The 142,576-nt window shown below is 45.6% G+C and overlaps 1 protein-coding gene across 1 annotated transcript; it reads left to right on the top strand.

Moving 5' to 3' along the window:
* Positions 1-37,832: 37,832 nt before the first annotated feature.
* WNT3A (Wnt family member 3A) lies at positions 37,833-125,141 on the top strand. The gene is made up of 4 exons (XM_075747164.1): positions 37,833-38,318; positions 87,753-87,994; positions 121,121-121,386; positions 124,505-125,141. Exons 1-4 carry the CDS (start codon positions 38,248-38,250, stop codon positions 124,982-124,984), a joined length of 1,059 nt encoding a protein of 352 aa, XP_075603279.1. The 5' UTR covers positions 37,833-38,247; the 3' UTR covers positions 124,985-125,141.
* The last annotated feature ends 17,435 nt before the right edge of the window (positions 125,142-142,576 follow it).

The raw sequence follows: 142,576 nt of genomic DNA, 5'->3' as shown, positions 1-142,576 counted from the left end.
CAGGGCACGGGGGTGCGGGGAACGGGGGTGCGGGGGGTGAGTGTGCGGGGGGTGAGTGTGCGGGGGGTGAGTGTGCAGGGCACAGGGGTGCGGGGAACGGGGGTGCGGGGAGTGAGTGTGCAGGGCACGGGGGTGCGGGGGGTGAGTGTGCGGGGGGTGAGTGTGCGGGGCACAGGGGTGCGGGGAACGGGGGTGCGGCGGGTGAGTGTGCGGGGAACGGGGGTGCGGGGGGTGAGTGTGCGGGGGGTGAGTGTGCGGGGCACGGGGGTGCGGGGAACGGGGGTGCGGGGAGTGAGTGTGCAGGGCACGGGGGTGCGGGGAACGCGTGTGCGGGGGGTGAGTGTGCAGGGCACAGGGGTGCGGGGGGTGAGTGTGCGGGGAACGAGGGTGCGGGGCACGGGGGTGCGGGGGGTGAGTGTGCAGGGCACGGGGGTGTGGGGAACAGGTGTGCGGGGAGCAGGTGTGCAGGGCACGGGGGTGCAGGGAGTGAGTGTGTGTGGGGGGTGCCGGGAGTGAGTGTGTAGGGAATGGGTATGCAGGGGGTGGGTGTGCAGGGAACAGGTGTGCAGGGGTGAGTGTGCAGGCAGTGAATGTCCCCCATCTGGGTGTGCAGAGGGTGGGTGTGCAGGAGGTGGGTGTGCAGGGGATGGGTGTGACACAGCCGGGCTGGCAAGGGCTGGGTGTGCCAGGGATGGGCTGGCTGTGCCAGGCATGGCAGTCATGCAAGGGCCAGATGTGGAAGGGGTGGATATGCCACATCTGGACAGCTGTGCAAGGGCTGAGCAGTTGGACAGCTGGACATGCCAGGGGAGGGCAGTCATGCAAGGGCTGAACATGCCAGGGATGGGCAGCTGTGCAAGGTTCAGGCAGGTGTGCAAAGGTTGGGTGTGCAAAGGATAGATGTGCCAGGAATGGGTAGTCATGCAAGGGCCAGATGTGCAATGCCACAGCTGGGCAGCTGGGCAGTCGTGAAAGGGCTGTGCGTGCAAGGGCTGGATGTGCCAGGGATGGGCCACTGGGCTAAGGATGGATGTGCAAAGGCCAGACTGTTGTGTAAGGCCTGGGCACGCTAGGACCAGGCAGCCACGCAAGGGCCAAGTGTGCAAGGGATGGGCAGCTGTGGCAAGGCTCGATTGCTGTGCCAGCGCTGGGCATGCAAGGGTTAGACGTGCAAGGTTTGCTCAGCTGTGCGTGGACCAGACGTTGCAAGGGCCAGGCGTGCAATGACGAGGCACGCCAGGGCTGCAGGTAATGATGATCTGTCATGCAAAAACAAGGTAGTTGTGCAAGGTCTGGAGAGTTGTCCGAGAGTTAGACATGCCAATCAGGCTTTTAAAGGCTAGAGAGCCACGCAGAAGCAAGAGAGTCAAGGGCTGATCCAGCGTGCAAGAGCTGATCGGTTGTGCAAAGGCTGGACGTGGAAAGGCACGGGCATCGCACACTCTTGTGCACACGCTCCCAGCCCCGTGCAAGAGCGACGCACCCCAGCGATCGCTGTCGCAGTGGAGGGGAGCACAGAGACCCCAACGCGTGGACGGGACGATGAGCAGCCCGGCTGGGAAGCAGTTAATGCCCTAAATGTCAGCCCCGGTGCTCGGTGGCAGCCGTCTTTCCGTCTTTCCTGGTCCGGTGGACGTCACTCTCGCCGTCATCCTCGAGGCAATTTCTGCTCCCGCTGCTGCCCAAGAACAAAAAAGGTTTCCCTCCTGAGCGCGCGTGTGTGTCATGCTGCCGAACCGCCCCGTGTCCCCGCGGGGACGGGGACGGGAGGACACGCAGGTCCTTGGCACTGGACTCTCGTCTCGAAAGCCTCTGTCCCCAGGGGTTTAAGGTGTTCAGCTCCGCGGAGCTGTGCCCAGCAGGTGACAATTGGGTGCGTGACGAGACAGCGAGACCCTTGGATGATCGTGGTGGGGCTGTCTGTATTTCTGACCCCCCGCAGTCTGTGGACAAACCGATTCAGGAACCATGGGGGGGGGTGGGCGGTGTAATGGGGATGAACCTTTTGTCCTGGAGTAGCCCCTGGAGCGACGCTGGAGCTCCGTGAGTTTATTCTCACCACTGGCCATGCACTCAGGCATTTCCAGCCTTTCCAGCACTGGGCAAACTATTTGGGTTCTGCTTATTTTCAGAATAAAAGCGGGGGGAAAGCCACTTTAATTTTTAACGTGTAAAAAACATCCCAGCCCAGTTCCTGACCAAACCTTGGCAAAATAGACTTGTGGAAAAGCAGCCACTTTGCACCACGCAATGCTTCGTGCATCCACACGCCCGCGCATAGGGTCTGGGGGCTCCCGCTGCAGCTGAAACGTGCTGGGGTGGGGGCCGAATCCAATCCAGCAAACGGCTTCCTCAAATCCACGTGATTCACTGAGGGCTGGGAATATCTCAGTTCCCTGATCCCGATGGTTGGGATGAAGCGGCATCATGCCACCCCCCATGGGTGCTGGAAGGTGAGCAGCCCCCGGGCTCTGCGGGCGATCGCAGCCCGGCAGAGGCAGGCAGCAATATTGCATTAAAGCCCCATCTAGAGGCCTTTCATTAAGGAGAGTTTGGGAGATGAGGACCAGCTCTGGGGTCCTGTTGGGTGTCCTTATCCTCCCACCTGAGCAGTTCCAGCTTGAGAAAAGGTAATAAAGGGCTGCGGATGGAGGGGAGGACAAGCAAGGTTTTATACACATATATATATACACACACACACATATATGTACACACACAGATATATATATAATTGGGAGGCTTTGCCTGAGTGTTTCTCTACTGGAAAAGAGAGTTTAAGAGTCATTCTTCATGCATGTCCCCAAGAAGCTGGTGTGCCCAGCACGTGGAAGGAAACTCCGGTCGTGCCAGGCGGCCCTGAGGCAGAGGTCTGGGGCAGGCGGCCGGGGCTGGGTCACGGGAAAGGCAGCGCGACCCTCGCCGTTACTCATTTCCTCTGCCCGGAGCAAGGTGCCGGAGTTGGGGTGATGCTCTGGGGCGTGCGCAACTCTTTCCAAAGTGAGACAGCACCAAAAATAGTCACCACTTCTGCTTTCATCCAGGGGCAAGGGGAAGCCCAAGCGGGCGCTGACTCCTCCAGGGCTTTGTTGCCCACAGATGCTGCTTGTCATGCCTGGGGACCGTGCACCAGTCCCGGACACAGCATCCTCACGGGGCGGCTTTGTGTCTTTCCAAGTCCTTCAGCAGTCCCCAGGGTGACACAAAAGCCGGGTGTTTCTGCTCAACGGTGGTGGCCTTGGCTGGTGTCCCCGTAGCCACCGACAGCAGAGGGCAGTGCCACATAGGCGCAGTGCTGTGCTGTCATGGGCAGCGTGGACACGCTGGCGTGTGCTTGGATTTTTACGTGGGCGTTTTTCAGCAGGATGTTTTATGTCCAGAATGGAGGGGACGTGTCGTAGCCAGAGCGGAGCAGCCAAGCAGCCAGCAAATTTGATGTTTCAAGTGACAATTTCAAAGGGCCGTAACTGCACCTGGGAATGATGCCACTGTCAGCACCATACCATCTTTTTTAGGATCAAAAGAAGCTGCCGGGGTGCAATGCTAATGCTGGGTAAGGAGCCGCCGAGCAGTTGTCACCAGACCTGCCTCTGCTTTGGCATCACGGAAAACCTGCATCCTGCCCCGATCCCCGATCCCATGGTTGTGCTGCTGTAACGTGCTCCTGCGTGCCAGGCGGTTGGAGGAGCGACCTGCCAGGATCCCAGCAAAGGGTCTGGCATCCTGCAAAGGCTCCTGCCGTCCTGCGCCTGCTGCTGGGGCGAGCCCTGTCTCCCAGCCCCGTGGGTGACACCGACGCGTGACAGCCAGCGAGCGCAGCCGATGGGACATCCTCAGACAGCCCAGGCTGCTGTGGCTGCCCCGTCAGGCTCTTCCCGGGCACGTTAGACCACAGAGGGATCTGGAGGGTGACTTCAAGTTTTCCTTCTCCATGACTCAGCTCTCGAGCGGGGCTTAGCCTGCCTGCATCGCTCCAGAGGCTTCCCCACCCCAGAAGATCCCTCACCTCCACCCTCATTATGGTTTTTGCAGGAAAACCAGTGTCTCTTTTGCTTGGGGTTCCCCTTCCCTCCCTATGGCTTTGCTTTGGGTGCTCTCTGCAACGCAGAGCCAGGCTCCATCTCCCCTCTGAGCAGCTCCTGTTAGAGAGGTGAGGACTTTGACCAGCTCGCCGAGGTCTCGCTGCATGAACCAGAGCTCTCCAGGGCAGCGACTCCAGCTCAGTGGGGCGGTTGAGTCATAGGAGTGCGAGAGAGAAGGAAAATACCCATGAGGTCATCTCGTTCATCCCTCGCTGCCAGTCCTGCATGGGTTCCCCACCAGATACTTGGCACTCGCTCCCAGTCCAGAGTAACTCAAGCAAGGCAGCAAGAGGTGGAGACCTCACCAGGCTCGGTCTGGGCTGGGTATCCAAGGCTGTGCCTGGGATAGCTGAGAAGCCTTCAGCTGCGTTTCCTCCCTACAAATCGCCTCCGAGATGAGCCACTCACATTTCCCTTCCTCAGTTTCCTTAATTAGAAGTGGGCCTGGCATTTATCTGCCCTCCGGATACAGTCTGAAATAACAGACAAGACCCGGGAACGCTGCCTGCCCACGGGACGTCGTTTATTCCACCATCTCAGGGATCACGCCGTGCAAGTCCCCCCTGCTGCCACCGCCTTCATTTCCAGTTACTCTTTTTTCACCATCACGTGGACTTCCAGGGTGTTTCCTCCCTCCGACTGATCACACACAGGCTCAAAGCCAGATTCTCTCTTCTTTTCCATCAGGCTTGAATACAGTTAGAGTCACCGCAGGGACGGCTCTGAGCTTCAGGCAACGTGCTGTTGTGTTATACCTCCATCCCGTCCCTCTCTCCCACCACCACCCAGCCCTCCGGACAGGGTCAATGATTTTGGGAGGTAGAGGTGTGGTCAAAATATTTCTGCTGCTTTCAGCCGGGCTGCTGAGAGCCAGGCCGAGAGCATCCCTGCTTCCCCAGGGCTCTGGATAGTGCAAATCACTGCAAATAAGGAGCGGTATGGTCCTGATCACCCCCATCCCCCCTCTGCCCAGTGTCTCCACACCTTTCCAAAAGAAGAAAAGGCACTGAAGCCAGCTGCAGTTTATTACTTCAGCGTTATTGAAGGCAAAAAGCAAAAGAGAGCTTGTCATGCCATGATGGTCTACAAGCAGTTTTCCATGGTGGAGCCCACCACCCTCCTTTCCCTCCAGGGCAGAGCTGGATGCAGGGACACAGGGTGCTGTAAGGCTGTGTGTTCCCTGGTTGCAGAAGGTGGGGGGCCACCAGCTTTGTTCACTGAGATCTGTGGGGACCACGCCGGACTCAGAGCCATAGCTCATTGGGCTACACGTGTTGAGTTTTTTTGTTTGTTTCTCTATAAATCTATCCCAAAATGAGGCAATCTGATGGGAAGAGAATCAGAATCAGGCCAGGGCACCAAGCTGCCATGGGACTGACCCCTACCAGGGCCCCTTGCACCAAATCTCAACAAGCCATAGGTTTCCCTAAACCTCACTCCCATCAGAGATCCCCTCTCTTAACTGATTACAGGACCCATATTAAAATACTTTGAAAGAGACTTAACCAACAGGTCCCAATAAGCATCTGTTACACAGCAGCTAAATCTTATTAAGCATTAGCAAGCATCTTACTCCTGGCCCGCAGTAACAGGCTCACACAGATCCTTTCTGAGCGTTGCCAGCTCTCGGTATAATCGGGCAATCTTATAAAATATGTTTACAAGGGGCCTCAGGAGGTCATCTAGTCCAGCCCCCACTCCACGGCAGGAGCAGCTCCTTTATTTAATTTTTTTTTAAGAGCGATCAGTAAGCATTCTGCTCTCCTGTTACGCCACCGAGAGAAAAGAGGGAGGAAACTTTTCAACTTTCCTAAGGCCCCTCCAAGAACTGTATCTTGTGCAAGAAGAGTAAGGGGTGTTATTTAGGAACAGTCACCTCTTTCCCCCTAATTTAAGATGCTATTTCTTGGAAGTTAAGCCGAAGGAAGGAGCAAGCTCAAGGTGGTTGCACAGACTTTCCCCGAGGACCATACAAGCATCGTACGCAGGTGGAGATGCTTGCAGCTGGTCTACCCTTGTGCATCCTTTGCGAGGACTCCTACATCCCAAGGCACACCGTACAAACCTTGACACACAGGAGCTGCTGATGCCCTGTTATGTTTGCTCTTGGTCTTTGGAGTGATGTGCAATGGCAGTGATAACCCAGCATCTGCACAGGCTTGCAGATCCAAATTAAGGCAGTCCAACCAAAAGAAGCTCAACAGCCTCCAGCAGCAGTTGTGTATCCCGTTTTGGGGGAACTTTCTGGACTCCTTGGACTACAAAGTCCCCATAGTGGCGAAGAATGATGCCTTTGCGGAGCTCTTCATCCATCGATGAGGTGAACCCATGAGGAAATCACGCCCAGGGGCAGGCAGGGATGCTGCTCTTCAGGCAATGGGGCCTTGCAGCGAGGTGGAGAGCGGAGGGTGACTCAGTGGGACTCTCCCAAATGGCTTTGATGGGCCTGAACCACAAGAAAGGACTGTGAGGAGTCCCCCAAACCTCAGGGCTTGCTGATATATGCGTGTGTGTGTGTGAAACAAAATGTTTGCAAACTTTGTACTTTTTAATTGCTCTCCATCATTAAAAAATTGAAATCATAAAATATCTACTATTCATGGAAAGCCCAGTGAATGCTTCGCTTAAAGTCCAACCATTTCTCTCCGGCAGCAAAGGACATGTCTTTTCACTGATGTTCCCAAGAGCTGGCAAAATTATTTAAAAATGGTCTAAAAATTGATATTTTGCCTTCTGCTCCTTTGCATATCTTTCCTGAGTTGTGCTCTGCTCTTGCAAAGGTTTTTCTTCTTAAGTACATGAGTACTATCAAAATAGCCGCTCTGAGTAAACCCAAACAGGTTGTCCTTTACATGGACACCTTTCTCCTGGTGATTTCACAGAGAATTGGGGACTTTATAGTCTGGGCCAGTGTGATGTTTTTAATGCAATTAGTCCCAGTGCAAAATAAGGTCCTTATTGTCTTTATGACAATCAGGCATGCTAGGAATGAATGTGTTTTTGTTAGACAGAGCTGCAGGAGGTATTTTTTACGTCTGAAGAAATAGTGCCAAGCAAGCAGGGACTCTTTTCACATTCTGCCTAAGCCCGTGCTGTAAAACAGTGATTTACTATCCATTATTTGAGGGCTTTTGGTGATAGTTTGCTTCCTTAGAAAAATCAGAAGGGAGAGACCTTAACTGATGCACGATGGAGGTGGAGGGAGAAGCCCCCCCGTGTGAGCTCAGCAGCTCCTTTGAGCTGATTAACGTGTTAACGTGGTGCCAGCCCTGAAGCAACCCCCGGCCGTGCTGACTGGGGAGATACTGGAGGTGGTAGGGGAGCAACTGGAGGAGGGAAATTGGGACATTGAGGTTGTGCATGTGTGGGGGTAGGCATTAGGGGAGTTGAAGGTGAAGCAAGGGTTACCGTGAGGGTAGATGTCAGGATGCCATCTGCAGATCTATAGGAGACCTCGTTAGCTCTGCTCCTGTAGGACCTCTTGTTTATCTCATCCTTAGGGTGACAGATGCCCTGGGGTAACCTATTTCTCTATCTTTAAGGTCACCCACCTTGCCTCTGTATCGTAGGGACTGATGGCAATGACCAGGGATATGCCCAAGTCAAGGGTCTTTGACCTTGAACATATATTAAACCAGTTAACTGAAGGGCATACATGTTCCCCGAGAGGGACAAGGAGAGATATGATAATGTGCAAAAAAAAAGGAAAGGAGAAAAAAGAAAAAGAATAGAGAGTGGGGACTAGAGGCTGCATTTCTGGAGTCCAGCTGGCCCCTGTTTCTGTGTCCCTGGCTGCGGTCACTGCTGTCCCCTTGGAGACAAGTGCAGAGAAACCTCTTCAGATCCCTGCAAATTAATTTTCGGTTGATGTTTTGTAACACTTTCTAGCCATCCCTGTCTGTCTGTGGATGTTGCCATCCACCATGGGTTTTACTGACATTCCTTTAATTAATTACTGTCCTGATTTTATTTTTTTTTTTAATCTGTTGTTGATACCTAGTTTCTTATCGCCATTTCATTTTGGATCTCTCCTTGCTGGTAAAGGACAGATCATGGCATCTGCTTTTCCTGGACTGCATTTGTGCAACAACACAGGGCCAGACGTGGCTGAGATGGGCTGGTGTGTGTTGAACGTCAACGTGTGGTCACGGGAGGCGAGAGAAGGAGCAAGGTGTGAGTTGGTGGATGCTCAACTTGGAACCAGGTCCCTCTATTGGTTCCACTGAGAAGGGATACAGGATTCTGGGTCGGTTTTTAACATGGCAAAGAGCAAAAAATCATAATAATAGTGGATGAGGAGCGGGTCTGGGTAGTGTCATTTCTCTTTTTTTTTTTTTTTTTTTTAATGAATAGTGATGTTTTTTGAAATGGAGATTTGGGAGGGACAAAAGATATTCATAAATTCATGTTTAAATTCTGTGGGCTGGAGAAAAGGTGGAAGAAAATTTCTGAGAAAAAATGAAACATTTCCCTGCCATATTCCCAAGGCAGGTCCAAAATGCCAACAGATTTTCTTGGATATTTCCAAATGTGACCTCTTTGTTTGAAAATTGCATGCTCTCTTAAAAAACAATCCATATGTGCGAAGGAAAGGCAGTAAGGGGAGCAGTGAAATTCCCTCAGAAGGAAACAAAACCAGCAGCTGAGCTCAAATGGACTGTTGCAAGTGAGCTAAAAGGACGTTTCCTTTTCCCCAATTTAATTTTTTGCTGGAAAGTCTGGGGAAAAAAAGAAAAAAAAAAAAAACAAACAACCAAACAAAGAAACTAAAAAAATTTGGTCTTTCCAATCTACCTGAACTTACTTCTGTCACCACTTTCCAGCCCCTGATTTTTTGGGTTCAGCCTCTGTTTGGCTGTCCCTCAGAAGATCCACCTCTCTTCCCCGCGGGGTGCGGGTGGGCAGAGAGGAGCCAAGAGCATTGTCCAAAACCACTCACCGCCAGCTCTTGGGTGGCAGGCATCTCCCCAGGGACCTGTCCTCCTGTGCAACTCCATCCTGCGAGCAGCCACATTTATTTCAACAAAAGGGGAAAACTGCTGCTCCTCGGTCCCGCTATGCCCTGTTCGAGATGTCAAAGCAAGAAGAATATGTTGGTTGGTTTTAAGCAGCTTTGGGCAATTTCTCTGAAACTGCTGACAGTTTCAGTGGCTCAAAATGGTGGGAAATTTCTAGGAGATTTACTGGGGGGGGGGTGTCATTTCCTAGGTCCGGCGGCACCACCGTCTCTTCAAGCTATACGGGTAAGCTACCAAACCTATTTTACTGAATGCCAAAGCAGAAGGGATCCAGCCAAGAGATCTGGCAACCCGTCAGCTGCAAAACAGCCAGAAAGAAACTGAGCAAAAATATTTTTGTGGTCACGATATCAAGCCCACCCATTGAATGTGTGTCGGGGATTTTCCAGCACTGCTAAAAACTCTCTCATTGCTTTTATTTTTAGATGAAGGGTGATTTTGGTCATGTTATTTCACTTTTTGGACTTTTCATGCTAATAAAAGGGCTTTATTTCACAGTGTTTAGCCTTCTTTTAAAGTGAGACTAATGTTTTACTGCTGTAATTGAAATGTCATTGTCCTGAAGGTTGTCATCTGTCTGGTCTTCAGCCAAAGAGTCTAGGAACTGGGTGGTTTTACCTGGGTTAGTGTTTGAGTGGACTGCCAGATTTTTGCTCATGACCCCTGATCTGGGAGAAGCTTCTCATGAGTGAGTTGCCCCATACCTGTGAGCAAAATGAACCTTCTGAAAGAAAACTCGAGCTCAGAAGTCAGGATTGCTGTCATTGGGCTTGTCAGCTCTGTTGCTCCCAAGTGGATATGCAGCAAAACACAGAAACCCTCGGTGGACCCAGGTCTCTCCATTCAGAGGTCTCCAGTGCTCGTTGGGTGCCTGAGCCCCTGTTCAGATGGAAGGCAGGTGTCTGTTGTCAGCAAGCCGGCCTTGGGCACCTTGGACATCCACACAGGTGTGACGCAGAAGACCTATGTCTTCTGGAGCAGCAGCTGAAGGTCACCAGGACACTTTAGACCATTTCAAACAACACTAGATGACCATGTCTGGACACTTGAATCCCACCCCATTAACTGCACTGAGTATCTCCAATGACTGTAAAGGGAGCTCGAACACCCAGGGTGCTTGTAAAGACTTAAATGTTCCCACAGTTAGGACTGCCTGAGTGGAGAGTAGAGGGTCATTCTTGCTATGCTACCTGTCTGCTTCTAGTCCTGCTCTCTGCTTGCTTGTTCGATGTTTAATGAATCCCTGCACAGCCAGAGCGATGAAATAATCATTTTGCAATGTGCCAGCTGCTGCTCAGACTCTTGCAAACTTTATCCCAGCCCACCACATCTCTGAAATCCTTTACCACTTCTTTCCATCTAAGTAGCAGAAAGAATAAAAATGCCAGATCTCAATAGGTAACTCACTGATGAGGATAATCTGAATACCAGTACTGAGCTAGCTGGTGCAGCTGGGGTGGTCTCCATATATAGCCATTGCAACGACTCAGGGCTGAACTCTGCGGTGCTGTCATATTTAGGCATTCAAATACCTAAATGGATGGTAGGACTCCATCGTGATGACCAAGGATGATGATAGTGTGTACTGCTTGATCCAGCGTAGCCCCTTATGAGCACACCATCATGCTGAGCAAAGCCATCTTTCTGTGTCCTTCTGTTCTCTTCCCTCTCTGTAGCCCTTATGTCTTAGATTGAAAGCTCAACACCTAACACCGCCAGTTTGAGAGACAGCCTGAAGCCCTGTTAACTCACTGCATCCAGCTTTATGTGTCCACAAAGCCCTTGCAGATGGGCTGAACCTTCCCAGAGTCCAAAAGTCCAAATCTTAGGAAGAGTCCCAGGCTGTGTTGTCTGGTTGATGTCTGTGATGTGACATTACTGTGTGGGCAGGCTGGGTAGTTGGTAAGCTGAGCACTGGAAAGCAGTGTCCATCCACGCTGTAAGCTGCTATCTGTGTGGAGTCTATAAGGCAGGATACTCATCCTGGATGTACCAACTGGGTCACTCCAGATCTGGCCCCAAATCCACCAGCTTTCATATCTTTGGTTAATCTGTCTTCCTTTCAATCCTTAAATGAGATTCACTGGGTTGGATGTAGAGGTCTACAGTCTAGGTACCTCCATCTGACCTAGATGCTCATGTCAGACTCCCTTTATAGCTATTGGAGATCTATGCAATCTATGCAGTGGGACTTAAAGGGCAATTCTTCTCCCCTTAGCATCTAAACTCCCATCCTAGTCAGTGGAGACAAAATCAGTACAATCCATGTGTGGGAATCAGTTGACTTAACACAAGTATCTTGGGCCATTTGAGAGGACCTAGGTTATCTAAGACACCAAGATGTGGCTGGCAGATGTAAGCCAGGTCCTCCTGGATCAGCACCTGGAGGCCACACAAGACTGACTGAGACAACATCTCCAGAGTCACAGCCCTGAAGGGCCAAGCTGGAGAACCAAAATACACTTAGTCTCGTACAGAGCAACGTCGGTAGAGTATTGGCAAGTAACACAGGAGCACAGGAGAAAGCACAATAACCCAAGTTCTGTCTGACACTGGGATACTGAGCCCTCCAGGGATTTAAAATATCTTGCAAAATGTCCCTTTAGCATCTAAAGCTGAAGGTGCACTTAACTCTTGCTGTCCATGTCTTTGAAGGACACACGTACATCAGGTTGAAACAGAACTGGGCAAAATTTCTCACCTAAAAGAAGGGAGAGTTGTTGGAAGTGAAATTTATCTCTTATTTTTCAAGCAATTTGTGGGTGGAAGTGGAGATGAAGCTCAATATGTAGAAAAGTTTGTCATTTTTTTCAAATAGATTTTTTTTTTTCAAAGTTTCAGTTCAATTGCTGGATTATTTTTTTTTCTTGTCACATCAGGATTTTGATGGCATCCAGATGGAAGAGATCCCCCCTTCATATCATCACATTACCGGTTTTCCTTCTGTTTTCAAATTAGAGAGGCAGGAAATTCAGTTTCTTGAATTTCCAGTAGCACCTGCCAAGGAGAATGGCAGGTAATAAGTACTGGACAGCTGAGCACGCACCGAGCAAAACCACGAGGGTTATGGTTTGGTGGGGAAGGCATCGGACTGACAAGGCAAGGATGCTACACAATGCAGGGATTAATTAGTAATGCTAAGATAGAAAGGAATGATTAATTCTGCCTCGTGCAAGGACTGATGGGTGTTTGGCCAATGCCTCCAGATGAATACATTTGTGTGCTTTAGCGGCTGCTGAATTCCGACACAGCATTTCTGCAACGCGTAGACACATTGCATGCAAAAGTGTGTGTGAAAAATGAGTGGCAGCTATTAAGTCTCCCGGGGCATTGATACAAAGCATGGATTTGGGCAAGATTAGTTTCCAAGGTCAACACAGTGCAGATGAAAATGTGGGGAGCGCCAGCCTCCGGCACGCGATTGGTTGCGTGAGAGCCCGAACTGAGTCATTACATCGCAATATCCGCACAGGTCTGTCAGCAGCGGCACTGACGAGATGGACAAGTCGGGGTGCTTTCTGTATGGGACCCATTGTTTAGCGAACCAGAGGGCCTTCCTCTTTGGTTAATGGGTCAGCAAACTCTGTTGCTTTAATGGTTAATCATCTACTTACATTGTTCAACAAGTAAACCCACGCAGATAATGCTTCTTGCCTACAGTTCATGTGACAGGCCGACTTCCCAGCTGTGAGCAGGGAAAGTATTTGACACTGGGAGAATAAGAAAGAGGAGAAACACCAGGCTGTGAGGCTCTGACTTCAAATTTGTGGAAACAATGGGAGCAATAACACACCTAAATACATATATATATGTACCTACGCACAACCTTATGTGCATGCACATGCAAAAATGTGTGTGTGTGAACAGACACACACACACAGATCTGCATAAGATGAATATTTCAACCCCAGACCATTTTCCAACAGTTAAATTAGCTGACTATCAGATATCACACAAGTGACTGCAAGCTGACATGCAAAACTCACTCCAGCCTCTTTCAAGCAGCAAGTCAGGTTGAGGGCCATCGCCATTCAGGATTTCAGAATCTCAGTAGCATCTCTTATTCTGGTTGCTTGAACATCATACAGCTCCAGACCTCTGGATCCCAAACTCACACATCCCACCCCTGCACCCTGTGCTATCTGAATAGATCCAGCAGAGATGTTGTGGACCTTGGAGTCAGGTGGCCAAGTTCTACTTACAAGTGTCCCTGATTTGCTGGTATTATTTAGGAGGTGTCTCTTGTTTGGACATCTCAAATACAAGGAATACACCACTACTTTGAGTCTTGAAGCACTTGGAGTCATCCAGATGAGAAGTCAGAGCTTGTCCGGGTCAAGGCAGGAGTAACTGGGTCCAATTTTCTGATTTGCTGTATTCAGACTATCAAACTGCATAATTACGTCTTGACCTAAAAATTTCTGTCCCTTCCCAAGAGAAGTGTCTATGAGTTAATGGGAGGAAACACCAGCCACCAAGATGCTGGGGAGATGTCCTTTATAACTACCCTTGATAGCTTCCTATCACCCTGAGTAGGATGCAGTGATTTTCCTACCTGCTAGAGCACACAGCCAGGCAACCCAACACTGAGAAAACCTGGCATTTACCACTAGACAAAAAAAGACACAGACAATAAGGGCTAGCAGACCAGACATAGGACTCCCCATGGTGATCTTGAAATGCTTGTGACTCAATATGGTCAATACACTTGAAGTCCACTTAGGAACAATGGCCTTGACTTCATGTCATCGTCTAGGGTGGTAAGAGGTAATAGGAGAATGGTCTACAAACACTTGGAGTGTTTGTTCCTCCCCGGCAGATACTTGTCAGCCGAAGTACTTCCAGCCTACCAGGGCATGGATGGGTAACCTTTGAAGTAAAGGTTCCCTTCCCATCTGGAGAGGCACACCAACATCGCAACTTCCCCAGATTTTTTTGTTGTTAAGCAGTGAACATTGCGCTGGATGATGGGGAGAGGTCATGGCCGACAGGTCAGAGAAGAGGATCAGCAGTAGAAGTTAGTCCCTGTCTCCAGGAAAAAAATGTGCTTAACTTGCATCCTAAAAATGGGGTGAATAGGACAGTCTGTAGTTTCTCCGCAAGGAAGCAGACTGAGATAAACACTGACGGTCTGAGCTGGCGTGGATCTTTTTGCCCTGGTTTCAGACATGAGCTCCTCCACTTGTCTTTGTGCCAGAGGTTCTGGAGGAGCTTGTGGAACAGTGCCCACAGCCCAGCTACTCCAGCTAAGCCCACTCCCTTGGATGAAATAGCCAACCCCACTGTGGGCAAAGAGATGGACTTCCCTCCTGTTTTTGCTCAGGGACCATGAGAGAGAGCCCTCTCACCCTGTAGTCCTGGATTTGACCTGTTGCGGGACCCTATCCTCATCCCAGCAAAGGAATCCACATGTCCTTCCTAGCAAAAATAAGCCTTGACCTGTCTCAGGCTTTCAGCTGCTTCAAAGAAGGATGTGTCCCCTCTAGAGAGGGTGACAGGACAGCAACTGAGATGGAAAGAGGTCGCGAAAGAGGACCTGTGAAGGGCAATGGAGGAATAGACTTGTTTGGTGTAGAGGAGACCAAGAGGTGATGGGGTCAGCGTATCCACTTCCACTGCTGGGAAAGGGAGGGAATAAACCATTCATCTAGAGAGGAAGCAACAACGGGCTTCGAATGCAGTGACACAGGCTGAAGTTAAACATTAGTGTGACCCGTCTGCCAGGCTGGCTGGCAGCAACGTGGACCAGGCTCAAGTGTGAAGGGGTCACTCAGAAAACAGCAGCCTGGGCCTCTAACCCCAGGAACCTGAGGACAACCAGCAATGCTCTGGTGCCCCGTGAGCTAAAACTCCCCCCACTCACCAAGGCAAATAATTTAGTTCAACAAACAGTATTTTACTCAAGGGAGAAAAGGCAAAGTTAAGAAGACAGAAAAGCAAAGTAATACACAAAATTATTCCCTAGCCAAAACAAACAAACAAACAAACAAACAAACAAACCTATGTAAAATAAACCTGTGTAGAATAAACACAGTTCACACCTGCCTGTTTGTCCCCTCTATTTTAGCTTAGCTCATCTTCATCCAATGCCAACACACCCTCCTGCCTTTGGGATCCTGTCCCGACTGAGGGCACCTGTGATGAGTGGGCTGCTTTGTCTTTCAAGCCTTGGCTACCAGGGTTATGTTTTTTAACTGGGAATTCAGTTAAAGCCTGGAAATAACCTGCCTGTGGAGGTCCTTAAGGACATATTCCTGCCCGGGGTGGTTTGGGCAGATGCAGTGCTGTCTTGGGGCAAGGCAACAGGGTAGGTGAGATCCCTGGGGCATTTTTCCAGCCTGGACAGTTAAAGCTTTCTGAGAGCCACCCCTCCCTTTTCCAAGGGCTCTAACTCTTGAAATTCAATTCGAATTCAAATCCTATCTCATCTTCTGCTGATGACATCTGCAAGGTACAAAAAAAATATGCAATTGAGCCATGCGTCAGTCATTTCTAATGGCATACCTGTCTGCAGATCACGCTGCTGCTTCTTGTAGCCATTCTCCAGTTCCTCCACCTCACTCTTTCAAAGCTTTTTCTCTCCTTTGCACTGTCTAGAAGAGTGGAAACTGAAATGCACAGCTATGCCAGGGAAGAGAGAGGCTGATAGTGCCCCCCAAAATGCTCAATGTACATCATTGCAATGCAATGCAAGTAACTAATAGGTCTCTCCCCACCCAAGTGTCTCTTTCCAACAGATCCAAAGTGTTTGCCACACTAATTTTCAGCTAAGAAAAAAGCTTCAGAGTTTAAACTTCCATTTCGTTACAACGTGATTACTCTTTCGAATGTGATTGATGTAAAAATAGCTTGGGTGAAGCTATTGACATTGATTCTCGGTGGTTCCCCTTTTGAATGTCCACCACTTTCCTATAGCAAATGGCTTTATTTTATCGCTTCCTAAGTGTTCCACGTGAGCTCTGAGGCTGTCAGGTCTATGCCCAAAGGTGAGACTGGCAGCAGCCCAGGGCAGCTCACCCATAGCTAGCTGGCAGACTGCTGGTGACAGAGCTCATGCCCAAGAAAATGATACAGAGGGTGAAGACCCACCTCCAGGTCCCAGCTGCCAGATATTCACCAGTTTGGCTGTTTTCTTCTCATTCGCCACTGCCTTTAAAGTTCTACGGACCATAGGAAACCTTTGGATTAACTTCCACCTTGAAAGAGCCATAGGAGTGGGATTTGGCTGCACATTAAAGCACCTGAATTCTGCTGTCTACATCTGGAGGCACAATTCAGTTGCTTAACCACAGGTACCTACTGCCATCTAAAATGCACTGTGGGATGCCCCACCAGCCTCCAGCTGCCGCCCCATCTGAATGCAGTCCTCCAAAAGGTCCTGTGTCCTGCAGGCCAGGCTCATCTGGATGTCTCAGATGCCCAAGGGTGTCTCAAATAACACTAGACACCTACATTGAGGCAGCTGATTCAAGTTTTGGGGTCTCCATTTAACTGGATATCCAAGTTCCCATGATAATCAGTGGAGATCTGATTGATGGGGACTGTGGAGGGGTTCAGGCAGCCATGTGCTGGTATCTCTGAGTCTCACTCATACCAGCATGGGGGAGAGCAGCCTGGATTGATGTCAGTGAAGGGCGCCCAGCTGCCATGGCCCTTGCCACCATCACAAAACACATGGGCAATCATTCAACTGATCTTGGCAGACACAATGACTGTTTATGTCCTACTCATGTGCCTGAACCCCGTCGAGCCATATGGAATGACCCAAATGTAAGGAAATGTTACCTGAATTTGCTGGATTCAGCAAAGCTTTTTTTCTGGGAAGTTTCTGAGGCCCAGAGGTCCACAAGTGTCAGGTTAACTTGCACATCACTGCCTGATGTCCTCAGCTTTGGCCTGGAATGAGAAGCAAAATCTGACCTTGGAAGAAGCCACAAAACTGACTCAGCGTGGTTCTGCATGTGCATCTTTCCCTGCCTGCCGAGGAGGTTATGGGAGCCCTCACCACTAGTTTACAGTTTACTTTATCCCCACATTACTTTTATTGTCTTAATCTCCTGGGTTTTTTTTTTGATCAGTGATGAGTTTCCAAGGACGAGATAGTAGGAGCACTGGACTATGTGCACGAGTCACAGGTTTGGTGGTTTGCTCAGGAACATTTGTCCAAGCTTTTTGTTGTTGCATGAAACTAGTGCATGTGTATATTTGGAGGAAAGTATCCACGTATGCATGTATATGTACATGAGTATGTAATTATTTGCTGGGGACTTTTATCTTCCAGTGCATTTCTAGGGAAAACGTTATTTTCCTAGCAGCCATTTTGGGGTAGCCACCCTGTTTGAGGGATGGCAGGTATCTGGATGTGTTCATGCCATGCTGTTTGCCCTCAGATGCAAAGAACGTGCCACAGCTTGTTTTATGTAGTGGCACAGATATTGCCACAGGGTTCTGGCTCAGACATCAAGTTGTTGGGCAAACACAGGCAGCATCATGGCCATCCTGGCATACATGACTTTAAAATGCATCATGACATTTTTAAATTGCTGCAGGCATTCCTATGTGATGTGGTGGCCCCTTTCTGGGGTGCAGGGTTCACCCCAAGTTCCTCCTGCAGCCAAGACCTCATCACTCATCTGCTCTCCCCTCCTCTCCCCTCCCCTGTTTTGGTTGTTGCTAAACTTCAGCGCAGAGCAAGAGGGAAGCAAACTGCTCTTCCCCCTCGCCTTGCACAGCTGATGGCACTGGACCAGAGAGGCAGGACCTGCCTGTCCCATGCCAAGGCATCCCGGGGGATGGAGGGGAGCGCATAGCTGTCAGCACGCAAGGGCATTTCGGCACCTGTGAGAGTGTGTGTGTGTGGGCATGCAAACCACTCCTGGCCTGTAAATCATTGTCAGCATTCACACATATTAGGCCATAGTTCAGGGACTAACCAATGAAGCATCCTCCGTCAAACATGCCACCGTATCGCTGATTTATGAACAGTCGCAGCACAGCGCTTCCAAGACAGTTCCTCATGCAAATTCAGAGGAGTATCAGGCTATGGGGAGCACGAGATATTTGCAGGTGCTCCTGTGGGTGAGAGGAGATGCAACTTTGTCACATTCAGATGCCTCACACATGGAAAATGCTGGTTGCACCAGCAAAGAAATAGTAGAGTGCATCTACGTCATCCGTCAAGAATGAGACCACTTGACCACTTGGCCACTGCAGGACCATGCTCTCATTCTTGTGATTTGTGTGGCTAAGGCATGGGCAAAACGCAGTACACCATGGTCCATGAAGCCGAATGCCATGAGTCTCCTTCAGGTTATCTGCTGAGAGATTTTCTGCTTCTTAAGCACAATGTTGATTGTTAATGTGAGCTGGAGCCAGGCAAACAGCAATGTGGATGGAAAACAGAATGATCACTATGATCAGCTTGCATAAGCCTCTCTTAATCCCCTTCTTAACCTTTTTATCAGCCCAGGTCTTCTCTTTCCTCCATTCCCACATTCTTTCTGCATCCCACCTCCAGGCCAAACAAGTGTCTCCCGTCCATCTCCCCACAACGTCTGTCCTCACCCTTCACTCAACCAAACACCTCCTGAGATCCTTCCCAATTTGAATCATTCTATCTTTCTGCAATTAACGTGGAACTAACTGCAGGCCTAACCCCAACCCAGTTAGGACAGGATTATGATGGAGTTTCCATGCACCACTGTGGGGGCAGGAAGGGACTGGCATTGGTGTCCCAGTAGGTCTGTGGGGTCCCACGTTCAGCGCAAGGTAGCAGCAGTCAGGCTTCCTGCAGAGAGGAGTCTGTGTGCCCTTCGTTCCCTCCACTGTGGCATGTTAAAGAGTCAAAAGGCATGTGCAGCTTCCAACTGCATGTTTCTGCTGGCCTTTGCTGTTGGGCAGATAAAAAGTAATTCTCATCTATTTTACCCACTCACTCTAAATCCTCAAAACTATGTAAAAGTTGGCCAAGGTTTGTTGGCACTTTTAGTACAGGCTGGACCTAGTCCATCCTTCCTTCAGGTCCTGTCTTGAAGCAAAGTCATTCTGAAATTTGTAAGGGCTCATGCAACTGCAAGTTGCAGCAAAGTCTGGCACTGGCAAGCCAATCTGAAAAGCACTGAAATAGGTCTACAGCAGCAGATGCTGCTACAATGAATGAAGGTTTAGCTGCTGAAGGTGGCCTTGATGCTGAAAGCAGATGTCCTTGCAGTCTTGACCAGAAGCAATAGTGGGAGCCTAGAGCCGGGGAAGAGGCTTTTGGATGAACCAGTTGGCCTTGAGGCAGGATGAAGGACGTAGGGATGGATGGAAGGAAAGAACTAGGATAATACAGTATTGGTTGTGGTGCAAAGTTTGGGTATTTCTCCCTGGGAAGCCCAAGACTTGAATTTCCAGAGAGGGAGTGAGAATACTTTCTTATTTTTGGCAGACAGGAAGATTCTTATCTCCAGAAAGTGGAAAGTTTTCTTTGAAACTTCATGTCTATGTGTTCTGGAGGAGTAAATGCAGCTCACTCCTCTGGGAAGGGAGGGTTTCCTCAGCTGTACATTCACCTACATCTGTGGTGTGCAGATGTTCACAGAGACTTATGGCATTGATAGGACACCTGGTCTAATAGGTGCATATGGTGTATAATAACTGGTATATGTCCTGGGCCATCTTGTTCTGCTGAAATTTCCTTTCTGATGGACACCAGTGCAATGCTCCTCTGTCTTGCTGTGATATCTGAGCAACAGGGCTGGAAACAGAAATACTTCTGCAAGTGTGACTGGCAGTAGCCTTGTAAAAATATAGGACTAGTACTCACCTGTGCTGCTGGATTATGGCTGGGTGAATCATTCATGACCTGAAATAAAATTGAAGCTTACTGGGCTATTCTTTGATGTTGGGGGTTTTTTTTGTTGTTTAGTTTGGGGGCTTTTTTTTTTTCCCCCACAGGACATAAGCAATAATTCAAAGGTCCGGACAATGAAATCCACACACCATATGGTAGCTAGCAGGCCAAAGCAAGTCAGAGCATTACTCTATTCCACTTGGCCGTTGCATCATGTCTAAGGGCAATTAATCAGCAGGAAAATTCTGCTGTGGGTGCCTTTATTTCTGCTTTTGACATGTTGAGGTCTTAATGCACAAACGATCAAAAATTACTGTAAAACTGGAACTCTTCCTCTGCAACTAGTTTTCTCCATTTTCCCTGCTTTTCCAGATGTGGGAGAATTGGGGTTTTTTTCTGCCATTCTGATGGATCCAGTGTAGATCCCAGTCTGGGAATCCTGTGATCCATTGGTGAGCACCTGACCTCTTCAAAGTGCCATGAGTCACTAAATTATTAATAGCTTAATTTCCTCAAGGCATAGAGAAGTCCCATATCACTACAGGTGGAAAGCTCGGGGCAGAGTGGATGCATTGCCTTTGGCCCTGGTGAGTATGGAAAGCATTGGGAAAAGCTCAGTGCTGTTCTCTGCTGGGGTCTCCTGCTTTGGCAGGGTAGGAAAGCCTTGCTTCTCCTCTGAGGAACCAATGCTGCCCTCAGGTAGTTTCTCCAGGCTTTATTGGGAGAACTGGCAGATTTTTGTCATGGGAAAGAAGTGGAGCAATAGGAGACTTGCCCCTGTCTGCCTCCTGGTCTTTTGCAAAGGGAAGAAAGAGAGCCCAAGCATTGACCTTGCTCCTGACAGCATTTCCTAAACACATGTATAGGAAGCCTTTACCCCATGGACACAAGAACCACCTCCCTGTGGGCACTAGGAGAACCTGCTCTGATGGACCTGAAGGTAGGAGGTGAGGAAATGGCCCCATCTATTGGCCACAAAACTGATCTAGAGCACCGTGACCTTCAAACCACTGAAATCATGCAAAACTGCTCATCTGCCACTGGATAGCAGCCCTCAGTCTCCTGCTTTTCCCATGACCTCTGTGGGCTTCTCCAAGCATGGGCCCATCATCTGCTGGAAGGAGCAGATGTACATCTCCAGGGCCTGGCACTTAGCTACAACTGTAGATATAAATAGCAATTAACCTAAAATTGTCCTTGTCCTTGCCAAGCTATATACACTTATTTCAGACACTTTTTCTCCTTAAGAAAGCAAAGCTTTGGGATGGGGGAGTGAAATACTACAGGAAGAATGAAAAGAGATGGCTTTTGAATATGTTCACAAGCAAGGGATCCACCCTGCAAGTTCTACATTCAATACATAGGAAGAGATGTGAATCTCCAGGACCTGGGCTCTGGCCAGGTGGGGATAAAGCTGCACTTGTGTTCCCGATAAGCCAGAAACCCGCAGGATATGGGGAGGGAGCGTCTTGGGGAAGGGCTTTAACCCAAGCTGAGGAGCATGAGCTACTGGGACGGCTGGAGATGCACCTGTTCCCACATGCAGCTCCATGGAGAACCAGTGCCATCTTCTGGCAAATCAGACCTTTCCCAGACTAGCACCAGCAGGCAGGCAGTACACGACCTGGGGATTGCTGGCTGGTCAATACATAACATCAGATTTTAGGATCGTTTTGGACAGGGAGGTCTCCAGAAGATGCACTGACATTGTTTGTATTACCACCACACTTAGTCCTAGATTGCAGCTGTGTTTTGCTAGGCTGTGTGCAGATGTAGAATAAAAAACTGTCCCTGTCTGGAAGAGGTGGACATCCACCTCTTTTCCCCGTCTGTGCAGTGTTATGAGATTTAACAATGTTGTGCTAGCTCGGTTTTGGATTTCTCAGAAACACTGCGAAATGGAGAGCTATAACACAGCCTCACTTCAATTTTCACCTTGCTTGATCCAGGGACAAACTGTAATTTCTGTCCTGTTTTGCTAATTGGCTGTCCCATGGAGTTTTGAGAGTGAGGCTGAAATTTGGGGTCTGAGAAATGGTTGGGGACGATCTTGAAGTAACTGATCTCATGGGAAGCTGAGGATGAATAGTTGAGAAACAGACCCCTTTCATCACAGTCCTTCTTAGCAGTGGGTCTCTTTTACACTGCAGAAGACAACACTATCAATTAATTTAATGACTTCAATGCTCTGCTAAGTGAAACTGTTGGATGCATCTTTGTGGCTCAGTTCTAGCTGGAGCCAAAGGGACAACTAAGCATGAGAAAAGGCAATAGGTGTATAAACCCCCCAAATAACCCTCTCCATCGATAGGACAGATTTTGCTGAGGACATGAGCAGCTAGTTGAAGTCCCCAGAGATGGTAGCTGTTAAGCACACCTTAGTGAAGTGCACATTCCCTTCCCACCTGCTCAGGAAATGGCAAACCAGTGGACAATGAAATGCCATCTCCAGGTGCAAGCCCAAATTAGCTTCATGTGTGCCTACACATAGGCTTAAGGTCTTTGTCTGAGGCCGACTGGTCATCATCTCCTTTCTCACGTTCCCTTCCAATGGCCCCTGATAAACCCAGAAAATGAGTTTTCCAGGAGCTGTGAGCTGTTTCATGGTCACTAGATGGCAGTGACTGTTTACATTTGGTAGCTCTTGACAGGTGAGTGCTATCTAACGGTGAGACGAAATCAGTGTCACTTGGAACAAAGCTTCTCGGTGAGGACATTTTGGTGGGCTGTGAGAACAGATGCTGACTGGTAGCCCACCAGGACACGCTCCCTAGTGAAACAGCAAAGCTCCTTCAAAGAGCAATTTTGGATCAATATGTCAGAGCAAGTTGGAGCGGGGGGGGGCTTTGCACTCCTTCCCACCTCTGGCCGTGGGTACCACCAGGAGCAGCAATGGCTCCAGACTGCTGCCCATTTAGAGCTGTAGTCTGGATGGGCTTAGCTGTGCCTTAGCACAGGACAGAGGGATCCTGCCAGACATTTAGATCTGTAGCTCCAGCGGCTCTGACAGCAGATGAGATGGAGTGGTCTGAGCTCTCTGCAGCACGGGAGACACGGGACTCAACCACACCCCTGAACAATCCTGGTTCCTTGGGACACGTGGGTTCAAATCCCCTTCACAGAGCGCTGACCTCTTGGCTGGTCAGTGCAGGAGTTGTATGCAAAGCTGTGGAGTGCAGCATGGCTGCTGCTGCCCAAAACCCGTGCTGGGAATCCCCCCAGTCATTGCCTTACACTAACAGTGAGGGAAGTAGCACAGTATTTTGCTGGTGACCTCTTTTTCCCTCTGTAAATCCCACACTTGTAGTCGTGTTCAGGATGTGCTTGCAGCTAAGAGTTTGGGAACCATTGACTTAAAGGTTGCAGTGCTGTTCCAGACACTGCATGTGAGATGGTCCTGCACTTCTGAAGCATGTAAGGGTAAGTTTTGCCATACATTGTTCACCACCTGAACTCACTGCTGCAAGATATTGAGGCAAGACAACTGCCAATAATTTATTTCAATAGCAAAATGCATAACACATTTATCCTCACTGAGAAAGCATAGGAGATACAACAGCAAATGGAAAAAAAGAAAATAACATTGTGACAGGGTGAGAAACATTCCCATTCCAGGGCAGAAAGCAACCCCTTGCTGCTGTGCCTGAGTGGTCTCCCACAAGATCATTCCCCAGGAGAGTCCTTAATTGGGCACAGTGTGTTGATGGCTGTTAAATGAGTTAGACAACTAGCCTGATCAATTATGATTGGCCCAATGTTGCATTCTCGCCACGTATATTTATCTCCTGAGGTAGAAAAGCCTCAGATGATGTAAGAAAACCTTTGAGAATCTGGGCCTGAGGACATGGAGTAACCTATCTCTCCTTGGTTAACCACGACATTGACATATTTGAAGAGCTGGACCTGAGATGGTAAAGGAGCATCCGAACACAATGCTTTGCCTTTCTCTTTGAACACAGAACATCGGTGGAGGCTGGGCACGGCCTCTCCTGAATTTGTGCTCAACTTGGTGTCTGGCACAGGTCTTTCCAGCTCTACAAGGGGTGGGTTTCCTCTGTGACATCAGGTGGACATCCCAGTGTCTCTGACAGTGCAAGAGGCTGGGAGAAGAGAGGATGGTGTTCACTGTGTTGTCTGTAGCACCCTGGGGGATGGAGAGGAGGCGGGGGAAGGAAGGAGTTGGCTTCCCATGTGAGCCCTCTGCCAGGCCAGCTCATGAGCATTGCAAGCCCATGGCAGTGGCTGATGCCATACAGACAGCGCTGGAAAAGGCAAAGTATTTCTTAAAAATAGGTTCTTTTTGACAGTTACGGAACATATAACCCATTCTCCAAACCTGAGATGGATTGTTTAAAAAATCATCAGAATCCAAATAGCTATTAGAAAAAAACACTTCTAAGCTGTCCCACAGAGTAAGGCTGTAATGGTGGCCAGGACTGTAAGGGCCTACCCTAAAACAATGTGAAAATTTGGGGGTTTGCATGATATGTCTCAAGGTAATTTTCAAGATGGTGGTGCATTTTTCTGTCCTTCTGACCAAGGAATAAAATTCTTAAAACCAAACTAAAAAAATGGATCAGCTGATTTGTTTTGTTGATTTGCTAACTGAATAAAAGTTTGAGATGGCTGGAGGAATTATTTTGGTCTAATTTTTTGGCGGTGGTCAGATCCACAATCTTTAAATAGAAGCTGAGACCAGACATCACTGGGGATACCCACCAGATGGACGTAGGCCAGCAGGTGCTCATCTGGGATGTGGATTTTTTATTTTGGATGTAATAGTCATTGATATTCTACAATTATCCCTTGTAGTCAACGAATGTTCCCATATCGGTATGGTGAGTGTTGGGGGAAGAAACATAAACTGATTTGCAAACTCCTCTCCATTTAATTTGTGTCTGTGATCAAGTGTCACCACTTTGGGAACCACAAACCAGCCTCACAGATGCTAGAAACTAGATCCAATGCAAGCCAAGGCTGAACATCCTCAAGGGACCTCTAGCGAGGCCCAAAACAAAAACTCCAGCTCATGCTGGAGGTGTTATTACAACACTTCTCCAAAACATAATCTGGAATTATTTGATTTATCAGAGCATAAAACTACTTTTTCATTTCTTCTGCAATTTTTTTTTTTTTATTTGACTCTTGCTAAATGCCTGTGCTGTCTTGTGGCAGTAGTTCCTCAGTTTAATCATTAGCTATGTATATAAAAGCGTCTGCTTTTACTGGTTTTAATTTAGTTGCTTTTAATTCCTTTGGGCTGGTATCATGAGTCAGAACAAATTATAGCTTCTTGACTGATTTCTATCCTGTTCATTATGTTGTACATCTCTTACTCACTGCCTCTTGGCAATGAAACCCTGATATTTTTAATCTGCTCCTCTTCTTCTCTGTCTTTTTTTTTTTTTTTTTCCCCTTTTCTGTTTTGACAGAGGGTGACTGGAGCTGAATACAGTTTTCATGTTTAGGCAGTCTCATGAGGTACTTCCAGCATTATTTCCACTTTCTTCCTAGATATATTCTGACTCTCTTTCTTTCTCTTTTTTTTTTTTTCCCCAATCATTCCTTCTCAGGGAGCTGTCCATCGAGGAAAACAGCTTTTTGCGGTGCACTAGGCTCTTCAAAGACAACATCACCTGCTACCTGCACTGCATGCTATCAGCCAGTCTTGCTTGCCCGACGCTAATCAAACCCCGATTAGCCTAAGCCATCACTAGATTTTTACCATTTTTTTGCCACACCCATATGTTTTAACCAATATGTTTGACTTGGCTCCTTCTTCCTCCATTTCCTTTAAGAGGAACTGACATTTTCCCTCCTGCTCAGATGCTTTTACCTTTCTTCTTCCCTGTTCTTCCTAACTCTTCATCTTCCCATCTCCCTCAAAAGAGTTCAGCATTTTATTTCTGCTTTTGCTAGTGTTTTCTTCCAGACTGAGCTTCTTGTTTCTTCCTTAAGCCATGCTCCTCCTGGACCTTCAGAAGTCTATCCCATATTGCATGGCCCATGGTGCTGGAGTTTTCCTCAGTCTAAAGGAGGTGACAGGCCACTGTTTTACATCCAAGATGTTGCATAAAGCTTGAGAAGCCTTTTTCACTCTTTGTTGGATGTTGTCCGTGGTCCCAGGGAAGAGATGTGATGGTGTACCTGTTTAGGGATGCCATCAGTGATTAACTGCAGGGAAGGAGCAATGATGGCCCTGCTTCATCATCTTGTCCATGATGGACAACAGCATTCAGAAGGGTTATCAGGCAAAGCCTAAAAAGCTGAGTTTAAAGCAGGTTCAAATGACATGCTGTGGTGTTTGATGGTGCAAAACTCATGAGAGCATATTTCCTCTCACCATCCAAGGCAACGCTGTATTTCTCAACCCGCACAGGTTGAGACCTCTCATTTCCTGCAAACCCTACACTAGAATAAGAGAAAGGTTTTAACCTTCTCTTGTCACCTACCTCTCCCTCGAAAAGCTGCTGATGCCCTTTCTCCAGCTGTAACCTTACACTGGGAAATACCCTCGGTAGCTTTGAACAAGGTCATCGGGGCCTTTGCTTTAGGGCATATTCCAACTGCTTAACTGAGATGAGAACTTCCTTCTGTTGACGCTCCTAAAACTCACTGCCTCTTGTATCCAAGGGAGGTCCACAGCTTGCCATGTTCAAAACTGTGAAGACTTTGGATGGGGGGAAGTATAGCAAAAAGGCACTTTGGACAGAGTGGCTTTTTGTTCTGTCCAGCCAGCAGCTCCCCCCACCTTCCCTTAACTGGCCACACCAAGCTGGTAGGAACATGTTCCAATTGCCCCTTGCCCCTAGCTCTGCAAAAGAGCTTCAAGGAGATGTTAAAATTGCAGAGAAATTGTGGGAGCCGCATGCAAATAGAATTTTCTTCAAAAATAAAAATGTTTCAAAAAATTTGCGTTCTTTATTACCAGTCTTGCCCACACCTTCTTAATATAGCTGTCACTTTCTCCATTTCATGCACTACTTCTCCAAATGCCTGTATCTCCAAATTAAGTTACCAAATATCTCAATATTTAATGAGAATTTTTGTTTTTTCTTCTCAACACACTAGCTTCTGGAGTCACGTTACAGCAAGTTTCATGGTGTGCAAACTGTTTCAGAAACGATGTTCCCCACCTATTTTAAAAGTTCGGAAACTAGAAAGCAATTCATGACTCCAAATATATTTGATTCCTTATGAGTTCTGGGAGGAGGAAACAGAGGCAGAAAAAGCTGACTCCTGCTGTCTGGAGTGCCAATAGTTTATTGCTTGATGTCTTCTGAATTTGCATGTTCAGACTTGTGCAGCTTTAGCTCCAAGGAGTCCACTGAGGGAGAGGGAAGATGAAGAGAGGATGAGGAAGCATCTCAAGAGACAACTCAGCAGCCATGAACTATCTGCAGGGCTTTCCTAGAAGATGACTGAAGATCTCATTCCTCTCTGGGCAGGAGCTGCAGCAAGGCAGTATTGCCACCATGACCCAGGCCTAGGAGCGGAGTCCATTTACTAGGAACTGCAGGGCTGGAAAACGATGGGCCAGATCCTTCCAGAAGAGTCAGGACTTTTGCACTGACCCAAATATCCACAACACTGTGCAGTCCCCACTTAGTAAAGGCATTTTCTAGACACTGGACCAGCTCATCCCTGGTGTGACACCAGCAGGACAATGACATATGGCTGACCCAGTGCCCCGTGAAGACCTAAGCACTTTTTCTCCCTGACATGGCTGCAGAGAAAGAGCATAACCTTTTTTCTTAGGGGAAAAAAAAAAAAAAAAAATAATTGCACAGCTGCCAATGGGGCCAAGCCCTGCAGATTTTACTCCCTTCTTACTCCACAGAGCCAATGGGATTTCTGGGTAGGATTGAAGCCAACTAGGGCTGTTAGGAGGCAAAGTTCTTCAAGCCCTGTGATTTCCTTGCCATTCCCATGAAAAAAACCAACTCCAGCAGAGCCCAGCTCTGCTCTCTTGCAGAATCCAGCCAAATACAACCCACATTAAGGGAGTTGCTCTACATTCATATTGAAAAGCGGGTGCTTGCCAACCTTACATGCCTTAAACTTCTTGTTTTAAACTCCTGAGCACTGGCCTGGGGAAAGGATTGTGTTGAGGAATATGTTCATACAGTGCCTGGCACTGGGGGGTTCTGGCTCACGACTGGGGTTTGTAAGCAGCTCCTGCAAGACTTGTAAAGCGCTGTAATGCATTTGAAGTCTGGTTTCCTTGGGAAACTTGGTTTAGCTGATTATGTTGTGTGTCTCTATCCGCTCGTTTCCTCCCGTCCAACTTCTGAACCCCTCAGCCAATCCCAGCCCAATTTGGCAGAAAGATAAAAGTTTCAGAGAGATTAAGTTGTATGAAAATAAGTGTACAGGTAGGGAAGAAAGACCTTATTACTGTGTTTCCCTCCTTTCCCCCTGGGAGAAAAGGGCTGCGATGTGAGCTCAACTTTTATTAGGCACCGGAGAGCCCACATAGGAATGGGGAAGGTACAGGGGATACCGAGCATCGTTAGCACCACTTCCCACTGAAACTACTTCCTGCTTAAGCCACTTTGCTTCGTACCCAGGGCTTGGAAACAACCTTTTAAAGCAGTGTGAAAAATGGGAGGATCTGGACTTAATTTTGGTCCTGCAAACTGGAGTGATGCAGCCCCTGCTTTTGTTCCCGTATATCACCGTGCTCCAAATCCCCTGGCAGAAATCCCTCCCTAGGGTGTCCCTTGGGTCTCTACAGCAACCGACACACGTCATCCCATCTGGGAGCACAGCTCTTCCTCAAAGCATCCTACACACTTTGCAGACGCATGCACAGATCTCCAGTCTTCACCATCGCTCAAACCGGAGCAAAATGGGCGCAAAGAACCTGACTCGTGGCATTTTGCACCATTTTGACACATGGACTTGGATGCTGGGCAAGAAACCATCTGCAGGTGTCACTCCTGCACATGAAGTAAATGCACCAGAAGAAAGTCCAGGACAGGTGGCCACCCAGCAACTACATTAAGACATCATAACTTTGACTAATTTGTAAACAGGCTGAAAGAACATCCACCCTCCCTGGAAGGGGGAGAAGTGTTTCTTTAAACCCTGGGGATATGACCTCTTGTCCTCTCTGTTTATAAGAGGGAGGAGAGGGGGGGAAAAAGGAAAAGAAAAAAAAAAAAGAAGAGGGAGAAAGGGAGAGAAAGTCAGACTTGTTGCCATGTTAAAACCTCCCCCCCCACCATCGGCTTTTGTGATGAAAATGGTGAGGAATACTCTCCAGTGCCTGGTTTTCTCTCTTTGTCATTCAGGCTTTGCAAGGGAGAGCTCCATTCTGTTTATTTATCCACTTGGATCCCTTGTCAACACCTCACTTGACTGAGGTTTTAGCACCTTGGTGGGGTTTTTGGTTTTTTGGGCTTTTTTTTTTTAACTCTCTCAGCCAAATCCATCTGTTCTTTTTCCTTCCCTGCGTGCAGGCAGATCTCTTCTTCCCATTACCTTTGCAAGAAAGCATCTTGTCTTGGCATAAGACTCTTCTATAGCAAAACACCAGACAATCCTCCATGCAGCCCTGTCCCCCCCTTGCTGGTAAGAGTGATTTTTGGTGTGCATGAGTGATATCATTGCTTGTTTCATTATTTCCCACTATCTTGCAAAGCTCTGGCCCAGTTCATCAGCCCCTCCATGCTCCCTTCTTGCACATTGAAGAGGGCTGGTAGTCAGTGCAACGCATCATGGCACCTTTGCCACAGTGGTATTTCACATTAAGTTGTTTTAAAATAAACCCAATGCCAAACAACCAGATAAATCTAAAAAAAAAAATTAAAAAAAATCTTGATGTTCTGCACTTTTAAAACACATTAAAAAGGTTTTGGAGACCTTGACCAGGGCACTATTGCAATGCCGGACAGTAACAGAAGTGCCAGTCTAACAGATGCTCCTATGCTTTTAAATTGTACGCTAGGTTCCTAAATACTGGGTTTAATGTATCTTAATTAGCCTGTCTCTGTGACTGAAGAGGAGACACTCCAGTCTGGGTAGTTTTTCAGTTCAGTGTTTGTCAGCAGCATAGAATAATCTCTGTTTAAAATGCATATTGATTTGCAAGCACAAGATTGAACCCAAACATTCATCTAGAGTGATAGTATCACTTGGGTTTCAAAGACTGGTGCGATGAGTGAATTCACAAAGGGATAAAATTCTATTTTCAATTTTAATTTTTTTCTTTTGTTTGCCCTTGCAGCAGGAGTGTGGCTAGCCCTTTGAAAAGGGGTTATTTGAGTTGTATGTTGGAACGGGATTAGAAAATTTCAACATCAGTGCATCAATGATTTTGTAAATAACTGTTTCTCTTATTCATCTTTCTGTCTCACAAACACTTGGTTTTCCTCTATTTTTTTTTCTTAATCCAATGTATATCCCCCAAAAAAATTGCTTCTATGAAGAAAGATTGGATGGAGCAGAGCACAGAAATTACAATTTTAAAGCCAGTCCTTATTCTGAGTGTGCATTTGGAGGGAAACATCCCCAAAAGCCTTGTTCAGCTCCTGAGACCAGCAATATCGCGTCTGTAGCAATGCTCATTGCGGTCCTGTTAATAGTGAGAGCCACCTTGCTTGACTTTAGCTTTCTAGATTTGAGCACATAGGTGAAGGTAGCTGTCTAGGCAGTAATTAAAGAAAGGGGGGCAGAAAACCAGGACCCCCAAAGGACATTTCATTCCAGCCTTTGAAGGCGCTTCACTTCCAGGGACACGAGCTCCCTGTGGATATGTACTGTTCATAAGTTGTCATCCCTCCTTTAGACTTGGTGAGATGGATGTCTCCAGAAAGAGATGCAGAATTTGCCCCCAGGACCGAAAATACCAGACCCTAACATGTTTCTCTCAGAAAAAGTGAGTGGTTATTATTACTCTTGGAAAGATTTCACTGTCCTCAGTTATTAGCACCTAAGCCCGCATCTTCCTATGAATGGTTATTTGTATATGTAATAGCAGGTTTGGGCCCCTAGAGATTATCAGCTTTCACTACTGATTAGCAGGTTTTTTATCTGAATCTGGCCTAGAGAAATTCCACGTAAGCAAACACACATTATACACGCAGGGCTCAGGTTATGTATACATTTATTGAATTAGAATCCTTAAGGGAAAGCTTGCACTGATCAGATTCTTCAGTTCCTGTTTTGGGTTATTTCCTCTATGAATCTGGAGTTCTCAATGTGCCACAAAAGCAGGACTGCTCCTTATCTGCTCCGGGAGTTAGTTTGCTTTCAAATGGTCAGTTTGCCTTCAAAATAAATTGTTTTTTCCCAAACCCCATCCCGTGAGGAAGAGCCCAACTTCTCCTTCACAGCACTCATTTGTCAGAGGACGGTCTCCACAAAATGACTTTGCAACAACCAGGCTCATGGACACCACCTGGAAAAGACTTCCCCACCGTTAGCGAATGGACCTACTGAGCAGAGCACTGATTCCTCTTGCCGCAACCCTGAGGGGCTGCGAGAGGCTCTGGAGAAGATGGTTGAAGGTGACCAATTCAGGAGGGTTTAGGAGGGAGGGACAATGAAAGGAAATGTTTATCTGAACGTAGATAGGGCACTGACTTGTTGGCTGGTACTGCTGTCTAATTAAACTGGCTATGCACCTTCAGTTCCCATCTGTTATCATGTATTAGGGGAGACATGGTAAGCCCATGCTATTTCTAATTGCCACCATCATTCTCAGAACATATTTTGCCTGCCTGTGTACCTACTTTTCATCAGGGCAGAAGGTCAGGGGTGCTGGTGTCCTCACCTACCCCATGCTGTTGAGTGTGCAGGTAGGTGACAAGGAAATAGTTGCATGGTGGCACCCTCCCAGAGCACTGATCCCTCCTGAGCACACATGGAGGAGGCAAGGGAAGAGTTAGTATCCACAGTTCATCCTCCCACCTACCAAGGCAAGACTCTACCATCCTTCTGCCCACCAGGCATTCCTGATACCCCACCAGTGACACAGAGATAAGCCCTTTCCCAGTCTTGGGCTCTGACAACTCTTCTGCAGTGGGGAAAGGAAACCAGAGCCCTGGTGTGGCAGATCCCTCTGCTCTGGATGCATTGTTGGGCCGTGCTTTTTTTCTCTCCAGGTGTGTTCTCCTGCTGTACCACTAGGTGGGCCAAAGCTACACCGGTGAGAGTCCTACCTCTCCTGCAGGATACAGGCAAGGCAGGTGCCTGCTTGATCCCTGCCAGGCAGGGGACAGGCAGCTGAGGGAGAGGAGATGGAGGGAAGGAACAAGGAGAGGTGTCAGAGAGCCCCAAGTTCCACCTTGAGCCTTGCAGTCATTCAAGTCCTAGTGGGAAAGGTGTCCTGTCCTAAAGAAGTGATCATCTCAGGGAGAGCAACCCAGCTGGGACGTGACGTATGCCAGGGAAGCCGCTTGCACGAAGCCACACCACCACAGACTGGTGGCAAAGGAAGAACAGAGCCCCCACCACCAGCTCAAGGCCTGGCCTTGCTACCTGCTGCCTTTCTAAAGCAGCTCATTGATGACCAGGACATGCTCCTCAGAGCCTGGCATGGAGGAAACAGAGTCAGGCAGTGCTCTGCAGGTAGCAGCTGGAGGCATACACAAAATGAGAGAGGAACCCTCCTCAGAATAACATTTTTCTTCACCCAAGATGAGGTGACAGAAACTCCCGTATTTAAAAGTCTGAAGGAAAGGATCATCACCCATGACAGATCTGCTCTACTCTGCAAAAGGTCTGGCACATCAGAGTGCAGCTCTTTGGGTGCTCTGCCTTCATTACACTGAAAGCCATGCTGTGTATCTCATCTTTCCTATCCTCCTGGGGACATATCGGTACTGAATCTTACGCTTTCAGCCATCCTCCATTCTCTTCTGAGCACTGTGATCAGAGGATAACACCTTTATATAGAAATGTTTTGATGGGAATCCAGGAGCAGCCAAAATCCCAGTCTACCATTGGCATAGAATAACCTGGGCAGATGCCAGCCACAGCCAAAGGTGTCTTAGGCAGTGTCAAATGTATGCTGTTCCCTTGCAGATGAGGACATCTCTTTGCAGCCTAAAGAGCTGAGAAACCCACCCCAAATGTGCTCCTGATTTGTTCATTGCTATCACTGCCTCTTTAGAGCCCAGAGAAGAGGCAATGGCCTGTAGGCATCTCATCTAACTTCAACCATCTGACGATTAGACACCAAGTCTAAACTAGATCTCAGAGAGAAAAGCAACTCCAGAAGCAATTCACTCCACCTACCATGGACTAGTACCTACAGTGGTCTGAGTTGCTCAGATCTCCACTGCGCGTTTGACCACAGAGGCAGCCAACGTTAAGTAAGTTGGATTTGGACTGCTGTAATTGGGCAAGCTGAAACCCATACCGTTAGTATATTTTGCACATTTCTAAAAACCCTCTCGATCTCCAATACTGACCAACCTCCACTTCTGGACAGCAGTGACCTTTCTTCGCTAAAACCAGCCGGTCACAGAGAGACCTGTCTTAAAGAGGGGACACGAATTAGCAGCAAAATCCATCTTTTCGCCAGTTCTGCCTCTGAATCACATCATGAGCCAGCCATTGCACATCTTCTGCCTTGTTCTCCACATCTGATGAGATCAATATTAACCTACCTTGTCATTACTTGCACTGCTGTGACTTCTGGTCAAGATGTATGGATAACATGGATGACATAGACCTCAGTCTTCAAGAACCTTAGAAGGCACAGAGGCAAAATGAAACAGGGAAGCAGAAAGACATGCCACAAGTCAACAGGCCCATGGCAAAGCCAGGCTTCCAGCACCCAGCACCCAGGCATCCAGGATCCCAGAAATTATATGATATTTTCCAGGCATTAGTGGAGGGAGGAGGTTTAGTGCTTACAGCATATTTTGATATCTGGGTCTCCAGGTATCTGTAGGAACTCCTACATCCCACTGAGGTTCCTCACCAGGGCTGGCTTTAGGCAGGGTGGGTTACAAAGCTGCCTGCTGGGGATTTACTGGTGCTCCCGTTGTCACAATGTGCTGTAGTGTGCGCTTTTTGCCACGGAAGGAAAAATAGGCCATGAGTTTCTCACACTGCCATGGTGGCTGTACCCAACCGTGGAAACCACTGTGTCCAGAGAGTGATGTGTGGGAAGTGACTAAATTGCAAATGGGGAAGATTAACCCTCTTCCAGCAAGAAGTAGTTCCAGTTGCAATTTGCAAAAGCAGATGACGAATCAGATTTTATTAGTGGGAATTCGAATGTTAAAAAGGGAAGGGGTAGAATGCACTTCTGTCCTCCACCAATAATAAGGAAAACCTTCTGCCCCATGAGGAGCTTTCCCTAGCTCTGTGTTTGCTCTCGTTGAGGATGATTTCTCCCATCCTGCAGCCATAACGAATCTTCTCCTTGTAGGGCAGAAGGGCAAGGAGTGCAAGAGAAGTGACACAAAGAGTATTTGAGAAGTGTGACGGACTGCATTGCACCAGTCTGACCGCCTTCCTGTCTGCCTGGATCCCTCCAAACCTCCTCCCCTTACCCCTGGTCTCTTTACATAGACGTCTCTGGGGTGGAAGCACCCTGGACATGTCTTTTTTTGAACATGGGCAAGCACAGCTGTTCCCTCTTGTGACTAACTGTACCGTGAAGCAGTCATGTTTCTAAATCAAGCTCTCTTTGCACACTCAAGTGGGGCCTGAAGATGCCAGCTGGGCCATCCCCATGAGTAAGCAAGATAGGACCAGCTTGCAATGCCTTCACAAGGCATTCCAACCCGATGACTATGAGGCCTGCTCCACGTCCTCCCATCCCCTTTTCCAGCTTGACAACTGAAGTTACAGACCTCCTTTCGCAGCAGGCTTATGGGGGCTGAGGAATTGGCCCCACGGCTGTGAACATGGTCAAGATTTTATTCTCGCTTTTGACAGTCACCAAGTGATGGATTTTCACCTCCCAGGGAAGCCATGAACCAAAACTGCTGTTTACTTTGCTGGTGTAAGGATGGGCACTGTGGAAAATCTGTGCAAGGCAGGTTGCAGCTCCACCAGGATGGTGACTCGGTGTCTACCACTGAGGATTCACAACTCTGCAAACTGGACTTTCCTCAGAACTTCTCCCTGGGCACAGAAAAGCAATGCCAAGAGCAAATAAGCCAAAGCCATGGTGTTGTCACGCCACCAAGGGCCAGATCCTGCCCCGTGCAAAGCGTATATCTGAATGCATGCCCAAATATTTGGGAGGGAGATGGAAACTAATGGACCGGCATGGATGAGCTTAGCCAGGTTTTGACATCAGGCCCTAAAACCAACTGTTGGGAGAAAATGCTGCTGATTTGGGCAGCCAAACGTCAGCAGTCCCACATCCGTAAAACCCCTGGCAGCCTTTTTACTGACTCTAATGGACTGCAAAATCTGGCCCTTACAGGGCTCCGGTTCAAAGGTAATGTTGATAATAGATAACTAATCTACAGGAGTGTTCCCAGTGATGGGAATTGCTATTATACACCCGACTACCTTTTTATCAGTGTAATTAAAAGCAGTTGGCGTCAGAGTAAGGAGCAACCTTGCCTGCTGAAGAAATCAATACGATCCTGCGTGCGTGTGTGTGTGTGTGTGCGCGCGTGTGTGTGCCTATGACAAAGTGGATTATCTCCATCCTCCCCAAATAGCAGCTGCAAAGCAAAGAGGAAAAGGGAGAGTGGCTGAATTTGTACCTTCAGGTAAAGTTGCCTGGTGCTTCCTGGTGGGAGGGGCAGAGGCTTTGGGGGATGTTTAAATCTCTCCCCAGGAACAAAAGGAGGGGAGATTAGCTCGACCCCTGGAAGGGATGTGTGTCCTGCCCCTTCCTCCCCCTCCATCCCCGCTTTGCCGGGACCCCCTCGCCCGGGCGGGCGCTGGTGTCTGAGGGTCTCTCTGTGTGTGTGTGTGTGTGTGTGTGTGTGTGTGTGTTCCAGTCTGCAGTGTGAGCAATTTCACTTGAAAAGACAGAGAAATCCCCTCCTTTGAAAGTCTCAGCGTTTGGTTCTTTCCAGTAATGCTATAATTGGATGGGATTTTCTCTAATACAGAGGGAAAGTCCTTAAGATGATTTTTCACACACCACCACCCTCCTCCTTTTCCTCGTCCTACCTTATGCAATAAAACTCTCTTCTCCTTCTCCAGCCTCTTTGGCTTCTCTGGGGTGGGGGAGCTGCTGAAGGAGGTGTGTGTGTGTGTGGGGGGGTGGATTTAATACACTCAATATAACTGCAGCATCGACACCACGGGGATTCATTGGGAGAGCCGGAGAGAGCATCCGTTCCTCCTCTGAAAGCAAGCGAGAAGCCGCTCAGATCGACTCGAGCTTGGCTACACGGGACGATTAGATCTCGGAGCGCTTGCCAGAGCTCACATTTGCAATCACTTGTCATCCAACCCTAAAGAAAATAATCAGGGCCCGACCCCTGCCAAATTCCCAATGATTTAAATATCCCCGAATGAACTGCATTTCTAGTATAATTTCACTAGAATGAATATATCTCTCCATCTAGCTAAACACAAACATATCTTTATATATATGCATATAAAGCTCTCTGTGTGTAAATAAAAATATTCCCTACTAAGGGAAAATATATATGCAATTCTTAATGTGAAAGAAAATGCATTTTGATTTGAGCTAATGCAAGGTTGCAAGCCCTCCTCCAACAAAGTCATTAAAAATTGTACCTCTCTTTGTTCCATGTGAGCCACAGAAATTTTCTGATTCACAGATAAAATAAAATAAAGTAAATACATAAAATTTCATCCAGTTCTCTCTCTTTTCTTAAAAAAAAAAAAAAAAAAAAGGCAACAAAACCCAGCAAAAAACCCAACAGGCAGCAGCCACAACAACCAAAAAAAAAAAAAAAAAATCACATAAAAGAGAATCATCGTTGTTATTCCAGGGAGAAAATATCTCCTAGCTCATCCAGTGCCTCCATCCCCTTGTTTTTGCCTCTCCAGCCCCCTTTCAAATGACCCAGGGTAGGGGGAAAGCCTGTCAGCTGGGTGACACTTGGTCACAGATACAGCAAGCTTTAAACAATATGTTCCAGAGGAGCAGCAAATCTAACCGCGTACCCAGTCTCGAGGAGCTGCATCTTTATAATAGTACTAATCATAACTATTTTTTTTTTTTTTTATTTCCACCCCACCGAAAACCTGCAGATTTTTGGAACCGCGCGATCCACCCCAACTCAACCCCCCGCCACCGCCACTGAAAGGAGAGAAATTGTTACAATATGTAGAAAGAGAAATTAAAAAAGAGATCAATTACTAGTGCCCTGTGGGGTGGATCTGGTGGATGAAGTCGTTTGCAGCAGCGCCTTCGCAAAGTCTGGGGCTGGGAATCCTGCAAATTGTGATGATCTGGATGAACCTTATTGAGATTTGCATGGAAGAAGTTGATTTCTTAGCAGATGTCTTCGGTGGAGCTCTTGGATATCTGGCTGGTTGGACTGGTGGGGAAGGGGTGTGCGTGTCTGTGGGGGTGTGCGTGTCTGTGTGTGTGCGTGCATGTCTGGGTGTAAATCCTTTTTTTTTTTTTTTAAATGAAAAAAGGAGGAAAAAAAAAAAAAAGAAGCAACCAAAAGTTTCTAGAAAGTTAGTTCAAATGCATCCCAATTGTTATCGTGAGGAAACAGGGACTTGAGAAGAAGACAGAATGGCAAGAAGGAGCAAATCAAGAAAATAATAATTTAAAAAAAAATCACACTTTTTTTTTTTTTTTTTTTTTTTTTTTTTTGCATTTTAGTAGCTTCGACCCAGGGAGTGAAATCCGGGCAGGTTGTTATAGCTACCCAAATCCACAGGGGTCCCCCCTGTCTATTTAAACCCCCTAAATCTTCCTTCCCCTTTTTAAAACTACATTTTATCCCTTGGCTTGTGGGCCAACGTGCCCCCTAATGAGTATTAAAACACTATCTCCTTGCAATTAGCTCATTCCTGACTTCGCGCTCCTGATTGACAGAACAAGCCAAAGCATCAGAATTCTCCCTTTGGCAATAAGTGCTGATTGGGTCCTTTTTAAGAGAGCTACTTCAAACTTTTTTTTTTTTTTTTTTTTTTTTTTTAATATTTGCCTTCAGTGTCTTGGCTGAGAGAAGAGTTTTTTACCTCTCTGAGATTTTTTTTTTCCTTGAGAGTAGTAGAGGAAGCAAGAGAGGATTTACCTGGTCGGGTTGAGTTCACTTCATTTGACTTTTTTTTTTTTTTTAAATTATTGTTATTATTATTATTAAAATAATCATCCTGCCTCAGAAGAAAGGAAGGTTTTTGGCAACTCTGGTTAAAAAAAAAAAAAAAAAAGAAAGACAACTTTTCATCAATGGCCTCTTTTGGATATTTCCTGTTTCTTTGTGGGTTGAGTCAGGCTCTGTCAAGTTACCCAATCTGGTGGTAAGTTTTATTCTTCTTCTTTTTTTTTTTCTCTCATTTTCATTTATTTTTCCCCTCCTCTGTTTTCTCTGCAACCCCTGCGCTTAAGATGACTTGAAATTCTCCTTTCGTTGCCACTCAGCTAAAGAGGTGGGATTGTTCCAGCGCCAGCAAGTTCTTAGAACCTGCATTTCACCTCTTTTATTTATGCATTCACTTTGTTTATTTTGACTGGGTTATACCTGATCTCTCCTTCTCCTACTGTAAAAGAGAGAGAGCGAGCGAGAGCGATCGGAAAGTTATTTTTTTTTTTTTTAAGTGCTTTGATCCTCTCCTGTGAAGAACAAAAGGCGCTGCCTGAATTAAAGAGATAATGATACAAGTTGACATGAGCATTTCAAGGTGATTTCGAGCTAGTCAGGTGGAAGGAAGGGGGGGAAAAGGATGAAAACTTTTTTTTTTTTCCCCCCTTCGCTTTAAGGAATATTTAGGGGGAAAGAAAAAAAAATAAAAAATAAAAAAAAAAAGCAAAGAAAGAGAAAGGAGGTGAGAGGAGGCTGAACAACCTGGGCTGGTTACGGAAAGGCAGAGCAGGGAGCAAAGACGGGGTTGGGGGAAGATGTGCCCGGCGCTGCCGCGGAGCTGCCCCGCGCAAGATCAGCGGGGCCCTGCGCAACCCCTTCCCTCGGGATAACGCACTTTTCTTGTCCAGGCTGCAGCTCCCTTTTATTTTATTTTATTATTACTTTTTTTTTTTTTTTTTTTTTTTCCGCGCTTTGCACCCTACGCCTTTAAGAGGCTTTTCTCTCTCTCCCCCACAAAAAGCAAATGGTGCTGGGCAAGGCATGTAACTGCAAGATCTGCTCTAATTACCCCGCGGAGGTAATTGGGCTCAGGGAAGCCCTAGCGCAGGAAAGCTCCTGTTCTGCAGGCAGCTCGCGGGAAAGCGCGTAGGAACCGCGGAGCAGAGCCGCGCAGCGTTGCGCGGGGCACGGAGGAGCAGCCACAGGAGATGGGGCTTCGTTCTCTGCCGCCGGTTGCGCGGGTGCGGAGCTCCCCGGGTAGGGAATTAGCAGCCCCGCGCCCGCGGAGGGGAAGGCGGGCTGCGCGGCCGCAGCGCGGAGCAGGAGCTGCTCTGCACCGAGGGCGGTGCTGTAAATAACTCAGAAGCGCCTAAACCCCCTGCTAATCATCATCATCATCATCATAATTAATTTTTAAAGCGCATTTAATCTCTGCCACCGCCACCTCCCCCCCCCATCCCACCCCCACCCACCCCCCCCCCCCACCGCCACCCCCAATCTGACGAGGGGCGTTAGCGGGGTTCAGGTACGATCCGCGGCGGGCGGAGGCGAAGGGGAACCGCGGCCGCGGTACCTCCCGCCCGCGGCCGCGCTGCCCGGCGGTGCAGAGGTGAGGGTGTTGAAGGCAGCCTCTCCAACTATTTCAGGTATGTCTGAAAGCAGGGAATTCGTTGGGATGGGAGAAAAGCAATAAAATGCAAATGTGTTCTTGGGAAGAGAGGCAAGAAAGAGCACCTGGACGGGAGTCATTAAAAAGCAATCTTTTATTCCCAGCCACCATCTAACTTATAATTAGAAACTCTGGTTGCATTCCTGATTGGAGAAGGAAACGCATTCCTCTAATACCAACATAAATATTCCCTTGTCACCCACCGAGGGGAGAGGAGGGCAGAGCGGCCGTGTCCCCGTCCCCGTGTCCCCGTCCCCGTGTCCCCCCGTGTCCCCCCGTGTCCCCGTCCCCGTGTCCCCCCGTGTCCCCCCGTCCCCGCCGCGGCCAGCCCGCAGCCCCGCTCCCCGCTCCCGCCTCCCGGAGGTGCGGGAGAGGCGGCTGTCGGGTGGTGGTGGGGGGTGTGTGTGTGTGGAAAGAGGCGGTGGAGAGATGGAGAGAGGGGCAGGAGGTCTCTGTCCAAGCCGGGGCATCAGGTGTGTGCAGGGGGACAGCAGGGGTGACTCTGGTTTTTGGTTTGGGTTCCTCCCCCCCCCCCCCGGCCCCTTCCATCCTTCCCCGGTGCCAACCAGCGGTTTTAGACGTTTCTTTCGCAAAGTGAGCAAGCCCCCTTAGGCCATGGAAATGCAAAGGAGGTTTTGATTGGGGTGGGGGAGTCGGAGGAGAGGCCGGGTGCTGCTACATTTGCTGCCTAAATTCCCCCTCACCCACCCACCCTTTTCCCTTTTTATTTATCCTCAAGCAAGATATAAACCCGTGGCCACCCCCATGGCTGGAGTTGGGGGACACCCCCGGAGATGGGAGAGTCGGGGGCTGGAGGGTGGCACAGGGGTTCCCCGGACGCACCCGTGCACATCCCAACATCGGGAGTGCAGCTTCTTTTCTGCTAGTCAAGGACAGCCTGCTTCCAACCCAGCTGATTTCGCAAATCGATCGTGCTTCTTTAATTTAATTTAATTTAATTGTGTTCTTTTCTTTCTTTTTGAGGGGGTTTTGTTGTTTTTCTTTTTGGAAGGGACTGTAGAGAGGGCCAGGAATTTTTTTAAGTCTGGTAGTGCCAGCAACAAACACCCCATCTCAACCATCTCTGTTTAAAGCCTCCCTTATATTAGCTCATAGCGACTCGATTGCGTACAGCAGCAAATTTGTAATTTACCACCCCCAAAACTGCGCCCCTCACAAATAATAGTTTCTAATTAAAGCGTAAACTCATCCTAAAGCACACAGAGCTATGGATACTTAACACTGCTTTCAGCTTCAAGACAATTTGAGCAAAAGCAGAGACTGAGAAACGATACTCTCCTGCAGGTTTTGGTTAATTATTCTCCCAAAGGAGAGAAATTAGGGGAAACATGAAGCGTGTATTTCTCAGGGGGAGCAAGTGGGCATGTGTTTGTTACTGTAATTTCTGTCTACCTCTACATAGAGCTCCTCACTTGGCTGAGCTGTTTGAATTGCTGCTCTCACCGTGGCACAGGGGCACCTGTTTAAAATCAGGCCGTGCAGCGCTGGTGGCCTCTGCACAGACCCGGACGCGTGGTACCTTTGGAAAAAGTTCAGTGGAGCAAAAGGGAAAGGATCCCCCGGAGCAGCGATGCTCTCGCAGTCCGTCCACATCCTTTCAGCGACCCGGGGTGGGGGGGTGGGGGGGAAGCTACGGGAGCTTCTTAAAAGCAGAAAATTCCCAAATCACGTATGTACAGAGAGGGATGAAATAGGCTTTAAGAACAATTATTTAAAAGTAATAAAAGAAGAAGGCATCGGTTCCCATTGGGACCGGTGTGGTAAGTTTTTAGGGACGTGCTGGTGTGATTTATTGTGGCACAGTAACGCCACGGGACCTTCTCCAACGCGGCGCAGCACTGCGCTGTTCAACCTAAAGGAGCTACTGGTAGCAGCAACAGGCTCTTCCATACCCAGGGGGCCAGATTAAAAGCAAAAATGTGGAGGTTTTTTTTCAAATGTTAGTGCTGTTCATTTTTTAGTTTGTTTTGAAAAAAAGAAGAGAGACCGAAGTGGGTGAAGGAAGACTTAGGAAATTCAGAAGCAGCATTCATCAGAGGGGTAGGATTAGATGTAACCTGTCCCCTGTCCTGCTGGGTCTGGGGTCCATGCGGAGTCACAGTGGCAACATGAACAAAATTAAAACTTTTTCCAGCTAACTTGCACTGCTGTGACTGACTGGCTGACTGCATGTGGAATGGAAAAAGCATTTTATTTTCTTTTTTAATCAGTGGCATGAGGCCTGTCTTGGTCTGAGGACAGCCAGAGTGCAGAAATGATTCAGAAGAGAGAAAGGTTTGGTTCAGGAGAAAAAAATACAGCAATAGACATTAACACAGAGCTTCAGTGCTGGGGATCTTAACGTCCTGCAGCCCAGGAGGCTGGTACTAGGGGAGATGATCACGGGAGAGGATCACGGCTGAGTTAGAAGTGCAAGCAGACCTCTTCACCATGGGAGAAACCTGCCAGGTGGCATCTCAGATGTTCTTCCTGGGGTGTGAGGCAATTTGGGGCATGTTGAGGGGTGCAGATAGTTAAAGCATGTGCCTGGAGAGGAGCTGGAGGAGGAAGTGTCATGGGAGGAGGTAGGCACCAGCTGGGACCTCATCTGGTGGCATCGCTTTAGGCATCGGTGTCTGTCCCTTCCTCTGTTCCGCCGGTCATGGTGGAGGTCCTGTCTCGTCTGCTGCTCTCTGTAACACCTGTATCACATCCTAAATGGTGTGAGTTGAGATCGGCTCCATAATGAACTGGGCGAGGAGATGAGAGCCATAACCACCAGTGGCAGAGTGAACGCAGTGTTACCAGAGATGCCAGGCTGGTATTTGGAAAGTGGATGTGAAGGATGTGTGTTAGGAATATTTTCTTGGCTGTCACCTGTGTTTGCTCTTGGCTTCTTATTGCTTATTCCCCAAGACTGGTCACAGAAGCTCTATTGGTTGAAAGTGATCTGGAAGATCTTTCCACCTCTAATTTTTGTGATTCAGGAAATGTAAGCGCACGGGAGCAGGGTGGGAAGGAGCCTTGCCAACAGAAAGACAAGTAACCTGGTGGCATTACTCCAGCAATATGCAGGTGCAACACCTGAACCTGTCCCTGTCAGAGTTTGATGGCATCGCCTCAATAAAAGCAGCTCACAGATGAAGTCTTGGCTTGTGACCTGGTTCGGGTCTTTCCTGGGATCTGTCCCCCTGTGGGGTGGATGGAACAGCCCCTGATTTGCACTGGGGTGGGTGAAAGCCAGGCCAGATTCTGGATCCCATGATAAACCCGATTCTCCTTTTGTTGCAAATCCTGGAGAACCAAACTGACTCTTGGCAGGCTCCGCACTTGAGAAAGCAAAGCTTAGGTTTGGCAGAGAGCAACCGTGTTAAGTGAGAGATGATCATCCCTCGTTAGCCAGGAGGGAGGCAGAGCCATGGAAGGTCACCCAAGGGACAGCGTGAGACATGTGTGTTGGCACCAGAGCTCCTAAAGCAATCTCTGGAGCTCGGAAATACGAATTGCACCTACCCACTTCTCCTCTGCTCGATTAGCCAGAGTTGAGGATTTTGACATTTCCGAGGCGATGGCATTCGTCTTCATTTCCTCTGCGGTGCGATGTTAAAGAGCTGTCGTGCTCCTATGCAGAGGTGGCTACATTTCGGCTGTGCGCGGTGCAATCCTGGTACATGCAGCCCTCTCCCACCCTTGCCCCAAGGCTTGGGAATTGTCTTTATATACACGTATCTATGTTACAACAGTATCTGACATGGGCCTGTTTTGCCAGGCAGCGTATAATCAGGGAATGATGTTTTCACCTATTCTCAGATACCAACTTACCCACCAGCTTGGATTTTCCTGAGCAACAACATGGGTGATTTACACCCAAGCAGCAACAGGGATAGAGGGCAACTTGGTTGAGGGGATCTTGCTGTGTAGATGTTATGTGGTATGAAACAGCCCATGCTTGGTCCATACGTAGGGTATGGTGTGCGAAGGGTAAGGGAAATATCTCCCCATCTCCATTTTTTCATGGTGGGACCAGAGGAACAGAGTCTAATGGTATTTATGTTGTTCCTGGCATAGTCCAGGCATGAAGGACCTGTGCCAGTGAGATTGACTAGACCAAGATCACACAGGAAGCCTCTGTTACAGCAGGAACTGAAAATTTTCAAGGTCTTATGAAAAAGCCCCTGTTTCAAACATGGGGAGAGCTGAGACTCTCCCAGAGAGCTAAAGAAGAGCCCTCATCTACTCAGATTTTAGACTCATTTTAGTAAATTGTGTTATCCTGCTACATATTCATTGATTTTTTTATTTCAATTTTAAGAAGACTTTATTAAATAAGTTAACCTGAAAATCAGCAACTTGATATAACTTGAAAACTGGAGAAGGACTGTTTACAAGGGCATGTAGTGGTACGACAAGGGTTAACGGCCTTAAACTGAATGAGGACAGATTTAGATTACATATTAGGAATAAATTCTTCACTCTGAGGGTGATGAGGCACTGGAACAGGTTGCCCCGAGAAGCTGTGGCTGCCCCTGGCTCCCTGGCAGTGTTCAAGGCCAGGTTGGATGGGGCTTTGGGCAACCTGGGCTAGTGGAGGGTGTCCCTGCCCATGGCAGGGGGTTGGAACTGGATGGGCTTTAAGGTCCCTTCCAAGCCAAACTGTTCTATGATTCTATGGTATTTAAAGCATTGAATGAAGGCATTGCATCAAACAAGCAAGCCTTTCCTAACTAAGATAAGGAAAAGTGAATAATTTTGCTCCTCAGACCTTTTCAGGTAGCCCCAGATGCAAAAAATGTCCTTTACAGACATTTGAACACCTCTCAGACTTCTCACCTGAAAACCTTTGAGCACTTACTAGCACGGCTTAAGCTCTGATATGTCCCCAGGAAGGGAGAGGATGTTCTTCATTCCCATTTTGCAGGTGGGTAAGCAGAGGCAGAAGAATTTAAAGACCCTGCCCTGGACCTTGCAATGATCCTGCAGCACGGCTGGGTGTAGCACCAGGACCTACTGAGGACAGGTCTTTTCTTCTTCTTTCTAAAGACCTTTCTAACAGATGCCATGTCTTTGGGTGCTATTGCAGTGCAAAACACCGGGGCAGAGTAAAGAAGTGACCGCTTCAGGGGCAGTAGACCTTAATGAAATAGGTGGGTCCTGTTCTCATTGACCTCCTGTGCCACCTTGATGAGTCATTTTCCTTGTACACATGGCATTTCTTTTTCCCAACTCAGCTCTACAGCTAGGCCTGCTGTAAGTAGAGTAGCTGGAACAGGGGGATGGCCACAGCCCTGCTTTCTGTTGGTGAAAAATACTTTTCAACTGTTCCCTCTAAAGGGACAGGCTGGAGGAGCCTTGACTTTTGCTGTGAGCCTGTGGTCTCTCCTAGGAAAGGAAAATCAAGGATTGCTGCCCTTCTGCATGAGAAACGAGGCTGACTCACTGTGTCTTCATCCCAAATCTATGGGATCCCTTTCCTGCTTGCATCCCGCTTCCTGCAACTGGGATGAAGGAACTCAACTACAGCCCTGCAGCAATGCTGCTGCTTTTCCAGACAGGGACCACCAGTCTCTGCATCTCTTCCCACATCACTAGTGCTTAACACGAGTGCAAAGCAGCAGGGTAAGGAGGCTGCTCTGTGCCACATCTCGCAAGGAGCAGATATTTTTGCTTTGCGTGTGTGGGAGCGCAAGAAAAGCCCAACGGGACAACCATGGGTTGATGCGCCCACTTCCCCTTTGCTCAGCATTTGTGCTTGTGTTGCTTGAGTGCATGACTCAAATAGCCCGGCCACATTTCAAAGGGCTTTATTGGGCATAATGACAGCACTTAACAAGCATTGCTCAAGTGTGTCGCAGGGGGAATCCTCCAGGCTCTGAGTCACGGATGCTGTTTGGACAGCTGAACTGTACACAGTATGGTGAAAAGAGTTGGCTGTGCACTGAGCACGCAGTCTCATCCCCAGGGCCTCCTGCGAGCAGGGATGGACTGGTCCTACTCCCACCAACATCCATGTTGAAATTTCCTTCCTGGAGTAGAACTGGACTGATGATCTTGGTCTGGATCCCAAAGGAAACCCTGCAGGGCCAAAGAGTACAGCTGGGAAAAGGGGAAGTGGAGCATGCAGGAGGTCTGGAGACCATTGCTGCAAAGAAGAAGAAGGGCTTTCTAGACCCAAAATAGGCACCCACTCTCTTCTGGTGATGTGAAGCTTGGTGCTTTCTTCCCAATCAGGTGGTGACAGTTCCTGGGGTGATGGTGCCAGTAAAAAACATCGAAATATAGTGGAAAGGAAGGGGAAACAACAAGGGGAGAATTGCTGGCCAGAGCACGTATGTCTTCTCCACACGCTCAGCTAAGGCTGGATGGGGCACAGCGCCAAGACTGCAGCAAGAGCTGTTCCCATCCTGTCTCACTAAACTCATCTCTGCTTTGCTGACACCACCGAGAGGCAAATGAAGGCCGAGGGTCCGTGAGAGCCAAGACAGTTCCGTGGGGCTTAATACTGAAAGGAGAGGAATACTCAGGAAAGTCTGTAAGGGCATGAGCCCTCCCATGATGTTTCCACCAAGGCTTTGCTGGATCAGGCCCAGGGTTGGTCCTGCAGAAAAGCCACTCCTGACACTGTCTATGCCAACTGTTTCCATCTAGCTTGGGCCATTCATAATGCTTTTGTCCCCTTCTGTCCCTTTAAAAGTGGCAAGGCTTGCTTTAAGTCTTGTTATCGTCTTAGTACAACATGTAAAAATTCATCAGTTCACTCCAAATTCTGCTGGCACTTGCAAAAAACAAGGGGAGGGAAGAAGAACCAATACATTAACTCCCTTGTTCTGAACTCCTAACATAGGGCACTGCTTTTAAAAAACAGCCTGTAAACCAGGGGAGAGCGTTATGCATCACAAAGATGTTGTTTGTCTCTTCTCCTTGTTTGTCACCTGCATATTCACAGTCCCCTTCCCACTTGGATGTTGCTGATACCCAGAGAGCGCTTTGCATTTGTAGAGCCCGGGCCATCAAAGGAGTTCAGGGTGCCTTTGGTCTCCTCATCACAGTTTCTGTTCTGGTGTTAATAATAGTCTGTTATGCTTTATATTGGTATAGTGATAACTCTCAGCAGAGATGCTATTACTCTTTTCCAACATGGATATTCCTCCACACTCCATTGGTATGAAATGCTTTTCACTTATTGCATCTTGGCACACTCTCGGGCTTCACCGACGAGGTCACATCATAGAACGTGGGCTGGTTCCCTTCTCACATCACAGGCCTCGCAAGGCATCCCAGGTGTCTGGGATGGTCATTCCTCCTCTTCCATGGGAGCTCTGTAGGCTTAAAGTGTGTTGGAACAAGTTTGCCTATGAGGCTCAGAGAGTGCCTCGGAAGTTTCTTGAGCTCAGCTCATGGTAGACTCTCACATTTCTGTCCTGGCCTCATGCCTATCACAGGTTATGGAAGCTCTCCAGGTCACCGTGCATCAGTCCTAGCGGTCAGTTTAAACACGTCTTCCAGGACAAACATCCAGTCCAAAACCAAAGATGCCTGGGTTCCCATCAGGTGCCATGCATGGGTGTCTGCTTCCAGTTAAGATGCTCAATGGCATCCTGGTTGTCCTCAGAGGCCTGGAAGGGATTGTATACAATCCACTGATGACATGCTCCTTTCTCAGCAACAGATGGAGGCCGGTCAAGGAAACCCTAGAGCATCTTAGTGGCACTTGATGCCTAGCTGTAGGCATCTGAGCAAAGCCTTGGGGTGGAATTCATTTTACCCATTGCAATTTAGATGTTTCCATCCAAGCCAGGTGCTCTTGGCTGCTTTCATTGATGGGGAGAAATAGACACTTTCTTATGGTGCAGTTCATGTCTCAGTCCTTCGACTGAGCTTGACTGGTTAAATCCTCTGCAACTATGGAGGAGCTGAGGAAACCAGCTCAGAGTCGTGTCCACCAGTGTCATCAGATTATTCAGATTATTCCCAAGACAGGGAATCCCCTTTAAGAGTTTGCTCATTTGTTTTTTTTTTCCTAGCTGTTAAAATATGAGTTCTATTTCTAATTCCCATTGCCTAGCAAAATTTCACATGGCTAAAATCAAGTCCATCTTTTTTTCCTGTATTTTAACAAGCTCTTTAGTGCATAGTGCTCACCGTTGTATTGGAACAGGTGCAGCCACGGTGTGATCATACTGTGCTATTGCAAGAACGTGCATGACATCCAGGCTGGCACTAAAAAGCTCTAAACCACCCCTTTCCTCAGCAAATTCACACCATCTTATATTTTGTCATGTCTTCCCATAGCTGCTGAAAGCCTAAGCAGCTTGACTGTTTTGCAGCTTTCTCTGAAACATATTTAATCTTGCCTCTAATCCAGCGCACTCTAGAGAACAAATACGTCTTTCCTCATGCTCCTCATCCTCAAACACATCCAGAGTCTCCCACCATCCTCCAACCACAGCCACAAGTCATTGACTCAAATTTGCAATAGAGCTTCATCTCAAAACTTTTTAAAAAGAGATATAAAATGGCTTTCTTGCTTCCCCATCATGACAGTTAACTCAGCAGAAGACACAGTCGCTCCTATTAATGAGTTACATCTGCATTTCCGAGAGTTTCTCTAACTTTGTTTTACTTTCAGTTCTCTGAAATCAAACCCTTTCTCTTTTCCCAGTCTCTCTCTCTTAATTTCACTTTCCAGGTTTGTATTTCCTCTGCATCTCTTTTGGAAGATGCAGTTTTATGGTAGAGGTTATGCGCATTGAGGTTTCCAGGGAAGTTGCTGTTGTTTACCAGATTTCACGTTGTGGGATGGAGCAGTGAGGAAAGGCAGAGCCCATCTCTGCTATAGCCAAGCCTGTGAAGTGAAGCCAAACAACACTGAGCAGAGCAGGAGTTTCCTCTGCTTCCAAAAGGGTGCACCTTGTCTAATAGAGATATTTACTAAGGGGTGGGAAGGCAGGAATGGAACTCCTTGAACAGTTGCCAAGCCTACCATTCAGTTTGTCCCTCTGCCCCCAGAAGAACAACAATAGCGCCTGTTGCTAGACAGTGTTGTGTGGCATGACAGCAAGCAACTCTAAATCCTTTGCAGGCTGAAGGACACACTTAAGGAGAATTTCCTTTTTTTTTTTTTTTACGGGCCTACAGTAGGCAGGAAGAAATGGCACAGTCTGAGCTCTTGCTAAACAGGTAGGACCCCATCCAAAGTGCAGTGACGACTGGGGAAACACCACTGGGCATCAGATAAGACCTGTAGAATTTACTGGGAGACCCATGGTTCCTTTAGCGGCATAAAAATCTAGTTAATGCTTGTTTTGAGGAGGTGCAGGTTTGATTCCTATCCCTTCTAGAGGAAGAATCATCTTGCAGCTCTAGCAGTCTCTAGCCAAGTGTATTTTAGAATTATTGGCGAGAAATAGGATGCAACTCATCTGACGTATGTTAGACGTTTACTTTTGGATGAGGTGACTCACATTCCAGCTGTGCCAGTTTTCTCACCATTGCCTGCAAGAGGATCCTGGATGACTAGGGCAGGCAAAGATATTTCCTTTTAGATAGATGAATCCAGCTTCTTTTTATTTTTTTCTTTGAATACACTCCTAAAGGCTAGGAGCATCTAGGCATTTAATGAGCTATTTAGACATGCACAATATTAAAATAGGATACTTCTGTTGGAAGACCCTTTCGAAAATCCTGGTGGACATTGCTTTACATCTTTAGCGACCAAATTACCTTTATAAACCCATCACTTGAAGTCCTGGTGTTGCATTCCACATAGGTATAAAAGAGTTGAGCAAAAATCCCATATCTCAGAAAGATGTTTGAAGGGAATTCTTATGAAGTATCATTTTCTTGCACATTCTTCCATGGGAAGAGGAGACCTGATGCATTTGTCGTGAATTAATTTGCCTTACCGATCCAGATCAGGACAGCTGGGTACCTCATTTGATCCTGCATACCCCAGGAGTAGCTGCCCCTCCTTGTGGCTTTGTAATGCTGGTGGAGAGACGTCCCGGAGGCCCTGGGAACCGTACCCTTTGAAGATGTGTAGATGCTAGGAAGATGGACTAAAGGTGTTTTTAAGTGTGCGTTGATACAGTCTATTATTTTCTGGCAGTGAGGGATCCAGGGACTGGGAGGCTCGGTCCAGCCTAGCCCATTCACCAGATGGCTTGAACAAAGTGTGCCAATTTTTTTTCAAGGCCTGGATACACTCCCATTTACAAATAGTGTAAATCTACAGAGAAAGCAAGCGGCACCCTGATCTCCAGGGCCTGAAAGCTGTTTTGCTGCAGCATTAGCAGAGGTGTGGTTTGGTCACCATCTGGAAAGATTTGCTGGTGGAAATGCTCAGACAAAACAATAAGAGGCGAAGTGAAAAAGGACAGAAGAAGTGAAGTGCAAGGCTATTTAGACACATAATTCTTGCTTTATGCCTTTAGATTTATTGACTGCATTGTGGCAACCTGATCAGTTAACTGATTTATTGAGCTGCCCCTTGCCAGTGGATTGCAGTGACTGGTCCATGAATACCCTTAGCTCATTCTGAATGTGAGGAAAAGTGGATTAGCTCTGTTGCTTTTATTGAAGTGCTTATTTCTCCTCACATGTCGTAGAAACAGATTTAGCTGTCTAACTATTAGGCACCTTAGGTTAGCTGAGATGCATCCCACTGTGTGTTTGCAATAATAGGTGTAACAACTTCTACCACCGTTAAATCATTTGATCCAGAAATCATCTCATCCATCTTCCTGTGCCCCAGGCTGGATTAAAGATACCTAAATCAGAATTCTGAAGAAGTAATGGATATAAGACGTAGTTTGCACTGAGTCATTACTAACAAGAATATCAGCTGGATCAGGAAGGAGCTTATTGGATCACAGCCTTTTTCTAACAGGTCACGGATATTAGTGGATTGATTGCAAAATCTGAAAGTCACTTACAACAGAAGACTCAGGGCACAGTGGGAACTAGTTTTTGACTGAGAGAGTATAAGGTCCAGACAGATGGGGCAAACAACTGAGTTGAAAGAGAATAGATAAGACACATTAGCAGAAGATTGGGAATCAGACAGGGAAATGCTAATTCAGTGGCCGCTGAAATCTTTGGTGCCACTTGCCCACAGGCATATGGGAAGTCTGTGACAGAAACGAGCATTGAGTCCATCTGTCCAGCTGATGCAATGTGTAACTCAGGTCCCCGTGAATGAAAGGTTCAAGCTCGGTCGTAATACAAGGTGGTGTGTTGTCAGTGCAGCTTTCTAACCGCTCCACTAAAATTACAAGTAAACTGTCATGTTTACCAGAAGAGTCTCCAATCTGTAGTACAGAAACTAATTCAAGGGTTTCATAGTCTAGCATATATTTACAGCCACAGATACAGTGGTGGTGTCTGCCACCAACAGTGATGCCAGTGGTGGCTCCTGTTGCCTCAGACACTGGTACTCAGACAGAATACACGGAGAAATTCTGTCCTGCACACAAGCTCCAGAAATAGGGCCATACAGGCTCTTGTTCAGATTTTTGCATGGAAGAGCCCCGTTTTGTCCATCTCTAGTACAAGAAGAGTAGGGCAATATGCAAGACCTTGGTTATTTAATGAATTGCAGACTCTGTGACAAACCAGGGGAAAAAGATAACTCAGGGCTAAAGCACATCCTTAGGACATGGGACCTCTGGTCATATCCCTTCTCTGCCCTCCACAAGCCTAAACAAATAGATTGGTGACCTGAACAGATGGGAATCAGAAAGCTGGGAAACAAGACAGTTTCCTACAGTCTCTGGCAGAGGCAGGTTGCACACACCCCGTTTCAATGTACAGTATGGGGCACTGCACAGACCCCGAGGCACAGGAGAAAAAGCTCTGCTGGAGTTAACTTTGACTTGCTGTTTCAAAAAAAAACCAAAAACAACCCACTGGGGTGAGGATAACAGCCAGGGCAGCTGGACACTCATGAGTCAGTATGAAGGAGACCATGAGTGAAGCATTTAGGTTTGTTCACTCTGTTATAGAGATGTACATAATGCTTAAGCACTGCAGGCGTGCTGAGCAGGATTCGTCATACTCCATCTCAGAGCTGGACATCTCATCTGAGGTAGTCATCTAAGCTCCCTTTCTAGTCAATGAATGAGGGCTGACACTTCCTCACTGTGATTCATCAGACCTATCTTTGATGTCAATCTTTGGATGCAATGACTCTCTCTGTAGCAGCCGATGATCTCTCTATGTTGGTGATCAAGAGAACCATGACTAAGGGTGCCTGACTTCTGGATGAACACGGTTAGGTGAAACATTCTAACTCCATCATACTCAAATCCCTTTGTTCATCCCACCCACAGCTCTGGGACCCCATGAACAAGGAATTTGTATTTCTGCAAAAGTCTATCCTTTTTGGGTTTCTGCAGTGCTAGCCTACAACACAAAGGCTGATTCAAGAAAAGTGCTCTTGCAGAAGCATCCTTTGTCAAAGAAATAGTAATTTGGAATTATTTTTGTAACCAGTAATGAACTGGCAAGTGGAGGTGCCGTGACAGAGACCACCCTCAAGACCAGTCGTGATTCTGAAATCACTGCAGCAAGAGTCACCAACTCATATTGTCTTCTCCTGAGCTTGAGATTTTTATGGTTCTGCTGACCTTGCTGATAAGATCTGTACACATTTATTCACACACTTGTGCTGTCTAGCCCTCAAATTCCCAGACTGTTTCTGTTACCGTGAATGAGGAAAAGTTCGGCTTATCTTATATTTCCTTGATCTTAAAGATGTCAGGATAGATGCCTGGGATTTTCTTTGATGCCAGAAGAATATGGTGGTATAATGGAAGAGTGAGGGAAGTGATGTGAACATCCCTCCAAACTGCCTAGATTTCAGGTCTCTACATAGGTTTTGCTATTAAAATTGTCTGGGTGCTAAGTTACACATGAACTTAGCCTTAGGCACTACTGAGCTAAGTTAGACTTTATTATTAATATTAGGAGAGAATAGATGGAGACACCTCAGGTGTAATTTGTGTAATTTTCGCCCAGTGTTGGCCCCCTTCTCTGTGAAATTCAGGCCCTTCCAAAGTGCATTTAAAACTCAGACCTGTAAGGGATTGCAATGTGCAGAGGGACTGATGTCCTTCAGGGCAATGGCTTCGTGTTCCTGGACGGGCTGGCAGGCTGGGGGCCGGGAGGGACTCATGGAAGGGCTCTCAGATACGTTTCTCCTCTAGTCCATCTCTTACAGCTGTTTTCTGCATGAACCAAGGCTTAAGCAATCCTGCTGCCTGTGTGTTTGTCCCCATAATGACATTGGAACATACTCGCCCAATGAGCTTCGTTCCGCAGAGGTTCTCAGAGATGTTGGATACCCACAAGTCTAACAAAAATGGGCAGTTAACTGGAGGAGAGATGTGACCAGTTCCCTCCCAGAGGGAGAGGCTACAGTGTGTGGGTATGTGTGTGCGCACACATGTGCATGTGAGTAAGCCTGCACATGCATGCATCCATGTGCGTGCATCTGTGTATGTGTGCAATGTTCCCTGGACATCAGAAATCCAGACGGGAGTATAGAGAAGTCAGTAGTCATGAGTTTCAGTGCCCACAGAATAATTCCTTGCTCTATTTTTTTTTTTTTTAATCCATTCATCTTCTGTTTCTTCCTCCTTCCTTCTCATTCTATGTGACTTGTGGGAGGAAGGAGAACACGGATGGTGGGGGCTATGCCATTGTACGACTGAGGAAAAGATGAAGTGAATGAACCTTCTCATCAGGTTCAAGGAGGATGGAGAGCTCAAATTCTTGGAAGGTCCATGCTTTCCACTCATGGCTTGTCTCCCATACCAGGACAACACATACCACGTGCCCTCACCTGGGAGGCACCCGACAGCATGGCTGTGCATTGCAGGCATTTTGGTAGAGGGTCACAAGATAGAGTGAACGAGAGTGATGAAGGGCTTGTGAGAATGGCCAGCTTGTGTTTTGTGAGCACAGGAGCAAGACAGCTGCAGAAATGCACCCACTTCCCTGGTGGAGTGGTGTTAACAGCTCCCACTGACATCTCCCAGAAAAGTCCAGTTAATGACTACATTGAGGATTCTTTGGAGAAAAGAAGTATCTAGTATGAAGGAAGATAGTTATATACATATATAATACATATGCCTGTATATATGTATGAATATGCATAGACAGGTACATACATGTAGCTCTCTCCTTAGCTTCAGCTTCTACTCCAAAGACAGGTAGAACTCAAGCGAAATCTTCCCTTGACTTTAGCAAACTTTGGAGCAATCTCTTTGTCTTGTGTCTTAGAATCTGCGCTCCTTTAGGTCTTGATCCTGCAAGTTGCTTCATACTTTGATTCTGGGCCAGGAAAGTGCTGCTTAGCCTTGTGTTTATCCTTAAATATCTGGGCAGTTCTGTTCATTTTCTATGCACAGGCACCAAGCTGGGTCACACAGGTTGAGATCAAGCCCAAGAGCCAGGAGAGTCTTTCCTGTGTTGGGCTGATACATAGCACATTATTATACATGCTATCAGGGACACACAGTAATAATGTATGTAAATTACAGGCATATCTCAGTCCCATCTCCTATCCCACTGCAGGAGAGAGAAGGAACCCAGTTAAGGCTTGTATGTATCTGACAACATGCAGCAAAACTTGGCTAGGAGCTGGATGGGGTTTTGGGGCATGCAAAGACAGAATTGCAGAACTTTTGTATGTATCCTAATGGGCTTCAGCATTTGCAAAATCCATCCATTTACTACCTATCCTTATCTGCACCCAGGTGTCAGATACTATGGGTGCTAAGTCGAGAGCTTCTGTTCTGAGCTCCAGAGGTTTCTGGCTGAATCCCCAGTGTTGGCCAAGACTCAATCAATATGAATAATTGATTTGGTAGTTCTGTGGAACAGCATAATCTGTTGGCTAGGGTGTGCTACTGAGATTTGGGAAACTTGGGTTCAAAACCCTGCTTCAAATCAAGCAGAGGAAACTTATGAAGCTTATTTTCCCATACCATGGTTAAGTGCCCTAACCACTAAGTTGCTGACTATGACTATAAAGGGGACATTGCGTCCTCTAACTTCACTTTGGGAATGGCACCTTAGGGGATGGGCACATGAACAAATTACCACGAGGTAAGTTAGGGTGTGAACTAATAAGATGCCAGTTTTTCTGTGGTAACTGCCCGTGTGAATGCTCTTACCCTGCAATAAATACAAGATGGTTCATATATACCGGGGGGTAAGAACGTTCACATGGGTGTTCACATGGCTCACACCCTGGTTTGACTCCCAGTAACTTGGGTCTGTGCCTCTAAACTCAGTACCCTTGAGAATCCATCTTGAAAAAAATAATTAAAAGATCAAACTCTTCTGTTTTACAGAAAGTCCGGATCTGACATTTTAATTATAATTATTTTAGTGCATTTTTGGTTTGCCAGAAATTATTTGCTGAGCTTGACTCCACTGCACAGTTTTGGCAGAGGACAGTTCCACCTGAGATCCTTGCGGCCAGCTTTAGCCAACGTGGGCAGATAGTCTACTGATGCCTCACAAGCTTTGCCTGCCTCATAGTCAGAGACCTTCTGGGCACTGACATAATGTTAATATCCCCATTTCCCACAGCCAGCCTCTGAGCCCTGAAGAGGTTTAAACATGTGGAGATACGAAGTTAGGCACATAAAACGCTATTTAGCTGTGTGGAGAAAAGGCGGTGTGGTTGTGAGATGAGCAGTGCTTGCAGGTTGCCTTGAGGTCACTTGGTGCTCAGCGCTTTTTCATGCACTTCCCACAGGTCTGGGAAATGGCCGCAAAGAAAGGCAGCATCTCTGAAGAGAAGACCTGGATTTCAGTTCTTGGCATACTGGTCTGGAGCCTTCCAGGGTTGCAGAGATAGACAGCTTTGCCTAGGAGCATGCTGAGAGTAAATGTGCATGGGCCCAAGCGACTGAACCAGGGAGAATGCTTTTAAAATGTTCCGGGAACTGGACTTACTGTTCCAGTCAAAAAAAAAAAAAACACCCAAAACCCCCACTTGCTTATGGGGTGGGACCTTGTCTCATGATGATCCCAAAGGCTGGCTGACTCAAGCTATCTTCAGGCATCTCCTTTCAGGTTAGGTTGGAAAGATTCAACTCAGCCTTGAGGAAGCGTTCCACCAACTTGAGACAACTCTGTTTTGAAAACAGGGCTTTCTCAGAAAGTTTGAGGACACCTTCTATTTCCAAGCATACAAGGAGTTGGATCTGTACTCTACTGCGTGACAGCAAAGTCCCCTAACAGATCTCTGGATGGAATTCGCTCACTTAATTTTAGCCATGTAATGCTTAACTATCTGAGCTAATCATCTTACCTCCCTCTAGAGAGATGGGCATCTTCTGAAGGAGATTCATCCTTCCTGAGATAGGTATCTTTTTAGTGGATGTGATGAATCACTGTCTGGAGTTGCCTATCTTTCTCCATCCACTCTAGAAACAGCCTAAACACCTAGCTTTTAGACAGCTAAAGTTGGGAGGTATGACTGGGTGCCTCAACACCCAACGAATGTCATTGATGTGATTCCAGCTGGTGTCTGGAAGGTTTGTATCTGTACTTTAAGGGTGGCTGATGAGAAACCTTAAGTGTTTGTCAGGTCCTTGACCTTCCTTGGCAATTTTGACTGGAGATAAGAGGTAAAATACCCGAATCCCCTCCCTGGTGCAAACAGCACGACTCTTCCAATTTAAGCCATAAACTGAAGTAGACACTGCTTTGCAGAGTTACTTCAGGAGAAAGAAAAAGCTTGCTATTAAAAAATGAAAACTGAATGGGAAGGCAGGTCTACTCCAAATACCAGAAAGGCCTCAAAAAGAAAGGAAAATTACCTCCCTTCCCACGAAAAGTGAGTTTTACATCCTGTCTCCAGGCAGAAGCAGAACCTGCTAGTTTTTAGCTTTGGGGTGAACAACAGGATGTTAATCAGGCCAAAAACTTAACGAGGTTCAAGAGGATTTTTCAATAGAAATTTTCAAGGCAATATTTACAGAGAAATTACAAATATTAAGGATTGTCATAGTTAATGACAACAAGTGTTTCTGGGCTTTTATTTCTGGGCTTAAGGTGACCTCTGGCTATTGAAGATCAGAATGAGATTCATGCAAGGAAACAATGTTCCACAAATGTCCTGTGCAGGGTACTTACATTTTCTTCTGGAGCAGGTGGTTCTGGCCACTCACAGAAAGGGTTACTGGCCTTAGGTCTGATAATTCACATTTTTCTACAGGACTTGTCACCAGCCTGGTGTGCAAAGTGCTAATCCATTTATGGCTGCAATGGGCACACCAAGATCTTTGTAGAGAAAATAGAAGCAATTTTTCATCACTGCACCCTTCAGAGGGCAGCTGATGGTTTGTGACTGGCCAATGGCTCACTGTAACTTTGACAATGTTTTAGAGAAATATTAAGCTGAGTTGCCAACAGTGCGTGCTAACCATGCTGAAAGATGATTTAAAAACCTCTCCCTCTGAACTTGCTGTTGATTTTTTTGTGTGTGTGTATACGGCTCACAAGAAGGATAGAATTCATCTTAGCAAGCTTCTGCCATCTAAAAATTAAGCATCCTAGTTTATGGCTTTCATGTAGACTTTCTTTGTGGAGACTAATTCCCCCAGAAGTCAATTCAACCCATCTGTCCTGGACATCTATCTTAACACAGAGCAACTTGCTCTTCTGAGGTGCTGATCTCTCTGTTATGAGGACATAGAGGCTGAGGTGATATCATTAACTGGATTCCTAATCTTTAGGCAGCTACAGAGAGATGAGATGAACTCCATTCCCGGTGACCAGCTTTGGTGTGAGCATTGGTTTCTGCCATGGGCACATGACAGATTTCAGTCCTGGTGAATCGAGAGTTTTTTGCAAATCTGTTGAAGTCCTGCAACCTTGAGAACGTGTTTGAAGCTGAAACGGTGTGAACTGGCACAGGTCTATAGCCTAGAGGATGGGGACCGCAGCTGACAAATATCACACCAGCGGTATTACAGTGCAGAGATGAAATATGAGGTCATTGTGGCTGAGGAAGCTACGGAAGCTGCTTGCACAGTGTTATGGCTTGAGAAATTTACTAGTACCTACACGTCTTTTCAAAGTCTAATTGTGCTAACACTATAGCAACCCTAACTCCAGGGAAGTTTTTAACCAAGCTATGAATCTCTGGAAGCTTCCTTCTTGCTTTGCTTCAAACCTCTACAGTGAGAAAGTCTCTGTCTCCAGACTGATTTCATAAGCATAAACCTCGGCATTTCATTAGGTTTTTGTGGATGTGCATTCAGATGAGGCAATCTGGAAATGGGGAGATTTCCTCAGAACATCCTGAGCAAATGAGAGATGTCATTGGCAACTAATGTGGCTTTGCAGACTATGGGTTTGGCCTCCACTGACCTTCAAAGTCCCATGGCAATTTTTTTTAATGATGGCTATCCCATTCTTACCGTTATGGCAAAAGTGATAACTTTTGAATTTATAAGTAAACTCAAAGTTCCAGCTTTGCAAAACATGAACAAAATTGACTTCATTCTTCTCTAATTGAAATATCTGATTTCCTGTAACTCCACGAGGTCTGAACACCTTTCCTTTTACTTATTTCCTGCTCTTTGCATTGTGTATCACCTAGCTTTTAAAAGTATTCTTTCATTTGTCAGTACAGTGCAATTCACACATATGCATTGCTTAAGAAGCTAGAGAGAATGGTGGGAGAAGTCAGGTCAGCTCTTCAGCATAACACTGGTCCATGTTACCAGGGCTTTCTTATAAATACTGAGAGCTTGGTCCCAGAGGTGACTGGTGATCCCTACAGTCCTGGATAGGTAAGGTTTAATTGCAAAATACTCTGTGTGTGATTGATTCAGTAAAGCCAGAATTACCCCTAATGGACCTTTTTGTGTGCAGATGTCTATATGTATATGTCCCAGTCTGTGAACTAAGTCCCACCCTGAGAAACTTCAGCATTAGATGATTGATATTTTGACCCATTTGAAAGTGGGTCTGGGACGTAAGGCTCTACAGGCTCATTTCTTAAGATGAAAATGAGTATTTCACCACATTTTCCCCTACTCATCCAAACAACTTGTATTGAACTGAAATGCATTTTTGAGAAGAGCTTTCAGTTGTGACCCTGAAGCTGTCAAGAGGGAGGGAGAATCCATCCTTTCTCTTGTTGGACTTGGCCAGTTGGGGATTCATCAACTTCACTCTGCTTCAGCTCTACATCTGAGCTGAATTTGGCTGGTTTCAGTGAACTATTGCTGGTTCCCCTTTCACTGTTTCCCCTTTCACTGCTGTATTGAAAAAAAACTCATTTAATCCAAGTATATGGTTGGGAATTTGTCCCCTGCTACATCATTTCAAGAGTGCCTATGGACCACTGGAGGTCCAGGAAACAAGCGTTTCTGTATTCTGTCCTGGGCTTGGTCAGATGAGCAGGTCTCCCTTTTGTTCTGATTGCTGCTGAACATCATATAGAATCCCAGAATGGTTTGGGTTGGAAGGGACCTTAAAGATCACCTAGTTCCAACCCCCTGCCATGGACAGGGACACCCTCCACTAGCCCAGGTTGCCCAAAGCCCCATCCAACCTGGCCTTGAACACTGCCAGGGAGCCAGGGGCAGCCACAGCTTCTCGGGGCAACCTCTGCCAGGGCCTCAGCACCCTCACAGGGAAGAATTTCTTCCTAATACCTAATCTAAATCTACCCTCCTTCAGTTTAAACCCATTACCCCTTGTTCTGTCACTCCCTGCCCTCATAACCAGCCCCTCTCCAGCTTTCCTGTAGCCCCTTTAGGTACTAGAAGGTGCTCTAAGGTCTCCCTGGAGCCTTCTCTTCTCCAGGATGAACAACTCCAACTCTCTCAGCCTATCCACATAGGAGAGCTGTCCAGCCACCTGGGCTTGCTCCAAAAGCTCCATGTCTTATGTCTATTTTCTACCTGGGCAGCAGACAACATAGATGGGATGAGGGGAAAAAATGGTCAGCGTCTCTCTTGAAAGATGTCTCTTCTAACAGCAAAGAGATTGTGTTTCTGACTTCGAGCTAGCTGGACTGTCACAGTACCTATGACTAAGGACCTTTGGTGACTTTCACTTGTTGATACCTGGCTCAGAAGCAAGACTATTACTAAGTTATTTATACCTTAATTTATTTGTAAGAAATAAATGCATTTTATTGTTTTCTATTAGGTACAGCTCTGTTACAAGGGATGCTGGGCTGCCTCTAGTGAGATAGATTTGTTGCTATTTGATACAAGTAGCTCTTAATGTTTTAAGCTGGAAAAAGACTCAGGAATGTAGGGGGTTTTATTGTTACTTCTGTTTGATGGAAGTTTTTTTGAGGAATATGGACTGACACCCACCATGTTGTAGCACCTCCCAGCAGAGAGAGGGATCGGTGTGACTGCTCCTTCTCCTTAATACAACTTTTAGTCAATTTTGTACTGCCCGAGGCTTTAGCAGAAATTAGAATCCAGGTCTAAGGGTTTGCCTGTGTGTGGAAGTTATAGCAAATTAAACTCGTGATCAAGTTTCTGCGGTGCAACAAGTTACCACACATCAGCTGACCCTTGGTAACTGTCTGTGTGCTCACTGCTAGCCTGCAGCAAGTGAGGTAATTAGACTTTGCTTACCCACAATAAAAAAGGGTTAATTTAAATCACATTCACCAGCATTTGCTGTAGGCTAAGAATCCACATATGTAGGATTGCTGTGGGTCAACTAGCATGTAGTAATTTGAGCTCCACTTGCTAGACCATGAGTTTGAGCCCTAAGTGGAGATCTGAATTTATCATGCAATGGTGTCTGTGAACTGATTCCTTCAGGAGGCACTCTAGGACATCCACGTTCAGACATCTGCAATGGAGACATCTTTTTCTGACTCCTTTGGAGTCGATATAGAGGAGAAATGGATGTATATACTGAGACATTTTTCTCACCCTAAAGATGTTTTAAAAAAAGACAATTAAATAAAAACACATTGAACTGTGCCCTAAAATGCAGTATTTCTCTTAATTGCTGAAAAGGAAACCTGGATGGCTTGCTCAGATGTAGACCTCTACATTGCAGGTGTCATCAGCTAGATGAATTAATCCCACCTCCCAGTGCACACTGAGGGATCAGTTTTGTTGCAGGCTGTAAGAGTCTAGTGCCATCTGAGGGACCTCTACCTTCCCCTCCGAAAGTCTCCCAAAGAGTCTCCCAAAGGTCGTATCTGTGTCATATCTGCCAATCCCACAAGCATATCTCAGAAACTATGACCAAGAAGTGAAGTGAAGTGACCCCTTTCAAAGAAGGAGTTACTTTTGAGACATCCCAAGGTAGATTATTCAAATGCACGTACTGATGACTATTTGTATTTCAGGGTTTGTGTGGAATAGGTAGCACTTAATATATTTGCAATCCAGGTTGCTATGCGATGATGTCCCATGTAGGTAAATCATTAGTAATTTCTATACATGTCCTATAGGTTTATATGATGACTCAGAGAACTGGAAATTCTCTGCAGCATGCGCTTCCTACCTTCACATGAGCCAAAGTAATAGAATTGGTCAAATTCCAAGGTAGGTGGTTACCTGAGCCCACAAAAGATGAACAGAGAGGCTGAGATTTGAAGAAATAATGAACTGACCAAGCAATTTTTTAAAAACAATCAGTATCTTTCTATAGCTTGTATGACGCTGCAAGTTTCCTTCCTCTAACACAGATAGCCCTTTCTGTAATCTCACTTTTGTGATTCCTTATTTCTGGTACAATCCTGATCAAAGAAGAAAAGGAGAACTAAAGAGTCCTATGCTGCACATATAGTGAATTTTCTAACTGAATGGTAATAGTCCTCACTGAGAGTTTGATACACTTGGCTAAACATTGGTGTCTAAAGACATTTGAGATTTCCCTTGACTCCACATGCTGCTCCAGAAGCGTAAAGGCCTTCCATAGGTCCCATGTCATATCTGCAAGCCTTGTGTAGGTATCTCGTATAGGGTCTTTCATGCGAAAATATTTAGGCAACTGAATTGATTACTGAGCTTCAGATTTGGATATTTTCATTTGAGTTTCTACAGTCTGTTAAAGAGAGGTGGGTTATCAAAGCATTTAACTTCATTTGTCATAAAAAACTAAATCATCTTCAGGTCACTGAATGCAATATAGTTTTTTCAACTTGACATGTTACCAGCCATCAGCAGCACTGTAACACCTATACCTGACCTCAGCTTAATCTAATTTCAAGGCGAAAGGAAGAGACTTAAGCCTACATGTCTCCCAGTCAGTTTAGGCTAAGAGCACTCACGTGGACAGTTGCGGCAGCTCTGCTGGCAGGCAGGAACTTGTCAATTACTTGATCTCATTCATTGTCTGCCAATACCTTTCTTCTCGTCACCTTGGTGAGTAAACAGAGGGAGGTAGAGCCCCTACCTCCACATTTATGAAAAGCGTTGCCATGTCAACATGCACAACTTCGCGTAGACACACGTGAACAGATCAGCTATGCACAGGCACGCATCCTTCAGCCTAAGTGTGAAATGCAAGGTGACGGGAAAGAAGAATCCACATGATCCAATGCACCGAGCCCCTGAATTGAGTTGATATGATGATATGGCTCCAGAGTGAGTGCACCTGGACTACTGTATTTCATCCCATGCTCATGCCAGGAAGATGTTGACAAACCGGAGGGTATTCAAAGAGCCAGAGGGCTGGAAGGACTGATGCTGATGAGCAAAGATTAGCAAGTATTAATCCAGGCCAAATAATGATATGATAATAGCTCTCAGACATTTGTCAGGTGTATATAGTAAAGGAAAGCAAAGAAGAATCATTCCACAGGGTACCAGTGGGTATAACTAGGAGAAGGAAAGAAAAGGTGATACCAGTTAGATATCAGGGTAAGCAGCTTGTCTTATATAACAGAATGTCAGTAGAGGAATGGTTTTTAAATGGTGGAAGTATCATCTTTTGACGTATTCAACATGATGCCAGGCAAGACCACAGAGAATTTGTGATGGAGCTTTCTATTTTATGAAAAGGCTGGGTGAAAGCACAGTAAATCAGTAATTTTTTTTATGGAATTCAGTGAGGGCTTATCTTCAGCAGGTGTGAACCACTATAGCTCCCCTGAGTTTGGTGGAGATGTTGCAGACATCCAAAGATACAGAAGAGGCTACTGAAGAGCTGGAATTCAGTATATGACTGTATGGAGTCCCCTAGGCATTAATCTGTGTACTCAACCTGAGGACTTGCACTTTTGCTTGTTTAGATATAAAATGATGAAATTACCAACTTGTGACTTTGTGTACCAGGTATAACAAAGTGTGTAAACTCATAATTTCCCATTGACTCCAATAATTTGCTGTGACCAGGTTTGTGTGCTGTCACAAAGTTAATCATGAAATGTTATCTTCTAGCCCAATAAGTAACTGCATTCTATAGACAGGGTTTTTTCTCATTTTTACAATAACTTAGAGATGGTAGGTTGAATTGCCTCCTGAAAGTGTCTTTCCTTCCATCAGATCTAGCAGGAAATGGATAAGTAGGTAAGACTAGACATCTACATTTTAGATGGCTAATGTTAGGTGAGATGAGTCCTATCTGAGCTGCAAATGAGCATTTGAGAAGCTCCGGAGTGTATGAGGACAGATAATAGTTTGTCAGAGACCCTAAGCTAAGCTTAGTGCTTTACTTTAGATTTTTATAAGTAAAGATGAAGTGAAGGAGTGATTTGCTGCCATTTGCCAGAGTAGGATCTAGATATTCCCCTCTTTTGGTCACACTGTCAGTGTGAGATGGTCATTTTCTCAATTTCCCAGTCTTACAAAATGTGTAAGGGCTGCACCTACAGCAGATGTAAAAAGACTCTGAGGATCAATGCTATTTAAGCACTGTGCTACTTCTCTCTTTAGCATCCTGCTGAAAAGTTGGGCAACCAGCATCTTCATGCAATCAAAGAGTTGGTGTTAAGAAGAGGCTCCCCACCGGACATGTAAAATGGCCAAAGGAATGCATATATATGGGGCAAATAGTCAGAGTTTAGTGACAGACTTGACAAGATACAGATAGAAGAAGGGAATATGTAACTTCCGAACTCATCTGTGCTGAAGTTCCTGTATCCTATTAGCTGTGGAGTTGCCATCAATGCTTAGATCACTGTGCGAATGCACAGGTATGTAGCTGGTAGGAAGGAGGAAGGGTTTTGTCATCACAGTCAAAGTGGGGTAAGTATCTTTAGAGACAGACTGGCTGCTAAATGCCTTTAAGGGCCTGAGTCCTAGTTTTCTGAGAGTCCAGGAGTGTGCTGTTTGACACCACCTGAGGATCTGTCTTCCCTCAGAGCTGATAGAGATCACTGGATTTCAGCAGTGTTGTCATGTTACATTATGTACTGCTCCAAAATGCCTTGGGATGAGATTTATACAGAAAGCTGCAGAGGACAGAGTCTGGATGAATTATGTCTGCAGAGAGTTCCTTCCAGCTGAGACAAGCTCGGGAGAAGAATCTCACAGTTCCCATCCAGCTGGCGGCCAAATACATGAACAGATCCTCCCCACCCCTTCTCCCAGCATTGGCTGGACTTCATGGCTCATGTGTACATTGCACAGAGACCCTCATGGTCCTTAGGCAGTAACTCTATTAGGTGAGTAAAAAATGGAGCCTCCACCCCGTTGGCCGAGCTGTGCTGAACTTGTCTCAGCTGGAAGTCACTGTTTGCATATTTTACCATAGCTACTGAAATATGATTGATTCCAGGCTGAGGCGTGACATGCAGGTTCCTAGCTCATATAAGCAAATTTGCCTAGTGAATTTGGACTGTCTCCCAGTTGCTGAATTATCCAAGTTATATATATTTATATTTTTTTTTTTTTCCTTCACCTTTGGGATGTTATATTCCAGGATCTGGGGTGCACCAGGAACCAAGATCTCAGACACCCAACATTTGGGTCTGAAATAATCCTTTTGCTTAGTATTGGCCTATCAATCCAATCTAACTGACCTAATGCCTCCTCTTACAGCCCGAGGTAGAGATTGTGTTAGGCGCATGGCAGGAATTCTGCCATGCAACAGCATTCCCCAGATTCCTGGGTCATTAAACAACTCTGAGAAGCTCCAAGGTTATTATCAATTATGCTAGTATCTAGATGAGTCCCTGCTCTGTCACTTTATCAGTAACAGAGTCATAAAGTCGGCCTTTGTGATTCTTATCTCCTCACTTTGATCAAATCCCTGAATCTTGATTGTGCCTTAAGTTGATCTTGTCTGCACTGTATGGGTACCCAGGAGCAGTTAGCTGGCAGAAGCTATGCATGGGACTCAGGGCATAAAAAAGATGACCAGGATCCTACTTTATTTTATCCAAACCTCTGGTAAAGCTTTGACGCCGTCTTGCCAGGAAATACTGTTTTCACTGAAAGCTGATTGAAGTGATGCGCATATAATGAAGGGAACATGCAAAATGCCTTTCAATTTCCATTCTTCAGGAGCTGAGCTCCTGGGTCAGATGAGGACAACCTATTCTGGACTTGTTTTTCCTGTGACAGTGTATGTGACAGTTGTGACCACCTGAATCCAGCCTTTCTCACAAGGGACAGCATGACTACATGATTCCTTACCTGTCTCTCTGAAAAAGAGAAGAAATAGCAGAAGAGGCAACCTGAAGACTAACATTCTCAAAAAATGAGGGTGCTTAACTTGGCTGCCCCAGTGATTTCTTTTCGTGTGTCCTTTAAACCAAATGCAAACAGAAGCTCCAAATGGTTTTGAAGGGGAGCTGATGATAGAAGAAAACACTAAAAGTATGCAGGCCACATGCAACAGTGGTTGAGGAGAGGTAAAGCGAATACAAGAGCTCAGGACTCTTATCTGAGCTGTATTTCTGTGATTGTCTTGAAGGTCAATGTCTGGTCAGGACTTTTGCCTTCAGCTCTGTGAGTACCAGATCTTAGGCAACTGTGGGCTGCTGCTTCTCTGGGTTCATCTGAGCTTCCTATCTACTTGTGTTTTGCAGGCTGAATTTGGCCTGTTGGCCATCATAGGTGAAAACATGTCAGTTAAAATATGTGTTGTGCAAAGATGCAAATGTGCCACCTTGGTTTCGTAACTCAGGCAACTGTATCATAATTCTGTTTGGGCTCCTCTTTAAGGAGCTCCACTTTTATCAATGAATGACATCAAAAACAGCGTGACCAGCAGGTCAAGGGAGGGGATTCTGCCTCTCTGCTCTGCTTTCACGAGACCTCACCTGCAGTACTGCATCCAGCTCTGGGGTCCTCAGGACAAGAAGGACATGGAGCTGTTGGAGCGAGTCCAGAGGAGGCCACGGAGATGATGCGAGGGCTGGAGCACCTCTGCTACGGAGACCTCAGGCTGAGAGAGTTGGGCTTGTTCAGCCTGGAGAAGAGAAGGCTCCGGGTAGACCTTATTGTGGCCTTCCAGTACCTAAAGGGGCCTACAGGAAGGATGGTGAGGGACTGTTTATCAGGGAGTGTAGTGACAGGACAAGGGGTAATGGGTTTAAGCTGAAGGAGGGTCGATTTAGATTAGATGTTAGGAAGAAATCCTTCCCTGTGAGGGTGCTGAGGCCCTGGCACAGGTTGCCCAGAGAAGCTGTGGCTGCCCCTGGCTCCCTGGCAGTGTTCAAGGCCAGGTTGGATGGGGCTTTGGGCAACCTGGGCTAGTGGAGGGTGTCCCTGCCCGTGGCAGGGGGGTTGGAACTAGGTGATCTTTAAGGTCCCTTCCAACCCAAACCGTTCTATGATTCTATGATTCTAAAGTATTCCAATAGATCTTTCTTGACGTAGTAACTGATATGAAGGAATGCTACCCTCAGTAAAGAAATTTTGAATTAAATCCATAAATGGATGATTATGATTGGTAAAGAAGAGCTGAATATAAATTTATTGGAAGTTTTACCTGAAAAGGTTTTTTGTGGTTTGTTGATTTTGGGGCTTTTTAAAAAAAAAACAAAAAACAAAAACAAAAAACAAAACCCCAAACAAACATTTGAAGATTTTCATGTTTTTAAATTATGAAAGTCTTAATTTAAAACCAATAGCAACTTCTTTAGGGTAGGGTCCAATGTTACAGCATCTAACACAGGGAAACCCAGGTCATGCATGGGGTTACTCACTTTTATTGCATTAAATCTAATCCTTATGAAAACTTTAGTTCAGCCAAACACTTAACCACATGTTTAAGCACCTGGAACATACTGTCCTTACATACTTGCTTATGTCTCATCAATCTGTAGCTTGGCTGGAGAATGGGATAAATCAGGAACAAATGTAATTTACCTAGGAATGGGAAAAGGAAATTTCCAGCTTCCCACCATCTACCCTGTCTAATAAAGTGGGTTGAAAAGTTCAAAACAAAAATCCACCAGTGATCAGACAAGGCTTTACTGGAAACACAGAAAAGACCTACATTTGGTGTTGCTCCAAATACTGCAAGAAGAAAACTTTATGGATGAGGTGGGCTGATTCCTACATAGAAATAGAAGTGAAACCCCACAATAGTGTTCATAGGTGCTACAGCGACTTGGAAGTCAGGTTTGTGTATTCTATCATACTTACTGTTAAACAGCTGTTTATATGCAGAGATACAATGTGCATCTTTACAAACCTTCTAGAAGAAAATACATCCAGTGATCCATCAGCTGCCTTCTCTTCCTGTGTTCCTGTGGTTGGCATGAGCCTCAGTTTACCGCTGCAATATGGCTCATTTATTAATCCATCATCTAAGTGTTAATGGCCTTTGTGTTTAATTCCTTAAATACATGGCTGTTTTCATGAATGCGTATGGTAATATTATTCCCACTTGACAGGTGGGAAATTGAGGCAAACCAAAATGCCTGATTCGCCTCAAGTCCGCAGGGGATCTTTTGTGCAATGAGGTATTGAACCCACAGTCCTCTACTCGTGCCTTAATAACTATGCCATCCTCTTTCCTAATTAAAGTTAGTTGCTGATATAATTGATCCATGTGCACGCTGGAAGGAATATTATCTCAAATCTAATGTCAGCTTCATTAAGGACAGGTTCATAAATCACCTAATCTTTTGATGCTGAAGGTTCTCCATCTCAAACAAGAGGGCTGTGAGGTTTCATTAGTCAGTGCTTGTGAAGTTCCTATCTGTGCTTAATCCAGAGTTGTGAGTCTGAAATTATCATTCTTAAGGTAAAACAAAAAACTGGGGAAAATCTGCTGCCGTTCTGATTGGCAGTGTTTGATGATTAAAAACATGATTCATCCAAAAACAACCCACGCCTTTCAGTCTGTTCCCAGAGCTCTGGCGCCAACCAAATTCTGGGTACCGAAGAGACATTTCTGTCCTGTCACAGCAAGCAGCATAGAAATTGCAGCAAGGCAATTCCTTTCCTTCTGCTAGCACAGGGTGTCTTTCACAATGATGACCCAAACTGAGTAGAGTATCACTTACAGGGAGAGTCTGGGGTGCAAAAGCCTTTTTTGAGCAGGATGCCACAGGACAATGAAATGAAAGGGCCACAACTGAGGTGTTTCCAAACAGCGTTTTTAGTTTAGGACCTTTGCTGATAAGTGATTAGATGCTCTAAACAAAAAGGTGGTGCTAAAAGGATCAACAAGGAAAGTCAGTGCTGAGTGAGAGCAATTTGCTGGTGAGAATCAACATCCTTATTCCTGTAAGGCTGAAGAAGGCTGGTAATTTCAAGGCATAAATCCCTTTTAAGGCTTGCCACATCCTGGTTTCAGCCAATGCTGGGATGGGTTAAAAGCAGGAGGGGCAGCATTGTAAAGCCATGATCTTATCCAACTCTCATCCAACCGGCTATTTATATGGTTGTAGATATATTACATCCCATTGTCTAAGGCAGATCTTGGTACTCAGCCCTTTGAGGGCTGGTGGTGAGTGCTCCTCTGATCAGAGAATTTTATAGCACTTAGTGATAGGAGACTTTATGGCCTGAAGCCATGGACCATCTTGGGCCTGATCGTGTCAGATTCCTTACCTAAAACAATAAGGAGGCTGAGTCACTACTTGGGTAGGAAGCCTTCAAGGAAATCTGAGTATGATTCTGTGTCTTCTGGACCATTATTAGCATGATATCTGAGAACTACACCTTGTCACTCCTTCATCAGGTCTAGTAACTTGTGTTTGAACTACAGCATTTGGAAAGATCTTCAAAGTGGCATTTTCTAAAATTCCTGTAGTTCTCATTCAGACCACTGTTCTTAGACTTTGGAGGAACTTACTGGTGCATGCTGTGGCATCAGAGATCAAGAAAGTAATGAATAACTCGAGTCAAAACTCTAGCTCTCTCTGACTCACCAGAAAGAAGCTGTGGTAATATTCAAAGCATCTCCTGTATGTGACTGGCTTCAATCCTGTGTCCACTTTCTTTGTTGTCTGTAAGGGGAGGAATGATGTAGCAGCTATGGACTGCAGATGGTATGAATCAGTCATTCCTCTCTCAAACTTAGATATCTTTCTGTTTCTCCGGGGCCTTCTCGAGCTTTTCAGTACATCTGGATGTGGTATTTCGGTGGTGTCCTCACCAGTGCTGTGTGCAGAATTTACCTCCTCTGCCTTCACTCTCCTAGCCAGCCTTGTTATGCTCAGCATTCACATTATGGGGGTCAGTCCCCAAATCCCTGCATCCTCTTGGAGCCTCGACACAGCTTATGTCACTCCTGCAAGCCTGACTTGGCACCAGGCACATGAAGGTAGCTTTAGGCAGACACATCCTGATCCCTCACTTTGTGCTGCTGCTGCCCTGTCCGTATCCTTCACTCTTACTCCCCTGGTGCTTTAGTATCCTACAGACTTTTTCAATAATGATGTGATGGAGGGTTTTTTGGGCTGTTAGTAAGATGGTTAAATAGCACTGAGATGACCTCAGAGGGTTTCAGTTAGAAACAGCCCCACCTGATGATGATTGCCTAGCAGAATGATACTGGAGAACTGTCAGCTGTGCATCTATTTATTGAGTACCATATTGATCCTATATGTTACCGCTTTGAATTCCTTATTCCCTCTTTTTCGTTATATTCTGACAAGAATGCTGTATCAACAGAATTACTTTTATCACCTATGTTTAACAATCATCTCATTTAAAAATTGCATTAAATAAATTTTCAATATAACTGTAGTTGCTATCACTAATTATATTACAACTCTTTCATTCTCTATGGGTTCAGTCTTATATCATCTATTTATTTCCCTTTTGGGCCAGATAACAGATTTACAGTTATCCATTTGCTCTATAACTACACAGTAGATTCCTAACCTATTTGGCATTCTCTTGTTTTCCATCATCACTTCAAGATTTATTACAAATGTTAACAGCAGTTATCCAGAAATATCCTAGATTCCCTTCATTCTTTATCTCCTTGTTTATCTACATATGGTTAATATATTATTAGGGACTATAAATGTATGTTTGTGTATGAGTGTGTGTGTGAATATCTCTGTATATTCTCTAACAACACATTAAACAATTATTTATTGGTCATTCTCATGTTCTTAGCACTACTAGCCATGGTTTATTCACTGATGGCTTGAGCTTCCCTTATCACTTATCTGCCTTACTTAGTCCTAATTTATATTCACTATATTCACAATTTCCTACTTTTCTCACCTTGTTTCTGAGTGCACCTAGAAACGGAGTGAACCTGGGATTCGTGGGCAGTGCTATGAGCTGGTGGATGATTTTTAAACCATCCTGTGGGATTTCACCTACGTTTTCATTTTCTGAAAAGGGCAGAGATGTTCACTTTAGGGAGTTACATTCACTTTTCCTAAACTTCTCATGCCACTCCACCTGGACAGACTTTTCTTTTACCCTCCCTGACCTATACTGTAGTTCAATGCTCCTGTGTCCCAGCCAAGGTGAGGGATTAATTCTTTTTTCTTGTATAGAGCCAGGAAATATGTGCATTTTTTTTACCTTTCCCCACCCCCCCCCAAAAAAAAGCCTTCAAAAATGTTTAGACCCCTCCCAGCCCCTTTCAGTCAGTTTGTTGTCATTTCACATCTCACCTTTCAAGATCTTTCCAATTATTTATTAATTGCAATACATTAGCAGTTGCCAGTTCCAAGGAAGTTGAAAGGTTCCTTGTCCTAAGCACCGTATGCGCATATAGCGAGAGACAGTCCCTGCCCTGAAGTGCTTCAAATCTAATCTAAAGAGACAGAAAAAAAGGTGGGTGAAACGAAGAGTTATTAGTATGGCACAATGTTAGCAACTCCTTACCCCAGATCCCTGGCAGCTTTCCAGCCCCCAAAAGGGACATGGCTGCAGATAGCTCTTCTCAAAGTAAGAGTAATGTAGGGTTTTTGTGGTGGAAAACTCTCCACCCTGATTTTGCCATCAAGGAGGTTTCTTTCTGGGCATTTGACATACTCGGAGCAGAGCTCTATCAGCGAACAGGCAATGGCAGCGATCAGACCTGTGTGCAACTGCTCAAGGCTCTCCCACTGCTCTGTCAAAAAAAATCCACATTTCTGCAGCCGGGAAATTCAAGGGAGCGTTCCCCTTCTCCCTGCCGAGATTTGACATGTGTGGACACAGACAAGGAGCGGGGTTTGCTTAGGCAAGGCACCAGTGCTGACTCCTGCTATTCTGCTAACTGCTCTTGATTTTCTACTTACTGCTGCCTCTCATCCTACCTCATTGCTGGCCCCTTTTCTCTGCTTCGTTCACCCCTTCGTGTCCTGCCCGAATGCAGGCAATGAGCTTTCTACAGCAGGAATCGGCTCCTTGACATTTCTCCATCAAGCTCTTAACACAATGGGAGCCCTAATCTTAGACTCAAGTTCAAGGCATAATAGTAATAATTATTGTTATTATCATTATAATAACAATGATGGAAAGATTTAGAGAAAGCAGAAAAGTAAATAAAAAAAAAAATGTTGCTAACAGTGAAGGAAGATTATCCTGATCCTGGAAAGAGGTGTGTATCAGCAACTTTTATTCACCAGATAGTCGTTGTCTTCCAGTGTGGGATGATACTAGAGTCTGGGAGCTCCAGTTGCACTCTGTGATGGAGCATATGTTAGGAGCTGTATGAATGGGTCAGTGAAGTTACAAAGAGGTGCAAGAAGCCATTTTCCTAAATGCAGGTGCACAGAAAGATGGGGAATGGACTGCAGGCATCTGCAGAGGGTAGCCCGGGCTTCATGCATAGAGAGGTCAACATTTGGCCACTTATGGGGTATGTAGCACGGGGTTAACAGCCAAGATGGGCATGTAGGGCTTTCTCCCTCTCTCTTATTTCTTCTGAGCACACCAGATAAATAGCTCGAGGTGAAGGCCTGCACATTCTTTATGAAGCAAAACGTGCTGTCGGTGTAAGGAGGCGAATCTGTGGCCCGGGGCACCATGTGCAATGTAATGTGTCTCGAGTCCCTTGCACGGGCTTGTTTGAAATATGTGTCAATAACACCAGCAGCAGCAGCAGCAGCTTGCTGCTCAGAAAGTAAAAGCAGGTTAGCATGGTGGGGAGCTGAGGGGAAAGCAGCATGGGGTGGAGGGGAGGTAGGTCCCCATCCTCCCCCACGAGCCTCCTTAAACAGTGCAAACCTTCCCCTGCTCCCCACCACCAACTCCCTCTTCGGTTGGTGAGATCATCCTCATTAAAGTGAATACCCAGAAGAAGCACATCCATGAGGGATCCAGCATATTTGCTTACAAATTCATTTTTCAGCAGAAGGAATAAATGATCTCTTGGAGGGAGTGGGTGAAGCCTCTATTATTTTTAAGGAAGCAAACCAAACCCAGATTAAAAATTATGGGGGACTGACAGTCTTGCCCTTCTTGCTTCCTATTCTAGACAGGATGCAGGTCTCACTGATTTCAGTGGAGTCAAAATTAGCACATGCAAGATGGAGAGAATATAGAAAGCCATATTCTTTTTGCACAAGTCTCTGCACCGTGGTCTATGATTGCCACTGCTGCCACAAGCAATGGGCTGAAGCAGCACCAGCAGCTCTTACCAGCGAAGGTGGCTAGCCATCAGAGCATGTCCCCAGGGGAACTGGTAGATTCCTCATCTCTGGATATCTTTGGATCAAGACTGAGTACCTTTCTGAAGGAGGTGATTCAGCAATGGCCAAGTGGTATAGAGGAGATGAGCTAATGGGTGGCCTAGCTTGGCAAGTATATATGTTGATGAATCAATAAGATTACAATGCTGTTGAAGAGAAACTAGGCAGAATTCCTAGACTTTTGTGATAGCCTCTCACCAGTTCCCCTGCCCCAGCTGAGGAAAGCTATCTCACAAGGAGGCAAGTGAAGGGAACAGTGCTGAATCTGCAGTTCAGAATTTTGTGTTCCAGTGAGAGTCACCCTGTCCTGGCTTGGGCTACCATGGAAATCACTGGATTTCAGTCTCTGTTCCTGTATGTGTTATGCTTCCCATAGAGGGGGTTCCTACCCCACTGCAACCCTCCTTCTCCTCTCAGCAAGTCTCTCTGGAGCTCCTCCAGAAACAAGTCTTTGGCCAAAGGGTTTGGTCCAGGTGAAAACAAACCTCCTGTTTATCACCTGACCACATGATTCTGAGTTCAAGGTGGGATTCATCTCACTAAACACCTACAGTGTCAGTAATTGACACCTGAGCTATCTCTTTTATAAGCAGTGGAGTCCAGCACATGACTTAACTTCATATTGAAACAGATACCTAAACTAGGCCAAATTACCTGTGTCCTAATTATGCCCTTTTCTTTCCATTGGACACATGGGGAAGGTAGGATGGCTACCTCAGGTCTATGCTATATTCTTCTACAGGGTATTGAGCCGAATCCCACTCAGCTGAGTGGGCTCCATCAAGGCACCCAGTTCTGCCGTTGATTCCCGGTGGCACCCAAGACACCCAAGTGGGGCTGGCAGCTACCACACAGGTCCTACAGAAGAAGACCTTTGCCCTTTTGGTGTGGCAGCTGGGAGCCAGGTAGGACCCCCAAGCATAGATGGAAGGCTGTGAGATGCCTGTATGCAGAAACCAAACTGACTTTCCCATGTCTGGAAATACCTCCTCAGGTTTTGGAAATTTGACCCTCCTAGTTCTGAGCTTCTGTTTTCCAAATATTAATAGTCAGTATTAGTAGGGAAAAAAGATGTAAGAAAGAGTTCCTTGAGGGCACTTGATGTTTCTGGTCGATGGTTGGGTGCACTAGAGCAGAGAAATTTTAAATTGTGCCTCCACAGACAGGGATGTGTCAATAGGTGTGTCTCTGCGTGGGTACACGCAGGAAGGGAAGGGAACAGAAGGCAGAAAACATCTGATGGTGGCATCAAGGGTAAACATGTTCTTGTATTCATGGTTTTGCTTCCATTGCAATTTTCAGACTTGCAGTTATGGAATAGACTGTTCCTTCCAAAGAAAGCTTCCTCTTTGTCCTCCTAGCTGGTTACAAACACCTAATGTCCTGTAGATGAAGTGCTTAGAAACCTTTAAAACCTTTGTGCTGTCAAATCTCCAAGTGCTCCTGCTTTGTGTGAAATAGCTGGTCCTTTCTTATTCCTGCTAAGCTCTGAACCTCAGTGATAATTTGTGAAACTGAGTTCCATTAATTAATTAGTTGAGTATTGTAGTAAAACCTAGAGTTGTGCAGGGACTTCTAAGATAATAGTTGTAACATTTGTGTACCACTTACTTAATATGTTGGTCCTGTAAAAATCCTTGAAACCTGAACTTTCTCTTTTCAAGGCAATATGGACAGTTGGAAATTTATTTATTTATTAATCAAAAATTGTTGCTCAAATCCTGAGTGATTTGTGCAATTAAATACTTCTGGCCAGTCAAAATATCTCCTTTAGATTTCTACTTTTCAATGTTCTAATGCGTGCAGCGCTATAGTGAAAACTTATAATGCTAAAAGTTCTTTCAATGTGGAAAATAAGCTACTTATACTGCAACAAAACATTTCATTTTTTTAAAGTAAAAAATGAAACCTTAGCAAGATAAACCAAACAATGGCATAGGTTTAATGTTCTTTATACTACCTGTGTATCATGGAAGAAAAGTGAAAAAAAACCTCACAAAAAGCTTTGAGGGGGCTTAGGCTTTTCAGGATTTCCGCACAATCGCATCCAGAGCTTAAGGTTTTGATTCAGTACTAATAGAAAAGAAATGCAAAGGAATATTCCTGCAGACTTTCTGCCTCTTTCCCTGCTACGATAGTCACCGCTAGATATTTAGGTTCTATGAGAATGGGAAAGCCAAAAACTGGAGAGCGAGCAGTTTGGTTGGTTGCTCCTGCAGCTCTTTGGTGGGACAGAGCTGCTTCTGTTGCATGTTGGCAAGCAGCGAGCTCCTGCTGCAGAAGGCTACATGATCCCCGTGGCTACTTAGGCTCCTTAGACCTGAGCAAAATCCACAGGTTCCACGTGAGATCCGTGGGTCGGTTTGATTTTCCCCAGTGGAGCTTCCTTCCCACAGCCTCGCATTGTCACTGTTCAGATCTCCTGTGAAACCTAATTATTAACATTGCATAATCCCCCAGATACATCAGTTCTGCAGGTAAATGAGGAGAAATTCAAGCTGGAAGGAATCCATCTGCTAAGCCGAGTGACCCTGCAGCTTTATTATTATTATTATGAAGAGGAGGGCTCGTCTCTGGTTTCTAAAGTAAACACGGGAGGTATCTTGGCAGAGGAACGTGCAGCAGAAAGCTGGGATTGCTTTCCCAAATTCTTGGCGGCTTCCCTTGCTGCATGTCAAAGCTGGTATCTTTGCCTAATAGTGATCACCCCTCTGCGAGCTGTTCACTATCTGGCAGCCTGTCTGCATTTCCCCATCCACTTTCAGAAAGAAATCATTAAGGCTCCAACGCTGTGCAGAGAGGTCTGCAGGTGTGGCTCCTGGCTGCTGCCACCCTCTGAGTCCTTCTGTGGGAAGATCCTTGCCCCGAGCACTGAGGGGTCATTTACACTCACCAACCAGAGAAAATGAGCGCATTGCAATGGTTATTTGCTCTTCACCCAGCATCTTATTTCATCCTCCAAGTCAGAGATTTGGGTTAGTTTCTCCTGTTCAAGGACAACCCCCTGCCCACTTTCTTTGCTCCAGATCCTACCTCTCCTACACACCTCGTCTCTCACCCGAGTTTCTTCCCCATTCATCAGCCTGACCACCACCAGCCTTTGTACAGCCAGGCACTGAGTCACCAATTGCACTGAGAAGTTACTAGACTGGAGAACAGTTATGTTTTTCTGAGGAACATCAAGGCACCACATCTGCTGAGTCACTTGGAGAAGAAACTCTTCAAGCCACGGCTTCTGGTGTGTGAACACCAAACTCCAGCAAGTTTAGGGAGAGGATCCTGGAGAAGAAAGCTTGGTCCTTCTCTGCATTGTCTGGTGATCCACACATGGTGCCATAATTCTCCAGCCATGTGGCAGGAAATCAGACCAGTTCTGTTACTTGATCACTTAAGAGACTCAAAGAGCTTTTAACTCAAATCACCTTTTTCTTTTTGACCAAGAGAACTGGAGACCCTTGGAGTGGGTGCCCTGTTACTTAAGAGTCCATAGAAGATGTCTACGAAATGCAAGCTGGTTCTGAATAGATTTACATTACATATGCATAGGGCTTCCCATTATAAAACCTTGACAAAGTTAGGTCATTGCCATAGATGTAGGAAGTTGAGGGGTTTTGCTTAGCAGCCCAAGAAAACTAAGCTGCCTTATGGCTGAAACATCCTTGCCTGTTCCATTCACACCAGAATAAATTTTGGGCTGAAGGAGACCCAACACATCCATTTCAGTAGACAGGAGGTATCTGCAAACAGTGGTAAAAGTCAGTGCTGTAAAGCAAATTTAATCTTTCTCTTCTTTCTCTGCATCAGGTTTTATTGCTGTTGTTATTCTTTCTGTTGTGAGAGATGATCTTTGAGAGAGAATTTTTCTCTCTCTCAAAGTGTATACAAATGCCAGGACATACACTGGCATTTTTCCTGTACCTTTGAGCGACTCATCAGTCTGTACCTCCTTAATTTTACTGAGATCTAGCTGAAACATGTCAAGGAGCCATGAGGATTTTTTCCCATGCAAAGTAGTTTCTTTGCAAAAGAAAAAAAATCCAGTTGTTCTGTTGCAGCAGAAATTGCCGTTTCATTTTAAAAAAATAGTTTTATAAGCAGTAAAAAACCTCTGAGCTTTTGTCTCATGGCAGTCTTGTAAGAGTTCAACTCTAAATAAGAGTTGACTTCCCTTTAGGTTGAAGTGTTCCTCATGGCCTTCCTCCATGTGGAGATGACCTGTCTAATAACAGGTCATCTTTTGCTGCAGGCCTTCCAAAACTGAGGGAAGGAGAATTTTGTCTGTCCTCTGTTGCTTTCTATTTTTTTCTAAAAAGAAAAGTATAGACCTGAAAAGCTTCAGTGTATTTTTGGAGGGAAGCTTTTCTTCCCTGACCACCTCTCATGTTCCTTTCCCATGCATGTTTGGACCAAGATCCAGATAAATATTCTCCGTAGTCCTAAGACCATCCTGTGTACAGAAATCATCCTCCAGGAGGGTGTAAGATGTATGCATGTCTATGTATGACTTTGGAACAATTGATTCAGTATTGATCAGTCCTTGAACCTTTTAGAGGGATTGAATGAGATGAGTCTCGTGACATTTCAGACCAAAGGAGGAGCAGATTCTGTGATGAATGGATGATACGAAAGGAAGCACAACCATAATTTATTGCAAAGTATTTAAATGGTATTTTGATGGATGGTGCAATGAGATGAAAAGCTCTTTCAGGTTTGGGGTCTTTTTTTTTCTTTTTTTTTTTTTTTTTCCAGTTCAGTAGTTCAAAATGGAAGCATCTTTTTCATGGTTGGAAAATCAAGCACTTGATCAGAACTTCCTTTTCCACAGAAATCAAAATATTTCACTTAAGTTTTGAGGTTCTGAGTATTTTGAGATAAACAAAAAAGATATTTACACAAAGTAAAATTGTCTGCAAAACCACCCTCCATTTGTGAAAAATACTCAGAAGTTTTCAGGGTGGGTTTTTTTAATATATATGTATTTTTTATGGGAAATAGATTCATATTAAAAAAAAAAAGTATCCAATCCTAACTGGAAGTTTCAGTAGAGTAGATAAACTAGCGTAGGAATTTGCTCTTCCTCAAATGATCAGAGTTTGGACACAGTGGCAATGAGAAATGGCAAAATTCCTGATGCAACTGGAGCCCTGTGCTCCAGGTCTAAAAAGGAAACACTGCCTGAGATTGCTCAATCAAAACCGCTAATTTGGTATCGATAATTAAAAAAAAGCACACACAAGTGTAACAGAAAGTTCCGTACTGACTGTCTTGGCACAAGAAAAGTCCCTAAAGACATGCTCAGTTTTAAATATGTTTTTAAGTCCCATTGATTAGTGTTAACTTGAGGCGTAGACTGAAGTGCTTTTCTAAATCAAGGCTTCCTGCATTTCCCTTAACAGTATTTTATGACCAGAACGAAAACTAGCTGTAGGATTCATTACAGGGAGAAGGGAAAGAAAAAAAGAGAGAGAGTGCAAAAGGAAGGAAAAACAAAGAGGAGGAAACTTTATGGCTCCGTAAACAGCTGTAAGCAATGTCTCTGGTCGGGTCAGACCGGTCTGAGTTGACAAGGCAGTGTCTCCAATTATATAGCATGCTGTAGCCTGTAAAAATGAAATCAATTTGTTATTTTTCTGGGAGAACATTATAGCGTGAGTTCACACATTTGGTGAGCCTGATGACTCAGTGAAAGCCAAAGAAGGAACTAGCAGACATGTGTGTGTGTGCACAACTGAGTGAGGGTTTGTGTGTGTGTTTAGCATGACCAAATGCATATTCAAAATACATTCTTGGAGGAAAGGGCGAGAAATATAAGTAACTTGCTGTATTAGAACAGTGGACAGTGAAAATCGTGTCATTCTTATAGGGTTACCTAAACACCGCAATGACGGAGCTTTCCATCCATGGTTCTCATTTCAAAATTGGCTTCATCACTAAGGAGTTTCAGGATAAAATTCCCCCAAGCACTTAAACACTTAAGCAATTTAGAAGTCCAAATCCAATCTTCGCAAGGATCTGAGGTCTTTGAGCCCAGTCCTCCAAGGTATTTAGCACTGACATAGCCCAGAACAGACCTCAATTCAGGGGGATGAGCGTTAATGAGAGGTTTGAAACCACAATATATAATTTGTATTGCTGATCATTTAAAAAAGGTTCAAGTTGGAATGCTTTAGGAACAGGGGGGAACTAGGAGGGTTAAGACTAGCCACACTCCTAATTATTATTGAAATTCATAGTAGGAGTCTAAATATCTTTAAATACTGTAGACATTTTTCATTGCTTAATATGTTGCCTTCTCTCTTCCCTCCATTCCCCTAATTTAGCACAATCTGACCCAGAAAATTTGATCTATTTTCATCTAAAACTTGATTCCAATGCCCAAGGTATATAAGCATTATACTGGGTAGAAAGAGACAGGTTCTCTTGCAGGCCAGTCAGTCGTTGCATCGCAAACACACGTATATACATACTTTCCATTTGTCATGAAACCCTGATAGGGGTTAGGCTGGGAGAAGTCAGAAGTAAGGCAGCAAAGGTGTTTACATGAAACTTTAAATTACTCTTCTTTCATTTGCAAGTAACTGTTGTTCCTCATCCCGGGTAAATTTATCCATCAGCAATATCATTAGATGAGTTCATTATAACAACGAGATTTACAGCTCTCATAAACTGCAGTGTAGGTGGCAGATTAAAATGTTAAGGCTTATACATCTCTAGTACCCTGCACTGTGATCCTGGCAAAGCTTATAAGATAAATGGAGCTGGATGGAGGCAGATCTCAGCAGGGAGGCCTCCAAGGAGAAGCCCCAGATGTAGGATGTGGTGTGGAAACAGTATCAGGGTCACAGTGTCCTGGAGCCAGGCTTGAAAACATGGTTTGAGGGGCCATTATTCTGCTGGATAGGTTGTTTTTCAGATGACATGTATAACAGAGGAGTTAATTGCCTAGGGTAATTAAAGAGTTCCTGAGACTTTTTGCAAGGAACCGGGTTGTTAATACTCATATTCTCTCCTCTTCTATTCTGTAGATCCTAAGGGAAGACAAAGTCAAAGAAACATCTCCTGCACTTAGAGTGGAAGGTGCTGAGTGTTGTGGTGTGCCTTAGTTCCTGTGGGAATTCACTGTCCTGGCCAAACCTCAGCTCAGATAATTACCTTCTGCTTTCTTAGCATCCACTCGAAGTTGCCACTGAGTATGTTATTTTCCAAATCCAGACCCAAACTACTATTGGGTGTTATAAATAAACTGCCACGGTCCACGTTAGAGATAGCTGCCACCTGTCTCTCAGCAAAGACTTTCCTTGGTGTCCTCTTACCGGCCCTCTAGGAATTTCTGAGATTCAGCAAAAAAGGGTGAGATTTCTGGTCCCTACCTTTAGCTTGCTAAAAACAAGGTGTCTAGTTTATGCTCATCACTTTTCCACAGCCAGTGCCGCCTGCTAGGCATCTCCAGTGATTCAGCCCACCTATCTGAGGCACCTATCTTAGGATGGGCTGAATTGCCCTCTGGAGATGCTGATCTTGCTCCACGGACTCTAGTAGACAGCTAACTTGGCCGAGATGCCTAACTTTTAAATGGTCAAAGTCGGGTGAGATGAGTCCCACGCTTAGAGATCCTCTGATGAAAGGTGCTAGAGAAATACAATGCTGCATCATCATCACCATCATTATTATTAATGCAGGGCAAGGGTGAGGGAATTATTCATGGGAGAAAAGTTACCTCCATGCCTGCGTGTTTGCAGTATCGGACCTAGTCGCACAATTGTGTATGTAGTCTCTGGGCTAGAAGAGAAAAATAATTTAAATATAACTCTTGTGCTCTACTTTATGATGAAAGAAGAGATATCTAACAAGAGAAGTGGAAAGAACAGTTAATCCAGTAGGTTTCAGTCTTTTTTTTCCAGGCTGGAAGAAAAAAATTCTGGAAGGACAGACACCTACATAGTGAATTTGATCTGTCTAACAACAGGCTTAGGTTTCCCAGTTCTTTTTGTGAACCTCTTAGGAGTAGTCTGTTGACAGCCAGATGCTCAGAGACCAAAAGTTGAAGACATCACTGCTATCAAATGTTACAGACACTGATAATCTCTGAGTTAAAATATGTTGCTTCCATAATTAGTGTTAGACTACTTAGGCCTAGGTTTGGTTATTACTGGACAATACACAAACAAACAAAAAATATCCTCAAACTGAAAAAATAATAATGATAATTACTTACTTGATTCATGTCTTCTAGAGCTAGACCTATTGCTTTGCTAATATATGTTGAGGTGGTTTTCAAATTTTCAACTAAAAATTAATTAAAAATTTCATTATTCTCCACATTTTGTAATTGCTAGAGTTTGGGATAGCTTTAATGTCATGGAAGAAAATCACTTCCATCCAGGAAGGACATTAGCTAGCAGAATTATTTCCTTGTCCATTTAAAATTATGGGGTTTGGCAAGTTCCATTTCCTTTCTTTCCATTCTAAAATTTCTCCAGGTTTTATTTGCATTTCCTTAGGAAAACAGAAAAATAATCACAACATATGCTAGAGTATTAGTGTTTTTCTGTGAAAAAGAATGCCATTAAATGAATGTAGATTTATTAATTTTTCTGCCTGTCCACCCACCTGGCCTCTGGGCTGGTGGTTCAACTCTACAGAAAAATTTCATGGAGACTGGGAGTTGATGTATGCTATAGGAGTGTAAAAGAAGACACAGCAGGCTCAACAACATCTCCTGTGCCTGGTGCCTAGCTCTGGCTGAGATGTTCTGGAGTATCTTTCCCAGTTTCTGGTTGTCCATGGTAGGCAGGCACCACAGCACTTCAGTCGTGTATGCCAGCCGTGTGTTGTGAGGGTTTGTGAGAACTGAATCAAGGCTGACTTGCAGATTCTATCCCAAGAGTCTCTTGAACATTCAGGGGCTATTGGCCATTCATGGCAGCCTCCATTTTTTTTTTTTTTTTTTTTTTTTTTTTTTTGGAAACTTCACAGCCTCCTAGGAGCTCAGTTCTCCCCAAAAGTGCTTTCAGGCATCCTCAGGTGCATGAAGTTCATGCTGCTCAACCTTAGCAGCCCATGGGGGATTATGGGTAGGGCACCAGAGAGGGCCTAATTCTGATGCTGTAGGATGGAGTAAGGGCTGCCCACTCATCACTTGCAAGCAGCTTCCCTGTGAGTCCTTCTGGCCTAGCACAAGGAAATGTGAGACAACCTTTGTTGGGTTTTCCTTATGGCCTGACAGGACCTATGAAGACTTCTCCAGCCACCTTCTTCGTTTCCATATTTTAGTGTCATAATACCAAGGCTGTGTTCTGAGCGTGTCTTTTTTAGATAGGCAGCTCTGCAGAACTTGTCCCCTTCTTCATAGTGTGTCTGAGATTCATCTTCAAAGAGTTAGATGTGGCACCATCAAAAGGCAGAGAAAATAAGTGAGAAAGGAAAAGAGAGTGAGTTGAACCTCTGGAGATCTGAACAGGTTATGAGAAAGGATTTGAAAGTATGACCTCCTCCTGTTAGGGGATCCCATGCAAAGGGAGCAGCGTGGAAGAAAACCTAGGGCATCTGCAAGTGAACATAAATCCGCTCTGTTATAAGCAGAAGGACATCTTCTGACTTAACTTCTGCAGCAGGACTGGCTGCCACCTTACATCTGTGTAAGGCAAGGTCACTGCTATTGCTCAGTTTTCAATATTCAGTGGGGACTTAAGTGCTCTCTGGGTCTTATCCTGGGTCATTAGACAAGTTACACTCTTGCTGCAAAACATTAATAAATGCAGTTATTTAACCTGTGTTGGGGACTCCAGAAGGACATCCACTGAGGAAGTTCTGAGCCGTACTTGGAGCCAGCAAAAGGCCTCTCCAAGATGAATAGCAAAACAGAGCTCCTACAGAGTTCAAGAATAACAGAATTCAGGAAGAAGCAAGTAGGTATACACGCCTCTACATGCTGCTACTGATGTGTCAAGGACTTTTGACAGCCATACTGAGAAGGCAGGGACCTTAAAAAATCAGTAGAGTGGTGCTGTACAGCAAGGTCATCCAGAACTGAAGCCTTCTCTTTTTCTCAAAAAGCTATAAGCATGTATTTCCTGCATATTTCTTCCCCATAAACTGGCTGGGGTGTCCATTCCAAGAGGGAGGGTACATATAATTTATTAAGAAGGTGGCCAGGTACTTATTTACAACGGCTCTGCTGAAGGAGCAGATAGATTGAGATAAAGGAAATGAAGAGCTCTCTAGGTGTGTTGGCAAAGAAAAATGCTCACTGAAAGTTGAATTAAACCCTTCGGGGCATGCAAGGCTTAAAGATAAGCCAAGAACTTTGGCTGTGGACATACAGAATAGTGTTTTCATGGCTCCTCCTGAGCTAATGGGAAGAAAAAGCTAATTGGTTTGAAAAGAACAGCTCTTTGACCCTTTTCTGTGGTTCAAACTTGAGCTGTACCTGCTCTGGGGATGAGTGTTTTTGTAAACTTGAGTGCTTCACAAATTCTGCAGTGAAAAAAGAGGCTGGTGTCAATGCATCCAGGAAGTGTTGGTGCTTAAGAAATTTGAAGATGATGCCTGGTTAGACCACAATAGATTACACTTGGCCCTATTTCTCAACACTACATTTTCAAAATCACCCACATGCAGAAGACAGTTTAGAAGCAGATCACAGGAGAGTGGAAAACGCAAAAGACAAGTTTAATCATTGGAAACAGTGAGAAAAATGAATGATGGGAGTTACTAGTGAGTTGAGTAATACTGAAATGAGATTCTGATCTTTATAGACTTTCCCAATGTTTTCTAAAGGTTTTGGTTGTTGGGTTGTTGGTTTTTTGGGGGGGGAGGGTTGGAAGGTTCATAAAGTTCATATCTTATGATCAATAAAAATGACAGGAACCTGAAAGAATTTGGTTTTCCTAAAGATAAATTGACTTTAGAGAGAGAGAGAAAATGTTTACACCTGGAAGCTGGAAGCAAAGTAGAGACCAAAAGTGGGTGCTCTGATAGATGTTATCACACTCCAGAGTCTGCAAGTGAGCTAGGAAGAGGACTGTGCTTAGCTACGTTTAACAGCAGAGGTACTGTTCAAGGAGCGATGTTCTGAGATTCCACCCTGTATCTTCAGCTGAAAGTCAAGTGACTACACACTCCTCCCTGAAATGCCAAATTTGCATTACACTCTCTCAGTGCCTGATGACGCCTTGAGAACAAGACTCTTGCTGAAGATTGTCTTTGGCAGATTAAAGTTTCCAGACTGTAACATAGATCAAAGCAAGGTGTGACTGTTTCCCTACTGTATTGAGAAGGGAGCAGTGTGAAAAGCAATTAAAAGTATTTCTACATGTTTTTATTTTTTTTTATCTTAGATGATCTTCCCAGCAACGGAAACGAATAGTTGAGGGCACCAACCTATAAACTCCTCTTCCCCTGACTGATGTTTTCACTCTACCACTGTAGTAACCACTAAAAAACATAGAGACAGGCATGAGTTTGGTTGGTCAAATAAATTAAAGTTTATGAGACTGGAATCATAAAACTTCATCTGAGTCCTATTGAAATAGTTCAAGAAAGCCCTCCTGGCTTCACAGCATGATGGATGGAGCCTGCAGCAGGTTGATTCTGTCTCAGTGTCTTTGGTGGGAACTGAATGGGGCACTTTTGAAAGCTTTGGGAAGGATGCTGGTGACTCTAGTTGATATGGACATAAGCTCTACAGATGTTTCCACCAAAGTTAGCTTTAGACACTGGAAAGTGTCCCCATCCTGGACTCTCTGTATAGTCAGTGACTAAACTATTCTCTGAAGGATGAGTCAGAGCAACTACGTTAGTGCTCTTCTCTGGAGGCTTCGATGAAGGCATCTGTCTCTCCCCATTGTTTACAGAGATCAGACCATCTAGCTCCCAAGCCCAAAGTTGGCATCTGTGAATACCTCCTAGCTCTCAGTCCTCAGGGGGTTGAATGGTTGAAATTTGGAAATGTGGTACTGTAAGACTCTGCGTTCCCAACAAGGCCACAGAGGCAACACGCTCAAGTTCCCTGAAGTCTAAAACAGTGTTGTAAAAGGTGTCTTTAGTCCAGAATCTGTGATCCAATGCTTTGTATATAACTTAACATTCAAACAAAAACATACACAGTGCAAAGTGAAAATACTCTTTGGCTTGGCATAGGTTCCATTTCACAGGTGCTTTTCTGCCACTAGTTGTCCCTGAATTAATCTAAAGCTCAAGAAAACCTATATCAAGCCACTTAGATAGGGAAAACATGTTACCTGGGTCCTTTCCTTGGTCTTCTCCTGTGGGTTCCTGTGGGCTTCTGCAGGAACTTGCCTCCTTCCTACAGCTCAGCTCTTTGCATGGGCTTCAACGCAGCACTTTTAGTTTTCCTGAGTGAGACTTTTCCAAGGAACGTAGCCATCCCAATTGTTAGGTATCATGGCATGATTCATCTGGAGACTTTTACAGTGCAGACATATCCCACTCAACCAGTCACCCAGGCTGCCTTGCTACTCTAGCCAATACAGTCAATGGAGGCAAGGCCATGATTCATCTCATCCCAAAGCTGATATCTAAAATGAAGCTGATGAATCGTGCCCTACAAGTGCCTGTTTCTCTCCACTGATTACAAAAGTAGTCTGAGATGAGTAGATCACTTGGAGATGTCCATGTTGCAGACATCAGAAGGTAGGTGAGATGAATACAGTTCCTGGTCAATGTAAGCCCTCCCTCTTTTAATGCAATGGAGAGAGAGAGGCACTTCTGGAGGGCAGTTCATGCTATTTGTCTCATCTTCCCTCCATGCGGTAGGATGAATTGTCCTCGAATGTTGAGATTAATCTTCTCCCAACAGTGCAACTGAGGTGGAAAGAGGCATCTAAGTTTAGGAAATTAGCTGAAAATCCTTTGCTTTCCCAGGCACCTCCTACCTTGTCCACTTACAGTTCATTTACTGGAGGGCATATTCTTGGCTGAGCTGCTTATCTTGGTTCTAGACTCCTACCTAGAGTCATTTGGGATCCATAAATGGATGTCTTTATGTCTCACTTGCCTGGAAAGGACTGATTTGAAAAGCCTAGTCTATGCACACCTAGTAAAGCCACTGAGTTCAGCCTAAAATCCCCTGGTACCTGACCATCTGAATGTCGATCTCCTTCTCACTTCTGTCCCCTCTTGACCAGGTACCCACCAGGAAGGGAGCTAATTGACCACAAATACCCTGCTCCCGTAAAAAAGACAGACCACAATTTTTATCCTAGCCTAGAGAAGTGCTAAAGTCAAGCTAGTTTTCTTCTGAACTCCAGCAATGATAGAATTCTTGTACTTTTTTTAGTCAGAGCAACAGAGAGTGAAGGCATATTCCCTGACTGCCCTGTTGATAATTCAAACACACCAGGCTGTTCCCAAATGAAAACCACAAAGCAAAAATGAATGTAAACAGCAATACACACTGCCCAGGCAGGTTTCTGTTTGTCATTAATTCTGAGCAGAAAAGTCAATCAAGAGATTTAATTAGAAGAAAAGGAAATTATACTCTAAAAATCCCTTCAGTTTTAGTAATCAAGGTTATTATTAGAAGCACCAGTAAAAACACTTGAAAAATCTATATAATTAGCTACATATCTGCTGATCTCTCTGCATAGCTGACTTGTTTGTCTCTAAGGCTTCAACCAATATAATGGTTCATGGACACTCCTTTCAACAGACTTCCATTTGGCTGAGCACAGAATTTGCACTCAAGTTTTGTTGGTGGGTTTTTTTGGTTTTTTAAATTTCACTCTCCTCACTTTAACCCAAGCAATTTACAGATTAATGGTCAAAGCAGGCTCTCCATATCATTGTGACAGTACAGCAAAGCTGGCATCGTTTTGTAAAAATACAGCCCTACTTTTGAAAATTCCCAAAATGAAACTGGTGTGAAAATAAAGTGAAAATGTGCTAAACTAATATCCAGAAGGACACTGGCAGACATTTTCATAATTTAGTTTTAAAACACTTCAACGTGATTAGAAAGCCCCAGTATAAAGCTTTGCAAAGTGTATGCCCGGATTAAACAGTTGTAGAAATACTTTGCTAGAGTATCTTTTCTAGACCTCACTTTCAGGGATGTTACCAATATGCCAACCATGGCTCCCAACTTTCATGCACCTATGCACGAGTGTTTCTAGTAACATGAGTACCACTGTCTACACAGGGGAATAGCGTTGACATTGGATCCATATTAAGCCATAGGAGAGTTTTGACCAGGTTGTTTCTATGCCAGCAGGGCTGTATTTTCCTCTGCAGCACAGGAAAATTAACTGCTTATGAAAGCATCATGGAGTAGTGAGTTTATGTAGCACTCCCACAACATTTAGCTCAGAGTTGTTTTTTTTAAGTTCTCAAGGTCCAAACTGCTTGAGTCTTTTAGGGTTAGTTTCAGTGTACAGATGTTACCTGGTAAGGTTCAAATATATAGGGCACGCTGGTGAACTGTATGATGATTGTCAATTTTTGGTGTTCCCCTTCCAGAGACATGGAGCATGGTTTCTTCTGCTGTTGGTGTTATCATTTTGTGTAGCTCTGAAAGTGCTTTTTACTCTCTAATCCCTGGGCTTTGTCAGCTGCCAGAATTTCCTATGAAACCTACCTGTTCTTGTACAGGTGCATTTGTCTTTCAAAGAAAGAAATATGGGTTTGGCCCTCTGGTTGCAAAGTAAACTAGCTGTATGAACTGAGCTCTTCTTTGGGAAGAAGCAGCACAATGATGGATTAAGGCTTTGAGATGATGAAGAAAAGGGAATGAATATATTAAAGGTCGAGTTACTTGCCTTGTTGGGCCTGCAAGGAACTTCAGGAGAGACATGATGTTTTTTTGGGGGACAGATTACGGTGGAAAGGACATTTTCTGTAGAGAGGGAATGCAGAGGAACTGAAGATGTTGATTGTCTGTCGCCATTCTTGTGAACCAAGTACAAAAGTGAAAGTCAACCTGACAGCATCTCTTTTTCCTTGGTTTTTTTTTTCAGGTCCTTGGCAATTGGGCACCAGTATTCCTCCCTGGGGACTCAGCCCATCCTCTGCGGGAGCATCCCAGGACTGGTACCCAAGCAGCTACGCTTCTGTCGGAACTATGTGGAGATCATGCCCAGCGTAGCAGAAGGGGTGAAGATTGGGATCCAGGAGTGCCAACACCAGTTTCGAGGGAGAAGGTGGAACTGCACAACCGTCAATGACAGCTTAGCCATCTTCGGGCCTGTGCTAGATAAAGGTGAGTGCAGTGATACAGGTTTGGCAACAGCAACATCCATGGTGGAGTTGCAGCAGAGATCTTGAGAAACCTCCTGTGAACTCATTTGCTTGTGATAAAGTGCCATGTAAAATGGGCTGTTGGGGACAGGACTTGAGCTTGATAAAGGAGACCTGTGACACAGGCAGGGAAAATTTTGTTGGCCCAGGGCCTCATCCAAGCATTTCAAACCTGACCCAGAGGTGTTTTGTAGAGACAAGAACATAATTAAGCCTTGTCATAGGGATAGCAAGTAAATCTGTGCCTCCTCAATGTAAGGAGGGTGGTTACCCACCACCTCCATTGTACAACCAACATCCACTCATGGGTAATCACTATTTCTACCTCAAACCTCTACTGGGATTGCATAGGTGATCCAGAGAACTGCTTGGAGCAGGAGGTTGGACCAGAGACTTCCCAGGGTACCTTTCAACATGAATTATCATATGATCCTATGCCCCTTGGAAGGAACACAAAGGATTATTATCTTTTCAGTGGTCAAGCTGGACGTCTGGCTCCTTTTCTGACCCCATGACATTTCATGCTGCATTTTCAGCTCTCTCGATGATAGCAGAGGGGAAATGATGTGCTGTTGGAGATGGTTCCTAGGGGCTGGACTTATCAGATACCATCAGTTTTGATACCGTAATGGGATACAATGAAGATCAAAGGCCTGAGGAAATCGCTATTAGTTAATGGTTCTGCTTTCATTGGTTATGAAGGTGGCAAATTAAGACAGGTTGCTAATTCAGGCAAATACTGCTGACACAGCACCCATTAATATAAGTGGGAGCTCTTGGAAATGTTTTGCCCCAAGTTGTTGATTGCAGTGGGATTTAAGCACTTAGTTAACTCTGAGTATCTGGTCTTTTCCCCTGTAAGTTGGCAGGAGCCTATTTTAGCCCGTAAGAACTGTTTTGTCCGTCTTTGCCCTTGTAGCAGAATTTTTAAAGTCCAGCCTGCTCCTGCTGGTCTCAGTAACTCTGGATCAAGAGTTTGATCTGCCTTTCCCTTTAGCACAGTGAGGTTCATCCAAGAAGCAGACTCACTTTACATCCGATTCCTGCCCCGATGGTAAGTCCAGGTGCCCTGTGCAGAGCTGTGCAGGAATATGGCTGCATCATTTTAGGAGAGCACCAGCAGAAAAGGCTTGGAAGTCCTCTTTTCTTTCTCTCTTTCCTTCTTTTTTGGTTTTGCAAAAGAGTAACAGTTAGAGGTTCCTGACAGTCTGAGAGTTGGAATTACTTTGTCTGGAATAGTGGAGTAGCACCGTTTGACCTCGTATGAGAGATGAGGGAGCATCTGGGATAGTTTCAGGGAATTTCCTGAGTTGGTATATGTAGCTGATCTACACCAACCTTAGGGCATGTTCTTCCAGTGCTTGCCATCTGGAGACAGGGGGTTGGTTTGTTTTTCCCCTGCTGCATTACTGAGAAGAGACTTGGGCATTTCTTCTTGCAAGAATTTTGAAAAATAGGGCAGCCAAGGGAAAGCAAAGCATTGATTTGTATCGTGGCAGGGCCTCCATGAACCAGAACAGATATTTTGCATGCACCCAGCAGGAGAAGGGGTGGTTTCAGCTGGTGGGGTTACCCCGTTAGACCTGGGGTTAGCTGGTTGGAGCTGAGGCACTGTATTAACGTTGGTGTCACTATTCAGGTTTAGCGGTGAGAGATCACCCCAAAATAATTACACCTGTAAGATCTGCAGTGTGGTGCACTTAAGCCCATATCAAAGTGTCATACCACAATGTTTTGCATGCAATTAAAGCACCCGTTCTGGGTACATTACTCCTGGGTGACTACAGCAGTTGAATCAGGCCAGCAGAGCCAAGCTGAGTATTTTTCCCCTGCACACAAACCCAACGTGACATGCCCAAGTTCATTCACTGGGCACAGGCAGTAAGTGAACCAGATAACCCAATGTCTGTGCCTCGTCACAAGGCTGGATGTCCTCAAGGGCACACGGAGCACCTCATGCTCCCACATGGTCTCAGATTAGATGCTCCACATCTCCTGTAGCAATTGTACCCTGTGCATGAGGAAAGCGATCCTCACCTCCTCGTTGACCGAAGGAACCCCGATCCCACAAGCTGCCAAACGCTCTTATCTCACAACAGTGTCGACACAAAAAGTCTGTCCCTGCTTGAGACTGCAGGTTTTCGGTAGCCGGGCTCAGGGAGGGAAAGAAGGCTGGGACGATTTCATAAGTGAAGAATGTTGTTCCTTGAGGGAGAATCAAACCACCCTTCAGTTTTGCTTCACCTACAGCAGGAGGGGGGAGAAAAAAAAACAGCTCAGTCACATTCTTGTGCAGCAGATCCCCCAGGGTAGGAACATATTTGAGTTCCTACCCAGAAAGAGAGAAGAAGAAAAGGAGAGAAAGCAAGCAAGCAAGCAAAACTCTGTTTTGCAGCTTGGATTTTAAGTCACCCAAGATCTAACTGCAGCTTCTCATTTGAGTCAATAGGGACCCTGTAGTCCCTCAGCACAAACCAGCGTAGCCACTAAAGCAACTCCCTTTGCCTTACACGACTATCTGCAGCTCTTTCATTGAAAAGGACCGATTTTAATGCCTTCAGGAAATCCTTTCTAGGTCCAAATCTCACTGAGGCTGCTTCACTGTCTGGGCTGCCCTTGCTGCTTTGGTATCTCATTGCTAATTCAGGGCTAGGCTTGAGCTGTGATTCAGCGGTGCCAAACTGTCACCAGACTCCGGTCCTGTTAAGAGCCATATTCTGATATCTTGTCTAAAACCAGACTCTTTTTTCCCATCATCCTGTTTATGGAAAGAAATCCCACATGTTTTAGCTACAACTATATTTATGTGTATTTTTTTTTAACATTTCCATAGCCACGCCTAATGAATCGCATATTAAACAGCAATAGTATTCATGAGCTCGGCTACAAGGGAATGGTGATGTTCAGGGGATCCAGACCTGCTGCTATTTGGAGGCAATACTTGACAGGCTTGGCCCTATGTCCCTCTAGCTCTTCGCACGTCACTCAGGATATATGAAGAGCAGAAATCCCTCATCCCATCCATCTATTTGATTACTCTGTTTTGCAGGTTCTTGGCTGTGGAATAAATGTTGCCTATTCAAAGGGAACAGAGTCACCTTCCTCGCTGTGCTGTGCTACCTGCATGGGGAATCATTCAGACATTAGCAGGAGGTGAAATTGCTACGGGGCTGTTGGAAGGGGTTTATTTCTCCTCCTTTGTGGTCTTGGGAGCGTATGAGCAGCTGTGCAGCTCCATGGAGAAACATTCAGAGAGGTGCCACTGTTGGGTCTTTCTTGCAAAGCACTAGGAAATAGGTGTCTCAGGTACTTTAGACTATTTGGAATGCAAAGAACAAGATGCCTATATAGGAAAAGAAGTGAGCCTGATCTCTTTACTTCTACCTAAACCTACCTATATGTTTATCAATCATATATAAGAGGCTATGGGTAATGTAATTTCTAGTGTCCCAGAAGTTCAAATCTCAACTACTGGACAGCAGAAGGAATCCCTCACTTGAACTTTTCTAACAGAGTAATTTCTAGAGGAAAAAAAATTGTTCTCATTTGTTTCTTCACCTGTATTGTGTGAAGCAGTGGAGCAGAACACGGCCATAGCCACACGACCTTAAATGATCACCTGAGCCACAGCTCATGCCCAGCCACTTACCCGAGAGGTCTGGCGGTTTGTAAGGCAGGTGCTGTATCATCTTTCAGTTCCCAAGGACAAGGGAAGATTGCTGAGTTGCCTTTAAAAATGTACAGGATGAAACATCGGAGGATAAAACATAGTAGAGGGACATGCCATCACTGGCAACAGAAAATGAACTGTGCCACCTAACAGGCATTTTCTATCTCAAACTTAAGTGGAACTTACTGGGAGTTGTGTCTTTTGCCCTGTTTTTAACATTTATGGACTGAAGACACTGTTTAGGTTTATGTTTATGTTGTGGTGCATTTTCTAGTCTCTCAACACTATGTGAGCTCTCTTTGAAACTCCTCTGGGCAGAAATATGAACTGATCTCAAGAGAATACAATAAAAGCTTATCATGGCCCTGTCTCTTTAAAGGACCAGGGCATATAATTAAGTCAAAATAAAAGTTTCCTCCCTCTCCTCCCCCCGTTCAATAAAAGTAAATTACCTCAAACTATGTAAGCCCCCAGTTCGTTTAAATTTTAAAAGGGATCCCTTGTCTATCTATTTCTTTCACTCACTCCCACCTCCTTCTGCTAAAGACTGGCTGGGGCTTTAAACCTGCCAGCTGGACTGAGAAATGGTTAATAGTTATTGTGGAGGAGCAGCTTTTAATGAACTATTGAAGAATGATACATTGATGGAGTAATGGGAGTTTAAGTCGCTCTGTAATGAAACAGGTTCTCAGCGCAGACCCATTGTGGTGTAAATACAGCACGTCTCTCCCACTGTTTGGTCAGGACTAAATAGCAGAGGCCAGAGGGGGGTCAGCTTATGGGGTCTCCGCTTTAGTTAATCAATCTGATTGGATTAGGGTCACTGCGATCCCTAATAATGTCAAAGGTTACGCCAAATTGGATTAAATGCTTTGTTGGAGAGGGCTCAGATTCTTTCAGCTTTCGCCGATGGGGCTTGTTTATTAGAGTTTAACACTCGTGCAACCTTGGGAAGCCACACCGTCCCTTTTTGTACGTCGGGGCGTTTGCCGGCGTGCGAGGGGGTTTGAACGAGCTGGGGCGGGTGCGCGCGCGTCCCGTTGCTTTGTCAAGTGTCTGCGCCCGTCGGATGTGCCCTCTGAGGACATATATCAAATTCCCCACTGGACAAATGAGACCCTAATGGGTGATGCGGAGGCTCGGAGGCATAAATTCATTCCGGAAATAATTGTTGGCCGTCGCCCCTGCTAGAAGGCAAATGACGAGAGCCACAAAAGCAGTGGAGTGACCCACTGTTCGTGTCCCCCCTGGGCTAGCCCCATTCCTGTCCAGCAAAGAGATGTTCTTTTTGATACAGCTCCTGTCTGTGCAGTTACCGGGATGAGCATGGAATGAAATACAGAGTATTCTAGATCACTTGATTGCTTCATTATTAAACTGGGTAGATGTCTTTTCTTCTAGCATTTCCAACGCAAATCAAGGTGGGATGGGATAGGATGAGATCCTCTTGTCATCTTATCCAGGGAGACTATGAAGAATTACTATTATCTTCACTCATGATGTTCCTGAAGATGACACTGTCCTATAGACATGGTGGAATATCCTTCAGAAAATGATACCAAATAATCTCTCAAAGGCCACCTGGCAATGGAAAGGGGCAGCAAAAATAGTGTGTTTTTGTAAGAAATATGAGATCTCTGGATCTCAAATGCCTCTTTCCTTCCTGCGGTAGAGTGCACACTGCATGTTTATAGCCTGCCAGGACTGTCAGATTATCCAAGCAGACTTCTTGCATGATGCAGACTGGAGATTTCACCTCAAGAATTCTGGAATGAAACCAAAGTCTGGATTTGACTACGACATCTCTTCCCAAAGGACATCTTGCCTTGACATACCACCAAGAGACAGACAATCTATCTACCTCCCCTTTTACAAGTCTCCTCATTTCTAATGCGACACTGCTCTGGTGTTGACAACCAGCCAGTATGTTTTCCTTTGCTAGATTCAGAATAGCTCTTCTAGAACAGAGCGTTTTCTTTGCTACTTACACTTTATAAAAAGTTAAAATTGAGGCAGTGGGTCAGCAAAAGTTTGGGTCCATTATGTCAGACAGTAAGACAGGTCAAGGGAGTTCCATTTGATGCTGGGGTCCTGTGGGGCATGATTCGTCTGATGTATTCTAGACAGTTAGGATTAAATTATTCACACCCTGAAGTTTCTACATCTCTCCATCAATCACTGAGGGAATCCAGGGAGACCGGCTCTTGATGAGAAGATTCCTGCTCCCAGGGACCACATGAAGGGCAGAGCAGGCATTTGTCTGGCTCATGAGAGTTGTGGGATTCAAGTCACATCCAGTTTCATACGGGATGCTGGGCACTGTTACCTTTGCAGCTAGGCATAATTTGGACTAGGCTTATTTTGCAGCTAGGCTTATTTTGAACTCTAGACCTTTTGGGGCTAAGCCTCATTTCTTGTCTCTCTCAAGAAAGCCAAAACGTAGCTGTGTTCATGGGTTGACTCTTTTGTCCCTGTTACTACTGTGGAAGGGAAAGCTTATCTTGTGTCTAGCAAAATCCATGTGAGGTTTTCCCTGGGTTTAGCAAGAACGGAACAAGACTTTTAAATTCAGTTATAATACCTCGGAGACACAAGTCTCCTCTGTATTTTTTTCTTGCTGTGTCATAACAATATCGCTCCACAGGCTCTCTGATAGGCCTGATCTCATCTACCAAAGTTAGATGTCAAAGTCTGAGCTAGTCACCCCAGGCTCCCTTTGTAGTCAGTGGAGAGCAATCGGCATCTCCAGAGAGCAATTCATCTGACCTATCTTAGACACCTATCTCAGGGTAACATGAATCATACCAAGATGTTTATTTCTCTCCATTGACTATAGAGGGAGCCTAGGGCTACAGGCTGAGACTTCCATGTGTATTTCTTAGAGGCCCAGTTTGGGGGCAAAGAGTTCCCACCCCCTGTCTTTCTCCTGTTAGAAAGCAGTCCTGACATCCAGCCTCTGACAGAGAGGCCATTTTACTAATGCAAGAACATGGCACTGAAAAGGATCTCCTGGGCTACTGAATACAGGCAGTCCTTTGCTATTTCAGGTATAATCCCATCTCATAATGTCTTGCATGATTTAAAATTAATATGTTTAGCAGACCTCCTCATATTTTCCTGATGGCATTCTGGCATCTCAGCTGTCTCTGTGCCAAATGCTTCCCCTCCTTTCCCTGCTCTAGATCAGACTTCTCCACTTCTGCAATAAAGTAAGGCATGAGCAGAAAGCCACAAGATACTGATCCATCCAGGAGGTTAGTTACATGTAGGAGGTACTCTCTGCTCTCTCATGAAACTCTTCCCAAGAGGATCTGATTTCCAACCACACCCCGTCTACCTCTCCGCTAATGGCAATTTGGGCAGCTGCCCTGGTATCAACAACGGAGATCTACAAACTTTACCCTGTAACTATGGGGAAGGAAACTGGAAGGATCAGGATTGAAAATGTGACTATGCAAGCTCCACTCCGCCGTCAAGATGCATAAATACTGTAGGCCACAAGTTTGCCAATGGTGCTGAGAAAAGGACTGGCAGATCCTGGCTCAAGACAGAAGCATCAGTTGTGTTTAGCGTCAGTGTAACTTGATCTTGGAGCTCGGGGATGAGACAGTCATAAGTGCTGGTATATCGCTGCACTGCCGGAGTCCACGTTCCAGCCCCCAGGTACAGAACAGCCCACATTCATAGTTGCAGCATTTCTGAACTGGCTTTTATGTAGCTAACTCGGTACAGGCAGCAGCATCAGAGAGAAAATGCAGTTTGAGGAGACCTAGATGAGCTGTAGCCACATCTCTGCTTTGTAGCCCACATCAGGACTGGGAGATTAGCAGCTCCCACTAAGCCTTGGCAAGATCTGCAAGTTGCAATGGCAGCAAACACAGATGCTGAGGAAACTTGCCAACACGTTAGTCCCTCAGCCTTTGGGAGCAGGATACCAATGAGGTGGTAGAGGAGCTCCTTCTCTCACTGCTGGAGCTGCTGGTAGGGCCAGGTCACTATCTGAAGGGGTCACGTCAGCCTCTTGAGACTTCAGTGGTATTCAAGGCCAAGCACTGGGCAGCCCTCTGTCACAGTAGGATAGAAATCAGAAGACTATGGTCAGCATCACATCTGGGTGCATTTGCCTCTCCATCCCCAATGCAACTGGAGGCTGCACGTGGCCTGGGTTTGTTGGGCTCAAGCGTAGCCTGGGTTTCTTGGCAAGAGGCCCTGACCTCATCACCTCTCCACCTGCAAAGTGATACTGGGTTAAAGATCTGGCTCTCGTGCATCTGTACAATTCTCTGGAGATGAAACAGCCCATGCAGACAGCTGTAAACAGCCAAAACCTGGAAGCAGGCTGCAAACCAGGGAGATCAGTGATGGTGAAGAGGAAATGGCAGCAATGCCAGGAGACGATCCTGTTTGCTTCCCGTGCTCCCTCTACCTCCCACTGCACCAACCCTCATCTGTCAACCCTGAGATGGAGATTTTTCTGGCGACTAAAACATTAGACGGGGGATCAGGGAGGGGAGAAGGAACAAGACAGCCCGTGGCTACAAAACCGGTGGTGTCTCTCCCGGCGGCGGGAGGCACTGGAAACTTCTGCCTCGGGCGGCGTGCACAATGCGATGGGCTGGCAGGGAGCGGGGCTGCACGCAGTTATAGATTTATTTCCTTCCCCCTCCCCTTCCTCCCCTTTCCCTGCTGGGTACATTGCATTCCCCAACTGGGCTCAGGCTGGTTGCAACAAGGAGCTCCCTCTGCCGCATCCCAGAGTGCCAAGTCCAAGCGTGGGAGCTAGTCCTAGACAAAAGGGAACAGTAGAGGGAGCTGATTAGCATCCCTTTGTCCCGGGAGAATCCCAGCCCCAAATAGGCCCTCGGCGCACAACAGGCGGCACAAACACACACACACACACACACGCATGGATGGGAGCCAAGGAGGGAAATGGGGACGGGGGAGGCTTGGTCACCCTCATCCAAGCACTGGGGGGAAGGGGGATGCGGTGGGTTTCACCTCTGAGCACCGATATGGGATGGGTCTTGAACCAGCATGTACCGTCCTAGGGTCCGCAAGGGTGGTTTTCACCAGCTGAAGAGATAGATGTGCGCCTCTACCAGACAGCCAAAACAAGCAAAGTCTCCTGACAAAGAGGGATCCAAGCCCATGAATGTGGCTTTTCTTCCCTGTGAGATGTGCTACGAGCTGGCAGTGCTGAATAGACGTGGGGATTTTAAGGCCAGAAGGGGCTGTGGGATCATCTGGTTGGATTCCTGTATAAAAAGCAGAGAATTTACTCCTATCCCTCCCTGAGCAGATACGACAGGGCAGCAAGAGGAAAAAACAGAGTGTACAAAAATACCCTGCATGCTTCTTTCTGCACTATGGGCTTGCATGGCAGGGGAACAGGGCTGTCTCCTGCAGAGCAGACAGGACAGACAGCAGAGGCACTTTTCGGCAGGAGATAGGTTAGCATCTTCCCTGCAAAGGTCTGCTACGGGAGGAAGTGCGCACTTTGATGGATCAACTTCTCTCATTTCTTGCTCCCTCAGCCCCATCTTTCAGGAAGCACCTCCTTCAAAGAAAGGACTCATCATCCAAAAAGATCCATAGGATTAAGAAAGAGGGAGGGGTCAGCCACCCGGGAGAGGGAATGATTCAAAAGGATTGTTGTGACTGTGTTTGGATTTCTGTTGTGCATGTGAACGATGTGCTCATAGGAATGGTTAGGGAACAGTTGACTTAAGACTGAGCAGTGAGGGCAAAGCAAGAGTAAGAGGAAAGCAGACTTTTGGGGATTCCAAAGTCTTGGGAGATACAAAGTCACAGAATCAGAGCGCTTCATGGGAGGCAACACCCAGCTAAAGTAGGTAAGGACTTCTACTGCTCCAGCGTAGGCAGAGGTGCTGCACAGAAGTGGCATTTTTTTTGGAAAAACAGCATGAGATGGGTGAAGCCAAGGTAGCTGATGACTGTGTGAAGTAGACCCCAAGACATTAAGCAGGGAAGTGCGTGGTACACAGTCTCCTCCTCACATTTAACATAGACTCATAGAATCATAGAATGGTTTGGGTTGGAAGAGACCTTAAAGATCATCTAGTTCCAACCCCCCCAATGCGGGCAGGGACACCCTCCACTCCCATGGGTCACTGAGATGCTTCTGGAGAGTGTTGCCTACAGCAGATCACTGTAAGATGGGCCCATAAAAGATGGCTATAGATATGTCACAATATGGATATGCTTTAGGGAAGGACTTGAAGGAAACTGTCATGGTTTTGTTTTGGACAGGCTTTTTTAGGAAGTAGAAGGTAGGATCGTAAACCTCAGGGAGGGTCTGGACCTTTGGCTGTAGGTGACCCTAAAACCTGACAGCAAAGCACAGATAGAAAGCCAGAGAGCCCACCAGACCCTGGGAAACACATAGCCATCCATATGGCTTGAGGTGGAACTCAAGGGTGGGTACAGGTCATGGGCAGAGGAACAGAGAGTGTCTTTCACTTTTTATTTCATCTTGACTCATCTCACCCTTCCTAGAGAAGAAAAACAGTTTACAAAGCATATGTGTTATTTGGCTGGCTTCTCCAGACCCAGCCTGGACCAGTGATGGGGAGCAAGGCAGAAAAGAGAGGGTCTGGTTCTGGCTCTGGCTCTGCTTTTGGATGTGATGGAAACAGTGGAGCAGGTTCTCCTTCCTCTGCATCTCTGCTTCCCACGGAGTGCACCACAGAAACAACTGGATACTTCAAAGAGAGTGATACCAAAGTAGGTCATATGTAGGGCTCTGCAGCTCTTGCAACATAATTTACGTAGTTTTATTGGCTTACTTATGACTGTTGCTCTCAAGTTTGATCGACGGGGCAGTAATGCTTCATGGAACACTTCCTGGTAGGCTGCAGTTTGTTGACTAAGCATCTGGCACAATTTCCTCTCCATTATTTCCAGGTGCTAAATCACATTAAATGATAGCTAATAATTATGGTTTATCCTTTCCTAATCATGCTACTTTCCCAGGGAAGCTGTTGCCACAGGGATGTTGTGGGAGTGTGAATGGGTGGGGAGGGCACAAGGAGATATCTCTGTTCACCTGGAGCCATAAAAAAGTTGGAGACCCCTTAGGCTAGGCACGCAGGATCCAGCCTAGGAGATATTACATCGTGTCAAAAATGTATTTATTTATTTTCTCGGCCAGTTTTCTATCAGAAAAGGCAGCTGCATCAAAATGGAGATGTTTTACAGGACCCACTCAATTTCAAGGCAAAAATGCACAGCTTTGTCTTTCTTGTTTTGTTTTGCACATTTCAGATAGTTTCATTTGAGTTCTTGAAAAGAAGACATTTTACTTCTTTTTATTTTGAACGTGACCTTATGTCAAAATAGAAAGTCATTAAACTATCAAAGAAGCACACTGCTGTACCTTTAATATTTTAGGGAATATTGGAGCGTTTTGATATTATTGAAGCTGAATGATTTTGTCTTGTCAAACAAAAAAATTGTGACGTTAGCAAGATAAAATACTTCAACAACATAAAATATATTTTTTTCCCAGTCTCTTATCACATGGAAAAATTCAGACTCTCATATTTTCCAACTGATTTTCAACTGTAAAAAAATAAAACAAAACAGAATTTTCCATAATATGGTAATTTGATTTTTTGGCCCTCATTACTAGCCTTAGGCGTGACATACTCTCCAAATGCCTTCATTCTGACAGGTAGTCTAAATTCAGATTAAGTGAGAGTGAAGTATTAGCAGAGGTCTCCTAAGGACCCCTCTAAATTCATGAAGCAGCCTTACAGCTCTATAAAATGAGGGCTGTAACAGGCTCCAAATCCATGACTTATTCTCCTCTGTTATAAACACTGAGTTCTATCATGAAGATGCACCAACGGCAAATTGCACCAATTCTTCTTAGAGAAGAAACAAAAGGTGGAAAAGTATTTTAGAGCTGTGGGGTTTGGTGGAGAAAGATGTTTCTGTTTATACAACATTTTCAGTCTTTCCTAGCTGCATTTTGGATATAGATTCCTTGACAGATGAATTTGAAGACGTAGGTATATCTTGAGAGAAGTAGATGGGAGTTCTGTGGAGCACGGCCAGTCTCTGTTAGATGTTCAGTCTGTGTACAGCACAGCAGCACTCCGGTGAGATTTGTAATTGAAACATCATCTGTACCCAGCATCTGAAATGAAGAATATTCTCTGTATTTAGTTTGCCTGAACAGGGTCTTCTCAATCAAAAGTTAATGTGCACATGCCTTGCACCTGAACACATCAGAGATGACTTAGTGAGCTTCTGAAGGCAAGACCTTGGCAAAAAATAGGTTTTGTAAAGCTCTGTTTATGGCTTTATTAATTATAACCCTGGTCCAAACACATGTCCTTATCATTGATCCCTGTGGACCAGGAAAGAGTTGAAGAGGATACAAATGTCTCACCATAAAATACTTTAACCTTCCACTGAGCAAGACAATGGAGTCTTGCCTTCTTGTGTTGGTTCTCAAGAGGCCAGATGGACACTGAAGCTTTTCAACTTCTCAGCCAGCAGAAAACCACCAGCCCGATTTTCACTTCCATGTCTCCAATGTTTATCCCAAGGCTATATGAATTATATCAAATAACCAATAATCAGTATGTAAGAATAATCGAATGTAAGAATTAAAAACTCTTTCCGAACATATCTCTATGTTTAACATGACTTTTCATGTAGGTGCTTTATAAATGGATGATACTCTGCTCAAACAGCCATACTCACCATTACAACTCTGGCACAAGTCTCATACACTAGTGCTAACACTAACAAAATAGTAATTATTCAAAGTCTGCAGAGTAGGATAGATGCAATTTAAAAATATATGTATCAGCATTACTGCTCTGCTGGAAAAGAGGCTGTAATCACGGGTGTTGCAACTCTGTGAGGTCACTGCGTCAAGCACTCTATTAACTATACGTATTTGCCTGTTTTATGGGGTTGACCACTAATGTGGTTGACCAAAAGCTGGAAGTATACTGGGCTTTTCTTTCTAGGGCTGGGCCTTCTGATATTTGAGAGGCTGTAGCGCTGAGTGCTAGTTTGTTAATCCAAGGCTGCACCTTCTCTTGTGAATTTTATGCCTGCTGATGTTTTAGACTTTTCTTTGGCTTCGTCAACCCCACCAGAAGAAGGGTGTTCTTAATTCAGACTGGGCAACTGAGCCAGGTAGTCTGGTTTAAAATAACAGAAGAGCTAAACTTAGTACTGATTGGGATCAGACAGCTTGGGATGAACTGCAGTATAGGGTGGTGGATCTTCTTCACTCTACAAGCCGCATGTGACATACATCAGAAAGTCTGGGGTAGCAGTGTAGCAGGACTATCTCAGAAGATGACAGTGGCTCCTCTGGAGCTGGCCTGGGCAAGCAAGCCACATGGCAGAGTAATACAGCTCAGCGATACCAGGCTTCTACCCCCCACGCAAGATAGCCCTGCTGCTAACCAACCACATGCCATAGCCAGGGCAAAGAACCATATGCAAAACGTTGGAGAGCCACATGTGATTCAGGAGCTGCTGGAGAGCCACTCCTGCCCTAACAGCTTGAACTTAAGCTACTCATCTGAACTAATACACAAACTGCCTTGCCTTAAAAACTGTTTTAGCCAACTGAGGTTAACCAGTTACGTTGTTTAGGGCTTACTGGCTGGGAGCTCTTCATTTCTGTGCTTGATCTCACAGCTCTGTGAGACTGGGAATCTCCAGGTTGTGGACATTTTGCTTCTCAAGTTAAATATATTTACTCAACAGAACTTTTAAGCTTCAGAGACTGGCATGTTGCACTTGGCATTAAAATAAGGGCAAACACAGGCCCTGAAATTTGAAGAATCATAGAATCATAGAATCTTAAGGTTGGAAGAGACCTCTAAGATCATCAAGTCCAACCGTCAACCCAACACCACCATGTCTACTAAACCATGTCCCAAAGTGCCATGTCTACATGTTTTTTGAACACCTCCAGGGATGGTGACTCCACCACCTCTCTGGGTCGCCTGTTCCAATGTTTGACCACTCTTTCGGTGAAGAAATTTTTCCTAATATATAATTAAATCTCCCCTGACACAACTTGAGGCCATTTTCTCTTGTTCCATCGCTTGTTACTTGGGAGAAGAGACCAACACCCACCTGGCTACAACCTCCTTTCAGGTAGTTGTAGAGAGCAATAAGGTCTCCTCTCAGCCTCCTGTTCTCCAGGCTAAACAACCCCAGTTCCCTCAGCTGCTCCTCATAAGACTTGTTCTCCAGTCCTTTTACTAGCTTTGTTGCCCTTCTCTGGACATGCTCCAGCAGCTCAATGTCCTTCAAGGATCCCTGCAGTTCCTCACCAAAATCTCTCTTCTTTAATCGAAATGACATCTCCAGGGAGAAGTGGAAACCCGTTCTCAGCTCTGCTTTGCTCAGCTCTGCTCTCAGTTCCTGAACTCTCTGTAGGCTTCCACCAATCCCCCAAATTACTATCAAAGTTGATGGTGAAACCCATAGCACCTATGCTTATCCAGAATAGAAGACCAAACACGCAGATTAGAAGAAAAGCGTGACAAAATCTTCACCATTGCCAAGAACCAATAGCAGAAAAATTGCATGTATTCAAGAAAGCCAAGAGGATGGTGGGACCTGGGAGTGATTTATGGGCAGCAGATAACATTTCTTACCAGCATTGGCATTGCTCCACTGCAGGATAGGATAGGGCAGTGAATGAGTGACCCAACTTTAACAGCTTCAACTGGCTGACTGCCTTCCACAACACCTGAGCCCTATTGCTGGTCACCGCTGACATACCCAGCGTGGGAGCCATGGCTGAATTTCTGAAGAGAAATGCTTAGCTCAAGAGTAACAGTGTGGTCTCCATGATTAAGCCAGGAACCAAACCTGATTTCCTATAGCCCACTGACAGCTTTCCACCCTCCCCAGCTCATATCCATTGTCAGCACATGCAAAGGCTCCATATCCTACTGCCAGTTGCTTAATCCATTCCTTCCCGCCCCACTGTCAATACAATAATACCCCACTGAGGAGACCCACCCACCAGGAAATCCCCCTTTAACACCCTGCAGAGGAGCAGCCAGATTTATCTCTGACGTTGTTCTGGAAAACTAAATGAGGACTCATCTGCTCTAATCCCCTCTTAAAATTTCAAGATGAGGCCTGTGTTCACATATTAGCATATCTAACAGCTCCTACGTGTGCATTACAAGGCTACTGCTCAATGGAGGTAAATCACGTACCAACACATACTTCAGGTACCCTACTATCTCCCTCTGAAGACATAAATGGCTGAGCCTTTGCAACAACCTCATAAAAATGCCTGAAATGAAGACTTGGGTTAAATGGGCTTGGAGATCTTCCTGAAGAATGAATCTCATGACTCATCCACAGCCTTCCGCTAGAGAGGTTAGGGACAGCTCCTTACATGTGACACATAGCATTTCCATTGGCCTTGTTTTTGCCATGGCAGCTGTGACTTCCTTGGTGTAGGCAGGAAATAGGCACTCCAGTTTGAGGACAGTTCTGAGATTTCTGCAGATCCTTTGCACTGGAATGCCAGTGAGCCTTTCAAGACTTTCACAAGTCATGAAAAGCTTTGAAAAGATCTCAGAATCCTGTAGACAGATGTCAGCCATGGAGCAGCTGAAGTTTTGGGGTGGTGTCCACTTGGGATGTAGGTGACAACATTTTGGTCATTGCTGCTCTTGAGCCTTTGCTGTTTTATGCTGAAAGTCTTAAGTTAGTTAGGGAGCACTGGGAGTGTTAGGGAGCAAGAATTTTCATGACTTGTGGTGAACAGCAGCAGACTGGGTAGGGGTAAGAAGCCCAAGGCCCACCATCAGCATTGACTGGTGTGGCACCCCATTCTGAGTCATGCAAGACTTTTGTGTCCTCACTGTTACACCACCCACTGTGCGCTGCGTGCAACACACCTAGCCTTGTTGTGAGGAGTTGTCCTGAGCAGACTTTTAAATTAAACCACTATTACACAGATACCTGACGTTGCTGGAGACCGGCCTTTCTGACCAAGGTTGTGAATCAGGTCTAGATGATGCTAAACTGAACACTGGGTGATTTGATCTCAGCCTTTCCCAAGACCCAAACCTAGTTGGTCCTTTGAGGATAAACAAATTCAGATGTTTGCTGTGGTTTTTTGGGCCATGGTTTCCAACTAACTCCTTAATTTTGGTAGTCCCTGCCTATCTGGAAGCAGGAAATACTAACATATCCGCTAAGATCCTGAATGACGTTGTCCATTAAAGAGACTTGTTGGGCCAAGTAATATGCAAGCCCAAGAGTTTTTACTCCTCCCAGCTAACTTGGGAGAAGCATCTGTTTGGAGGGATGCATTTTCAGGCCCATAACCGTCAGAAACTTTGTTGTGCCAGCACAAATCCCAATTCCCCTTACCGTACGCAGTCCTGCAAGCCTTTTGCTGGCAAGTCTGGAACTGCACTGAAGACATGAGCCATTTGCATGATTAAAGGTTGCAGGACCAAGCTGATTAGAAAGATTCAGCAAATTCTCCAATCAGAGCATTAGCAAAGATCCACTAGGTGAGGAGCTGGCTCTGGGTACATAGTTGGCTTCTCCTCAGAGTAACTTCCACTGGTTTCCACTGAGAGCTGGAAGTTCTCAGCTTCTCTCAGGATTGATCTCTGCACCTGCAGAGTGAATGCCTGTAAATATTGTTGTGGTTTTGGTGGCTTTTTCCTTATAATATCAAAACTTGCTACTTTGATTAGAGATGGGAGGGGGGGAAATCTAACAGTGTTTTCTGGCATTTAGTCCTTAATTGGAATATTCCCCTTGGGTATTTAAAAAAAATATTAAATTGGCCCAGATATTTTTTTATGAATAACACTTTAATTAAATTTTTACATATTAAATGTACATCAATCGAAATAGTTAGACAAATAGCATGAGTGTTAGTCACGTATAAGCAAAGGGATGAATCAGACAAAGACTGCGTGCGTTACAACAGCCTCTCCCTCTGAGGGCACATGTGAGATGCTGAAAGGCAACCGAGATTAACATGAGAGATGGAAGCGAGCAAGAAGAGGGAGCATAGAAAAAAGGCCAGGAGAAAGGCGAGGTACCCAGTGGGATTAATGAGGTAAGGGCTCCCTCGCTTACGCAGGCATAAGTCAGGGAGCCAAGGGACTGAGCTCTATTCCCAGCTCTGCCACTGATCTGCTACGCAACTTCACAGCATCACTTCATTTTCCTCTCTTCCTTGCACTTCCACCTCTTCCTTTGGTTTGCCCAGGTTAATTTGACAAGTTGTGCTCCACGCCCGCTTCAATCGCAGCCAGGGGACTGGGGCTAGACTTTAGGAAGAGTGGTCTAACGGTAAGGGTAGTGAAGCATGAGCATAGATTGCCTGGGGAAGGGGTGGGAGCTCCGACCTGGGACGTTTTCAAGAACAGGTTAGACAAACATCTGTCAGGGATAGTTTAGGCAGAGTGAATCCTGCCTTTGGGCAGAAGGGTGCGAGGTCCAAGTCTGATATCTATGATTTTAAGGTTTTCTGGAGCAGGGGCTGAGCGTGCCGGTGCATCTAGATATCAGTTTCATGCAAAATAACAAGAAGTGAGGTGTCTCATTAGAAAAAGGAAGCTTTTCGTAGGAAAAAAATCCTCCTATACTAAGATGCACCCCTAACTACACTGACTCAACTTTTCTGCCATTTCCACTGAATTAGATAAAGGCTATTCTGATTTACAGTGGGCCAAGAGGAGAATTAGGCCCCATGTTGTTCTACTGATGGCCATAATATATTTTTTACTCTACCCGATTTATTCAGTAACTGATTTTCAAAGACATTTCCTAAGGGCTCTTGGCTGTTCTTTTTCTTTTTCCTGCACTTCACGTCTCATCTACCCCCACTCATTACACAGGGCAGCAGCAGTGTTGCCACCGAGGGAGCTTACATTTAACAGCAAGAGAGGAATCTTTAGCAGCTCCCATCCCAAGAGACTGCAGGATGCGTAGCTTTGATTTTGTTGCTGTAAGATAGGCAGGGATGAAAGCGATGTGCACTTTCAGTAAACCCTCGAGATACTGGGTTCCTCCAGCAGTTTAGCGAGTGCTTTCCACTCCCACTAAAGTCACCGAAGACATTGTATGCGGAACAGGTTACCTTACCCCCCTCCCAAGTCTGTATGCGGGGTAAGGAGCCAGCTCACCAACCCTGGAGAGCTGTGGGGTGTGGATGCTCTTGAACAACCTGTAGCAGAACTGCAGGAGCATTTAGGATGCAAAATCAAGAAAAACATCATGTCCACTTGTCAAATACAAAGGCAGGGCTAACATAAGAGCAAACAGACATTTGGTGAATTAAAAGTAGTAAGAATGAGAAGCATGAGCTGGAATTGCAAGTTTTCTTGTGATCCGGTTAGCAAAGCTCTGGAAAAGACTCACAACGTGAAAGAGAAGGGGCACAAATGCCGTAATGAAGTATAGACTGAGGAAGGGAATGCTTTATCAAAGCAAATGTTATCATTTGGCTTAAAACAGGCTAACATAGATGAACCCAGAGACAGAGATCGAAGCTGGATCAAAACGCACAGCACCTGCCTCTTCTTCCCACTTGCTCACAGCCCTTGTCTCTCTTCAGAGAGACTCAAAGCAACCTGGAGGTTATTCACATTCTGGGTGCCCATCATTTCCCTTGCGTGGGAGGACAAAACCCGTGTGCAGTTCAAACTGGAGGTGACCATCTCCATAGAAGAGAGCATCTCTGCACACTTCCAGCTCCACTCGCCACGAGAGCTGACGAGCGTATGGCACGGGGCTGGGTGAGAAAACTGCATCTCTGTAGGTAGGTGGATGTTATTTGAGCTTAAGAAACCTGGGCAAAATAAAGTAATCATAAGATTAATGAAATTGGCTTCTCTTATGAATACAAATGATGACTGACTGGTCGAGAAAGTTGTCTGGAGGTGTTTGGTATCCTTTGCTTCTACAGCAGCGGGTTTTTTTGGACATCCTGTAGCTATCTCATGCTGCAACATCTGTGCTGCAGTTCTGATTATGAGAGAGATTATGTAGCAGCAGGAGAACTGAGTCTTGACAACACCTATCCACAATTTTGAAATTATTTTGGGGTCACTGGTTCAAAACTCTGTGTGGCTCAGTGAGGAACAGAAATCATCATGTCTGAGAGCTTCTTGGTGGACATCAGAAAACCCAGACCATTCTCCCGACCCAGGCTGGATGTTCCAGTTGAAGACAGCTCACTCCTTGAGCTGACTCCTCATCCCTGCAGTAAGAGCACGTGGCACTTGCCCACACCGCAGGGTGAGAACTGCACGTCACCCGCTTCACCAGCGTTGTCCATGACAAGTAGCCCATTCACACTGGTGGGGCCAAGGCAGACAAAGTTTGTGCATGAGCGCTTCACTGTTTTAAATCACAAGTAGATACAAGTTATGGCTATTTTATTGTTGATATTTTTATTATTTAACCCCTGTCTAACATTTGACAGTAAAGCTGATGGAAAACTTCCATTTATCTCATTTCTGTGGTTTTATATTCACCAAGCTCTTTGTGTTATTCTGGGTGTGACAGATTGCCAGGTGGTCTCCTAGCCAACTATTCACCTTGCATGTTTTTGCTCTACTTCCCAAATCAAACTGATGCCATTTTCGGTCCAGCAGGATGACATGCTAACTCTTTGTGGTAGCTAAAATGAACTGTTACTAGGACATACATGCAGTAGAGGGTAAGGTCTGCTTTGAAAGCATAGTGGTGCAGATCCTTCAGTTTTTAGGTACTAGTACTCATTTCTCCATGTCTAGGACCAACACCAGGCTGATCACTAGTTCACAGATTTGTCTTAGCCGTACTGTCAATGGACAGTGGTGTATAGAGGGATATCTTTGGGGTTTTTTCACTTTTTCTGTCGTGGTTATTCTGATTGTGTCTTCCTAGGATTGCAAGATTTAAGGGAATGCCTCTTAGAACATGACTGTTGGTCATAAGAGTTCCAGCAAAGGCTTGGCCATAAAAGATCTGTGCATGGCAAAGTTTGGGGTCTGCACCCTCTTGGCCAGAAGATGTATTTATAGAGGCTATAGCTATTTCCTTCAGAAAAGGGTGGTTCAGTTGTTGAGGTTACTGTTTTTGTTGGGTGAGCCGGTAGATTTGTTTGTTTGCCCACCCTTAGAAGATGCGTTCCTTGCTGTAGTGTCCTCACATGCACTCCCTCCATGATGGACAAGTACAGAACAGAATACGACTTCAGACAAGTGTTCAATATATTTAGCTCCCTTTTCCGCCTGCAAATTATACAAGAGCTTCAACTATAATCAGAATATCTGTCATCTAAAGCTTATCTGCTGACTTATAATTGCTTGTAAATCATCCAGTCTGTGTCCGGGGCTTTGCAATTTTCTTATTCTTGTCTAAATAGATCTGCAATCCCCATTGCTTTAGCAGCTATCTACGTCTTCAAGTGCTTGGGATTAGAAAGCAGGAAGATAATGATTTCTCTCCATTTCACAGGTGGGCAACTGGGGCAGAGGCAGGGCAGATGAGATTCTCAAAAGTCAGGAAGTTTAGCCCCTTCTCCCTCAAGAACCACAGATCCAGCCTCCAAACCATGTTTCCTCTCACGAGCTATTTATAAAGGGCGGCTTTTGTGCTTTGGGAGCTGCATAGAAATTTTCTGCCTTCCCAACTGGGTGAAACTGAAACCCACAGGGGAAAAAAAAAAAATAAAAATTGCCAAAGCAGTTTCCTGCAGTTCCCCCAGAACCTAAAACCCCCTCCCTTCTCCAAATTGAACCTGTAAAGCAAAAACTTCTGCAAGCTGAAAAATTGTTTAATTGCCTCAAATTGATTCCATGGTTTTATTAAGATACTTGCCCAGCTCTATTATGGTTAATTATTTGTATTACAGTAGACTCTGAGGCCCCAAGCAGAGATCAGGGCCCCATTGTGCTAAATACTGGACGAGCACATAATAACAAAATCACTCCTTGCCCCAGATAGTTTACAATTACGGGGAGAGCTGCAGTGGAAACATACCATAGCTGGTGTGAACACCTTTTAGGAGAGGCTAACATGGATTTTGAAAGCCAAAATGGTCCCTCGTGAAAGCCTGGGCTGCTTTCGTTGTGCATATTCCCTGCAGCACCTCTGTTCTTGCTAAGCTCCGGTGGGAAAAAAATCGAGGGAGAATATTGACACACGACAAATGGAGGAACCCCCCCACCTGGCCAAGGCTTTGTGATGGGAAGGGGGAGAAATAGACAAGAGGAAAGAAAAGTGGGAAAAACAAAATGGGTTCTTGTGCTGCTTTCCCTTTCACCTTTTGGTTGTGCTTGGAAGCTCGGCTGCGGGAGGTTCATGAGGGAGCTTGTCTCCCCCGGGGATTTCCAGCCTTATTTTGCAGATGCAAAGCGTTCCTCTGTTTAGGTAAACGTTAAGATGAGCACCCGGCTTTCAGCTAGCCTCGCAGAGACCCTGCACCCGCTGCCACTGCCTTCCTCTGCTTCCCAGCCCAGGCAAGGAAGAGGAGCAAAAATGCAAAAGGGGAATGCTATGCTTCTCCTTCCCTCTCCTCCCATCCCACTCCACAGCCAGATCTCTGTGGCTGCATCTCACCCATGCACAGGAGATCTTGCTTTTCGAGGGGGTCAGCACCGGGGGAGCTTTCCTACACCTGCAAGCAAGTGGTGAGAGTTTTGAGACCTTGAAGCCTTGCTGGAGGTGATGCTTGGGGCTGGGAGCATGGCAGGTTTGGGGTGAATGGCCAGATGCTGATTCAGCCGAGGGTCTTCCTTGTACCCTGGGTGCTGCTGAGCTCTGGATGCCCCTCTGGGGATGCTCAGGAGGCATCTCACAGAGACACTGCCCATCTCTGCATTGCCCACCTCTTTCTTGTACTTTTCCCTGCGTTGCAACCCAGGGTTGAGAGGATGTGAAAGGCAGCAAACTGTAGCCCAAAGCCAGGGGAAAATCCAATTGTTTCCAAACACTAAACTCAGGCTTCAAGCGGGGCGGGAGCGGGAACCTCTGGAGATAACGCGGTGTCTGTGTGTGTGTGTGTGTCTCTGTGTAAAACGGCCTTGCAGAATCCCCCAGCTTTAGCAGGGCTTTGAAAAAGATCTGGGTGGTGATTCAAAATCCAGGTTATGACCTGTGACCTTTGGATGAGAAATTGTTGCCATTTAGGATGTGTTAGGAGGTCCATCCTTTTCATCAAATGCGTGTTTCTTCTTGCTGCGGGAGGCAATCACACCGGTATATCATTAACTCGCAGAAAAGGAGGCTGTAAAAGAAGTTGATGGGGGACCTTAGCCCACACCCTGCTGGGGTCTGCTCGGAGCACAATATCCCAGCGACCATGAGATTAAGCTAAAGAGAAAAGTGAAAATGCTTTTCACGATTCACACGCCCTTTAGATTGTTTTATTAAACCATTTGAATAGGGATTTCCCTTTCGGCCGACAACGGGGCCCGGCCAATGCATAGTTCTAGGTTGCTATGACTTAGTTGGTGCTGGCTAATCACAAGTGAGGGCAAATTTCATATAAAATATCTCGGGCCATTGTCAACCTAATGCAGCGTGACAGTGCCAGCACAAAGGGGGATTCATTCACCCCAGCAGGTAATAAGGACGATTTGCCATACCAACCAGGCAGTCTCGAGGGGGGCTGTCAAATACGATCAGAGCAGCGAAATGGAGCCTCACATTCCATTCTCAGGTGGGCGAAGGCGATCCTTTTGTTAGACCATGTTGCTTCTGATAACAGAATACAATTATATATTTTTTTCCTTCCCTGTATACTACTGATCAGCGGGGCTGTTTTGCATAGCGGTCTTTGGGGCTTGCCTTTTTTTCCTTGCCTTTTTTTTTTTTTTTTTTTGAGGTCAGAACGGACCCCATTGATCCTCTAACCTGGAACGCACCCCGGAGAATTTCACCCCAGTCCTTCCCTGCTCCTTTTCTGCCTTCCCCTTTCATTAAGGACTCGGTCCTGCCACAATGAGCACGCTGTATCTCTGCTAATAACCCCCAATTGGCACACAGCTTCCTTTTGTCTAGAGCCTCCCTGGGACATCGGGTGGCTGGGGAGACGAGAGGTCGGGGTAATTTGGGGCGGTTCGAAGGGCCGAGAGGACCGTGCTGTTTCAGAATTCGAGACAGCGATGAAAAATTCAGAAGGCGGCATTTACTGGACGGCGGGAGGCGGGGGGAGCAGACGCCGAGTGTTTCACACATGACCAAGCCAACAGAAAGACAGATAAAACGTGCTTGCATTAAGCAGGGTAGGTAAGGAGACATACATGGTAATGATTAGATTGACAGAGAGATAGGGCGATAGAGAGAGAGATAGGGGGATGTTTGCTTTGCAGGTATCAGACTTGGGTTACTGATACCAGACCGTCCTGCTGATTTGCCTATCTTGGGGGTCTGGTTACCTGCGATCACCTGGGGTTATTTTGACAGTAGCTAATTAGCGAAAGCATTCCAGCCTTCGACCCACCCTCGGCTCACGAGGGCTCAGAGGGCGGCAGGGAGCACCGGCCCTGCTCCCAGCACCATGTATAAGGATCCCAGGCTGCTCCAGCGTCTGACAATCTGGCTCTACCTGTTTTGGGTAGAGCCCGAAAGGTTTGGAAGCACGAGCACTGCGCTGGAGGTTGCAGCTCTGTTGTGCTGGGTGCAACGATAACCGTAAGCAACCAGCAGAAAAAAAAGTTTTAAAAAAAAAAAAAAGAAAAAAAAAGAAAAAAAACCCACTGTTCAGATGTTTTAGAGGAACTTGGCCTTCAGGATTTTACAAACCGTGCTAATCCAACCTCCTTCAATCCAACATTCTCTCTTATCTGTATCGCCTTCATGTTCCCTGGCAGGAATTGCCCATATAATAATTTCCCTCCAATGATCTGAACCACAGCTAATCTGATCAAATGTCTTTTTAGGGCCTTTCATCTTCCCAGGGATGTGTTGACACTAGCATGCTGGTTCAGAGGAAACAAGAACTCAATCAGAACTTCGTTCAAAACACAGATGGGACCCAAACCTAACCTTTCCTTTAAGATATGCAAAAGTGTGGTTAGCTTCTTGTTATTATGCTTTGCATTTGCATAAGTCTTTGCATTTTGGGGCCTGATTTTTAAAAGGATAAAAAAGTCAAACAAACCCCGGAGCTGGATTTTGATGAGAAACAGTGCAGAATCAGCTGGGTATGGAGTTGGCATGGCACTCTGAAGACGGGCATAGGCTGTGGCATCACACAGAGTCCAACATGGATCCACGGGGCAGCTCCTGGCTGGCATCGCGTGCTGCAGTGTGGGTGAGCTGAAGCTGCATTTCTCCCATTGCTGCATTTGCTTTCGGAGCCACCACCACCCCATTTCAGGGTTAGACCTAAAAGCCTCGATTACCTGCAGCCCCCAAGGACTGCTGCTTTTGCAAAGCGGGCTTCCCAAGACTTGGAGATAAATCCACTTGGGAAATTCTGCTAAAGACTAAGGGACCTGAGACAAGCCTACACACCAGACAACGGCAGCAGGCATTTGGGTTTCACTAGTGCATGGCTCCAAATCATTCAGGTCAGTCTGTAAATATACTCTGAGACTGCAGTCTTACAAACATTCAAGGAATGGACTTAGTGATCATTCTGCATCCAAGGGACCCCAGGCAATCATTTAGGCTCTGCTCTTGTCCAAAGGATCCCATGCAATCATGCTCTTCTGGACAAGATGGGGTGTTTATATAGTTCTGGACACATCTTCTCTGTGCAACGCAGAGCTGCTCTGGAAAGTCCTGGAGCTACTGACAAGACCTACAAGGGCTATAAGCCCAGGTGAGGTGCTGATAAGAAAGTAGCCATGTCCACACAGCTCAGCACAGAGGCAGATCAAGGTACTGATGTTCTCATGGAAGGTCCTATGGAAAAAGAGTGATCCAAGCATAACAATCACTCCTGGGGTAATAAGGCATCATGCAGTACTGGGTGAGGAGAAAAGTCCTTCCTTTTGCCGGTCTCCTCTGTAATGTTGTAGGCTGAAAGGATGCTCAAAGCTCAGGCTATAGAGTGTAAGTTGAGCTTTCTGTCTCTCTCCTATATGGACAGTATGCCAGATGTGGTCTGTGGTGTCAGTCAATAGCGGTCACAATATGAATGAATCTATGAGTGTTTTCTTATATGCCATGGTACATAATTTTGTCCATTTTTGCAAACAGGGAAACTGAGGCAGAGTTTCAGAGTCACTTGTGGCCAGAGAGGGACTTTCTGCAGCATTTGTAGCCCACTGGTTGAGGCAGTCACCAGGCTCTGATCTTCTAAGGCTTCCAAAGTCTTTTCAGAGTAACAACAAGGACTTCCTGACTGCTGCTGCTGTGATCGAGGAGAAAATCAGAGTCGGGCCACTTGGCTACTCAATGTTTAGACTTGGGAGTGGAACCAAGTAAAGAAAAGAAAGCTTTAAAGAACCTCAGGATCTCTTCCTAAAGCTTTGACTTTGGAAAGCATTTTCCAATATACCTAGTATGAATACAGCACGTGCTATCAAATTTGGGAACATGCTCTGTGGAATGATTCACCTTCCCACCAGGAAGCCAGACTTGTCCCCTTCTTGTATAATCCTTGTGTTGAGTGCATCAAAGGCCACAACATGCTCCTCTCCGCCTTCCCTAATGGGTAGCAGATGCATCTGTGAAAGCAAACAGCAAGTGTGGTACAAAGATCCTCTTTTGGGTTAAGGGGGTCGTTGAGGAGCCTTCGGTGCCAGGCCAGGACATGCTGTTGCAGGAGGCCAACATCTTGAGGTTGGTGAGGATGGGTCGGGGGAAGTATCAATGCTGGAAACAGGGGCCGCTCCAGAGAGGAGCTGGAGGAAGCTTGAGACTGAGCCAGCCAGCTTATGTAAAACCCTTTCAGTTGGTTTATCTGAGATGGGATCCTCTATTGCTACAATCGAGAGGAATGTGGTGAAACTGAAGCTCGCCTGCCTCCAAGGCCACAAGAGCCAATATTTTGTTTCCAACGTTCCCAGTATTTTCCCCACAAGCAATGTCAGGCTCACAGTATCCATGACACCTCTGTGATCCTCCTCCTCCCCTACGATGGGAACAACGCTTGTTCCCCTCCAGCGCTTGGGCACTGCTTCTGCAGCGTGGATGGATCTGTCAGCCAGTGTGTGCCAAGGGGTTCCCTGTTCTCTGTCTTCACCTGGTGCTGTGCCAATATTTAATGGTTCTGATTGGCAAACAATTTGCTTCCTTGTGATCATAAAAAAAAAAAAAAAGGACTTTTAACATTTGTTTTCCCACCTTTCCCTGGGGAGAAATATGTCCTGTGCTCTGATATGTGACCCTTCAGTTCATAGAATCATACAATCATAGCATGGTTTGGGTTGGAAGGCACCTTTAAAGGTCACCTAGTCCGACCCCCCTGCAGTGAGCAGGGACATCTTCAACTAGATTAGGTTGCTCAGAGCCCCATCGAACCTGACCTTGAATGTTTCCAAGGATGGGGCATCTACCACCTCTCTGGGCAACCTGTGCCAGTGTTTCACCCCCCTCAGCATAAAAAATTTCTTCCTTATATCCAGTCTGAATCTACCCTCTTTTAGTTTAAAACCATTACTCCTTGTCCTATCACAACAGGCCCTACTAAAACGTCTGTCTCCATCTTTCTTATAAGCCCCCTTTAGTGCAAAGAGCATCGTAAGGTTGGGGATGTCATCATCTCCATGTCCTGAATCCTTGGCTCTGAGGGTCTGCTGGTTGGCAAGTTTAGCACAGAGGCCAGCAGGGCTGAGGGGACTATCTTCTTCTCCTGGTATCTGGGACAAGCAAGGCTTCATTGCTGCAGGTGATCCTTGCCTATTCCGCACCCAGATTTCGGGGCCAGCAGGCAATGCTGTTCATGTTAGTATAAGCCAATAGTGATCTGTATGTCTGTTTTTGCAGCTCCTGTGAGCTCTGACCCACCGGTCCCATTGGATTTCACTTCTGCTATTCAGAAGGCAGCTGCATCTGCACAACTGTCAGTGTGAGTCTAAAGAAACCCACCTGCCCTGGAGGTTACCATCTACTTAATATCTGATGAGGCTCTGGCTCAAGGTACTCTGAGAGATACCCTACAGAGCTGAGGCCATCCTCCAGCCTTGACTTCAGTGTAGCTGCAAATAACGAGCAGGCACTGACTTTTTCACCATCAGTACTTCAGCTCTTGCATTCATGGTGAGGAGCTTTTGGTATTAATCTTTTCTGGCATCCTTCTTTTCCATTCAAAGTTGTGCAACATGGCCTTTCTTTCAATCCCTTCTGGTTTAGCTTTCATCATGGAGGTGTTTATGGGTGACCCTCCCCACAAGGGAATGGCACAGCTCTGCTCCCATATCTAGGTAAGGTGGCTCTCTTGATGGATTCAAGGACAAAACAACAGTGTGCTGATAGCATTCACTTCACCTCGAATAAAAGACAGGGCTTCCAAAACTCTCAAAGCTCATTTCACAAATTCCTCACCATCTTCGTCCATTGGACAACGCCTTCCTCCCCTGCAATCCCCGTGATGTCTAATCTGCAAGAAGGACCCTGACCACAATCAGGGGGAAATTGAGCTGTTAGAATAGGCTTCCAGCATAAGAGATAGGGCTGTGTTGGCTCCAAATACCAGAAACACTAGTCTGCCCCCAGTTTTATTTCCAGTTTCTTGGTTCTTGGGGTTTATTTAGATATTTATTTTTTAAAAAAAATCCAGAGTCAATGTAGTGTCAACTGTTGTGCAAATCCTAGCATGAGAGCTGTGGGTTTGTATCCCCTCGGGCCAAGGAGGGAATTGAAACCCTTTCTCACACTCCCTGGGTACCTGCCCTACCAGACAAGTGTTGGAAAGACTTTACACCTTCTGCCCCTCAGAGATGGGTGTCTGGGTGTCTGAAATAGCTGACAGAACAGGTAGCTTTTTCTTGTCTTTTAGCTTTGAAAAACGAAGCTGAGAGAAAACAGCATGCCTTTTCCCTGTAGCCCTGCTAAGCAGATATGGTATTTTCTCCATTTTACCCTGCTTGCTAAGTGACTCTTCCCAAGAGCACTCAAGAAGTCTGTGGTGTCAGAAATTCAGAGCTTGCAGCGACACCATTGCAGTGTCTTTCCTGGTGTGGAACAGGGAGTAGGATCCTCTATTCAAGAGCAGACATGCTAATGATGGCTGGGAGGAGTGGTTAAGATGTGGTAACTTTTTCCTTCACTATCATATGTCTCCTGGAATAATCTGGGACAATTCTGTTCTTTTCCATGTTGTTTATACATTTCCCAGCCCAAAAAGTCATTAAGTCATTGTTTCACTACAAGAGCAATGTTTCAAAAAGGATGGTGACAAGGTCCTGGGCAGTAAAGGGTTGTTGGTGTAGGAGGTTTATCTCCACAGAACAGAGTCAGTACCTGTCCTGGAGACATCAAGGTTCCCTTTGCAAAGGAGCTTCCACACCTTCAGGAGGACCATCTAGAAAAGTGGCATGCTGAGTGGAAACCCCTTAGAGCAATGTCCATCTCTACTGCTTGGCTATATGTTCAGCTGCTGAGGTCTGCTTCCTTCCTCACAAGATGTACAGCCCAGAACCACCTCAAGCAAGACATCTTGCTTCCTTCCTTCCTTTCGTTCTTCCTCTCTCCCTTTCTTTCTTTCTTTCTTTGACTGCACAGATCTCACTGCTTCTTTTTAAAGAGCAGTCAGTGGAAAGAGTGGTGCTCCCTTTCTGAAATACTGCCTAGCCCTTTGAGCTGTGGTCCAGGACACAAGACTTACAACTTCAGTTCCCAACACATCTGAAGGTGGGTTGTTTTGCTGTCCCAGGAACCTGCTGTGACCACCAGGGCACTGTGCAGGGAGGGAGGAAGGAAAAATTTAGGGTGCCAACAGTGGGGACAGCAGTACGATGGTACAAAGGTGGTAAAAAGGCACTGTAGCTTTTTAAGACCACAGTAAGCCATTATGTTCATCCTTCTGCATCACCATAGTCCTTCCTCTCTCATATCTGGGATATCTACCTGATCTGGGGTTAATCATTTAGTCATTCAGAGAAAGGTTCAGGGAAAATAAGTCACTGTCTGGGCAGAAGAAGACATGAGAGCAGGTTTCATAAATTAGACAGTTGAGATATTTACGTGGTTATTCATTTGCCTTCTTCAACTCACAACTTGATGACCCTCAATTCGACTCTAACACCTTTGGCTCACAGTTCTGAAAACATCACTGAATTTAGCATTGCAGGCTCCTGAGATAAGCAGGATTGTCCTCAGGTGTATGGATAAGGAAGCAGAGGCACAGACTGACTAAAGGATTTGCCCAAAGTCACGTAAAAAAGCTCTGAGAAAGCAGGAAATCAAATCTTTGGTCATCTCATCCTCAGGCATCTGAATTCTCATACTGATACTGTGTTTTTGCACCCCAAGATGTTTCTGCTGCTGAAGCAGGGTGGTCAGAGGTGTTCTGCATGGGACATTCAGGCTCCCAGCTTCACACTCTGGACTCCTTAGGAAACTATCTCCAGAAGCAACCGGTGACTTGGAGAACTCTACATGAGGAGGCAGCTACAAAGCATCCCTAAAGGCCCTCTGTAAGTCTCAGTGCCTTTTTTACTCATAGCCAACCACCCCAAAAGGGTCCGGAACTGGGTACCTTGGAGCACCAGCCATCCAAGTCTCTAAGCCCTGCAGGGAAACTCAGGAGCAGGCAGGAATTACATGAGCTGAAGCCAGAGCTTTGGTGACCTTGTGCTGCACTGAAAACAAAGTGGTTAAAATGCTCTTAAGTCAACATCCCCATGAGGTATTAGTCCTTATTAACCTTCTCTTGCCAGATGACTTTCCAGAAGCTCTCTTCAAGTCATAACGAGCTGCTTGTCTCCTGCTACCAGAACCACCCAGAGAGGAATGAGGCGACCTGACAAATATACTGCACTTTCCTGTTATCTTTGCTAAGTCTCTTGCATTTTTATATGGCACCTTAATAACCCCTCATTTCCATTACAAGTGCATGCTTTCCTTCTGCTTATCTATATCTCTATACACTCCTTCTCCATTCCTGCAGCCACACCGCCTCCGGCTACAACCTGGGGAACTCTTCAGAGCTCAGCAGGGTCAGGTCTGCTTAGTAATCAGAGGACAGTCCTATAACTTAGGAGGTGGCAGGACGTGATTCACGCGATGGCGCTCTTCCATCTGCGTCAATATCGAACTCGGTGCCTTAAGTTAGGGGTAGGAGATATAAACCCAGTGCCCTAATTTCATGGAGTCATTAAGAGATCGGCTGCAACTTTCTCAAGAGACAAACTCCTAACCTCAGCGCCCCGGGCCAGATTTCAGTTTCTTCGCTCTGCCTGCCTACATTCCCCAGGTAGTTACGATCAGATACAATGCTATTTTGCTTCCTGTTGTGTGCTGTTAAGTGGTGGCTGCACTCCACCCCAGGGGTGGCTGCATTTCAAAAGCAGGGGGGTGATTACTTCGTATACAGGCTGTAAAAAGGCATTGGGCTCTTTCTGGGAAGAGGGGAGTTGAGTATAATCGGTGCTTCTTAAGGCAAATCGTATCAATACCCTCCTGGAGCTGTAGGCTTTCAGTAAGAGCTAGCACCAGTGGAGAGTTTAGGAAATGGACCTGGGATTTAGGCAGAATTGGGTATCTACAACCAAACCAGTGCTCCTGTATCCCCTTGTTCAGCTGCAACCAAGTCCCAGAGAATGCAGAAATTCTGCAGACTCTCTGGCTGCGTAGCCTGAAGATCCCTGGGTTTTGGTGAGCTCTGCACCTGTGTGCACAGAGAAACACCTCTGTTCTCAGCTAATGGTTCCTGCTGAATCCAAGGTAGGATTCACAACTTATGAACTCCTAAGCCAAGGCCACCCCTCTCATCCCCACGCAGGAGAAGTTTTTCTGCACAAACACCATGACTGTAGATATTTTCTTGTCAGTCTCAGCATGGCAAGGCACAGGGGGTCTCCATGACATTTGCAAACACCAGTTCAGCGCCTATAGCACCTTCCCAAGTAGCCAAAGGCCTGGATCAGATCTCTCCTCCTAAGCAGAGGAAGGGGTGATTCCCAAGTGATGAGAGCTAACCTATCCAAGCAACGTGCTTTAGCTACTACAGCTGTCAGATAGAAGGGGGGAGAAGAAGAATAATTATCACCTTCCTCTCCTGTCCATGACATAGCAGCATATCAAAAAGTTTCAAGACCAATTAGGCCACAGTGGGAGGCGGTGGGAGGTGTGTCAGCTATTCTCTGGTCAGGCACTATACCCTCCACCTCCCTACCAGAGAGTAATGGCATTCATCCCACTAGCTTGTCAGACTGGCTTCTACAAGAAGCCTTTGCCCTTTACAGACCCCAGGTCTGGTCATCAATGTTCTTGGAGACACCATACCAAGATCCTCACCCCTGAGGTTTGGTTTCTGGATCCCACCTGGGCTTAGGCAAGTGCAAGCTGCCAAGTCCGCAGTCCTTTAGAACTGGACTCACCTGTTCATGCTCAAAAGCTGAGTTTTCACACAGCTCAGGAACTGTATGGTCATCAGTTGCAGGAAGGTGGGATCCTCCAGGCTGGATAGATGCTGAACAAGGGTTTTTCAAAATCACATTGTGGAACTGAAAGTTCCTGCATTTTCCTTTTTTGGTTCTAGCCCTTGGTGACTTACTAACCTCACAATATGCATTGACAACATGTTCCAGGACATTGCTCATACCTTCGGCTTGTAAGTTCATGCACATTATTTGATTTGCATATTGTTGTATTTGGTAGTCTTCCCAAAGCGAAGCGGTGCTGCACAAGTTCTTGCTTAAGCCTTCCATCCAGCCAGGACTGCTCTGCAAGCATGCAGTTTTGATTTCTCCCCGAGAACATGTTGGGTTTTTGGCTTGGCATATTAAACTCTCCTCGTGTTAGTAAAGCCTGGAAGGATCTAGAAGTTAAAGATTAAGCCAAAATGCCCAGGGAAAGCTCGGATCAGCAAAATATGGTGCAGAGAAGGTTTGAGTGGTTTTGAGGAGGCACATCATCAGCTGATGAAAAGCTCAGTAGAAGCTGGTGAAGCTGCATCAACTGAAAACCTGACCTTCTGCCTTTATAGATCCATTCATATTTCAACACTGTCCTAGCCTAATTATCTCAAAGGGTCAGAGACAACATGCTTTCTTGGCTAACTGGTCTACAGGCACAAGGTGAGCTCATGTGGGGAATGGTGTAGGAGGCTAAGGGAGGCCAGTTATCAGAATCGTTGTATCTTCTTAGAATTGCCTCAGGGACTGAGAATAGCCCTGTTGAAATCCCCATTCATGATAAAAATGCCATTTTGCTGAAGCCAAAAAGCATTGCAATGGTGTTTTCTGAGGTGTGGTGTTGAACTCCAGTGTCACTTCTATTGAATGAAGAAACATAATGAGACCAAATACGGGGGGGGGGGGGGGGGGAGAAAAAAAGATATTTTGGTATATTCCCCATTTGCAAAACAGTTTGAAATGTTTGGGTTTAATTTTGGCACAGAAATTTTGGTTAGAAAAAGCACTGGAAACCAGGAAAACCAGACTAATGCCGCACTGCCCCTCCCCACCCAGCTGCAGCTAGGATGAAAGACTGTGAAGGAAGGTCTCCACAGAGACCAAGGCTCCAGAGCTTTAACCATGAAATCTTTTTGCTGATCCCACCCACCATCCTGAGGCAATGCACAGAAAAGGAAAGCTCATTTCCAGTCCCCTTGGCAGGGGCCTTAATTAGGCAAGTGAGCAAAACTTTGGATAGCTGCAAGATGACATATACTGAACACTGTCTCTAAGTGAGCTAGACAGCCCAGGAAGAGAAGGTGGCCTCAGGATGGAGGGTGGGGACAATGTTTCGTTTACATAGTGAGGATTGGGTAGTATCTGGCCGTCCTGGCATTTTTCTGCCTTCCAGCCATCAGCTCTCCCAATCAAGGAGGATGAGGTGCTTTATCTGGTGCTGGTCCCACCACTAAGGTTGGAGGCTGTCATTAAGGGTAGACCTGCATTTTTCATGTTATGGGAACATAGCCCAAATTCTGTGCATCTGACACCAAGACTGTGGCTCAGGGTATGGCTACGTGGTGCATTGCCTGCAAAGTACCATACAGTATTTTCTGTATACCTCCTGACACTCAGGTTTGCACTGCTTTTTGTTTTGCCATGGCCCCATCCTAAGACCTTAGGATGACCTTAGTGAAAACTTCTTGGCTGACCTCAGTGGGCTTGAATCAAGCCTGGTCCTGTCTACACAGGAGCTTATTTCCTGGTGTGAGAAAATGCCTTTGGAGTAGGTCCAAGCCGGACCACAGGGAAGAGGAGAGTTTACTGTCCTTCTGCCATGCCCTCGAGAGGAGGGGTTCACAGGGCTGATCATAGCCAGGTATGGTCCCTATTCATTGATTTCTCTCTTTCACAGCTACCAGGGAATCAGCCTTTGTCCATGCCATTGCCTCTGCTGGAGTGGCTTTCGCGGTCACCAGATCCTGCGCCGAGGGCTCGGCCACCATCTGCGGCTGTGACACCCGCCACAAGGGCTCTCCTGGGGAAGGCTGGAAATGGGGGGGCTGCAGCGAGGACGTGGAATTTGGGAGCATGGTGTCTCGGGAGTTTGCAGATGCCCGAGAGAATAGACCAGACGCTCGATCAGCCATGAACAGGCACAACAACGAAGCTGGAAGGACCGTAAGGACATTTAGTTTCACATTTCTCGAGCTCCCTTAAATCTTTTTTTACCTGCCACAATGAACAGGGGGAGGGAACTGAGGGGAAGAACCAAACCTAAATCTGGGATGGTTTACATCATGACATGGTGATACCTGTCCTATGATAGTTCTCGTCAGGGAGGTGACCTATGAAAGCTATAAGTAAATTTACCCATCCAAATGTAAATGTCTCCAAGGCCAGGTTGGATGGGGCTTTGGGCAACCTGGGCTAGTGGAGGGTGTCCCTGCCCATGGCAGGGGGTTGGAACTAGATGCTCTTTAAGGTCCCTTCCAACCCAAACCATTCTGTGATTCTATGACCTTGGAGTCAGTGTTTCAGATGTCTTTATAGAGAATGGATCAAGACAGACAGGTCTAGGATGGGATTTCATCTCAGCTTGAAGGAGTCATTTGAAATAGCTCACTTAATGGTGCCCTACTATGCCTGTCCACCTCAGCTGGCTGTAGGAAGAAGGTGAGCTGTACAGCCAGAGATGTCTGCACTGTAGACATCTGAGGTTGAGAGAGATGGACCAGGGTTTATGGGGAGGATTCAGCTGCTTAAGTAAATGCATTTTAGTATGAACTGAGATATCCTGAAGTATCCAGCCTGTCCTTGTGCTGCTACTGGGAAAGACTCCTGCAGGTCCTCTGCCATCTTGTGACTGATGCCTTAGAAACCCCTGGAGGTCACAAATGGCATTAGATGCATGAGTTTAAGCAACTGAATCCTAGTCTGAGTGCAACTGTCCATTGCCCTGGGATCACCACTCTGCTCTGTAGGCTTGAAGGTAGGGAAGAGCAGGAGAGCATTTCCCACCACCTCTCTTCTCAACACTGTTCCATTTCCCAGGGAATTTTTAAAGAAAATGAGAGGGAATGTGATTCTTGTGCCTCCTGATTAAACTTAGACCATGGCCCAAAGCCAGCTAATGTGTTTTGACTTCAAACAGTCACAGAGCAAAATGTATAAGGGAACTGAAAGCACAAAGTCTTGCCCTCATCACAGTGACTGCCTTGTACACAGTGAATCTTTTCCATAAGGTGGAACAATCCCAGTAAGATGACATTCTCTTTTTCATCTCAAGAATAGCCCATAAATGCCAGAAGAATGTAATCTATGGGAAACAATTAATGAAATTCAATCATAAAGCTCCTGCTAATGGAGACCATGTCGCAGCTCCTCTGAGATAACAGTATTTTTTTTCAGATAATAGACTTGTGATAGTTTATTCCTCTGTGGAGGAAACATGTCTCACTGTAACCAAAAGAGATTAATATGGTCTTGTTCCCTCAGGAGCAGACCTTACACATGCTTAGGAGGACATATGGCTGTGCAGTGAGCTATAGCAAAGCCAACACAGTTGGACTGTGCTGGGAAACAGCTGTCTTCAGGCAGGCTAGGACTTCAGTGTGAGCTCCTCAGGTGGACACCGTCAACCCCCAGTGGACTTATCCCACCTCACACCACAGGAGAGCTGCTCTGAAATAGGGGAGACAACCCTTCAAAATTAAATACCACCAGAAACAAAAATTGTCCACAATGAAGATGACTGCAAGCAATAATGTGGTTTCCTCCAGCACTGTCCCAAATTATTCCCGGTACCCCAAGGCATTGTGCATTGCTGGTGGCAGTTTCTGGGGTAGATAATGAGATGAAGAAGACTGTGGAGAAGCTGGGTAGAATGGAAAGGAGTGATATTCCTTAAAGTGAGAATCCTTGGAATAACTGAGCTTTGAGCAAACATCTCTGTGATCACACACCTGCAGAAGGGCTTTTTATTGTAAATCTTGATACTTGAATTATTGACATTTATTAACATTGAGTTATTTTTGAACATTTTACAGATGTGAAAGATTAGAGAGCAAATGTCACACCATTATTTGAAATCCTACTATTTTATAAAGCACTAGTTTTTTCCATTCTCACTGTGCCAGCACTCATGGAGTAGCTCTTCCATGCCTCCATGCTCAAGTGTTTCCAGCTAAACCTGAGCCATAGGCAATGTTTCATATTAGTTCCCATATGAACTCAAACCCTACCACCAGGCCAGAAGCTTTGATTAAGTTCAGTATGATTATATGAACCAAGCATTTTGTGGTTCTCTCTCATTGCTAATTACAACCTCCTTTGCGGCGGGTGATACTCCGTAAATAACACAGGAAAGCACCTGGTGAACACCAAGGTGCTGATTCATGGCAAATCTTTTGGACTCAGGCTGGCACTAGTCTGTTCACGTACCCGGAAATTTGCTGATCAGTCTGAAAATGCAGATTATCAAGTAAGTTGCATAAGGCTGTCTCCCACCTCAGAATACTGGAGGGCAACACCTCTAGAAACTTTTAGACTAATTTCATAACAGGTAAAAGCGAATAGCAAACTTCTGGGATCAATAATCACCTTTCCATTTATTCCAGGGCAGGGTTTTATGTTGAAATCTAAGCCTTTCAAAGTAAAAAGTTGGGCTCCTACTTTTTTCTTTGAAAAGGTTTTAGAAAAATCATTTCAGGCTTAAAAATAAAAATACATTACTTTTTAGGTTTCTGAATATAGCCACAAGCAAGGCTAGAATCTTATTTACTTAATCAAAACATACATAAACGATCTGGACTAGATTATTAGGACATTTCATATTTATTTAATTTTCAATGTAATAGATGAGCATTTCCTTTACAAAAACATTGTTTTAGAAGATATCGGTCTTCTTCGCTTCTCTGCCTAGATGTGTCTGAATTGTGCTCCTGGGTGACAGGACTGCAATATTCACCCATAAACATTGATAAGATAGAAGTTCGTACGCACAGAAATAACTTCAGCCCTTAGTGAAAGCACTTGGTAGATGCTTAAAATTGGGGTGAGAATCAGAGACAGTCACTGAAAACAATAAAGTTGCAGAGGTTTTATCTGTCTCAGATCCAGCATCTGTGCAGGGCATCGACTGGAGGATAAGGTGATTTTTGTCCACAAGTGTGTAAATACATCTGTGAAAACACTGCAATTCTTTAGGAAATCCTGGCTAAATAGCAGAACGCAATATGTGTTTTGATTACAGGCTAACGTCTTCCTTCTTCTTTTCCTTTCCTCTCCTCTTTTTCAGTCTATTATTGAACTCATGCATCTTAAGTGCAAATGTCACGGCCTCTCAGGCAGCTGCGAAGTGAAGACGTGCTGGTGGTCTCAACCAGACTTCAGGGTCATCGGTGACTACCTCAAGGACAAGTACGATAGCGCTTCTGAAATGGTGGTGGAAAAACATCGAGAATCCCGTGGCTGGGTCGAGACCCTCAGGCCCAAATACAACTTCTTCAAGGCTCCAACTGAGAAGGACCTGGTTTACTATGAGAACTCACCAAACTTTTGTGAGCCCAACCCTGAGACAGGTTCCTTTGGGACCCGTGACAGGATCTGTAATGTCACTTCCCATGGGATTGACGGTTGCGACCTTTTGTGCTGCGGCCGCGGGCACAACACGAGGACTGAGAAACGTAAAGAGAAGTGTCACTGTATCTTCCACTGGTGCTGCTACGTCCGCTGCCAGGAGTGCATACGAGTCTACGATGTCCACACGTGCAAATAAAGCAGGCAAAACCCTTTGCTGGGCTCCAAGTGGAGAAATGGATTTGAGCCTACTTCCTCTGAGGTTGCAGACATGAGAGAAGTCTACTTTTTTGATATTAAAAGAATAAAAACTTTTAAAAAGGCTAAAACTGGTTGGATAGAATAGGTCTAATGACTTCTGGGCTATCCCGAGGTACATCTGGCAGTCACACAAGTTACGCCCCAATGATGCCTCCTGTAGGAGACAGTGGTTTTTCAACCAGCCGACAACACAGAGCTGGAAAGAAGAGCATCAGCAAAAGCATGGATTTGCTCTGCTCTCACCCACTTGAAGTGACTCGTGTGATTAAGTGTCCTTTGAAAGCCTTGCATCTTCCTAAGTATCTCCTTTTCCCTCAGCCAGGCAGAGGCTGTGTTGAACAGCAGCACTAAGCTTTCTGAGGTCTATCTGCATACCCAAATGGCCAGACTCTGTCTATAATATGAGCAACAACAACAGCAGTAAAAGAAAAAAAAAGCAGATAAATTAATGATTTAAAAAAAAATAAATCATGCAAATCCTCCTTTGCTTTTGCCCTGGAACCAGAGAAATCTACAAATATATAATAGAGCTGTAGAGTGGGCAGGCTCTTTGCGTGAACTTTTTAGCATAGTAGCTTCTGCCAGTTTTGACATAGGATGCAGTAGAGAGAAAGGGAGGGAGAAGGAGAGGGAGAGGGAGAGAAAGAGAGAAAACTGCTGATGGTTTCCTGCAAATGCTCTGTTGGCACACAGGTGATGTGCACAGTACAGAAAAGTTCAGTGCCTGATACGTGAAATGAAGAGGACTCGGTGTGTGCATTGAGAAGGAGACAGTCCCACAAATGCAGATGTTGGTCCAGCTGTGGTCTGGTATGTGGCTCAGCCAACGAGTCTTCTTTGGAAACATGCAGTGCAGAGCAAGTCTCCTGGGGCTGAACGCTCGCTGCTGGGCGTAGGACATCCAGCTCCTCAGTATCTCAGCTCAGCTTCGTCCCATATAGGAGGAAAGGGAAAGCGTTTACCTCTCCCGCCTCGTTAAAGAATGCCATCACCAACAGCGGAAAGTGCACTTAGTCCATCCGCTTTCTGCACCTCATGCAGGCTTCCCCCTGGGCACTTAGCAAAACCCTTAGACCACAAGTCTCTTGGGAACATAACTCTGAAGGACTGCTTGTCACCCATTAATTTACATGATGGTGAACCAATCCGCCACCACCGCCCCCCCACAGACTGCAACAGTTTCATACTCAAGCCAAATTTTATTCCACACCTACTTTCTACAGCCATTCCCATCTCTCAAAGTGGCAAAGGTTAAAATGCATAAACTCCGGACTCTGAACCAGCCCAGAGTTTTTGGCAATTTTGGACACGGAGCGAAATCTCAACTTTGCAGCACTGCTCCATCTCTGCTGTTCACCTCTGACTCGCCGTCTTTGCATGCTGCTCTACTGATTTCAGATCAGGATTGTCAGTTTACAGAAACAGCTTTCACCTCCTTGATGGGCATCAGGGCTTCCTTCAGCCACGTGGGTATCAGGCGTCAACCTCAGCCCATCACCTTGGTATTCACAGCACTGTAACTCTGCTTGAGTTATTCCCTGTTGATATTGGCATAAATGAGTGGTGAATCAAGCACGGAGTCATAGCCTGTTTAGCCCCAGATGCCCTTGTCCTGTGTCCTCGTTGCCTTACCCATACCGTTGGGTTCCTATCTTGGGAAAAGGACAATGGACTGACATTTTTTCTTCCTCTTCAGTACAGGAAGGGAAATGGGGCATGATCTAACTCCCAGTGACCCATAAGAGTCTGTTCATGTCAATGTCATCATGACTGTTAGCTAGTTCACACCTGGACATTTCTGTAGAGAAATCAGAGTGCTCTTCTCTCCCTTTGTGTCAGTTCATTCCCAGGAACTAAAGGAGGGAGTATGCAGAAGAGGCAGGGAACAAACAGAGCTTAATCCCGTCAGAAAGAAAACAGGAGGAAATGATGCCTCCAAGGGCTGACTCTGAGTCATGGCGTCTCCTGGGACTACTCCTAGGCTGGTGCAGTTTATGCATCACCCATTTGTCTCAGGGCTGTGCCCAAGGGCACAAGCAAGCTTTGCCTATTGATGGAGGCACTTCTATCAAAGCTCTGCAAAAAAAGCTGCAATGAAATGAGAGCAGAGATGCAGAAGGGAGGGAAGGTGAGAGGAAGAGATCAAGAGAGGCAAAGACAAAAATGGGGAGAAAACCAATCCATCATATCTGTACAGGTAAACATTGCAGCCAATGGATGGCCACACACCAGCTGGCAGAAAGCAACAGATCACTAAAAACTGAGAGAAAGATGGACCAATTAATGGATGCATGACTGATTTTTGCAAGACAGTCTGGGAGACAAAGAAAATCTGATCATTATGGCAAATAGAGAAGGAAGCCATTGCAGGGGGACATTGCCACAATAACCAATATTCAAACACAAGCTGTTAAGAAAGCAAACACCGAAGAAGACCACATATGCAGTGGAAGGCATCGACGAATTGCAAAAGATGGGACAAGGGAAGATAAGTCTGATTTACTTACTATGATGCAGTGCTAGCAGTCACAGCAAGAGATGTTAGACACATCCCACCAGGTACTTCTGTCAGTGAATGGTGCCCCAACAGCGAGGATGCAAATCATTGCAGGTCACTGTCCCTGTCAATTCATTGACTTCAGCAGAGTCACACCACAACTAATCTTACCCTAATATTTTTAAGCAAGGTGGTTTCAAACTCCTTCTTTTATATCATAACAGTGAAGAAATGAGTTGAAGGATTTGGCTTCCATGCATGGGAGCTGGGCTCTGACCACGCACAGCATCTTAACATCCACTGTTTCTTCTTTTGCACCAGAACCAAGTCCAACATCACTAGCAGGTGAAGAAGGTGAAGCTCTTTGGGAAGCATTGAGGAATAAAAACCCCAAACTAGGCATTTGCTGAGCAATTGCCTCTTAAGAGGAACAAACAGATTTTGACTGCAGCAGTGCAATTTATTTCATCTGTCCATGTCATCTAGTCTAAGCTATATATCTAGTTTTCTGCTAGGATCAATGGCAAGAAACAAACAAGTCCAGAAGGTGATTCATTATAGCCTAGGATGGTATCTAAGCTATGTTCGGTAAATTGCCCTCTGGATGTACCTCTGTCTTTCCTTTGGCTTTAGCTGATGAGCTCATACTAGATGATGAGCTCTTAAATGGGTACAGTCTGATGATGTGAAGTCCACCATGAGTCAAGGAGGTGAAGCTACAATCTGATCATCAGCTGAGATGAGCTGGAAATTGTACTCCTTTATTCAAAGCTGGGGTCAGGCTTGAAACAGCTCAGTGGTCGGGGACTTACACCCCATTCAAGGGATTTTTAACGAAGCCTATGCATACTTGTTTGGTGTTATTATGTAATTAGTCAACCACGATGATGACATAATGTAAGGGGTTGAGCAGCTGCTACTAAAGTCAATGAAAAATGTCTGCGTGAATTCTGTTAATCAGCCCTAGTGCATCCGGGGGTCCTAGTCCTGGGTCTGGCTCTGCCTACCCATGAGCGGGGAAGAAGGAGAGCCTGCTAGGGGTCTGGGAACACTCTAAGTGGACATGCTAGGCCTGCATCTGACCCCATGGCTTTGAAGACGGGACTTGGGCCATCGCTCCCTGATACACATGAATTCAGAAAGTGTCTTTGGAAAACTAAGATCCCACTCCATTGCCTATGCTAGATGCCTCAAATCAGGGTTGCCACATGAAAATTGAGCCAATGATGAGCGAAGTGCCATCGCTCCCTATACATCACCATGCCTACATTGGGCCTCATTAGGAGATGATCTAAATACAGCCCAGAGCCTTCTTCTGCCTCAGTTTCTCCCATTCTGTGAAAACAGTAGGGCCTTCCTTACAGAGGAGATTTAGGGCTCACTCAATAATATAAGCATCTGGTGACATTTTAGGTGCCCTACAATATCCTATTGGGATCCAGCTGTTGCGTCAATGACACAGGACTCCCACAAGTCCTAAACCTGGGCAGACATGTCAGAGACTGTAGGGTGTCCAAAATGACACGAGATGCCTATTTGTAGACAGTTGAATTGTGCACTTGTCTGGAAATGGTTTCCTGTAAAAATTTCCCCTTCACCACAGTTTAGCTGGGTGATGCACCAGTCTATACTCAAAAGAAAAAGGTAATTCATTTCCCACAAATGGGAGCTGGCCAACTCAGCCTCCATGATCCATAGTGCCCTTCCCTTCAGTCTTCACTTCTGTTGAGGTTTGTCCTCAGGCAGATGGTTTGTATCAGGGATGTGTCTGGCAGTACCAGGGAAAAGGGAGAAGATATCATCCAACCAAGTAACACAAATATAAAAAATAAAAACAAAAAAGGAACATAATTCCATCCTCTTACATGCTGCTATCCAACCTTTCCTTTAGCTGAACAGGTGGGTTTGACAGACCCCATCAGTTCCACATCCAACCTCATTAAAGACAGCGGAGTTACCTATGAGGGGTGAATTTGGCCTCTTTTCTTTCTATGAAAGAAATGGAAAGTTTAGGAGTTTTTTTTTCTTGTTGTTTTGGTTTAGTTTTAGAATTTGGGGGCTTCTCTTTCTCAGAGAAAAGAAAAACATGGGGAGGGAAATGCATGACATTTTCTATTACTTGACCTTCTGATGTATCTCTTTTGGCTAAGTGTCATGCTCGGCACTGACAGTCTTCTTCAAACCATTTTGAATTCTCCAGAATTATTTCCACTCATTATGAGGGGCTTCATGTGCAGAACTAAAGCAGTCAGGATTTAATCTTGGGAGGGTACTGCAGAGACAACCACACCACCAAATACAATATGGTACAGAAATCTCTGAGTCAACACCAACCACATCAGCCTTGCAGACAGAAGTGCTCCACTCTTAGCTGAGCATTGCAGGACTTCTGTATTAGCAAACCTCAGAGAACAATTTCTTCTGCCACTCAATCTAAAATATTGTTGGTGTTTTCAGTGCATTCAGATATATTACTAAAGAGATGTCCATGGATTATAATACATCCATCACGTGTGTTCATGCCTCCGTCCTTAAATTCAAATACAGGGGAAACACTATGAGCTTTGGGTCACTTTTTTTTTAGCTTCAAAGAGAGGTTTCACTGCTGAAAATCTGGGATTTGGTGTTTCTGGGGATATTCAGGGTTACAGCATGAGCACTCTGCAGGAGCTGGGAGTTGCGAATTGAGTCAGAGGTTCTGCACTATGGAAATTATCCCAGGCTTCCCTTGATGCCTTAATGATATTGCTTTGGGAATATAAAACAGGGCCATGAAAAGGCACCAAATCAAACTGTCCTGCAGATACCAGCCATTGCACCTGGTTAAATAGGCTGCAAACAGGAAAATTACTCCTGGCTCTTCCAGAGACGTGCTCCAGAGCTGAGGCTGCCAAGAAGGCAATGCTCTGCCATCAGTGGCATAGGGAGTGAGTGGGATGTTCATTCAGATCTGTCAGTTGTGTACCCAAGCAGCTGTTTGGATGAGAAGCTGTAGAGAGAGTGTAAGATGATGGGAGAGAATGTGGCCTGGGCAGGAGATCCCATCTCTTCTTCATAGCTATATGTCTCCTATTTTCTACCTCCCTCCAAGCTAAATCTTGGCTGTCATTGTAGGGACTTCTTGGTATGGGAGAATCTCTCTTCTGGAATTTCCCCTCTCTCACTGGGCAGCAGCAGTAGGATCTGGCTTGCTTTTTGCTGAATTGTTTTCTTCATGGCTTAGCTCCCCTCATGCTCATATTTCCTGTTCCCTCTCGTGTGCTCCAACAAAAGCTCCTGATCTGCAGTTCATCACCACTCAGCAAGAGGACAGGACCCTTCTGCCTTAGGCCTCCGTTAACTGCTGCAGAGTGCAGATACTTCCATTTGATTGGAAACAGAGGCTCCTGTGGCCTCCATTTCGAGAAAGTCCTCATTCCTGACATTTCCAGTGTCTTCATGGACTTGGGCAAGTAATTTTTCTCCCACTTTGCTGCAGTTTCCGGAGGTGTCATTGGTGCGTCTCCACCTTGGAGGGGGAGATTTTCTAAAACGCAAACGGAGAGGCCAGCAGTTAACTCCCAGGCAGTGGTACCTAGGGTGGGATTCAGAATACAAAGTGAGATGCTGAAATGCAGATATCTACATGTGAGCTAGGTGCTTAAACTCCCATACAAGCCCAATGGTGGGCTCCATTTGCCTAAACATAGCATCTAGGGCTTAACTGAATTATTGAAGATAGGTGTCTAGAGCCATTTGGGATGCTCTAGGGTACCCCACTGGCTTCTAGAAGCTGCTCTGGAAGAGTATGGACTTCCTTTAAGTCCCATGGTGTATCTGCCAGCTCCATGCAGATACTTCAGAAACCCCAGGGCATCTCAGATGGCAATAGATGGCTGTGTGTGAGCAACTCGGTCGAGGTCCTAGTCAACAAGCAGTGGAGGCTAGAGAACAATTCAGCTGGCCAAATGTAAGTGTCCACTCTAGGGTGAGCTGAACCACCCTCTGAACCTCACTGACTGTGCTGACTAGATCTCCATCAGACATGGGTGTTTATATGTCTAACCCACAGGGAGACATCTGCTTGTGGACATCTACAAGTGTGTGTCTTGTCTATGAGCTGGATCCCACTCCAGATGCCTAACTCTCATGTCTTTAGAGACTTCAGGATGGAAAACTGTGCATGGGTTCAATTCTGCTCTCACTTAAACTGATATAAATCAGGTGTCATTTCCATAACGCCAGACTTACAAGTGTATCAAAGGGAGCAGAGGGTGGACCTATTCTGTAAGAATAATTATTTGAATCCACTTTACTGACTGGTATGTAATGAGTTTGACCCCAAGGAAGCATCTCTGCTTTTCCTGTTGGTGAGCATATAATGAAAATGGACAAGTCCTACCAAGTCATCTACAGGCAAATGTGTGATGTGAATACACACTGCTGTTATGTGAATACAATCAAGATAGAGAAAGCTCCTGAAGCACAACTGTCACAAAGGTCTTTTCCACATGACTCGATCTCCTCCTCTGTCTCTGTAGACCTTGCTTTCCTTACACATGTTCTGTGGACCAAGGGAGGTCTTGAACAGCCCTGAATGGAAGTGGAGAGTGGGGAAGGTGTGAGGAGATGCTTTCCCCATTTTCCTTTCTCTTCCAAGTTTCTTCTTATTATTTATTAGTATTTATTTATTTCTCATCATTCGTTCCACTCCACCAAAAATCCTGAAGGCATGTCTGCTACAGACATAGGCTAGCAAGCAGCCGAGCATCACCCATGTTTCTGAGGGAAGGCAACATCTTGTTAGAGCTCCTTCCCAACATGCACTTGCCACCCACTGCTACCACTTGGAAAGCACAAGAGGCGTGAGTCTTTCCAAGGCAGGCTCCCAAAACCTCCAAAATACTCATGTGTGTGATGAAATCCTCCCCACTGAAACCCTGGCTCCCACTGGTGTACATTCCTCCAGACCCGGTTGCCCCACTGCCCACCTGTCCCTGACTGCAGCTCAGCCTTATGTCTCTTCATCTCGGTGGAGACCCACTCGATCTATCTCTTACGGCATCGCTTTCTGTCACTCCCAGGACAAAACCTGCCTGAACAAGACCTGTCGTAGCTTTGGACTATCTGACGAGCCCACCAGCAGTGTGGAAGACATAAAACACAGACCTGTAGCACCCCAGGGGATTCCCCCATGGTACAAAACATGCTTGTCCGGCAGTCAAGGACAAGTATCTTCTTGTGGGTGGGTTTTTTTCACTATTGCTTTCCCTTCCCACAGACTGTCTGCCTGATTACATCGCCTTCTTCAAAGCTACATCACTGTCTGTAACCCTTCCCCAGCCTGCCCCTGCCCTCACCCCACCTGAGCACCCCTTTGTACAGATTGCATGTATGATACAACCTGAAATTCCAAAGCTATTGTACAAAGTAGGATTGTCACCTTTTTTCCTCAGTATTTTGTTAAGTCTGATGATTTTTTTATGATTATTTATTTTATGAATAAATGTATATATTAGTAAGAGTATATATTTGCGGAAATAACTCATCGGGACAGTGTTGTTGCTCTGCTGTTGTGCTTGTGACCTCATTGGCTTTTACCCTATTTTCTACTGACAGCACACTAGCGATGTCTTGTAACTGTTTTTTGTTACCAGTTAAGTTTGATAGATGTGTTAACTTTATAATGAATATTAAAAAAAAAAAAGCATTAATTTTAACCTGTGTTTGGATATTTTTCCCATTGTTCCACAGTCTTGATGGGATGGTATTCCATACCATAGACTGAAATACAGCTGGGGAGAGAGAGGGAACAAATACGTCTTCTTCTTGTAGGACAGAAGCCGTGTGCTTTGGAAGAAGAGATGCCACATGAGTTGGTGCCATTTAACCCATGCCAAGCTGCTGTGCTAGGCGACAACCCAGTTATGAGCAAAACATGTACACTTAAACTGCCACATTCCTCAGCTGAGCATCACTAGGACAGGGACCCAGTATCCCTCCAAGAGTCCAGCTGCAATGTGAAGAAAGGTGGCCAAAAGACATGCATCTTGCTTAAAATGTGGGGAAGACAAAGACCAACCACAGGGCTACTTATGGCTAAGAGCTGGTGAGCCACTACCACTTTGGCCTGTGGCTGCTATAAATATTCCTTCCTCGGAGCAAGAAAAGCCTAACATGAGCAAGACACCACTTTGCACAATGCCCCTGGAAGGCTCTAAGATATTTTGTGTCAGTTCTGCCATTTCCTGCCATTTTTTCCCTCTATTAGTACATTAGGTTGGGAGCCTGCTGGGCATAGTCATGCAACCATCAAGGCTGTGATCGTGCTGGAAAAGCGCATAGATTGGAAGGACTGAGCATCAGCATACAATTAGGGGAAGACACTGCTGGCAGGCAAGATGTGGGAACCCATGTTGTTCCTTTAATTGGAACCTACCATGGCTAACATGGACTACATAGAGATAAATGTGCCTCCAGAAGAAATCCTGTAACAGCCTGTCCCATTCCTCCATCCTTAGTGAGGAAAGGCATCCCCATGAAATGGGCTCACTTGGTCCAGAAAGCAGCACAGCTTCTCTTCCAGGCTTTCAATGTGGCTTCTTTGGCTGCAGAGGTGATAGGTTGGCTGCAGAGGTGGTGAGTGGGTTGCAGAGGTGGTGGGTGGGCTGCAGAGATGATGGGTTCACTGCAGAAGCGATGGGTTTGCTTCAGAGGAGATGGCTGCAAGCAGACAGGGCAGCTCTTCCAGGGGCTCACCTCCCAACCCAGTCATGCAGACAGAAGCAGACCAGATCCCACAGGTCTTCTTGTGGCCTTTACCATTCACTTAGAAGAGATTCAAGCCACCCAGCTTTATCCCTCATAGATCAGGTATCTCCTCTAAGCTCATCCTTGATGACTGCTTTATAGCCAGTGGAGGGATTTGAGCACATCCAGAGATTTATACCACTTATTTAAAACATAGACCTTAGTTGGTATAAATTACCTTCCAAAGACATCTGGTTTTCTACAGAGACTCTAAATGAGCACATCTATTAACAAAAAAAAAGTACCTTTCCTATGAGAAGGGACTGGGAGTCAAGTAGCATACTCTGATGCCCCAGACAAAATATTCCCTCTCCAACACCTCCCCACACCTTGCTTCTAATGACACAGGTCAAACACCACAGAGAGCTTTCAGCATACCGGACTCAGCATATTTTCCAGAAATAAATTATGAACATTCTTATTAAAGAGCACTTGAGATAAGCTTATTTGTCAAGCTGTGTTGCCTGCTTCACCAGGTTTGAGCAAGAGCCCTTTTTTTTTGTCTTAAATAGGGAAAACTAAGAAATGAGTTGACATCTCAGTCGTTCTTACCTTATACATGCTATTAACCCCTACAGACCTTTTTATAAATTAAAGAAGAAAATTTGGTGTTGGTAACTCATCGCTGCCCCATGACCTGGACTTTTCACCATTAGGGAAACTGTAAAGTCCTCTCCTTTGCAGAACAGTCCTTTTCCTTTCTACAAGCGGGCAGCACAGCCTATGCTCACGTTTAGCCATGGCAATGGGCTTTGCTTATGACAACCTAGGTCACAGAAGTCACCTAAAACTGTTCCACTACCAAGTAGCAGCTATTTGATACGCAGAACCAAGGATCTAGCCTCGTTCCCAAGCATAATTTAAGGAACAATGAGCACACGGGTCTCGATGCAGAGAGCTAATTAGGCACCTAGGTTCCTTGTAAACATCAGAGTTAAGAGCTTAGCAATTCTCTGAGAAACAGGGCACTGAACTTGGCCGAAGGTTTGGTTCCCAGCAAACAATCAGTACTGACTAGACTGCTTCTAAGCAAAACCACGGCCAAGTTCACATGCCACGTTGCTGGCTCCTGACTGCTTTCCATGCACAGGCATCCCAGTCACATACGAACAGTAACTCAAACCAGTCTGGGATGTGCCAGATCCATAGCTCATGTGCAAATTGGTCTGTACATGCAGAGTGAGCCCAAGACTTCTGAGAGCCCCCAGAGTCCTTGTGCACCAGTCTGGTGGAAATAAACCACCCATAGTCAGACAAATCTGCATGTGAACAAAGCATCCAAAGCCTCCACAAACTTGCAGACTTGCCACACAGGCTTCACTGATTACAAGGAGTGGGATTCAGCTCACAGATTCAAACACACCAATGTAGGTGCCCACAGAACCACAAATAGGCATATCGATGCCTTCTAGGCATTTCGATCTGGAGTATCCTGCCTGTCCTCCAGGTGCTGTTCCAGAACTGCCACGGGTCTCCTGCAGGTCTGTGACATGTCTGGCAGCTCCAGGAAGATGTCTCAGATACTCCGAGACATGTCAAAAGGCACTAGACACTTTAGTCAAGTGATTTAAGCCCAATTTCCCTGAATTTGAGTTCTGATTTTCAAGTTCCCATTATTGTTGTTAAAGTCTAGAGAGGGATTAATTTCACCATAAGGTCTGAGCGCTGCTTTAGATCACTTAAGGCATCTGCAATATCATATGGACTTGGCGCATATACTGCTACAGACCCTTTAGGAGACCCATGCCCTTTTGGATTGGCAGGGGGATACCCAGAGGAATTACCCTAAGATACCATAGAGGGTACCAGACACCTACGTTTAGGCAAGCGTGTTGAAAATTTGATCTCCACTGGTTGTAATGGGAGCTTAGACTCTCCAAGCACATGTAGGCAACACACCACATATTGCTGCCTAAATTTAGATGTCTTAATCTGCAAGTTGAATCCCGCTTGAGCAATCAGTCCAATACAGCATCCTTTGAAGCTGCAAAAACCAGCTGAAAGCAATTCCTGACCAGCAGCTAACCAGGCCATAAAGAAATAAGCTGTGACCCAATATAATTTGAAAGCTTTGCCATCTCATTGCTACCCAGCCTGGCTTTGGAATTTGCTTACTGATCTCTTTTATTTGCAGGTGTGGGGTTTTTTTTCCCCATCGTACAGTCATTTTGAGGCACATAGCCAGATTTGCATTCCACAGGGCTACAATCCGGTCTGGGATTTGCCTGCGAGTGTCAACAGGTGAAGTGTTAACTAATGAACTTGGTGGTAGTGTTAAGGTGAGGTCAGCTCAGTTTCTCTGCAAGTTGGTTTCATGCAAGGACAGCAAGGTTAAAGAGACTTCAACAGTGATCTAAAGATAGATCTGTGCTCTGGACCTGACCCTTTGAAACCTTGTTCCATTGCCCCCGGTTCATGCACATCCCAACACCCTATATTTCATCTGCTCTTTGGTTGAAGAGGAGGTACAGCAAGGCTGTGTTGCATATGCCTCACTGAGCACCTGAGCTCTGAGAAATAAAGTGAGTCTATGATATTTTTTTCCTGGGATGTGTGAGGCTATGGTCATTCTCAATTCTGCAGCACCAGTGTGTGTGGGAATCAGTGGTGGCAGTGGTGGGGTGCCAACTTGTTAAAGTGAGAATTTCTTTCATGCAGGCATCCAAGGAGAATCTTGAACCTGTTTTTTCTGTCCTAATCAATGCCGTTGGGTTATGCAGGCAGCGTCTTTCATCCTGGGAATATCAAGGTCTTTATGCAAAATGGGATAGCTTCAGTGAGAAAAGTATCCCAGAACAGCCACACAGCAAGGACAACTGGCAGCATATGGAAATCCAAGGGCAAGACTCCCCTCCCTATCAGACAGAGACTTGAACCTACAGCCAATATCCTGGCTGAGTCACCATCCATTTCTGAGTGACTGATAGCTCCAGTCTAGTCTTGAGCAACCTCACTGGAATTCTGTTTTCAACAAACTGCTGCTTTTCAGAGGAAAAATGCTTCCTCTGAAACTGCTGCTCCCTCTCTGTTCCTCATACCGCTCCCTCACAAGCGATACACCTGAATTCCAAGTGCTCTCAAAACCAAAGAAGTAAGTTGGGTCCCACCCACTCTTTAGACCCAAGATCACAGTAGAGACTGCACAGTAGCCTTTGACTAGTCAATGTGAACGAAGATGGGTGAGTTTTTGACAAAGACTCATCCCTTTGCGTGTAGAGTGCAATGAGACACAGCCCCTTCAAACACCTAGCAGATGGTTTTATCTTCCACATTGCTAACTCAGGCCAGAATAGCAGACTGGGCTTTGCAGATTTCTCTCAGGCATGTTTTCTGCAGTGTCAGTTGGGACAGCAGGGTGTCTCAATGAAATGGAGAGGGTAGGACAAGTAAATAACCCTGAAGTGGGTAAGGGAAGGACTTTGGCTGATATTAACAGCTAAATCAATAATCACACTTGTTACTCGTTCAACCATGGAGTGGGAACACCATCCCCCAAGCACAGCAGCCACCGAGAAGGAGTTTGGCACATGGAAGGCTGGCAAGGAGCTAACCTTTAGACTTGTTAATGAATGACAATTGAGTGGTCCTCAAGGGCTCTGAATAAGTTCCCTGACTGCCCAGCTGCTGTTACAGGCTGGCAGGGACTGCTCAACACACCTCTCCTTAGCAGCAGATGTTGTTCCTGCAGGAACGAGGAAGGTTACACATTAAAAGGCAGCAGACACTCCAAATTCATATGGAATAAAACACAACCAAAAGGCTGGCTGCACAACTTTGTTGAATTCCTTTTTCTTCCCCTTTAATTAGGATGTTTTGATATCTGAGAAACACAATGAGATCCAGGTATCATTGTTATTATGACAGTCTCAGTCATAATCATACTCCTTGTCTTGTGATGGTGTCTCTGATGCTCGTCACCGCTGAAGACCACCCCAAGTGCTAGGTGATGTGCAATTACAAAACAAGGTGGTGGACCCTGTCCTGAAGAACTTCCAGTACAAGTGATTTGTTTCTACCTAACCCTGTTTACGTTCACCAGTGATGCTGATAAATAAAAACAGCTCCTAGCCATTACCGTAGGCTGCCTGAGCCAGTTTGCCTGTAGACACAACAACCAAGGAGGCCACAGAGTTGTACATATCAAGCAGATGTCTTGCAAGTCATCTGAATGCAAAAATAACATCAAGTTAGTAACAGTAACAATGTCTGACTTAACTAGAGAAAAGTGAGGTCCACCTTTTAGCATCATTTATCAAACGTCATGTCAAGGAAACTACTTTTTTCACTTGTGGCTTGGAATTAGTACAAGCCAATAAAAAAGTGACAGTTCTGCTAGCTCACCAAGCATGTGAGAAGGCATAAAGAAGGTGGGAACTGCTCTGTAAGCAGAGGCCATAGGGTGCAAGCTGGCATGAGCTGCAAAAGAAATCCTTGGAGCAGCCACACCTGGGGAGACAACAGGGCTGAGAGGTGAATATAGAACAAATATCCACCATTTCTCATAGTATTAAAACTAGGAGACATCCATTGTAATTAGAAGGTTGAAAACAACAGAAAAGAGTGTTTCTTCTCATGGGACATAGTTTGACCGTAGAAATTGATGCCACAGTGAGCTGTGGATATTTAAATTTACCTGAGTTTAAAAAGCAACTACACAAAATTCATTGAAGAAAAATGTATTAGGAGTTTTTACACTCAAAGATACAACTCCTCAATCAGAAATTCCAGCCGGGGGTTGCTGGGAGTTGGGCATATGCCAGTAGAAGTATCACCCTGTGTTTGTCCTGTTCTTCTACTCTTCCTCAGGCACCTACTCTTGGCCCCTGTCAGAGATAGGAGACAGGGCCAACACAACCTGCTGTCTGATCCAGCACAGCTGATCGTATATTCATCAACATGTAAATGTCCATGAAACAAACTTGGGAGAGATTCTTTCTACACTTCATGGGGGAATGACTTTCAGGGAAAACGTGAATTATTCTTTCAGTCTGGTTAAAAACCTGAAGACAGCGGTCATTTCACCTAACACTAAAAAGACTGAAGGTCTGACAAACCTTTAGAGCCAAGAGAGAGAATGGGACACGTCCAGCAAGTGATTTGCATGACCAGCCTCGGGTGTCTGTTTTAAGAGATTAATCCCCTCCTGGGGATGACTCTCCTCTCCCTTGACTACAAAGCAAGCCTGGGCTGACTAACTTGGACCCGGGCATCTAACTTTTAGAGGCGTAAATTAGGGCTGATGAAACCCTCTCAAAAGTGCAAGCCTCACCTCAAATTTGCAAGAATCTCGACTGTGAGGTAGAACAGAGAAAAAGTACCAGAACAGGTATTAAACACTAAAGAAGATGTACATATATTTCAAATTTTTTTTTTTGTATGTGCTAACTAAATTTTGGCACCAAAATTTCCTTTGAACTCCTCAGGTTTACATGCCAGTTCCTGGCCCCAAAATAGTTCTCCCTGAGAAGACTACAATACTTTCAAGAAGAAGGAAAAGCTTTTGATAATCACAGGAGCTGAAGAATGAAGGCTACTTCAAACCAGGGGGAAACCTGCAGCTGAAGACACCAAAGCAAATTTCATTTCTGACAAAAAAATGGCATCAATGTATGTCCAGACCATGAAACAATATATCCTTGATGGGAGTAATCTGAACAGACTTTACTTAGCTGCTGAAGGAGCACAAAAGGGTTGAGTTGAGTCAGCTGGATTTTGACTCTGTGGTTGGAAGGAATCTAGGTAGTTCAAACCTAGCACTCATCTTGCTAAGCCTTCCTTAGCAAGGAGTCTTTCAGAGTATGCCAGCAGTGGTGAGTGGATTCCTCTTTCAGATCCAAACTCATAAGATCTGTTGTCTTTTCGCTTCCACAAGAGAAGGGCTTCCTGTCAGATTCAGGAGCTGGTTTGGAGTTGGTCACTCCAAATTGGGAGTGACTTTGAACAGCAAGTTTATTTAAGGGGCTGTAACTCTGCAATTGCCACAAACTTAACTCATACTGCAGTTTTTAAAGAAAAACATGCATGTACTGTGGAAAAAGAAGGAAAATGCTTTGGGACATTTCATTCCTAACCTGCTGTAGACTGAGTACTAGGCAGAATAAAACAGTCTATCCCATTGGGGACCAAAGGTAGTCACAATTTGTGAGGACAGAAGTTGCACTTAGTTATTCCAGTTCCACGATCTCTTAGTGTCAGAAATGTGCGATTTCCCCTTTTGTTTGGAATACTCTAAAATGTCAGATTTGACACGATGGTCTCTAACTGTAAACTTCTCAAAATCAATAGGAGGCAAAAGTTGCTTCAAACTCCAGATCATTCGAGTATAGGGTATCTGAAGGATGAAAAGCTTGAGAATCAGCAGTTTGGAGAAACAATGCATGTTGGAAATGAGTCCTCTTTAGGCTTGTTCTCCACGCTCTAAATTCGTGATTGAATATTCTTCTTTTACTACTCCACTCCATCTTAGAAACCCCTTCATTAAAGGCCATCTCTTCCATAAAGTTCCTCTGACCTCCCAAGTGACCTTCTTAGTACAAATCTTTCAACAGTGCTGTCATGTATAGCCATGGGCAGACAAAATACTTTGATTTATAAAGGTCCAGAGAATATTTATTCCAATCTCCTCAACTCAAGGAGATGCATCAAAATCCACCCCTGAAGCAGAGTATCTCTTGAGATGGTGTAAAGCCAACTCCAGGCAGAAGAAGTTTAATAAAGACAAGAGTTACAAACTGTAAATAAGCATTTTTCCATATGACTTGAGCTCCAGTTTTGTCTTCCTTGTTCACCAAGGGAGCATGGAGGGACATCTGGTGGCTGAATAATTTTCTGCAAGCAAACACATCCTCTCAGGAAGGTGCATCTTCTGAGACACCATGCTGTTCGGTTCACTTGAAGCACCATCACGCACAGCTACATCTCTCACTTCAAGAACAAATCTGCCATCTGTTCATTGGGGCAAAAATGTGCCAAAAATGTGTTTGACAAGACAACAGATTTCTTCTTGATGCCTCAAATGCTGGATTTCGTTGGAAGCTACTGAAAGAACTGAAATGAATTGGACATATTGCTCACCTCTTACTCCACCGAGACAATGGTAGAATGACTTTAGATTCGAACGGGGGCAAGTTTAGGTCTGTAACATTTGTATAAGCAGACTCTTATAACCGTTAAATGCAATTCCTTGTGCTCTAAAAATTCTATTCCCTTCCACTTGAGCTCAACAGTCAATACCCTGGGGAATCCACATGAGCAGTTGCATGAGCATTGTCCTGGTAGAGAGCAATGGCCAGCAGGTGCATATTGTCCCCTACACTGCAATGCCACAGTCACAATGTTCCACTATTATGTTCAAATAGAGCCAGAATGCCACAATTAAATTGTCTCCATTGTGCTAGGGTCTATACAAACACAAAAAGGCTCACATCTCAGAGGTATGTTACACAGCCTTAGTGCAGCAAAGGTGTTCAATGTAGTTGGTGTTTAGGAGTCTTCCTGCCAAAATGGTCTCAAGAAAATTCTTTTTTTATTTCTAGTATGGCACAACCAAAGGTTGGCTACTGTGCATGAACATAATACTAAGCATTCTGTGTCCCATAGATGTTAAAAATAGATAGGAAGGATAAATAATGTGAAACCTATTTACAGAAGAATAAAAATATCTCAGAGAGGGGTTGCAGAGAAACACAGAATGCACACAAAATCTTATGAATTCCAGTCCTGGCTTCAAGCCCATATATCATCCCAACCCTCTCTCTGCCCTCTCTCATTTCACCTTGGAGGATGTCCAAAGGGTGGTGATCAGTCAGGTCTTGCTTTCTCCTTTTTTCAACAAAACATTCACAAAAATAATTTTTTATCCCATCAGGCTTCATAAGAAACTCTTCTGTACTTGGTAGCAGAGGTTCAGGTGAGGCAGAGGGTTGGTTAATCCCTGCAGACCTCCAAACCAAAAGCTCACTAAAGAGAAGAGCTACAGCTTTCAAACCAGCAACTGGAAAGTAATCCCACAGAGGCACTGTCAATAATTCCTCCTAATCCTCCACTCCATGACTAGTGTAGAAATTTTCTCAAGATCTTTAGGTGTTAGACCTGAGACATTACTGGAGAGGACACACCCTTCCTGGTTTTTAATCCCTCCAGACTCTAAACCTGAAGAATCACCAGCATAGGAATTCGTTCTGGAATTGTCTACTCATGGGATGAGATAAAAGGCAAGAAAAAAATGACCAAAATGAGCTTCAT

Source organism: Balearica regulorum, chromosome 2, assembly GCF_011004875.1.
Source record: "Balearica regulorum gibbericeps isolate bBalReg1 chromosome 2, bBalReg1.pri, whole genome shotgun sequence".
Taxonomy (NCBI): domain Eukaryota; kingdom Metazoa; phylum Chordata; class Aves; order Gruiformes; family Gruidae; genus Balearica; species Balearica regulorum.
This window is presented reverse-complemented; position numbering and strand designations above follow the sequence as displayed.

What these genes read in the sequence shown, in the direction of transcription:
- WNT3A (XM_075747164.1), top strand. Translation starts at nt 38,248, where the DNA reads ATGGCCTCTTTTGGATATTTCCTGTTTCTTTGTGGGTTGAGTCAGGCT. An exon ending in TCAAGTTACCCAATCTGGTG is followed by an intron (nt 38,319 to 87,752) that starts GTAAGTTTTATT and finishes TTTTTTTTTCAG; the next exon opens with GTCCTTGGCAATTGGGCACC. An exon ending in ACAACGAAGCTGGAAGGACC is followed by an intron (nt 121,387 to 124,504) that starts GTAAGGACATTT and finishes CCTCTTTTTCAG; the next exon opens with TCTATTATTGAACTCATGCA.